Here is a 129,209-nt window from a genome sequence, read left to right as displayed (position 1 = left end):
CTGAAAGTATTTTGAGCTTCCATTTCATTTAGAGTGCATAGCCTATAAGGGGAGAGCATTTCTTGCCTTTTAAGAAGCATAGTAATTACATTTTTATGTATATTGAGTAGGTTTTTAAATTTTATACTGTACCTTGTCTTTGCCTTGTCCTTTTTTTGTGCCATATCCTGAGAAGCTCCGAGAGTTGCTAAAATTGCTAACTACATGTTTTGATTTTGGACTGCTTTATTTCACAAGTTCTGTTTTTGTTGACTAGAAGTTCAAAAGATCTTCTTTGGCCCAGGCACCTTCCAGTCTCTTCTCTGGGCTGCCCTACCCCCTTTTTCAGTAATGTTCTTCCTCTTCAACAGCTACCAAGAACAACCTTCAGCAGCTTTTCCCAGCAGTCAGAGTGCTCACTCTGTTTTTTCTGCTCCCATGAATATCTCTGCTCAAGCAAAGTTGTGCTGCTGCCCTTCATTCCAGAGAGCATGAATCATCTCAACTTTGTATATTTCTGTACCTATCTATATAAAGCCAATAAGGATGGGGTGGTTCCAGTTTTGTTAGGCTTCAAGCCAACTCCAGAGTATGTAAAGTTTAATATTCTATGGATTGCACGCAAAGTAGGAGTTTTGTTTAATAAGAGAAGGCACAGGGTCAGCTCTTCCCCATGTCTCTTGTCCCCTGGTCTAATTTCTCTTCACATTAATTGTGCTAGCATTTTTTCAGCAAGGAAAGCATGAGTTGGCCTATGGAAAAAAATAACTGTCTTGTCCCTGCTTTTCTTCAGCCTCCTGTTAGGGAAACACTTTGGGAGTGATGATGGAATATCCTTGTTGTGCCTGATGCCACTGTACCACAGCATCATCTCTGCTGAAACCTGGAGGGTAGAGCTCCCACTTCTGCAACTGTGAGGCAGATTCTCCTGGGTTCACAAGCTGAGCAGGACAAAAGAGCTGGAAGCTGCTTCCTAGTGAAGATAGGGCTTTTTTGTCTTATTTGTTTTAAAGAGAGAAATTAATTGTTTGGAGGCCATACAAGTTTTTTGACTATCTCATGCTTCCAGAAGAAGGTGGTCTGTAGAGCTGCATCTGTTCAGAGCTGGCTCAGTAGCTGTCTCCAGGGAGGAAGGCAGAAGTCATCTGGCGCAAAACACTCTGCACAACTGAAAATGACAACCTTCTCATTCTTATGAAATGAGTCCTGGCACAGTTAATATACACACAGAGCAGTCATCAGTGTTGTTCACTTCCAATCCCTGCAAATTGCTCAATGATTTCTTCAAGACTTGCTGAGGTAAGGAGTGAGAGGGCCAGGAGAAGGCTTGAGGTAGTGGAGGCTTAGGATCATGTTACACAGATTGGGTCCTTGTGCTAAATAAGTTGTTAAACTCAGGAGTCTGAGACCTTAGGCACTGGAGACTGAAGAAGTTCTTGATTAACAGATGGTGGAAAACTGTACTTCCAACCTCTTGCAGTGCGTAAACCTTCAATGTTTCACCTCTGTAAGTGATCTAGTAGATAAGGGTTTTTTCTTAACCATTCTTCAGACTTAACAGTGGCTTATCCTTCTTAGACAAAGCATTTGTTTTCAAATGCATCTTTTTCAATTGCTTTTCTGTCTTAAGGGACATGTTAAAAATGAAACTCCAGTCAAACTGAATACCTTCAACACGAAAGGTCCTTGTGTTTGTGTAATACTCCATCCCTTGAAGTTACTTACTTTTGCTTAAATCTCTGTGTTTAACCTGTTGGATACAAAATTGTTAAATTAATTAGGGTTCTTTCATCAAGCTTTTGGATGTGAGCTCATGAGCACAAGCAGTTTCCAAGAGGCACTTTGGAGGGTTATTTTAGGAATACTCATAAAAAGCATTATTTCTTCACAATGCCACAGTTGGTTCAATAGCCCATTCTCTCATGCCAGTGCATGAACTTTTAGAGCATAATTTTACAACATTTTCCTTGTGTTTCTTCACTGTTTTTAGTAAATATGGTGGTCTTCATTGTGAACTGCTAACCAGGATCAGACTTGCACTGAGGTTTTCATACCACTAGGATTTCTTACTTAGATAGTGTTCTCAGAAGTAGCTGAATAAATTATTAGAAACTGTTCACCTACAAGATAAGCTAGTTACATTTCTTATCAGAAACTTCATGCCATAATTAAGAAATGGTTAAATATAAAACCTGCTGATGTTATGTTAATAGTTCTTTAAGTCATGTGTTGTAGGCATGTATGATCATAAGTAGAAGGTAACAGGGGGTTGTTTGCCATAATTTAAAAATCTGAAGTACTTAAAGATTCAACTAGCCACTTATGAGCCCATTATAAAGTGCATTAGGAACATAATCGTGGAGATTGTGACTTCAGGCTCATAGCTATTCAATCACTCTTATTTTGAACTTTGTTTTTCTATCCTGATAAAGGAGGACATTCTAATCTTGGTCAGAACAGAAAAGCTTAAAAGTGTTGCTTGATTCAAGCAACAAGATAGTGACAGGCTTTCCTGATTATGTAGATTTTGCATTGACTTTGAGGTTGAGTACAGTTTATCTCAAGAGGATTTACTTTGGTTTTTAAGTGATCCATAAATTGCAAGTTTTGTGGGCAGTGAAGCAGCCTTTAACTTAGGGTAGCCTATGTCCAGGGACAAGAGCTGGCCTGTGTCCATTTCAGAAAGGGTGCCTGAGGTCAGGCAGCTGAATGAAAACTGTCACTGGAGAGCTGAGCCCCTGAGCTGTTGGGAATTGAGCCTCTGCCATACCTGCCCATGGCTCCTTCCCAGTCACACCTCACAGGGCTGCTTGGAAGAGAAGGGCAGTCAAACACACATTGTCAGTCTGCAGCACAGGCTACTCTGCATCCTCACTTACAACCCCAACGAGTTTCAAAAGAGGTTCACTTTGCACAGTAGTGCAATATTGCTGCAATGGTGTAGTTTTTTTCAAAAGGTAACAACAGTGTGGTTTTGTATGTGGTGGATTTTTTAAAGGAATTAAGTATTTGACAGTACCTACTGAAATTTGGTATATCCTTATGATTATCCTTAATTAAGAAAAGACTGCATAAAATTCTGCATTGTCTCTTCATGATTAATAGAAAAAGACTGGAGATTTTTCAGAACTTCAGACAAGATCCTCAATTTAAGGATGCATTACTCAGCCACAACAATGTATTAGACCCAAGTACAAATATACTTCCAGTGTGAACATTGGCTGATTTGGGAGGATGATGTATTGATACTCTTTCTTGTGGATTGTGTTAGAAAGGGTCTGGTCAGGCCTTGCAAGATGCTGAACATCTTTCTGATATTGTAGCACTGCAACCAGCAGGTCAGACCAGGATTGCCAGTGCCACTGCTGTTCTCTCCATCTGCTATGTTTTGCCTTTTTTTTTTTTTTTTTAACTGCTGGACTTATTTTAAATTTTTGTGTCATTTCCTAGAATTAAAGTGGAACATATCTTATGTGAAGAAGATAGACACACATTTCCCTTCTTACTTGAACTTTCTATGTCAATACTGTGCCTCCCAGACACAGGCTGTTGTCTTGATTTCTCATTCACTTCAGTTGTTGCTGAAGCATCTTGCTGGACTATCTGTCTCATGGTGAATTAATTGCTTTTAATTTCACAGGACTGCAGGGATGAGCTTGTGGAGTCAGGTCCTTTATGTGAGACACTACTGGGTCTGATGCATATCTGCAGCCAGTTTGTAGGCATTTTTACATTCTGATTTAATTGTTGATAAGGTGGATGTTCAAATGACACTGGAATTTGTGACAGGAGGCATTTCAGCTGTCAGTCAATGTCCATGATGGGGAAGCTTAGAGTCTGGTCCTTAGAGCCCAGCTAAAACCAGGGGAGTAAGCTATTTAATTGCATTCCCATCTAAAAGATCGATTGAGGAGAAGAAAATATTGAACATCTTTGCCACTCCACAGAGGTGGCCTGTTCAAGATCCAGCTCTAAAATAATCTGGATATGGATCAAAAGAACTAATACAGAAATAGATCTTTCTGTTCTAATTCTAGATGGAGTCACCAAGCTCAAACCATCTGTCTGGGAGGATGTAGTTTGATCAGCCATTCAGGAATACTGCATTCATTGATTTCAGTAGCCAGGCATAGAAAATGGGTTTAAAAATTTGTAAGGCTGAGAGGCAAAGACCTCTGCACTAATCTGATGGGTGCAGCACAAAATCTTGGTACTGCATGAGGTCTGGTTTGGTTGTGGGTTTGGTTTTGTTTCATGAGGTAATAAGAAACAATGCATTGCTCTCTGTAAGCTTTCTAGGGTGTTCTTGAACATGTGTTGCTTAAAAACCATTAGGGAAAAAACATTTCTGAAGCTGTGTTAGCTTATTAGAGCTTTTCATCTGTGCAGACTGCATAGGCAGCTTGTGAAGAAGTCAGGATGCCAGACCCAGAGCTATTTGATTTTGTAGCTGCAGAATATGATTTAAATATGGTATTACTACTGGCTGGCCCATTATTGAAGTTGCTGACAATTAATCTTGCTATACACATAACAACAGTGCAGTCTGGGTGCACATTCTAACTTGAGTTACATGGTTTTAATTTGTTAAATAAACTCCAGTGGATGCTCTGCTAGGAATCCAATATTTACTGATATCATTTGTGTGTTACTTAATGAGGTATAACCCAAATCATCACCATGCAGTTCAGAAATAGAACACAACAGCTGTAATTCTGAGAAGGAGATGCAGGTCACGAGTTCAAACCTTGAGATTAAAGGGATGACTTTTACCCTACTGTCTTTACTTTGTCATGTTTGCTATAAGTAGATGTCAAGGCCCTCTGGTTTATGAACCACTGAGCTTATATTTCTCTGTCTTATTTTAATTATTTTTATTTTTAGTTAGTGAATCTGATCATTTGCCTCTGCTGATATTTAAGTCTTACTGACTTAAGTGGAAACAGGATTTCCTGTGGTGATTAAAACCACAGGTGCTAGGATTAAGGAAGGCCTTTTCTTCAGTGGCATATGGACTAAAACTGGAATGATGCATAGAAGATTAGTGTGGCATCCTCAAGGCTGACAAGCAGTTTTAGGAAAGCACGTGAGAGGATCAAGCTCTGGGAGGTGTAACCAGGGGAAATTTCTTTGGCAAAGTTTTTATGAAGACTTGAATCTGAACTTTTTCAACGCTGGAAATCAGCTGTTGGAAGCAGAAACCTCTTTGGATGCAGCAGTGATGTGTGCAGCCTTTATGGGAAATGTGTATGTTTTTAGGATATGAGGTTTAGGCTGTTGATGCTTCCCTAGATCCCTAATGTCTGGCTGTACTCTGTGGAGACAGGGTGCAACTTTTCTGGAGAGAAGCTATTTTAGGAGTTGAAAAATGTGAAGAATAACATAGCCCTGAAATACAGACTAATGGTGATGTTCCTTTCTGTTCCCTTTTCTTCTTTTCCATAAGAATTTTTTCCCTTTTCCTTCAGATTTTAGTCATTCTGGCTTGAGGTCCTGTCTAAAGTTCCAGTGTTGTTGTTTTGGAGTTTTTTTGGGGTTAATTGCATTCTAGATGTCTTTTATTAAGCTGCAGTTTTAAACACAGACTATTCACTGCTGTGTGGACATTACAGCTTTGTGTTCTTCCTTGATGGTGGAAGATGATGCCATTCCATAAGTTCTCAGAGATGACACCTGAATGGCTTTTTGGATCAGATCCTGTTGACTACTTGTGACTGTTTCCACTGAAATTATTAAATCTATTTGTAGGAATGAGAACTTCTTTTATGTATATAGATATTTATGTATGGATACATATATTTATAAATACACAAAAATGTATGTGTGTCTATAAATAAATATTAAAATAAAAGTTCTTATTCCTGTTTGATATTTGTTCTATATATATTTAAAAGGAGTTCTGGCTCACACAAATAAATTATCTCTTTATATATATATATATATATATATATATATATATATATCAGAAGCATACCTTTGATTTGCAAGTTGACAAGTAGTTGCATGTGTATATATAGGTAGCAGTCTTGCGTGCCAAACAGCATGTTCTATAAAATGGCCTTTATCTTCTGGAACATGAGTGCTGCAGGAATGGGCTGTGGTTGTGTGAAATGCAATCCTGGGCCAGTGGGGCTGCTTGTGTTAGTAAGGTCAGCAGGGTTTGCTCTCAAATTCATCCAGGCGTTACAGCGCACACTAATGAAATGTGCAGCACAGAGGTATGGACTTCTACTTCACTAAGGATAATAAACAGTAAAATCTAAGGTTTTATTATAGTATATATTACAATTTTCCATTATTTGTCATCTCCTCTTTGCCTCACCTTTATTAGGTGCCACCTTGGCTCTCCGAGTTGAACCTTTATACATATATTTTTATAAAAAGGAGAATTCAAAAGTTTTTTTCCCTAGCACCCTGCATCAGAATGACTGAGATTCTACACAACCACAGTTATGGCTGCAGATTTCTGTGTGTGCCACAAAGAATTAACTGTGCAATCATCCTACACTCGTCATCAGTGTGAGAATTTACAAAAGTCACCTCTTAACTTTTAAAAGTTATTCCTCTTCCAACAATGTTCTTTAGTTTATGAAATGTGACCAGCCACCTTACTTAATGGCCTGGTCGTCAGCAGTTTTAGAAAGATTATTGCCTTTGTATTTTGCACAGCGCATTTGCGTATAACCAAAACAATCTAAAAAGAAACCACAAATTGTAAAATCCCAACCACGTAATTTTTAACTTAATAGGAAACATGAAACCTTTACATTTAGTGAAGTAACTTTCCAGGTGTCCCTGTTTTTCTAATAAACAGTCAGTGTTTATTAAAAAAAATGAATATGTAAAAAAGACGGTATTGTATTGAATTAAAAGCACCAAAACAGATAAGTTCTGTTCTTTTCCCATAGGCACACTAAGGTCCCATTCCCACTTTCTGACTTACAAAGCTTCCACTGACAGCAGCCCCACAGGACAAGGCCATTTCATAGAAGCATAGGGAAGAGATAAATGTAAGCTGAGTTAACCTTCAGTGTTTGATAATCCCAGCAAGTTTTGAAACTAACAGGTAGTCATCAGTAAAAGCTGTTGTAGAATGAATAAAAACGAAAAAGCTTGGCAAGATAAAATACAAAGCCGTAATTGGGATAGTAGTCACAAAAATGAACAGTAGAATGTAGAAGCAGAATTACCTCTGTAAAAGGTCATGTTATAGTTGAATTCTGTGATATAAGACTTTATCCAGCTTTGTTGAGTGCCTGCAGTTTGGTTCTGCCATTTCTGACAATTTTTGATAGCCTCTTCCGTGTGTTCCTCATTTTAGCAAGGTAAAAAATGACACCTGTTTGAGTCTAGTTTGCAGGACTTCTGTGGCAAAAAAAGCCTCCTTAAATGTGCAAGGGGGAGGTTTTAGAACTAAGACCAGATCTATCATGATGTATATGTTCCAGTATTTTCCATTTAGATTACATAATGGAAAGTCGATGTTTATGAATGTGGATGTGTATTTGAATGATTTGGCTAGCAGGTAGGTGTCCCTTCCTGAAGCAAACTGGAGCAGTTTAGGCATGTGTGGTGGGCTTCTGCAGCTGCTGGAGATTTAGCCCAAGTGGTCAAGGCGTTTGGAATGGAGTATGCATGCCCGGGAAGTTCTGCATGGCAAAAAACATCACCATGGTGACATTGGGAAGTTTTAGGGAATCCAGCTTTGCTGCAGTCGTAAGGCAAAATGGAGACATGCACCTGGGTAAGCCTGACACCCTATGTCACACTAAAAGAAGAGAAGGAAAGAGTTTTTCTCAGATGAGAACAAACCCAAGATTTATCTTAATTATTTTATTTTTTTTTCCTGGATGGTCTAAAAGACACTGAGGAATCATTGCTGAATCAGAAGGAATCCCAGCAACTTTTAAAATCTAGTCGGACTGGTTTGCTGTCAGCCTGGCTGGATCCCTGGCAGCTCACAAGGAGAGCTTCTCCGGAGCTGGGACCCCCTGCAGCTCTGTGGGCAGTGTGGCCAGCTGGGCACTGAATACATGGGGGTTGATGGCCTCCAGCAGGGCATCCCTGAGGCTTCAGGGTTTGTGAAAGACACTGCAAAGTTTGGGTTTGTTGGGTTTTTGTTTTTTTCCCCCACCAATAATAAACTTTCAAGAATCAAAACACTTTGTAATCTGGTGGGTTGTGTCTGCAGAGGGATCCTGAGAGATGGGGCGAGTTCCCTCTCTGAGGAGGGTGTCCAGCACTGTCCCAATCACTGCTCTGAAGCCTTCAAGGTGAGTGGCACGCAAAGCCAAGTGTTACAGGGCTGCAGTTGCTGTATAAGGAATTCCTTCATGGTTTCAGCTGTAGATTTCGGAGGAAATAATTTAATAACCCTTTTCTTTAGAAGTATTTGCGGTTGAGGTACCTCGTGTAACAGAGCTGATTCCTCAGCTGGCTAGCAGTGGAGCTGTGAGATGTAACAGCTTGAGGAACTGTCCCCTTGGTTTTGTACAGGTGTGCTGCAGAAGTGAAACCAGCTGAGTCTACATGTTGAGCTTGCTTGTTTATTTGAGTAATTTTGGAAACACTGCCATTCCTGACACTGCAGCTGTGTTTTTGAGGTCAGTAGGAGCAGGACATTGACATGTACGGCAGTAAAAGAGTGATGTTGTGGCAGAGAGGTTTAATCTGGCCTTGCAGGAATTCATGGATTTAAGTGGAAAGCACTATTAACTCTTGCATCATGAGGATTGCAATCTTGGTTGCACGTACCCACGTGCTGGTAAAGAATGAAGTTTATTTTAGAGTCTCTGTGTGTACACATACCTGTCAAAAATATATTTTTGTAGCTCCTCCATCTCTCAGAGAATGCCATCGTCGCTGGTACCCACAGCAGTCCGAGGTTAGCTGGCCATGTTGGCACAAGATTCCCCTGCAGCAGAGCCCTGCCAAGGCAAATAGCATGTGGCAGCTCCGTGCTGCTGGGTGCCTCCATCACCCCAGCACACAGCCACAGCTGCTCACAGGAAGCACTTTTCCTCGCTGGGAAGGAAAAATTCACATTTAATTTGGGGTCTGGCATTCTCCAGCTTTGGAAAACAGTTGAAAATTTTGCAGAAAGAAGATTGTTCCTGAGGTGTGGTCGGCTGGAGGAAGCCGGTGTTTGGCTGGTTTGTGTCTTGCATGATTCTCCGTGTGCTTCAGGTCCCAGTCATGCTACCTCCTTTCTCCTGTGTGTGTTTACTCATAATACCAATGGGAATGGCTGAGCTGTTTTTGGGAACACCTATGGCTCTTTGAGTATCTTTTCTACATCTTTCTTCGTCTCTGAAAATAGAGGTTCTTCAAAAACAGCCTTGCCCCACTTAGGATGATGTTATTGGAAAGTTCTGGCAAAACCTGTGATAACTTAATTCAGAAGGGAATGTAAAGCTAAAATGGGTGAGAGTAAGGAGAAAGGCTACTTATCACTTTTTAAAGTTAATGTACAGTGGTGATAAATGAACTGTAAAGGAAAAGCTTTATGGCATTAAGTTGAGGGATGCCTAGTAGACTGTGGAGTGATTTCCCTGGGGCAGAGTAGGGTATGGATGGAGGCTGTGATGTTTGTTGGCCAAAAGAGGCAGGGAAAAATTGAATTACAGGCATAGCCAGAGCATTTGGGGCTTGAGAGTTTCTGTCAAGTGAAGATGAGGATGTATTTGCACACTTCTGACAGGAGAGGAGACCTCGGCGAAGAAGCAAATCCTCCTCATCTGTGGTCTCTCCCTCCTTGGCCAGTAGTACCGATTACCAAGGGATCCGGGGAACAGCGAGCATTGCCCAAAACACACTTGGAAGTGAAAGTGAGGGGCAGTGCCGAAGAGCGTTCTGTGACAGAGCAGCGGGCAGAGCTGCCCCGCAACCTTGAACAGGAACGCGTCTGAGTGGTGTCCAAGAGGCGTGTTATTCTTCCTCTAACGCTAGAGTGCTATTTGGCCCAATTACTTTAATAATAGGTGCAAGAAGCACTAAAGCCCTTATTTTAAAAAGAAGTAAAATAAAAGCCTGGCAGGACTTGCTTTTTCCTCTCGGCTCCGGGCTGCCTCGCCTCTCCTTGCCCCGGGCTGAGGCACCTCGGCAGCGGCCGGGCTGCGGCGAGTCCCTCACCGGTGGCGCGGAGGGGAATAAATAGCCGGGCGGCGGCGCGGAGCCCTCCGCTCCCGCAGCCCCTCCACGTCACTTCGCAGCGAGCCGAGCACGTGGGGCGGGGAGATCGTATAAATCTCCCTCTCCCTGCGCGGCCGTGATGTTATCTGCTGGCACCCGTCCCCTCCGCGCAGGGAGAGCCGAGGGGCCGGGGGCGGCAGGCGGGGGGCGCCGGGCGGAGCGCTAGAGCCGCCGGGGACGGGGCCAGCCCCAGCCCTGCGGGGGAGGCCGGCGGGCGGGGAGAGCGGCGCTGCGCTGCGCTGCGGCCAGCCCCGGGCGGCCGGCTCCGCGCCTGCGACCCGCGGGAGGCTGCCGGGGCGCGGCGGCGCTGCCTCGCTGACTGCGGCGCGGGGTTGGCGTTTCGGAAGGAGGAGGAAGAGGAGGGAGCTGGGAAGAGCTGTGCGGCGCGCAGCGGCCCGGGCGGGGGTGGGTCGGTGCATGCGGCGCGGGGCGCACGCAGCAGCCTGCGGGACGCGGCCGGACCGGGGATCGCCGCTCGCCGCGGGCGCCGGGCGCCGCCGCGGGGCCGGAGCCGCCGCCTGCCGCTGCCGCTGCGCTGCGCGGGGGCCGGGGCTCGGCGCCGCCGGCCGGGCGCACACGTGCGCGGCTCTCGGTGCCCGCCCGCGCCGCCGCGGGGGCTGAGCGCCGCCGGGCGCAGGGCGGTGCCGCTGCCGCTGCCCTCCGGGAGCCGTCGGGCGCCGCGGGCGCACGGCGGGGCTCAGCGCCGCGCCGGCACCCTCTCTCTGCCGGCTGCGGCAGCGCCCTGTGATACCCATCACTGCGCCTTCTCGTCCTCCTTTTTTTTTTGGTTTTTTTCCTCCCCCCCTCTCTCCTCCCCCCCCTTCAGATTTTTGTTTTACAGCGCGCTGAGAGCAGCCTCTCTGCCATTTACTTGTTTTGCAGGTTTGTTGTATCTTTTTGGGGGCTTTTTTCCTCCTCCTTTTGTACTGTCCGGTTCATTCCGCTCCCGAATTTTTATCTAGTTGTAGCAACTTTTTTTTTCTTTTTCTCTTTTTTTTTTTTTTTCTTATTAGTGGTGTTTTTTTTCACTAGCGCCTCCCGTGCGTTTTCCGATTGCGAGCCGCTCTCGCAGCCGAGTTTTTAAGAGCATTTTGTCTGCAGATCTCCCCTTTGTTTGCACAGATCCCCTTTTTATTTTTTAAATTTTTTTTCTCGTTGTCGTTCGTTGTTAAAGTCACTTTTTTTTTGGGGGCGGGGGCGCTGTATTTAAACACTTAAAATGCACTGCTATCTCCTGAGCGTGCTCCTCACCGTGGATCTGGCCACCGTGGCTCTCAGCCTGTCTACCTGCAGCACCCTCGACATGGATCAGTTTATGCGCAAGAGGATCGAGGCAATCCGGGGGCAGATCTTGAGCAAACTGAAGCTCACTAGCCCCCCGGACGAGTACCCCGAGCCCGAGGAGGTGCCCCCGGAGGTCATCTCCATCTACAACAGCACCAGGGACCTGCTGCAGGAAAAAGCCAACCACAGAGCCGCCACTTGCGAGAGGGAGAGGAGCGACGAGGAGTATTATGCCAAAGAAGTTTACAAAATAGACATGCAGCCTTTTTACCCCGAAAGTAAGTCCTCTGTGTTTGTGCATGCGTGCGTAATTTCGCCCCCGAGGCTTAGCGGCGCTCAGAACCTTTAAATAGCACCCCCCAAGCATCGTGCTCTGCCTTCTTTGCTCGGCTCGCTTGTCATCCTCAGCAGTCGCTTAGGTAGAGGCTTCTAGGGTTTAATTTAGGTGACGGGGTACCCATGACTGGGTGGGTATGTCCTGGGGGATCACCTGTTGCCCCAGACTCGCGAGGTTTCCTGACCCCTCTGAAGTCACCCAGGGATTCCTGAGGGTGCCTGTGCTGCCAGCCCCACGTACCTGAGCAGCGTTCCCCCTCCCGGGATCCCACTCCCTCCCCAGCGCCGGGTGTAGCTCCCCGGCAGCCCCGTGTACAGCCTCCAGAAACAGCCAATATCTTTCCACTGCTCTTGTTTCCCTTGGAGTGTCTGGAACGGGCAGGTTTCCATCTCTCCTTAACTGAAAAGAAAAGGAGGTCTTAAAAAAAAAAAAAAGTTGCCAGCTCGTCTTGTCTGTGTCCCTTTAGAACTCCGTCCCGCAGACTGCTGTTCGCATAGGTGCTCAGAGAGGACAGAGACGTCCTCCCTGCTCTTCCCACTTTAACTAACCTCCCCTTTCGGTTCGTGGGCACCTCTCATTTCAGGTACAGAAAAACTTTTCCCCTCTGGGTAGCTTCGGTTCTTGGAACCTGTCTCAGACGGTCTACCTCTTGCTGTTTTTAACCACCTTCTGGTGATCCATGCCACGTTTTGCACAAAAAAAAAAAAAAAAAAAAAGAAAAAAAGGGGTACAAATGCTCTGTGCTGACCAAATCCACTTAGAGTGATTAATAATCATAATGACGTGCCTTTTTGTTTTGGTAGTGAAGCTTAAGTGCATAGAAAAAAAAAAGAAAGAAAAAGCACCGTACTGCCTTAAAAGAATCTAAATCATCATCATACCGAGGAAAGTGAAATACCAGAAGCAGAAAATAACTTCACCGTTCACACAACCAAACCCTAGTCCCTAGTCATTTCATTTAGCTTGCTTCCCTCCCCCACCACTTGATGCCCTATATACTTGCTGTCTGTTTCTCAAAAGCACATAGCTCTTGCTTAAATAGATAATTCAGCCATCTTGGTAACTTTATCCTAGAGTTTCTAATTGCATTTTCCCCTTATTTATTTTTAGTTTAGCAAGTTGTAGCTTTGGGGCTTGTTCTGTCTTGCATGGGATAGTCTAGGATGCCAGCCAAGGTATCTGAGCCCCACGCTCCGTGCAGCTGCCTCCCTTTCTTCCTTTAGTCTTAAATGACAACATCAGGTACAGGACATCCTGGCAGTCAGAGCCATTTTATTATTGTAATTATGGCACCATCCTTAATAGCCATGATAAATACACTCCACCCTTGTTTTACCCTTGGGGAAGAAATACTTTATTTTTTAAAAAAAACCCCGCATGTTTGGAGCCAAGTGGGTATGAACAGAGCAGTTCAGTATAATTCATAGCCATAGCAAGAACACAGAAGTCATGCTTGTTTTCCATGTTGATGTACTGTATTATTTTGCTGGTGGTTTTGGTAAAAGTCAGCACTTCCTTTTGAGATCTATTAGATCATACCCAGGGCAGAGGAGCACCTATGGGCAAAGGTTGGGAAGACCTCTAGCAGTGCCTTGGTTTGGGGAGTTGGCCCTGTAGCAGAGAGTCTCTGAGAATTGTAAAGTGCATCTATCCTGAGCACATCTGTCCTCCTTGCTTCATCAGACTGCAGAGAGCCAATAGTCCAAAATGCAGCTGCATACTTCCCAGAAAATTAAAATATCTGTGGTGTGTGACTTGGATGGTATTGGCAAAAGAGGATCTATTTTTAAAACGTTGTCAGGGGCCAGGTTTGGTCTGAAGTATCGATAGAGGCTTTGGAGGAGCGAAGGAGATTGCAGGTATCTACCAACAGAGTGCATCAGACGTTTGGGATCCGAGGGCCAGCTCGCAGCACATCCAGCACTACTGTGCGAGGCTGTCGCTAACATCAGAGTAAGTAGGTTAACTGTTTTTCCACTGCTCTCTAGTTATGCTGGATGGAGCAAACCTTTCCAAAAAAGACAGTAAGGAAGAAATCACTCCACCATATTTTAAAGGAAGAAATTGAAAGCGCAGCTCTGGCGACCACAGGCACTTTCTCCTAGGCTTTTCAGAGTGGATTTTTTTTAACTCTGCAGTGTCTGCTGCGTTGGAGAGTGGTAGGAGGGAAAAGGGGATCAGTGTGAATGCACTGGAGGTCAAAAGCTGCTGGAAGGCAGGCATGGGAAAGATCAGTGGTTCAGTTTTCACCACAAGTTGTTAATGTTCAGAAACTGACTACAACCCAAGTATTACAAATATGCTCTAATTATACTCATAGTCAGCAATATATCACTACAGATCGCTGATAGGTCTTCATGGAGCATTTTGTAAAGTTCAGACTAAATATTTTTAGCAATGAGGAGATTTAAAAGGAAAACTATAAGAGATACTGTATATACCCTAAGGCATATTTTGTCTTAAATATTATCCTTGGCCAACTGTACTGTATAAATACAGTAAATATGAATAGAACTGGCAAGATGCCAATCTCCTGGGATGAATTTTAGTCAAGAAGGTATTTATGGGATATAAATAATACTGTGTCAACATTTAAAGAAGGGATCTGATTAGTTTTGAAATTATTCATATTAATCTTTTCACATGCTGTTAATTTAAGGCTCAAACTAAAGTTGTGCTAAGGTTTACTGATAGTGTGCACTGAGGAATTAAGGGGGCATCTGGCTTGAGAGTCCACTTGAGGTTAAGGACACATTGAGATATCGGTGAAATTCAGTGAGTCAGGGACTGCATGACCCAAAAGCAACAGATGCGAAAGATGTGTCAGAAAAAATACTACAAAGACATTTGGAAGAAACAGAAAGCTTTTGTCTGTCAAACATGCCTTGTGCTCAGGACAGTATGCATCTGTGTGAGTCTGAATCTCTCCTAAGTCCAGAATTTGAGGTTTTTTAGAGGAATTTAAAGAGGAAGGCTGGTTATGGTGTTCTCTGAGCATGACATCACAGACTTCTTGGGAGTTTTGTGCCTAGGCAAAGTTACTGGAGAAAATGCTTAAAACTGGTTACTGTGAATGCTGGATCACATTAGAAGCTTATTACTTACCAGTTGTTCCTTGGGCCTGGTATCTAGGGCCTGATACTTAAGCTAGGTGATGACTGCCATTGCACTGAGACCAAACAGAAATTAAATGCCAACACAATTACGGATTGTGAATTGTTATGCTAATGAACAACAGGCATACTTGAGAAAAACAGGCAACACTAGTATTTGGAGGCAAACGCCCATTCTGTCTGTCTTCATTCAAAGCAATTTTTACTACAGTCAGTGAACTGGTTTCCAGTGATAGCTTAAGGCCAATGCAGGTAAATTTTTAAGTTTTCTGCGTTCTTGAAGATAGGTTTATAAGTACTCATTAGCCTAAGAAAACACAGTTCTGGGTTTGGGCCTGTTTTTTCATGAGTTTTAAGCTAACTTAGTGTGAAGGAGCCTCTATGGGTTCCATCCTGCCCTGGTGGTTAGGATTAGTCTTCTCAGGAGCTATGTCCCATGAATATTGCTTTACATAGGCCATCCTTCTGCTGAATATTTGCCCCATGAAAGACAACATTATAAGCTGACAGGGCACAATGACATGCTTCTGCTTTATCAACAAGGACTCAATTTACCAGCAGTTACACGTATGTGGGTTCCTTGTCTTCAGGGTACCAGAACAGCTCCTGCAGACGGCTCCCAGCACCGACTGCATCATTACCACAATGTTAACAGCTCACCTGTGTTTGCGTTTAGCACAACACAGAGTCTAACCTGACAGGCTTTCCTGTGTTATTAATTATATTGAAACAGACTCAGAAGGAACAACTTATTTTAAAACTTTCTAGCTATGCTGGACCTATGGTTGTGCTCTGGAGCATCTCTTGGAGGAGGAGGTGTTTGCCAGGCAGAGTCTCTGCATTACAGACAGCACCTGAAGCAATGTGAAGGCTTTCCCAAGGAGGGATGTGAGGGGAAGAGTTCCTTATTCCATAAGGAATGACACTTAACGCAATCTTTGTAGGTGGAAAACCCCAGGAAATTGCAAATGGCTTTAGAAAGGCACGGGGTAATTTTCTAGACAGTAGTCCTCTACATACTGAGAGGGATAATAAAATAACATGCTCTGGTGCACTAATGAAGGGCAGCACCACATGTGCTTCCTGCCTGGCTTCTGAATCACCAGCCACTTTTACTGTAAGCAGGGTGCCAAGCTGGGAAGCAGGGGGGAAGGTCCAAGAGGCAGTCTGGAGTGATACATGGTCCTTGAGTTCCTTCTAGAGGATGAAGCCTACAGAAAAGCTGATAATATGAAATATAGTATATGAAAATACCCATGACCCTGCTCTTTAATACTGCATGGTCAGATGACCTACAAGACAGGGCTATATTCCCAAGTCCTTTCCATAACCCTCCTGGCATTTCTCTCTTGTGTCTGTTTGAAAGAGGCACGTTTCACTGTAGTTTGGTGAGCGAGAAGATTTGACAGAATCTTGGAATCATTTAGTTTGTAAAAGACATTTTATGTCATCTGAGTACAAGTGTTAACTTATCACTGTGAAGTTCACCACTCAGCTTTGTCCCTATGTGCCACAGCTATACTTTTAAATACCTCCAGGGATGGTGACTCAACCACTTTCTGGGCAGCCTGTTCCCATGCTTAAGAGCCCTTTTGGTGAATATGCAGCAGTGCCCCTGCTGCTCCCCACCCTCCAGCCATTGACAGCGTGAATGTTTTATAGTCCCAGAGACCTTTTTGGAAATGCACCTTTGCATCCTGGAAAAAGAGGTGCATTCTGGAAATGCACCTCTTCTTCTCATGGCTGGAGATGTGCAGGGAGTGTCCAGAGCTTGTGCTGCTCTTGCTGGCTGTACTTTGCAGGACTAGTGTGAGTAGGTGATTGAGTGAGGAAAGCGGAGCATAATCTTCATTAGATACTGGTTTTAGCCTTGCTCCTCTTTTGTGCTCTGCATGAGATCTGTAGTGGCCATCAGGATGGCTGTGCTACTTTGAAGTTACTACTTCCAGCATTTTGCTGTCAGCTTGAGATTCCTGTCTGCACCAGCACTGAGGAAAAGGATGAATGTGAGAACTGGCTGTCATTCTCAGTGAGCTTCTTCAGCACAGCCCTGAAACACGCATGGAGCTTCACACACATGAACAGGCTCATTAGCATTAAAGCTCTGTGTATGCCTAATTAGCTCCTGAGTTGGGGCCCAATTTATGTTGCACTTGCAGGGATGAACAAAGCCAGACAGTTTAAATCCCTCTCACTGTGTTGAAATCTGCCATTGGGGCATGGGAGCCCTGTGAAAAGGAAATGCTTTACAGCATGTTTTAGAGAGGACAGAAGAAACTCTTCAGTGATCCTGAAGAAGGCTGGCCCTGTTGGGCAGCTGCTTCCTTTGCCTTTGCACTGATGTGCTAGACTGCTCCTGTATTATGGATAAAGAGAGGAACCCCAGGGTATGGTGACAAAACGAGTCATGAGTGAAGATACACAAACGTTTTTGTTCCTGTTGTGAAACCACATGCAGCAAGTTTTCAAGCAGGCAGCTTTTAGCTTGAGGATGATTCGCTCCCCAGGTATTATTTAATGTAATAATGTGTTACGGATGTTTCTGCTGGTTTGTTTAGATTCAAAGGATTGGCTTGGTCGTTTGTTTAGGGAAAGTTTGCACCCTGCCTTCCACCACAGGCTGTTGCTTGCTTTCCCTACAGTCTGTGCTGTGGATAGTCAGTGCCTAGCTCCAGCATCACTCTCAGTTGGCTTCCTGTAGTAGTCAATCTGAAGCAGCAATGTTTCTTCTTAAAACATCTCCCCTGTGCTTGTCCTTGCTGTCTGTGCCGTGTTAAGTGATTGCAGCTGGGCACCCGACTGCACAGAACATACAGCTGCAAGGTATAGAGGAGAAACGGAAAAATTTGTCTGTAACAAGACAATAAAATGTTGGGGGAAAAAAGCCTTAGTGTCAAGAGTTGTATTTTATCTCCTTCCAGTGTGACCAGTGGTGTTTGGATTTATGAATTACTCATGAGGCTGTTCACTGCTGTGGTTCTCTTAGCTTGAATGGCACAGGACTGGCTTTGCAGAAATGAAGTGCTAGACCTGGCTTTGTTAGACCTGTCTGGTCTGAACAGTTTTTTACATGTTTTTGGTGCTATGCAAGTCGGTCCCCAGTAGAAAAGTTGCTTCTTTGGATAAAAGAGCATTCTTTCAAACAACCAGGTTTTCCAAAGGGAACATGGCAGTTCATGCCACTGGGAAAGCTTCTGGCTCCTTGTGTTGGAGATTCTGTTGGATAGGTTAAGGCAGCTGTGCAGAGAGACTTCTCACTCACTGTGAGCAGAGAGGCTCTGCTGAAATTCATCTTGTGTTGTTTGGGCTCTTTGGCATCCATGTTTGGTTTCAGGAGATGCTGAACCTCACAGGCACCCCTGCAGCAGATTTGTGGCAGAGAATGTGGAGAGGATCTTCAGAACATCTCTCCCTTGTTCAGGCTTTAGTTTGGACAGTGACTGAGAAGTGCTTCTCATTTCATGTGTAATGCTCATTGACATATTCAGGTTCTTCATTGTAGAACTGAGCTTTTCCCCTCTGAATCCCCCTTAGGGAGGGAGCCTCTTTTTGTTGTTCTATAATACTTAGTACAGCATGGTGCTGACTTCAGGTTATTAAAAATAACTGTATAAATTATAAAACATAAGTTAACCTCATAGCTGACCCTGCTTTGAGCTGGAGGTTGGACTTCCAACATGAATTAACCTGTAATCCTTGTAATACTACATTTTAATACAAGGAAAACAATGCATTGTATTTCAGCTTCCACAGGGTGGTCTTGATTCAAGTGTCACCACATTTCTAAAGATATGCTGTTTTCTGCCAGTCTTGGATTTGTCCCTCTGCTGTAGCTTTCTTGCATCAAAATGTTCCTGTTCTTCTCTCCTTCTGAACACACTTTTATTTTGTTTTTCTTGCTTGAATGTTGCTTTTCAAATAAGCATGGTAAGTTGCATAAAAATAGACTACTGTATTGGACTTCAGCAAAAGCTGTGGCATAGTTTTAGGCAAACTGAGGAGGGGCGGGGAAGGAAAATGTTGTGATACTGACCTTTCACTTTGCTTGTTTGGCTCCTTCCCATCGTATCTAACCCACACTGCACTGACAAATACCGCATCTGTCTTGACAGGCAAGTTCACAAATAACCATTCATTCATAACTTGGAGCTGCTGTAAGACTCCTTATGGATTGCTTAATCTGACAGTTGTGCATTTGAGCAGAGACTTTGAAGCAGAGACTTTGCAGAATGCCCATGAGTTCAGTCTGACTTCGTGAGAGCTCGGAGGGAGGTCTCGCGTGAAAGAGGATACTGTGCTCGGGGTGCGTTGCGTGTGTGCATGCGTGCACACGCGCGCGTGCATACATTTTACAGTATTGAAACATCTGTTGTTGCCAAATCCCAAATTGGAATGTTCTGGGAAAGATAATTTAATTTTTAGCTTCTGGATTCATTTCAGTGATGGTAATTTCAACACTTCCTGGGGAGAGTCTATCAGTGGTTATGTGCATCAAATGCAGCAGTAAATCTGTCATTCTTTCCATTTCAGTTTTTCAGGCTTACAACTTCGTTATTTTTCCCTGTTTGGCCGGTGTTAGTATCCAATGTTTTCCCTGGCTTCATCTCTTTTAAACCCCTGCTTTGAATTTTAAAAGGCAAGCTAAGCCTGTTGAAGTTCCTTCTCTTACTTGTTTTTGTTTACTTACAGCATTTGCAATTCAGCAGCTAACTCAGCTGAAACAGTGATGGTAATATATCTTTACCATAGTGATGATTGAAAGATAGGAATCAGAACATGTTGGTTTTCATTCCTTGGGGTGGAAAAAAAAAAACAATCCACAAAATCCCCCAACCCTGTGGGTGAACTTTGTAATCACAAGGCTGAAAAACTAATAGGTGTAAGCAGCACTGACTCTTTTGAAGTGGTCAGAAAGCACCTCACAATCACTTATTTGATGAAGGCTTCTGCAAAATAATACTTATTAATCCTGAGCCTGCAGTTGTGTTTACAGCTGATCTCCAGTATCCCAGATTGAGAGAGCAGTCCTTGCTTATTTGTGTGGGCATTGTCCAGTATGTATAAAATTATTTCTTTTGGGCTTTGGGCAAACAGTCATAAAGATCTCTAGGGCTGCCAAGATGCACACTTGAAAGAACACCTGCAAAACTTTACATCTTCCAAACAGCATTTAAAAACAATGCTGCAAATTCAGCCTCTTCTGATGCAGCAGTGGGTTGAATCAGAGCCTTGGGCAGGCTGCTGCTCCTTGTCCCGTCTCTGCTTGGTCTCATGGGTGGCCCGGACTAGCAAAGCTGAGAGACATCTCTGCTCCCCCTGACTATGGAAGGGCCGCTCTGCCCTTTGCATCATAGTTCCTGGCCTTTGTGCTTGGAGGCTTTGGTGCAGGAATTGATCCAGCTGACTGGAGAATAGTTAAGCAGAGCACTTAATGAATGCCTAGTAAACAAGATTTATGGATGCCAAGGTTCAGGTCCACTGGCAGTTCATTTCTGCCTTCAAATGCCTGTAGGAGATATAACGGATATATGCCTTCAGGGAAAGATAAATGATACATTGTACTCTCCAACATGATAGGACATTGTAAATAGTCTGGAGATGTGTTGGATCTCTGCAGATCATTGATGTTCTCATTGTCGCCCAATCTCCAAGAGATCCAACCCAGTTTTCTTGGCTGTTGCAGTTGGCTCTGGGCCTCCCTGGCAGAGCGAGGGCTTGTATGTCTTGTGCCAATCACTGCTTTATGCTCAGATTTTTCTTGATGCACGTTTTGGAAGTGAAGTAGCCACATTTCAACACTGAGGTTTGCTGAAAGATGTCTGTAGGTTTTGCTTGTTGTGCTCATTGCGTTTTTATCCAGCCCACGATGGCAGAGTATTGCAGCAGACACACATCTCTAGGTCTGTGAGGGGGGAGCAAGTTCCAGCTTTCTTGAAGATCAATCTGCTGTTCTGATCTGGTGGTGTGATAGGAACTGAGAGCCTCCCTGCCAGGGTATACAGTGTGCAAAGCAAGGGAGCTAAGTGAGCAGCTTTGGCCCAGTTTGGATGGGCTCAGAACAGATTGTTGGGGGCCTGACCTTTCTCTCCCTCTTTGAATCTGGATTCCCCCGTTCCAGCTTGCATTTCTCCCTGATGCTAGGAGCCATGTATTTGGAACTTTAACATTCCCCTTGCTAATCAGTGAAGAAAAGAGCCCCAAAAGAATCTAGTAAAAGAGGTACATATGAAGGTGGCCATAGTCTGAGTTACAACAGTATCAAGTGTCTGAAGGAATTTGCCGCCTTCCAAGCTGCAGTCCCATTATTTACCACACTGTATTGGGAAACATAATTTTCTCTGGTTGGAAGTGTATTTGTTGAGGTGGAGTCTGGAAAGGAATCTGCCTCATGCACACTTGGCACCACTGGGCCAACTATACATGATACAGTCAAACCTTTCCATTTCTCTGCTGTTTGAGAGTATGTTCCCTAGATTAAGGGCCCTGGTCCAAAGCCTGCTGGAAGTCTTTCCACTGGCTGCAGAAGTCTTTTGTCAGGTATTAAGTGTCATTCCTTTGTTTCAGGGAGTTGCCACATCTCCAATATATATTGGGGTGTATAACTGTAATATGGTGCTTTGCCCTTTATTGAGCTTCCACTGGAGACATTCTTCTGCATAAGGCCCTGAAAAACAAAGACCACGTTTGAAAATAAACACCTTAGTTAGCCTTATTGATGGACTACATTTGTTGGCAGATGTCATCTGGGATCAGCATATGGCGGCAATATGGCAAGAACTGCAGAATGCAGAGAAGGAGGAATGAGTTAAAGTCCTGTACTTCTTAGGTATTCCACATCTTCCCTGGTCTAAAATAAATGACCATCTGACTGCAAAGGTCTTGGCAAATAAACATGCCATAATATATCTTTATCATCCTCCCTACAGCGAGTTTTTGTCTAGAAGTTCATCACTCCACATCCAGAGGCTTCTTAGACACATGTGCAAAATCAGACCTCAGCGCCCAGAGCAGGGAAGAATCTAAAGGCTTTGACTAAGAATGTGGCAAATCTCTGTGCAGTGGACTGTAGAGAAAGGTCAGGGCTAAGCCAACAAGATGTTTTTATGTTATCAATAAAATCTTAGAAGTCAGTTCTGCATGGAGTGGGAGCCAGGAGGACTATTTCTGAAAGTCAGTTTGCTACATGATATATTCTGAGTTTACAAGCTGGAAAGTCACGAAGTTTGGGAACAGGAGCTGTGCTTAGAGCATGAAGGTGCATGTGGTTTTACATAAAGCCTCTCTGACTTGATGTGTCTCTAAGCTCACAAAATAATGAGTTAACTTCTGAGATACATTTTTTTGCATGGATGAAGAGCTGGAGCAATTTAATTTGAGTCAGTAAAGTCACTCCACATTTTTTCCTGTGATGTTGAAACTGAATTCTGTGCAGCGATTGTTTAGGCAAGAAGAACAGTCATTGTGGCCAGGGCTTTAAGCAGCACCAAAAGGAGTGGTTTCTTTGTAGCCTTGGAGAATACAATACCAGTCTTTTGTTCAGATGAAGACTGAGGCAGTTAAATCTGCTTTGCTGATAAGAAATGTCCTGAATGCTGTTTGGTATCATATTTGTACTAGTACTGTACACTTCTCAAAGCCTGAAAGGACTCAACATCCAGGATAGGTTGTTGGGCTTTTGTGTGTTTCATTTTTTGCAAAAAAGCAAAGCAAAAAGCTTGGTTTGTATTTTATCTATGTGGTACTTCCTGTGTCCTGGTGGGATGAGATTTCATTTGATTCAGGATATGAAACCAAGTGTTTTGGTTCTTGTTTAATATAAGGCAATATTTTAATTTTGCGGGATATAAAGTACCTTAATTTAAGTACAGCCAGACCTCCAGACAGCTTTCTAATTGAGCCTGTATGTTGTCTGCCAACTGAAGGAGATGCTCATGTCAGCAAGAATGAGATGTTCTTCTCAGGGTGTAATGCTTTCAGGTCTGTTCACACTCATTGCTAATCCACAGTTGGTATCGTACTTCAGAAAGGATGAGGCTAATACTGCTCTAGGAAGCTTTGAGTTAAGATAGAATGGACAGGTTAAAAAATCTGGAGGCCGTCATTATGGTCTTCTGACCTCTCTACCTGCATATTCCAGGCCAATGAGTTTTGAATTAATTCATTTTTGAAAGAGAGTTCACAGCACACTTGTAAATTATTCTATTGATTACTTACAGGGACTAAAAATGGGTATCTTTGTGGTTTAAGTTGTTTAGCTTCAAGTTCTAGCATTTGAATCTGGTTTAAACCTTCACTTGCTATTTTGAAGACCCATTGTCAGATCTGTGTGCTTTCTATAGGTACCCAGAAAAAATTGAAGTTTTGGAGAAGGGAACAGATGTGGCTGAGAGTAAGCAGGCATGGCTGCTGGAAGACCCTGCAATAAGCAGCCAGGAGCTTGGCACGGGCTGCTTTATCCAATTTCAGGTGTCTTTCAGATCTGTAGACTGTGATCAAGCCACATCTCTTTAAAGTTAACTGTGTTGTATGTAATCCATGAGATATTTCCTAGCCTTTTCAGTTATTCTCATGGCTCCCCTCTAAAACTCCTCTGCTTTGTTCATGTTCTGCTGAGACTGTGGACAACAGTATTGGACACAGTATTTCAGGAGTGGCTGTGCCATTATCAAGTTACATGCATGTTGCAAATTCCTTTAATTCAATACTACACAGTTCATGCAGCTAACTTTGGCAGTAACTTTACCAGGAGCTCTGTAAGAAGAAGTTAAAATTCATGCTTGGGTAATTATCCACCAGGGTCTCTCCCAAGTTCTTTTCAGAGGTGCTGACTATCAGATGGAGTCTCCTACTTTGTAAGTATGGTCCACTTTCTCTGTCCTACAGCTGTATTCCCATACTGAAAAACATGGACATCTTGATAATTCAGGATTCAAGTCACTCTATTTTAGTGCATCTTCTTCATTATTTAACACATCCATATCATTGTTGAATCTGCAGTTGATTAGTAATGGTTTGGTTTCCTTCCTGATGATGGATAAAAATATTAGATAGTAGAGTACAGTAAAATGGGACCTTTGTAGATGCTTTCCTCTCAATAATGGTTTGCTGTCTACCATTGTATTTGAAGTCTCATAAAAACACAAGGCTTTGATTAATTTACTGCCTGGCCCTGTTTGTGTCCTGTTGTTCCTGTTTTCCTAATGAAGCCATTATGTAGCACCAGCTTAAATGTCTTGCAGCTGCCCAAGTACATTATATCAAAACAGTTGTTTTACCTACCCGTGTCACTCACTGTTGCAGCTTGAATTTCTGCTAGTAAAGTCCAGGGAAAAGACCAAAAAGGGCCTTTGCATAATACCCACAGATGTTTAATTCAGCCACACAGTGAGATGTTCAGGTCCCAGACACCCACACACCCAGAGGGTCCTGCTCTCTCCCTCGGGCCCCCCAGGGCTGACCTTGGTCTCCAGGCAGTACAAAGGTGAGGCCCAAGCAGGGAAAAGGGAGGCAGTGGCTCAGGAGCACCTGTGTTCAGGCATAGGAACAGGGGAAGGAGCCAGCAGGGTGTAACTTAAGAGAAGCTCCTCCAGGGCTCCCACAACTCACTAAGGTACAGACCAGTGGGATCTCTTTGCCTGAGCTGCTATGGATTATCCTCCCTATCTCATTCATTGTGGGAATGAGAATGAGTTCTTCTGAGCTCATTCTCATTCCCACAATTCACATATTTTTTCTGGGATCAGTATAAGGCTGACTGTGTAAGTGCAATATCACGGGTTGCCTGTCTAGGATTGTGTATGAACAATTATGTTCTGACTCAAATCTTTAAGGTAGTTTTTGGTGTTTAGGATTTATTGAAAGCTAGTTTTAATAATTTCCATTCTTTCCTGGACAGCTCTTTAAAAAGTCCTTATGCAAGTTATCCAGTCTTACTTGTTTTACAATGTTGTTTTAAGACCTTCTAAGTTGCTGCTGGAATTAAAAAAAAAATCTGTTCATCTTATACTTGCCTAGCTTTTGTATCTACAGAAGTATATTTCATATTTCTGTGCTTCAATAGGTTTTATGTAATGGAGGAATATCACTGTTAAGCTTCCTTAGTACTAAAGTAAATTTCATGTCCAAGTTTCTTGGCCATGGAGCTGCTCTTCCCATTTGTTTTTTCATGTCATGCAGTTATCTGCAGTTCTTGTTTTCTGATGTTGCAGTAGTTCTCAGCAGCTATTAGTTTTAGTTTTAGGTTTTTTGGTAATACATAGTTGCATTTTTTAATTTTATCTTCTTAGGGAGGTATTCTTATGGTTTTACTATGGTTCACAGACAGTTTTCTAGCCTGAGAGGTCTTAGTTGATTGTGTATCATTTCTACTTGTCCAGCAAGCTAAGTGTCAGTCCATTTTCCTGTCCTGCTTTCTCTTTAAACACTTCTGTCCACTTGATACAGTTCATCATTGTATCATCTTTGTATGAGTGTATCCTTCATAGTACTAAGCCCATATGTTCAGTTCTCCCAAAATCAGGGACTTCCTGATTTTGTGCAGAACACGAAGTACTGTCTTCTACCTGAGCTTTGAATCTTGCCGGTCAAGCACCAGTACTTATGTCTGGCTCTTTGAAGTTGCTCAGTTGTTGAAGTGCCAGTGATCTAAAATCAGGGTTCTGTAGAGACCAGCTCATCAGAAAGTCACCGTATTTCCTCAGGAGCCAGGTGTAAAGATGTGGTGTGGCAGAGTTTGGTGGCACAAGGACAGGTGCCACCCACCGCTCCAGACTGCAGGGTGGGTGGGGATGGGTTATCCGGGGCTTGTACCATTGGCAGCTCTTCCACTGAGAAGTAAGGGGCCAGACATTCCAGCTGTGAGGTTAGTTCTCTTGCCAGAAACCATAATTTTGGAAGGCAAATAATATTTTTGGGTTTTTTTTTTTCATGTTCAATAGCACAAGACATGGGAGACCTCCAAGTCACTGACTCAGTTGGTGACTCCATGAGCAAAGTAGTTAGTGGATGTGTTCTTCCTACCCCACCCAGAGGTCTGAGCCCTTAACCTATAAAGAAATTTCACTTGTACTAAAAATAGTGTAGAGGGCATAATGGATCATAAGTCATCCTAGTAATTGCTACTTAGTAAATGACCTTGGCATTTGCTCCTTATCTGTACTTAAATAATAGGAGTTGATATGCTCATTAGCACTGAATTGGAGCTAACTCTAGTAAGTATCTTCATGGAGCAATCCGGGTAGTTTCTTTTTTTTACAAGTTACTGTGCCAAAGAGAGTGACCAGTTCCTCTGCATTAATCCTCTCCGAGTTAGCCATGATTCCATGGTAGCAGGATTTGTGGCTGGCTGAACATGAAGCTCTGCAGATGGGTTTTCCCCGGTTTTGTTGTACTGTTCTGTCCTGTCTGTGCTACAACTTCTAATCCTTCCACGTCCATCTCTATAGCTGTTTCTGGGCTCTGTGAGCAGACACATTTCCCATGGAGTAAATGATGCATTTTAGGGATCTTCAGAAGTGGCCTGGGAGCTTCCTGGGCCAGCTGCAGTGAAGAAGCAGAAGAAGGAGTTGAAAGCTGAGCACCTTTGCATGGACAGACAGGTGTGTGTTCCCTGCTTGCAGGCAGCCAGTGGCACTTCTAGTGGCTGCAGAGATTTCGTGAGAGAGGCTTAAAATCTCTGTGCTTTTCTGTTCCTGATTTGCACTGCAGAAGGGTGTAAATAATTTTAATTGTAATTACTGTTACAAAGCAGGAAGGATTGAACAATTTTAATGTGGTTTAAAACTTTCACTTCCCTCTGTCTCTAGCATTCATCTGTTGTCTGCTGTCTTTATCTTAATCATTTAAAGATGTGTTGCCTGTGCTTTGAGTCTGTGAATCTTGACTTCTCTGCAATGAAAAAAAACCCCAACGTAGTTTTTCTTTGCTTTTCCTTCTTCATGATACTTTTACTTCTTGTAAGTAAAAAAATTCTTTTTCTTTTTTTTCTTTTTTTTTTTTTCTCCGCAGAGTAAAAGGGTTGGACAATCCAATCTGCTTTTCTTGAAAATAACTTGCTTTCATTTCCTCCTGCAGCCAGGGAATAGTTTGGAAAGGCTGTTCCCTGGACCCTTGGCCGAGCAGGAGAAGGCAGCCAGCTGTGCTGCTTGCCAGGGGAACAGGAGCGCTTCCTGGCAGAGGTGGGGTGAGAGGAATGGAGCCTGTGCCGTGGGACTTGCTTTCATCTCCTCCACTCTCTGCAGACACTCCTGAAGTTTCCTGACCACTCTTAAATCTTCCAGTTAGAATAGCTAACTAGTGAGGCCCACTTGTATAGAAAAAAAAGTTATAAAGGGAGAAAATGCAACTTGCTCTTAGAAACAGCAATAGATTAAAAATACTAATAAGGAAGATGGGTGCTCCCACTTGTCTGGTCACCATCACTGTTCACCTGGTGTGAGTGTCCTTTTTGTATAATCATCCACATACATTTCTTCTGTTAAAAACAAGTATGTTTTATCCTATTCCATTTTATTTAGCATAGATAGGTTTGGATGTGCTGGAATGTTCTGATTCCTATTTATTTTCTTTTCCAAATTTCTTGGTATGTTTGGATTTGTGGGTTTGCTTTTGGGGGCAATGAGTGTTGCAGAGTACCACAGCCCTGTTGCTGAGGTGAAGTCTTGTGCAGGAGTGCATTGCATTCTGGCTTTGGACTCCTGCAGACAAGTTGCTGTCAGCAACACTGCAAATGCTTTACTTCTTAGAGTGTTCTCTGAAGTGAAATGTTGCAGGTTTCCTGGTAAAATCTAATTAAACTTAATTCCTTGGTCTTCATTGCTCGGGCCTTTATCAGAAATACACAAGCAAGAAGGCTTCTTTTTTAAGCCTCTGGGAAAAAGTTTGGAAGTATCTATCCCCTTTTATGGTTTCATCATAGACATGTTTCAGAAGAGGTCCCAGTGTGAAAATGACTCCCATGGAGAAGCCTTTCTTTTATTTGCCTCCAAGACTGACTTGCCTAAATCTGTAACTGTTTGCTTGCCTTCTTCCTAAGGCACTTCACTGCTACCTGGAGATGCCATGGACCCTCATGCCACCTTTTTAAGTGATACATTCCTCTATATCTGTACTAGTTCAGCTTTTACTATGAACCTTAAGTGAAGTCAGCAAACAGTGAGAGATTCATGGTTTTGCTTGAAGTCTGACCTACCAGTGGTGACAAAGCTCCTCACCTGAGGAGTTGATTCTGCACTTGCACCAAAAGTGATGGGAAATCTTTAAGGTGTACGAAACCTCAGTGTCATGGGGAAGCTTTGCTCATGCACCCACGTGTTTTCAAAGGTGGAAGAAACAATTTGTTTGAGGTTTTTTTTTTATTTGCTTTTGTGAAAGTCTGGTAATGGTGAGGTGAGCTTTACAACTTCTAGTTCGGATTGTTGCAGTTTGTGATCCTGCAGTTGGATGCAGAAACTGCTGATGGCTGACTTGACAAAAAGCAGCCAGTGCCACCAAGAGCAAATATATCTCGTGTGCTGTGCAAATGGCATTTGCTCCACCAAAATCTTTCTGTTTAAAATTTGTGTCCCTGACTGGAATTTGGAAACCCCATGAGGTCTTGGGATCCTTCTGCCTTAGAGATTTTGTTACAAATACAAAAATACTATCTTACTTTCAGCATTATGAAGCAGCAGTTGTGTTTTTGGGTATTGACACCTAAGCAGGTGGGCATGAGCACTCTTAGTTCAGGGGCATTGGCAGATGCTCTATGTTGTTTGTAACCTTTTCATTGCTTTTGACGAGGAGCTTTAAACTTTTATTGATGCCACCAAAGGGAAGAAATCTACATGAAAGCAGTCTTGTTCTTCTGTGCCGGAAAAAGTGAAAAATAGAGAAAGAAGTTCACTATGGATGTTACTTTTTTTCCCTTTGGTGTTATTGAGAGGTGCTAAGTAAAACATCTATGGGTAGGAAGGGTGCAGCTGGGGAGGCTGTAACTGCCCATGTTTAGTGAGTCAGGGCTCTCCACAGCTCCTGTAACAGAGATCCTTTTCTTTGCTCCCATTCTGGTTCTTCTGGTGCATCAGCCAACTTTCACCCCATATTGCAGCTGCTGACAGAGAGGTTTTCTGATGTGTGGAGCCAAGGGCCAACCACAATTTGTCCATTTATTTACAGGGATCATTTCACTCCTCTAGAAGCGCAGCCAAGTATTTCTTGATAGAAACATGCTGCATCCATCTAACAACACTATCCAATTGAGGCAAAGTGGAGAATGCTGTAATACTTGTATTACAGTAGTTCCTGAAGTCCCAGTGAGAGATCAGGGCCCTGGTGCGTGAGACACTGTTAATCTCACAGTGCTTTTCCCAGCTCTACAGACCTTCCCATTTAAGCTGACAAGTCAGATAATGATGCTCTGCGGTATTATCAATTACGCTGCAAAAGGCATGCGTGCTTGAAACCAGAGATTTTCATGTGATCTTAAATATTTCTTCATGTGAGAGTGTTCATCATCTCATACAGATTGCTTATCTAGGAAGTGATCGCACATGAGAAATGGAGAGACTTCATGTGTTCATTCACTGCTACTGGTCATTTTTTTGTTTTGGTTTGGAGTTGGCTTTTTTTTCAGAGCCAGACATTAATCTTGGCCTTACAGCCCCAATAACTATTATTTCTCATCAGCAGCATGGTGAGTCTGAAAAGAGAAATTAGAGTCATGAGGATATTTTCCCAGAAGATTACAGCAGTTATAATGGAGGTCAAACTTTTGGCTTCAGCTATTGGACTGTTTCACTTTAAACTTGAAATGCATATCAATGAAAGGAGCAAGTTCAAAGTTTAGCATGAAATAATGCCAAAGACTAAGGAGAAAAAAAAGCATGTCACAGTAATTTTACAAAAATTCTCCATCACTCTTCGCACTGAATATAACTTTTCAAGCAATATAACAAGGAATCGCAAGATAATGAATCATCAGTGGAGGAAAGTGTCATGCAGCATAGCGTCCTAGTTTGGGGAATTCACAATCAGGGAATAGAGTATCAGTTATAATTATTTACTGCGTTGTTTTAAGCACAAACTTGGTTTTAATACCAGAGAGAATTTACTCATTATACTTACATTATTATACATGTCAAGTATCCTGGTATAAATTCCTCTAACAGAAGGCTTATCTCTTTAACTTAAGGAGCTGCTATGATTTATTAGTTAGTTCTAGGATAGTTGCAGCAGGCTTCCAAGTGCATTACCCAGGAAACAGAATGCTTCGAAGAAACATTGTTAAATTTTTTAGTTAGTTGGTCTCTGTGTGTGTAATTGGTATCCTGTAAAAATCATTCCCACGGGAAGGGTTTTAGAAGCCTGCCACTCACTCTGGATGCAGTGGGAGCTTTCTGTGCAAGGCCCTTGTTGTCTAATGGTTTTCATGGTGCCTAGAGCTAACCTTCCGTGCCGCAGCTCAGACCTATTCAGGATTTGTCCCTCATGAACATGGAAAATGGATCATCCCCCTGCTTTCTGTGACAGCTGTTTAGGTAGCTGGGGGCTGTGTTTATGTAACACCCTAAGTCGTCTCTTTTTGGCTGAGCAGCCCAACTCATTAGTCCGTGTTTGATAGCTCAGTAGTAATCTCATTCCTCTGCATCACCCAGGTGGGTAGAGCTTCTATTTTAACCAGGAACCACTGATAACTGCTGGCTCAGGGCAGTTTCCCAGTCCTACAGCCTACCTACGGTCTGTTTGTGTCTAGACCCCATTTCCCTCATTTGCTAACAGGCTTGTCAGTGTCCAAACTTACTGAAGTCAAGATAAATGTCATCTGTGGTTTCTCCTCTAGTTGTAAAGTTTGTTATCCAGTCCTGAAGGCACTTCAGGTTGTTTGGACACTAATTGCTTCTGACAAGGCCATGTGAGCAGTTATTCAACTCCTTGTTTTCTTCCAGGTGCTAACAAATTGTTTGTTTGAATATTTTTCCACTCCCGTTCTGTCTTTAATTTCTCACTACCCCTTATTTCCCTCACCTCCCCTTTTATTTTATTTCTTTTATTAGATAGCATAGATTGCTCCATTCCAATCTTCTAGTGCTTGACGCTGTATTTAAAATTATCTTTTCCTAATTGTAAGAGTAGTGTGGCAGGTATTTGCAGAAGGTTAGGTAACTGTAGAAAAATGTGCAGGTGTCCGTAGTCCCTTGCACGCAAGGCTGTGCACTAGAGCTGCATTGCTTGTATAAGAAAGGTAGAAAAAAGAAGGATTGAATGTGTGTATCAGAGAGACCATGCATGGATCTCTGCCTCTGATCATGGTCTGGGGTTTTTTTGCCCTGTGCTGTGACCCTGATTCATCAGCTGGTCTTTTAGTTGGTTTGTTGCCTGCCATGTACTTGGAGAAGCAAAAGAAAGTTTGGGAATCCTGTTGAAATATATTGTGAACAGCCAACTGAGTTGCTGGTTGTACGTTAAAGTCAGCAACTGAGTTGCTGGTTGTATGTTAAAGTCACTTGTCAAATTTGAACAGTGTCACGATCATACCTATTTTTGTTTTCCAAACCAACCTGAGAAATGATGAGTAGTATCTGTAGTATGTGCAGTAGTATTCTGTAGTATCTTTTACTCAAGTGCCTACAGGAGGCTATCAGTTGAGAAGAATAGAGCTCAGCTGTGACTCTCCTCATCTCACATTATTATTAACTCCTTTTTTTAGATGGAATTAGGGTTTGATGCCCTTTCAAAAAAATGGAAGCTATGAAAAGAATGGAGAAAACAACTTCCAAGCATTTTTTCTTTGGCCTCTCTTTTAAAATAACTGAATGAATTAAGAAGTAACTTTTTCTTACTCTTTTCAAGAAATCAAAATAAGGCTGTATCATCTTTCTGACTCAGTGTACAATGTTGGCAAGGTTTGCTATCCCAGACATAAAATTGATATTTACGAGAAAAATAATTTTCTACATTCTTTGGGCTTTTGTTCTTTGGGTAGGGACTACTCAAGTTTCATGCTAGCACAGTACTCTGCCCTGGTCTCCAGGACAGTGGTATTTCATCTCTTCTAATTAACAGAGATTTTCAAGCATTATTTTTTTCCAGTGGCCTGTACTTGATGCCATGGATTATGTTACTTTTGCACGAGTTTATCCTTTTTTACATTTCCTCTCTCCTTTTTGCTTCAAGTCTCAGTGGCTCCCTTGCTGTATCCAGGTGCCCTTCCCTCCACCCTTGGGGTAGCTGGCAAGGAAGAAGGAGGCATTATGTATTTGCAGTGCTTTAGGCAAGTGGTGCCACAGATTAACTGGTGATGTGGTTTATCATACGTAGGTGCTATTCACCTAATCCTTAGATTAGCACTTTCATAACTTATTTCCAAAATGAACTATTCAGTCTTTGTTTCCTTTCATTACACCCTGGAGCTATTGGACCTCCTTGCTTAGCTCTGACTTCTCTCCATTTTGACTCTGTCCTACTGGAAAGAGATGTGCGGTACTAAAAGGAAATATTTTGTGTGTGTGTGTGATCCCAGTTAATTTCTGTAGTAACAGACCTTACTTTTCCTTTCAGTCTGAGAGCACATTACTTTTGCTGCAGTGATGCCCTGAGAGCTTGTTTATCTGCAGTACACCATCAACCCTTGTCTTGACATGTCCTTTCAGTTGAATAATTTTTTAAGTTTTTTTTTGCAGTGATTTTAATATTTATGATTATTTTGTGCATTCTAGTAATACTTTTGTTTATGTAAAATAACCTATTGTGTAAATTTGAAAATGGCAAAAAACTGGTTATTGTTGCTTGATGTGACTGTTGGGTGGTTAGCTGGTGTCCCGTACTTCTCATTTGTATCTGTGATCCTCAAGTGCTGGTAGTACCTGTGTATCAAGAGTACAGAGCCAGGACAAAGGTGTCACCTCATTATTGATGTAATTTATGTGCATTTTGAAGACAAATTCCTTCTGAAGTTTCACCTCTGAAATGTGGAGCTTTTTCTTTTGTTAGAGAGTCAGCCTTGGATTGAGGAGAGCTAGAATAGTCCTGAAGCATTCTATGTTTTGTATAGATAGGTGTGATATTTCACTGTCACCTGTTCTTTTGTATCAGTGTTGAGGACAACTCTGCCTCCAGAGTATGCAACCAGTACTTCAGACAAAACACCCAACTCAATAGCAAACTCTTCCGACAGTTCCCTGTTTCACAGCTATTTTCCAGGGCTTGTTCCCTCTGAATATGATCCTTAAACTTAAGTATCATATGTAATTTGTGTCAGTGTCATATGTCTGGAGCAGTAAAGACTTATTTCTGGAGCCCTGCTTCTGCACAGGTCAGCTGAGTAACCTGTGCAGTCCCACCAGTAGGAAGTATGACTAATAATGCATGTAGAGCAGAAAATTTAAAACTTGCATGGTTTTCATGCTCCTTTGAACTAAAGTGTTTTCAAATCGTTCTTTAGCTTATTCCAAGAAGCTGCTGAGGCATTCCTAGTCTGTTTTGATCCTTAAGAAATGCAGACGCTGACCCTGTAGTTGTTATCCGTATTCATTATCGCAGTCATGGTGTTGTATGATGCAATTTGTGGAGCTCTTTCACTGAATGTGATCTCTGTCTGGAGTCTGCGTTAGTTTTGGATTCTTCTGAATCATAAATGGTCAGAACATCTTTTTCTAATATTTAGTTGGATGTAATTTTGTTAGTCTGAAACATATTCTTTTATATTTTTTGTTTCTTCGTGTGCATATAAGTGTGTCTGTTTGTATGCACGCCTCTTTCTCTAGAGAGTTTTGCCTCAAACATTTATGCGCGCCCAAAAGAGCAGAAACTAAAGTTGCTTGCCAATGTAAAGCAAATTTTGGGGGGTATTACCATAACAATCTAAAAGAAAATAGGTGCAACTTCAGGTGGAGGGAGAGAGTTGAATAAATTGAGCAAAACCTGTCGTTAAAATAGGAGGCAATAAGCAATCTGTTGTTGAGCTGGCGTGTAGTTCCGTTGTCCTGGTGGTACCTGCTGGAGGTGTGTGTCCCTGCCCCTGTCACTCTGGTACCTCAGGTGCCCAGCTCTCCTGCACCACAGTTCTGTTATCATGGGGTCTCCTCCAGGGTGTGAGAAAGCTCACCAAGGACAAAGGAATCAGGAACTCCTTCGTGGTGATGCCTGTCCAAAAGCCAGTTCTCTGCAGATGGATCTCAGGCAGGTGGCGGCACTCGGAATGATTGATATTTGTAGTATTTCGGGGAAAGACGTTTATCTTGCCCTTTGGAAAATCCAACTGGATCAATCTGGCTGTTTTATTTGGACACAGGAAAGCCAGTCTAGCCTTGTAACCTGAACACTCACAGACAAGAATAGCACAGACAAGAGCTGAGTGCCCACTATGATACGAACTTCTGCCATTTCCTTGTGTGTTAACCTGTCACAAGGAGGAGCCACGCTATAAAATGACATTTTCGTGTCTGTAATGCCCTGCATTACCTTGTGCAATGCAAAAAGAGAGTCCATACCTGCAGCAGCCATTGCAGTGAACCATACCCCTTCTCCTTATTCCCAACTCTCCCATTTTTCTTTCATCTCAGACACTAGAAGGTTAAAGTATAAAAACTGCATATATTGTAACAAAAAAAACCTTAATCCTTTTTCAATCTGTATGTGATTTTACTCCAGACAAGGCAACTTTCCAGATTTACATAAACTAACATTTGAAATGGGATGGTTTTAAGACTTAGAAAACTGTCTAGGACACCTTACTATGTTAACTTGAAATTATTCAGGAAAAAAAAATTCTTTTTTTCATCTCTTTTTTTTCCTTCTTTTTTGTTTCCTTTTTTTTCTTGCTTTTCTGGCAATACATTTTTTAAATTTTTAAGATTTTTTTTTAATTGTATCACTGTTCAGGAGTGATATGGGGGGGCTCTCATGTGCTCAGAAAGGCCATTGTTTACTCAGTCTTCCTGTGCTTGGACCAGTAGAAACTGGAGGCCAAAGTTAAGATCAGACTGGAAAGAGGTGGGTTTCCTTAAAAAGTAGACTGTTGGAATAAAACATTTTTAGTCATAAGTACCTAGAACGTTTCCAGCATTGGATTAAAAAAAAGATCAAGTTGGAACAAGAGGGTCTGAGAACCTGTGGTCTTCCATTGTACACCTTGCTACTAGTCAGAAGTTCTTGCATAAACATCTGTGATGAATATTGGTGTCTTTTCAGATTCATTTTGTTTGTTTCTGTTTCAAATTTTGAGAGGCATTTTGGCCCAAGGCTTCTGAGAATTAGGTTAGCAAGGCATAACCTTGTAAATTAGTCAAGTTATACCATTCAGAGCTTGTACCTGTTGGGTTGGCGAGCCATTGCATTCCCATGGGAGAAAAGCTGGGAATGCTATCTCTTTCTAACTTGTGCTGACACAAAGCATCTAATACATACAGTAAATTAGTAGAAGCAAATGTTAAATTCAGAAGAGCTCTTCCAGCCTTAGAGGGTCTTACAGTTCTGAACAGAGCACTTGGAAGTTAGCATTAGTTAAGACTGAGTCTGTATGGACACAGCCCTAGGTTAGAAGGTGAGAAATGCTTAGATTTTATCCATGCCAATATGTGCTACATGGTGCCAATCAATAAGGCTTGATTATAAGGAGGATTGTGACTTAGTTGTTGTTTTGTGACTGTTCTTATACTTAAATAGCAACTGACTCTCAGTGCTATTCTGTAAACTCAGTTACAGAATGACAGAAGTTTGCCCATGTTGGTCCTTGCTGTTGTGCAGTTCATGTGACAGGCAAAGATCCTGTAGGACAAAGCATGAGACCCCAGCCATTATCTTCTTTCTCTTTTCCGTAATTTGTGAATGATGATAACAAAAATGTAAGTATATATTCCAGATGGAAAGGTCTCTTTGAGACGCTGCTCTTTTCAGGGACTCCAAAAAGGCATCTAGCATTCTTATCTTCGCTTAGTGGCATTTCTTAGAGGGCATTTCTCTTAACTTGGTTTTGTTTTTTAAGAGGTTTGTACAGTCATGGGAAGCAATATCTTTATTTGAATTGAATAAGGCCAGTCAAATACTGTTTGGCACTAGGCAACAAGGTATGTATGAGACTCCAAGAAGAGACTCTGCTGAGCTCTAGATGCTTCACATTCCAGACCTGTTACCTTGCAAGTGTAATATTTACTGAGCTTCATTTCAGCTGGAGATGAAGAGCAGCAAGCCTGTGAAGGAGAATGGCCTTAGGGGGATTTTAGGCTTATAGAAGAAAAGCTTGACTGAACTGGTACAGTGTGCTAAATTCTCCCTAGGTAATTGACTTACGTGAAGATGTGTAAAGAGCAGTCACTCATGGGCAGTTTGTCCATGCTAAAATCAACATGTAAAAGGAAAACAAGGAAGGAAGGAAGGAAAAAGGAAAGGCTTACTTTAGCTGTGAATGAAAGGCACCAAGCTTTTGTGTTTGCAAATATGAATGGATTCTTCAAAAGGCACAAGAGTGGTTCCAACACGTCTGCTCCTCTGCATGTTTTGATTGATTCCCAGATGACTTTATCAATTCAGATGACCTCTGTAGAGGGGGTCGTGGTCCATGGTTCAATTGGTGCTTGAAATCTTGTTTAGAAACAGAGTTAGTAAATGAGCAAAGCTGAAAAACTGGAAGTCATAGACGTTTTTAATGGGTGCAAATCATAAAATCCAAAGCCTGAGTATAAGTGAGGAAGCTTTGCAAAATCACTCTGATATTGCATGTTGCAGTCCCACAGGAGTGCTGCTGGAGAATTATTTCAGACTTTTGTCTACCAAGCTAAGTATCAAGGAGAAATTGGATCTAGTTCACTTGGACTTTATTGGATTATGCCTTCATGGTATTGTAGCTGAAAAAAAAAAGGCTGTGATTCCAAATATGGTGTCTAACAATTGTACAAATTCCTTAATCCTGTTTTCCATTCATTTATGTAGTAATTAAAACCATAAACCTGGAAACTATTTTCACAGGCAACTTTCATTTGCAGAGACCTATTTGATTTCCTATGGTTTATGGCTGTATATTCAATTTTAGTCTCTTTCTCTTCCAGAAGAGGGTGAAACCTGATGGTGTTACCTTCATTATCAGTCTGTGCCTTGGCTCTTTTTTCTTACAAGTTATTCAGAACAGGACAGTGTAATTTTGGGGGGAAAGAGGTTTATTTTGTTTTGTTCTTCTTAGAGAGCACCACAAAATACACTAATGAAAGAATAATCATAAGCTTAAAGAGGAAGGAAAGTTTTAAGGGACTAATTGAAGAGGGAAAATGCCTGAGTGGTTTAAACGAATGAAATGGTGGGAGAGCTCCAAGTGAGATAAGGCAGCAAAAGTAAAAGAGCTACCACCAACTGTGATGAATGACAGATGTGCACCTAAAAACTGTAATTGTGGGGCTGCATAAATATACAGATAAGAGGAGGAAAAGGAGAGTTCACAATTTCAAAGGTACATTGCCTTACATGCAACCTGCAGCCACAGGTAACAGGACTTGGTGCTCCAGACCTTTGGCAAAGGGACACTGCTCTTTCTATGTCCATCATAAAAGGAAAAGTAGCTTAGTACGACTTGGTTTATGGTATACTCTTACTCAGTAGTCATCTGTGACTGAGCAAAGACTGCTGTCCTGCTGGCTTCTGTGGGATGCACTGTTTAATTTCATCTCTGTGCAAGGGATCTGCCTTGACCAACTTCTGTCAGTTGAAACTATACTCTCTTCCCATGTTGAAACCAAAAAAAAATCTGGGGAGACTGGATGACTCTATGTAGCCTGGAATGTAATCCAAGCTGGGAGGCCTGGAGAGTGTTAGTAGGAGGTGACTGTCCACAGGCCAGCCTGAGAAGAGTGGAATGAGCAATCTCTGCAAAAGGTGGATGCTCATTTTCACCTCTCTCATGAGGAGTACAGACTGCCAAGGCTACCAACAGCAGAGGCAGGAAAGCTATTATCTACTCCTGCTCCTGCTAGGGGAGGCCTTTCAAAACACAGGCTGGGTAGGTTGTGAAAGCAGTAACAAAAATCACGTTACAAATGTGAGCTGCATGGAGGATTTGATCCTGTAGGCTCTCCTCAGTCTGAGGAGCATCACAAGGACTGGGTTCAACCTGTGCTCCCTCACTGCTATGGGCTCTGAGGCAGGAAATCCTTTAAGTACGTAGCTGCATAAAAAGCTCACAGGGTGAATTTGAGAAGATTCTGTTTAGAAGGAAGCCTATGCCTGTGCTCTTTCTCTGAAGCAGAGTGGTGGGCTTCTTACCCTGCTACTGTGCTAAATATTCAAACTGTTTGGCACTAGGCAAACTGGTTTTACCACTTATATCACTTAGATTGAATTCCAGCTGATTGAATTGCCCTGCAGATGTATAAGAGGAGAAATAAAACGTTGGACTTGATCAAGAGAAGTGATATTTGGATTATTCTGTGCTAAGGTAAAAAGGCACATAAACACAGCAGCTTAAACTGAATTGTGAAATAGCCTGAGAATGTCTTTTTGCTGCCATTTCCTTGATTTCAACACTACTGAGTTTGTCATGTATGACGGCTTTGTGGTTGTTGTGACACTGTTGGAGAAAATTGGATTTGGGAAAAGTTTTCTTAGTTCTTTAAATAATTCAGAATGTTTTCCAGTTCTGTTTTTTTCTCTCCAGTGCAGCTTTGTTCTGCAGCAGTTCATTTTTGTAAAGTAGATTTTTGTATAGTTGCATTGCCCTGGCATAATAAAATCCTGAGGACATATCCAAGAGATTTCCTGCTATCCCCGTGGATTTCGTAACAAAGCTTGTGATTAGGAGCCATTCTACGCAGAGGATTAAAATGGAGATGGCATTCATGGGCTTAAAAGGCAGCTCAAGTCATCCAGCACTAAAGGCGCAGGTCGGAGCCTGTGAGGAGCGTGTTTGCTGTCAGAGCGCAGCAGCCTGATTTTACAGACAGACAGACAGACAGATGGGTGACCACAGCTCGCCTTAAAGGAGGTACTGAGTCCATCTCCTTAGAGAGGTTAGCCCCAAAAGACCACCCTGGTCCCCAGCTCTGGGGGCACCTGCTCTGGCTGGCCCCGTAGGACCAATGTCCCATGGCTGCAGGCTGCTTGGCTTCTCTGCCTTGGGCACTGCTGAGGGAGTGCAGCTTTCTTACCTTACCATGGATGGCAGGTCCCCAGGGCAGCAGGATGCTGCTGCCTTTGGCCTCATGCCTGTGGAAACCCTGGAGCTGAGAGGAGGGAGAGATGCAGAGTGTGAAGAGCTGGGTGCAGGCATGCCAGGCTCTCCTCATAGACTGACAGGGAAGATAGATTTATAACAGAAATAATATTCTGTGTGAATTTGAGGGATTCAATAAAAGTATGTCTGAACAAAGCATATTTTTTAAATATAGTTCATTAGTAAAATGGAACAGTAGTAACATGGTGAAGCCAGTTTGAATCCTGCTGGATGGGCTGTGAGTGCAAGTGAAATTCATCAGAAGGGTGTCAGGAAGAGGAAGGATTTAAAAAAATAATAAACATATATAGACTTTCTCAAACACACACACATAAATCTAACCTTACACCTAATCTGCTCTTGAGAAGGCAAAATGTTTTTCTGAGATAAAAACTATTCAAGGTGACTCGGGTTTGGGGGTGGAGGTTGGAGCACTGATGGCTGCTAGGGGGTTTCAGGCACTGCAGTCAGCATCCCAATGTGTGTGTAAAGCAGTGGGATACACAGCAGTGCAGCTGGACTTGTGATCATGTCTGCCTCTTCAGCCTGCCAGCAGAAAGGTCTCTTGTTACAGAAGGTACCACTTCAGTAGCATGCAAGCAGAAGGAGTTTGGGAAATGGAAGGGAAAAAAGGTCTCTGTTACAGGGAAGACTGCTGGTCAGTCCTGTGAGCAGCAGGTTGGTTTGCTCTGTTTTCACTTGCTGAGGTCATTGCAGCCATAAAACCTCAGCTGAACTGTGCCAGCAACTCAAGTCTTAGTCTGCTGTGAGAAAGGTTTGCGTTCCCTGGTGAGCTTTTAATTTTTGCCCCACCTTTTTTTTTTTTTTTTAAGATGAGATAGGCAATTGTACTTGCAATTCTTCCTTATGATTGCTAGCTGAAAGAGGAGCAGCCTTTCATGGAGAGAGATGAAAGACACTAGGAGTATTTTTCTTACATTCCAGTGTAAGTAGAATAGCGAAGTACATACCTGAGACATTTCCAAACAAAACACACATCTATTTACATATTTGATTTCAGTGGTGATACATGATAACCTGGGATTTCATTCAAAGGATCTTGATGGGGATTTGAAAGGAGTTCTTCTTCCCTGAATGTTCACAAAATAACTGCTGAAAGCTGAAGGGCCTTTTGTTGGCAGATAAATTCACAGAGAGGCTGGAAACAGTTTCCTTGTGCTGAAAATGTTCTCTGTGCTTGCAGTTGCAGGGGTAAATTCCTGGCCCTTTTGAAAGTGTTGGGAATGTTTGGTCGGTGACTTCACTGGGACCAAAACTTTACTCAGGTTTTGGAGAGGCTTTGGCATCTTTGTAAGTTGTTCTAATGCCTCTTGACAGACACAGCAGCTTTCCTGTTAGCTTGTCGTGCACCTTGCCTGCAGAAAAGGATCTGCTTCTCCTGAGAATGGTCATGAGCTTGCTGTGCTGGCACCCAGCACAGGAGTGAGGGACACATCTGAAGATATGTTTTTCTGTCTCACTACGAAAATTGCAGTGTTGCATGCACAGCAGTGAGATTAGAGGGGGTTCATGTGTGAGAGAGAGTGGTTTTGCTGTACCTTTACCCTATATGTTTTAACCTGCCACAAGATTAAGATTTCTTTGTTGAGAAACAAAGATAGCAGTAGGGTTTGTGTTTACATTCCCTCTCTGGCTGCTTTGCCAGCTGACAGGTGATGTGTAAAGAGGACTTTAAGAAGAGGAGAATTGAGGTCAGACCTTTCAGACTTCCTAAAATGCCTGGAGGTTTATATATGTGAATGATGGTCTGGAATGGAAAGCTCAGCATTTGCCACTCTCCAGAATAATCCCAAGTAAGTAAGTTGCCCCAATGATGCATTGCTCAAATGGCTCAAACTTTAGACCTGAGAACAGTGCTCAAGTGATGTTTCAGAGTTGTTCGCATTACCCAGCCCCTGTGTTTCAGCATGGACGAGGGAAAATGAGCCAACAGCCTGGAAGGCTTTGAAGGCAGGCAGAGAGAGGAGGGTCTAGTGACTTCATATGGTGGAATTTCTCTTCAGGAAATTCACATTCAAGCAGTCATAAAGGCAGGGGCAAAAAGTGTCTGTTGAGCACTGTGCAGGTGCTGTCATGTGAGGTGCTGGTTTACCTGTTTCCATCTACTCTTGCTTTTGCAAATAGGGAAAAGAAATACCAGGCCTGGGGCCTGTGTGCTGCTTTGTGTCCAGAGGGTCTGTCCCCTAGGAGGTATTCCATGCTCCTTTTTAAGAAACAGGAGTATTTGGGAGTGGTCACATCAAATATGCCTGGGTTGGAGTTCTGGTTTTGTGTTCCTGAGAGGGACTAGACAGTTTCCTCTTTCATCTTAGCCAGAGTTTCAGTGATTTCAACAAGTTTTTGATTCTCCTCCAGCTTCAGAAGTTTGGATCCAGGCAGTTGATTCAAGAGGCTCAGTTTTTATTCAGATTCTTCTAGAAGTTAATGCTCAGAGAATTTTGTTTTATAGCAGAAGTGATCTTCTGGGCAGCCTTTGCTTTCTTCACAGTTGTGTAAGTAAAGTGAACTTTCCTAAAGGAATTCACACAAGAGAACACACTCTCAGAATAGGAGACTGTAAAGGACCAGGATAGTGTCTTGTATTTGCCCCAGGACTGCTCTGGGGTGGTAAAGTAGTTGCAAGTTTTTTTGCAATCTCTGTACTGATTTACCTTACCATACTTCTGGAGATGTAAACTCATACATGCAGTCTGTAGCCCTTAGTTCCAGGTGTCTTCTTGTGTATTCCACAGGTGTCACCTTTTTGCTCCAGACATCCCACACAAACAACTGATTTCCTCCAAAGTAAATTGTGTAGCTTGTCTGGAAGGACTATGTATGTTTTCCTTAAGTATTTTTCTCCCATTGCTGAAACACATTCAGATTTTCTAATCTTCCCTGCAATGAGCAGTGATGGGGGACAGTTTTCTTTTCTGTGGCAGGCTGCACCCACCTGAACTCTCCCTCCCCTTGCATCAGGAGTGTGTGAGGCAGCAGCTCCTCCCTGTCATTCCCAGGATTCTGGAGACTTTGTCTGACGCTTTTGGTCATCTCAGATACAGCAGAATGCTCCTGCAACTTTTCTCTTTGGTATTAAATTTGACTCTCCTTTGCCTTTTGGGTGATGGAATAGCTGGGAATGTTTTCCAAAAGGGATCCATTTGGGGCATCTGTTGTAGCCCAGACTCTTGGGGTTGCACTCATAGGAGGTAAACAAACGTGTGTGATGTTGGCCTGGGTTTTTATTTCCTTATGGAAAGAGAGGGAGGAGAGAAGAAGCCATCACTGATTGTTCAGGATAGACATTTTCTCTTCTTTCTTTCTAGCTGGTGTGAGTAGTATGGACTTTTTCATACTAAGTGCTGTTTTGGACTGAGTGTACAAAGACTAGTAACTTGAAAATAATTGGGAAAGTGTGGCAGAGAGAGAAAGTCCAGTGGAAAAAAGGATCTCAATGAGGGCTTTCTGGCTGATAAGATTCACTTAAAGCAGACAATTCAGTGATGTAGCAAAATTACAGCTCTTCTTACGATGGTCTGCATACCCAAATAACATCCAAAGCAGTCAGTTTCAGCTGCAGCATTTAAACACAGTTGAGGTTAAACTTGCAACACGATTTGACCCAGCCCAGGGAAAACAACTAAAAAAAAAAAATTAAATGTGTTGAATTGTTACAGCCTTAAAACAGCAAAACAGCAATAGTAGCTTTTCTAGGCAAGGTTTGTTGCCCACTGTAATGTAAGACTCACATCCAGCTCCAATGTGCTAATAGGGAAGAAGTGACAGAAATTAAGGGAGCATGTAATAAGATGGCCTTCTCTTTGCATCTTTATGGTGACCCACAAAGCCAGGACTTAAACCTGTTTTGTACAAGAATTCTATGCAGCAGCTTTGCTACACCACTAACAATTACTGGAGTTTGTTTTACTTCTTGTCTTTGTGAGAACTTGAAACCTAAACTTAATCCTGTGATTCTTCAGGGGATAATTACCATGTCTCAGAATCCTTTCTGTGCCAGTTGTATTTTGACCCAAAGACAACTGCAGGATGTTTTTCACCATTACAGAATTTAAAAGTACAAAAGACAGTTGTGTAAAAGTGTCAGAGTCCATCAAACTCCAGAGCAGTAGGAGTACCTTGAGGGAATGAATTATTCGGGTAGCTGGAAACCTGGCTAGCAGATCTGTTTGCTGTTGAAGTCATTGCTTTGGCTAGTCATCTTTTGAGTCAGGCTTGGTGAAGCAATGAGGAAGTAGCTGCAGAACCAGAAGGCTCTTGTCAGATTTTAAGTAAGGAGCACATAATTTCATAAATGCGTCCTCCAAAAATTCCCTCTTTGCCTCATTGTGCCTATTTTTCAACCTGGTATGTCCTGGGATTGTTTTCATATATTTTCATATATACTTTTCATATATTGTCATAGATATTAAATGTGTTTCAGAAAGGGAATAGCAAGTGGTTCAACAGTGAAAAATGTGTCCCAAAATCTGGTAATTAGGTAGTTACTCTTTCTCAACCTACTGTGTTCCCAGTGGGTTTGTTCCTGACTTTCAGTGCACAGTCCTTCCTCAGTAGCAAATGGTTGATGACAGATAAAGGTAATACCTCAGAGACAACTTGGTAGATAAAAACTGGAATACTGGAGTTAAGTCTCTTACACTACTTCTGTACTGTCTGACTTGGAAGTCTTGCTGCAGGAGCCTGGAAGTGATGCCTGAGGAAGAGTGGCACAAGTGCTCCATCCAAGAGCACTGATCAGCTAATGGATGTGCTCATAGCTTAATGTCATAGTGGGACAGAGGTTCAGAGCTAATGGGAAGGTGATGTATGACTGATTTACCCTTGAGGACCAGTCCCAGTTCCTGGATATGACCTGTGGCTTCCATTATTTGGTCCCCTTTGATTGCAGAGGCAGTTTCCAGCAGGATTTTGCAGTCACATCAGGCTCAGGAGGGGTGAGCAGAGTGATTATTATGGGCTTTGGGAGCCCAGATGCATTAAACAAGCTTCTAATTTCTTGGAGAGACTTTCCCTGGAAAAGAGGAGAGGATTTGTGACTGAAGTGTGCCTGACAGGAAGGATGGGATCCTGCTGGAAAGATGTGCTGTCAGAGCTGACAAGATGTTCATCCTTCCAGCGCATGCTGCTTCACTTACCCTGTCTGCATGTCTTTGGAGGCAGCCTGACCCAGCTCCTGGCAGGGACCCCAAAGCTGAGCAGGGAGAGAAATTCACACAGAGGGAGAAACGATGTCACGTTATGCTGCTTGTTAGGAAAAAACCCATCGAATTTGCTATCAGTGAGCTGAAATCTAAACAGCCTAAATGGTCCTAATAGTTAGAGAGGTTAGGGAAGCTTGCCAGAGCATGGAAAGCATAACAACTGCATTTAATAACAATCAAGCTACTCTTATAAATATTTGCATGTGCTGCTTCAAAGCCTACTACACGGTCATTCATGTACTGCAGTTAGAAAGATGAGGAGGGGGAAAAAAAGGAGAGCGAGAAGAAAAGGGCACTCCGTGTTTTGTAGCTGCCATAATAAAGAATGGGCAAAGCACCAGAAAGAAAAGGAAAAGAAACCCTCCAAAGTTTAATAAACACAAAAGAGAATAAAAATAAATCTTTGGAGCATTTATTACAAGCCCTTGATGGAAGGATTAGATTGAAGCTCTCAGCCTTTCCAGTGTGGGTGTATGTGTGAAGGCGGCCTGTCTGGCCTCTTCCAACAAGAAAAGTTGTTTACATTTCTTAACTTGGGCTGTGCATGTAATTGATTTCTTTTTGTTTCAATAGCAGAAATGAAAATTCAGAGGGGAAAAAAAAAGCCTCATTTGGATACAATTGAATTTAGGTATTTTTCCTCGCCAGAACGAAAGCTCAACTCTCAGAAGAGCTGTGTCAAACAGAGTGTTTTGTTTCTCCTGAAATGTCAGTACATGCAGTACTTGTGAGGAAAGCTGTGGAAATGCAGGGCTCACTTCATCAAACACAACTGCACAAGGCAGAAGTGTCATCCTTTTATGCAGGTTATTCCTGGTTTGGGGAATATCTTCAGCGTGAAACAAACTTCCTATCCCTGCTTTCAGTTTCAGGGTGCTTGACTGCACCTTGCTTTCGTCCCAGGTGCTCCTGGGGGCCTGTGTGCTTTTTTGGATGGTTGGTCAGAAAATGCGTCCAGTCTCTCCCATGGACAGTGTTCAGCCTGGAGCAATACTGCAGACTGTGTTGGGATGGGTCTCCTGCACCCTCCCATTGGTGTTTTTCTGCTTTGTCAGAGCAGGGCTGCTTTCTGTCCAGGCTGCTGGCACAGAAGCCTGGAGGATGCTGGATATTGAACAAAGTCTGTAAGAGGCACAGAAACCACAGTGTCCTTATGCACTTAATCACTCACATACCAGAGTACATTTCAACCTGGCAGTTCGGACTGTCCCGTGTAAAGCAGCTGATGAAGTTTCAGCTTGTTCAAGACAGGAAAAAAAAAAGACAGAAAGAAAAAGAGTAAACTTGTGATACTTGTGATGCTCGGTGTTTAGCAGCCTAAAGGGAGAAGGAGGATGGATGCTGCCTTCACCATCTCCAGCTATGTTGTGTAACTTGTCTCAGCTGTGGTGATTGTGATTGTTACAGCTGGAAGTCTTCAGGTTTTTTTGAGGGTTGATTTAATGACTAATTTAAAAATGATGAAAACGGAACCTTTCATTGCGTTTAATATTCTCTCTCCCACCAAAACAAAAGAAATCTATGTTTTCCTAGCTACAGGAAATATATTGATTTAATATATACACTCATTAATGATAATAGTTCAAAGAATACTTCAGGAGTCTAGTCTGTCTAGTCTGCAGCAGGGTAACTGTGACTGCAGACTAGCTTGGTCAGAGTCATCCTGGTGTCTGCTGAAGTCATGGGGCCAAAACCAGAGGGGAGTGCAGAGGTATCCAACTGAATCTGAATTGATAAAACTGTCAGGTTAAGGTGGAGTCACAAAGAGAGATAAATTGCAGCATCTGAGATCACTTAAAGGCCAATCCAAAAGCCTGTAGACTCCACGGGGTTCTTAGCGTTCCTTTAAAGAGAGTTGCAAGTCTCATTTCTCAGTCTTCATGTTGATTAATTTTCAAATAAACCCCAATTGTGCAGTCAGCCATTCCTTCTTTTTTTCATCTCTCCATGAATAATGCCTTTTCCTCAATTGACTTCCTGTGGATACTGTCATGAATGATAAACAAATCAAATTTCTTATGTGAGGTTTTATATATAAAGATGTAAAACTATCTTACAAGAGAGATGAAACTTCTGTAAGACAAGAATTCCTGCTTACTCATAGAGGGTTTCCCATGCCTGCCTTCCAGTGGAAGGTAAATACTCATTTGTAATTTATACAAATGCACATATGCCACACAAAAACAGGCACACTAAAAGAGTATTCATTCTCTGTCTTCTTTATAAATGAGGGAGAGAAAAAATGTATATGCAGGAATGGCTCAGGAATATCCACTCAGATACATATTCAGAGGTTTGTAATATACAGCATCTAAAACAAAGAAACTGTAAAGAAGGCCTACAAATATAGCACAAGAAGGTTCTAGGAATAAGAAGCTAAATATAAACCAAGCTGACAGTTAAATAGGGCTTTTCAATCTGAAATAAAGTCAAGATGGACAGGGTTTGTCTGTGCCAGGGCAAGTGAAGGGCTGCTAGTTTGGCTTGTCCACAGTGAACGAAATGGTAGGTTGATGCCTCAGACAAATGACAAGGAAGGACAACTTACAACTCATCCTGGAAGCATCAATCTTATATATACATATTATTGTGCCAAATTATATTCCTAGTAGGATTAGGTTTGGCTGAAAAGCAAGTAGTAGTCTTGGAGTTTCCTACAGCAGGAAAAATAAACTGAAGATACTATTTCTCTCTTAAAGAAGGATGTAATCTCTGAACCAAGTAGCTTTTATAAGAATGTGCAAAATATATCAAGGTCATAGTGGCATACAGTTAAGTGTTTCTCACAATCCCTTCCTTTGGTGTTTTGAGAGACTCTGGCACTGATGTGTTGCTGATGGAAGAGAGGAGCAGCTTTGGTGTAGGAGTAATTTGCATCTGTTTGCCTTTGAGTTCTCACTGTAAGATTGTGGCAGTTTCCTGTCAATGAGCATGGTAGCCAAGAATAGTGATTATGATGCCTGGGGGATTATTTTCAAGCACTGCAGATGTGAAAATCTGAGAACCTTTTTTTTTTTTTTTTTTAATTAAGTGGAATCATAAGGAAGTCTGGAGTTTCTTCTTCATAGTTGTACCTGTTTGATCATACTGAGGGTCTGCTTTGGGAAGTACACTTTCAGAGGATTTTTTTGAAGTGCTTTGAGAACTTGTCATTTCTCACAATGCATCTACAGTTGAGGCTGAGATTATTTCTTATCATCAAAGATTTTCTCATAGCTACATTTATTAAATAGTCAGTTTGAACTTCCTCAAAGAGCTACAACAGGTGGGTTATTAAACATGTAACTGTGAGAACACATGTGCTTCCTCAGCTGAAAATGCTTTCCCAGCCCCCAAATGTAATTTTCCTTTTTCTTTTTGTTTTCTAATTTATCCACTTCAGTTTTCACACTGTAAGAAAATAAGAAACTGTTCTCTTCATTTGAACTGAGATTTTTATCAGGCCTTACAGTAATTTCATCTCCCCTCTGGGGAGTGTGAGCTTGTCTCCTTCCACTGTCTTCTGTCTCTGCAGCGAGTTTGGGTGTCAGGCAGGACTGCTGCAGGCAAACTTCTCCTGGTGCTGTTGCTCTGGACAGTGTGAAAGGGCCTCAGATGATGACTGAATGCCTTAGGGTCACCTGGTTTGTGCAAAACTGCCTTGCTGCTTACCTTTGGTCGGGGTTTACCACTGGGAAGCAGAAACACTGTTTTGAAACCTAGACTGAGATGTCTGGCACTGCTGCTGAAGACTTGAACCCATTTTTCAGGTTTTTTTTTCCTGTTTTTACCAAATTTATAGTAAGGGGTGTTATGTTTATGGCTTTTACTGCTTTCAAGGGGTCAAAATTCATGTAATCCTGTTCATAGTGTCTACTCTCTGCTTGCCTTTTCCCCTTGTTTTTCCTTCCTCTTTTCTTCCAGCCCTCATCACTATAATTAGAATGACTATTTTGTTCCAAAAATATCCTTTAATAACTAGATATGGAATAAAATCTGAAGCTGGCTAATTCATACTCAATATTCTGAGGGGAAGTGGGTTTCAGAAAACATATAGATCAGATGAGCTGCTGTTATTTGTTGTCTTAGCAGATCCCTGTGAACTCTCTGTAAGCCTGAAGGCATTTACCATGTACCAACTGCTATGTTTTTTCCTCAGTTCAAAAGTATTCAGGATTTTCAACCCGTAGGTTGAAAAAGGGGAGGTTTAAATGCATGACCTGAAGTAGAGTTGAAAGTAGTTGTTAATCTCTGTTAATATGGCAGTTATATAAAAAACACGTGCAGTAGATTTTCTTAATTTTTATTAAATTGTTAATAGTACTAAATTGACCATTGGAAACTGAACTGCACTTCAGGTATTTCCCTGTCTGAGGCTGTGTTGTATTAAAATGTTTGAAGGAACAGTGGTTTTTGTCACCAAGAAAAGGAATAAACCCCACTGCTTTCTTGCAGATGCCATCCCGCCGAGCTATTACAGCCTTTACTTCCGAATCGTCCGGTTTGACGTGTCGGCCATGGAGAAGAACGCCTCCAACCTGGTGAAGGCCGAGTTCAGGGTCTTCCGCCTGCAGAACACCAAGGCGCGTGTCTCGGAGCAGCGGATAGAGCTGTACCAGGTATGGAGGCACCTCCCATGCCTCAGCTCCCCGCCTTGCTGCTGCAAACCCATCCAGCAGGCAGAGCAAACCTGGGGACGAGCACTTGGGTCCCCTCTCTGCAAAGGAGCCTCTCACTGCAGTGCCTTCCCTAGAAAGGACTTCACTTGAAAGCATGTGAAGCTGAAATGTGCAAAGTTTTTCTAGCAGTAAAGCCTCAGGACTCCAGAGTTTTGAGCCAGCAGTGTGCCCAGGTGGCTCAGAGGGCCAGTGACCTCTTGGCTTGTATCAGCAATAGTGTGGCCAGCAGGACCAGCATAGTGATTTTCCCTTCTCTATTCAGCCCTGGTGGGCTTGCATCTCAAATTCTGTCCAGTTTTGGGCCCCTCACTGCAAGGAGGTGCTGGAACATGTCCCGAGAAGGGCAAAAAAGCTGGGCAAGGGTTTAGAGAGGGAGTCTTATGAGGAGTGGCTGGAGGATGTGGGGCTGTTTAGCCTGGAGAAAAGGAGGCTCCAGGGTGACCTTATCACTCTACAACTCCCTGAAAGGAGGGTGTAGCCTGGTGGATATTAGCTTCTCCTGTGCAACCAGCAACAGGACAAGAGGAAATGGTCTTGAGCTGCAGCATGGGAGGTTTGGGTTGGACATCAGGAAGAATTCCTTCACTGAAAGAGTGGTCAAGTATTGGAACAGGCTGCCCAGGGAGGTAGTGGAGTCACCATCCCTGGAAGAGTTCAAGAAATGACTGGACATGGCACTTAGTGCCATGGTCCATTTGACATGGTGGTGTTTGGTCAGAGGTTGGACTCCATGATCTTGGAGGTCTTTTCCAACCTTTGTGATTCTGTGATTCTATGTTTCACAGCATATAAAAAAAAGTGAGAGACCAGACATCAAAAAAGTTATTCCCAAGATCTCTGTCTCCCAACACCTGACCTGAACTGTAGTTTACACAGAGGTCAAATTCCTCTCTCTGGCCCGTATTCAGGAGAAGCTTTTTAAGACTTCCTTGTAGAAATTGAATTAAAACTGAATTGCAAAGCTAAGGAGTTTCAAACCTGGCTTCTGTATAGTAGTCCGGGGGTTGAGGCGAGGGAGTGGACACTTCAGGGATTGTGGAGTGAGTAAGAAAATGCACCATGACTCACTCCTGAGTGTTGACAAGATTTATGTCATTTAATCTTTAAGGACTTCGGAGCCTTTAACCTCATTTAACACAGAGTCTGTGCATTTGTGCAAAAAGTGTCTAGAGCATATTTCATCTAAAGCATAGTTCTCCTCACTGGGAAACACAGCAACTAAAAGGGGCCCAGCTCCCAGAAGTTTTATACTGAGTAAAACTTGCGGTTGTTCCAGCAACCTGTGACATGTTTTGCTAAAAACCCTGATGGATAGAATATCACCTTGTAAAGGTGTATGGAGACCTTCTTTAGCTTTGTTCTTACTGCCTGCATTTGCTGTGTAGGTTGGATCCAGTGGGTGCAAATTTGAGTCTTCTCCCTCACTTTGAATGTTCAGCTTTTCCTGCCTGGTCTGGTCAAGTGGAAGACAAACTTGAAGCAGAGAGAGGGGGCACTTTGGGTTCACGGCCTCGCTGAAGTGATAGTAAAAGCCAGTCTTGGAGGCTGACAGCTGGAAAAGTGCATTGTTCTGTTTAGTTGTTTAAATGTAGGAAAAGTTAATTCCCATTTGAATGTGGTTCAGGTCCACAGGTGGTCACTGGCAGCTGCAACCTGACTGCCATCCTTTCCAAGAACAGGATGGCAGAAAAGTTGAGCAGATAATGTGTTATTTGTTAAAAGTTAAAGCTAAGAACCTCTACTGAGAATCACTGGTGTCGCCTGTGTAGAACAACCATCCCAGAGAAATACTCTATGAGTCCCAGTGAAGCTGCCACAGCAGCCTGCTGAAACAATTGTATATTCTGGCTTGACCTCACTGCTCAGACACCCTAAAAGGAGTTGATAGCATCTCTGGGCTTTCTGTTGTTCTACTTTTGAGAGCTGTTAGTCAGCCACCTGAAAAGAATACAGCTGTGGTTGCCTGAGCTCAGTTCATTGCCTTTCTGTGTTTGAGGAACATGGGACACAAAGAGTTCAGCAGAGGTATGGAAGAAAGGGCCTTTGCTTGGCTGGGATTTTGCCTTGTGATGAGAAACAGCTGGGGCTTACTTGAAAGAGCCTGACTCCAGCAAGCCTGTGCCCATGGAAATGACTGACACCTGCATCCAGGGCAGGTACTTCGGTCCCTGGATAAATATATGGCTGGTGAGTGAGGCAGTTTCTTTTTTAGGCTGGGTGGAGCAAACTAAGTGAAGTGTTAGGTGAGTAATGAGTTCAGGTTATTGTAGGATTAGATCTTTTCTCCTCCAAGTAACAGGCAAGCCAAAGGCAGCATGCCCTGTGTGTTTGTGCCAGGCATATTTTAGGTATGTTACTTTGTTCCTTTGCTTGTAGAGAGGCAAGCTGTCTCTGGATCATTTCCTTTTGGTCATGTTTGTTTCTTGCAATCTTGTATGCAGCTCTCCTAAAACCTTGTATGGGGGTATTACAACTCTGTGGTGGGCAGTCTGAACTGCATGGGTTCCTTGGCAGGAGCTCTTCTGCCAGGAGCATGAGAGTCCCTAAATGTTGCTGCAACTCATGTCCATCACAGCACATGAGGTAAGGATGCAGTGTTTAGCAGGAAGAACAAAAGCAGGGAGAAATCAGAGACAAGGGACCCAAGATGCTTTTGGGTCCCTTCCAATTTGAGATATTCTGTGATTCTATGGTGTATTATAGAACAGTGCTATAGAAAGCATTCTAAAAGTTACTGTATGAATCCTAGAGATTAGAAAGAAGAAAATATTTGCAGATGGAGGTGAAGAGGTACGGATAGGAGACATTGGTGCCCCAGTGGTCATGGAGGAGCTTCAGGGCTGTGTATTAATGTATTGAGAATGCAGATAGAGTTGTCTAGTGGCGAACATGGTACAAGCGTGGGAGGTAAAAGGGGACAGTCAGGAAGATCCTCCTTTCAGTGGAAGTGGGAGAGGCAGCTATCTTCTGTAAGGGCTGAAGACTTAGTCAGATCTCTGACTCCAGCATGAAAAGCCTTGGAGAGTGAGCCTTGCAGAGGAGATTGCCGGTGGAGCTGGCATGAGCAGCTGCCGCTCCTCCTCTGTGCATGAGCTTTGCTTCCTGTCTTGTGACATACATGCTGGGCTTGCCAGGGCTGTTGTGCCCAGAAGGAACAGTGTGGTTTTTCATCTTGCATAAGCAACATTTAATTATTAGGGTTTTTTTTTTCTCCTCCAAACCAAGTTTCAGGTTGCCTAGTGTTTTGCTTTGTTGTGGAGCTCTTCTTGATGAGGGTTTTTGAAATTCCTCTCATACCTGCATTTTCAAGGAATGGTTGTTCCTTTGTCCCCTTGTCTTTCTCAGAAGAGGGGCAGAAGGCAGAAGCCTTCTGGGGAGAATCAGAGCTCTCTTGTGGTTCACTGAGATAGTCCTTGAACATGTGCACATCTTCTAATTGCCCTCTAAGAGCTTTCTGATTTAGTTCAGTGGCAGTTTAGTAGTAGCATATATCCCACTGATGCAGAAGGGACGTTATTCTAAAGGACTCTTTTAGGAACAGCTAGAGACAGATGTGCAGGGTAAATTGAAAAAATAAGCAAGCAGAATATAAATATTTTGTTTTTCTGCCTGATTTTCTTTGTGTGGTCCTCTGACCTTACAGATCTACCCCTTAAAATGAAAGAAGAAATGCAAAACTGCACCTTTTCAGCTAAGCTTTCCTCAGTCTGTACTTGGCTCCCTTTTCCAAACCACATCAGAAAGGGACTTTGTGTTTTCTTACAGCCCTTGTTTGCACTGACTCCAGGAAGGCAGTCTGGGGCTGCTTGGCATGGTGAGCCAGGGCTGTGGCCCCTTGTTCCAGGCCCCTGGCGCTGCAGCAGCAGCAGGACCCTGTTCCACCTCAGAGCCTGAGCTGGAGCAGAGAGCACCCCATCGTATTTATGCTGGGAATGCGTGGTTATGAATCTGCTTGTCAGGTTTTCTGCCATCTGGATTTCCCCAGGCAGTGAATCCTAGAGATTAATTCTCATGGAGGTGCCCTGCATGCATCCACAAAGCTAATGGGCAAGTAGCAATCCCTGTGTGCAGAAAATGTCTGTTTTCACCCAGAATACTTCTCTTGGTATTCAAGGATTAGTCAGTCACATCTGTGTGTTCCTGCACAGATGGGAAGTACAGTGCACATACTTAGAAGTCTTAGGATGGAAAATAATAAAACTCACAGAAGTAGGAATTAAGTTACTTTTAAAAGGCTGTTATGAAAGCTTCTGTCTCTTCTTGGCTCTGGTTAAGTGAATCTGCAGAGAATTAAATTCTTTAAAGGCACTACCCTTTCTGTTGTTTCTTCTGCCCAAAAGAGAGGCTTAATCTGGTGGTTATACTGCTGATCATCAGCAGAGCACGTTGGAGAGTGGGAAGGAAGCCGGAGGGAGGGAAGGAAGGAAGCGGTGTGACCTCAGACAAGGCGCGCTTCTCCCGTCCTTCCACCACGCCGTGCTCACTCAATGCGCTTCCCAGCGTGCACCGAGACTTCAGAAAATATTAAGAGGATAAAGTACTTTTGGAGAAGGGAGGAGAAATAATATTAAATAAACAAGTTTTAGCATCCTCCAGTGGCCCTTGCTATGTTTTTAAAGATTTATGCCAAATGCAGGCTTTATTGGAATTTGATCAGATAAAGCTCAGTTGTTATGGGAATGTCTTTGTTCATCAGTTTTCTTCCCTGCTTTGAAGACTTCATCACATCTTTCTTTTATTAAGGTGCTTCTGTATTTATGAACAAAGTTCCTGCACCCTTCAAAAAAAACCTTGTCCTTTATGAATAAGCATTCCTAAAAACAAATAGGCACCACTGCAAAGCAGAACTAGTAGAAACCCTTACAGGGTAAAAAGACATCCTTCAGAGAGTGGTGTGGTATTGGGTTTAAGGTATTTTTATTATGTGCAGGCAGTCAAACAATAACAAATAATAATTACTTCCTGTGGAAGTGGTGCCATGTTTTGTTAACACATGATAAAGCATCACAAAAAGTGCAGCTGAAGCATTGTGTTTTATTGTCATCGTTGTCTGAGGCTGCTGTGGATGGCGTTACCTGAGAGGCTGTGGATGGGAGGGATGGATCCACAGGATGTATCAGAGCAAGGGTTGAGGCAAATGAACAGTGCCAGGTTAAAGCAGGGGATACACATCAGATTGCAGTGAAGAATCCAAAGCAAATGGGGAGACCTCTGGTCTTTCCATTTTGGGGAGGGCCCAGTCCATATCAAGAGCTCCCGTGGAGCTTGCTCAGGATCTAGAAAGGCTACCACTGTCTGTCCTCTAGGCAGTGGTAGCCCCCATTTCCTCCAGGGCCTCTCTCCCTGCTTGGAGATATGAGGAGGAAGATGCTGTGGAACACACTACCCCATTATGAGTCAGATTTAAATTTAAACCACAGTCAGTTGCTCAAATACTTTCAATTCAGACGGTGTTTTCTGCTGTTTTTCAGTTGGGGAATACGTTTAGAGTGAGCTACCATAGATTTGGGCCAAATCTCCGTGGTGCAAATCTGAGGCAATTTACACTGACTGCAACAGAGATTCTTCAGGCTGATCTCCATATAATCAGGCGCAGAGGGGTCTTGCTCTCTTTTCTTGCCAAAAAGTGCTGTCTCTAATGGCATGGAAGAAAATACCATGAAGCAGGATTTGTGGCTGTGAGCTGGCACAGGATGTCTGTATTACAGATATCACCTGGGGCACTTGGCTGTAAATGACTGCCTGCCATTGCTGTGACCCACATCTAAAGTAGTGCATTTGGATCTCACCATTTATGTATTGCTATCCTGAAACCAGACTCTTGCATTCTGAAGGGTTATGAGGTTATGTTGCATGGCAAATGTATGGTGTTCTTTGAAGTGCCAAACCCAGTATAAGGCATGGATATGATAACTTTCCACTCTACCAAACTCCTTCACTTTTCCCCAGCAACAGCTCAGGAGCAGAGGAAGTTAATTTGCAGTATATTTCAATTGAATTACTGTTTTCTTCCTTTTCCAGAATCCCCTTTTTCTGGTTCCAGATACTATATGCCCTATAAAAAGTTGTCAGTACATTAGAGATCATATCTAGAGTACCTTTGGCAAATACTCTGTGAGCATGAGGGCAAGTGTTTATGGCTCCATCATCTTCACTGTAATTTGGGAGCGTATCTTGGATGCACCTGCCTCTTGTCAGGAATAGAGCAATTACTAAAGACAACTTGAAGGAATATAATATATAATATTTCCATCAGCTCCTGGCAAGGGCCAGTGTGTACTTCCCAGCTGGACACTGCCATGTGTAGAAGTGTGGGCCACAGGTGGCTGTATTGCCATTTGTGCTGCCTGTACATTATTGGAGGCATGGGAATGCACGCCATGGGTCTGAAAACAACAGCTAGCTTTGGGTTCCTGTTCTTTGGGCTGGGGTTTGTTGGGGTAGCCAAGCCTACATTACGCTGGGACACGAGCAAGTTTGAAGCAAGCAGCTCAGCGTGGTGGTCACTGGGCTAAGGAACAATAGGTTGGCTTGATGGCCATGTACTGTTGGAGGGGGAAAGGTGGTGCTCCTGTTCTGGGGAGCTTTAGGAAACAATGTGAAGCCTTGTTAGAGAGAGGGCTATGTGAAGAAGAATAGGTGATGGGAGAAAATGGAGGAGGATGGGAGTGATTTGTGTGGAAACCTGTAGGTGGTGGGAAGAGAAGACTACAAGGAGAACTGAGTTATAGGGAACAAGGCAGGCAAGAGGAAGGGAAGAAAGAGGAGGGACTTGTGGAAGAAGACAACATCTTGTAGAAAGTACTGTGTTCAAATACTCATTTAGCCAAGAAAGCCGCATGCCAAAATGTTGTAGTAAAATGCACATGAAGATAAGATGCAACTGTCAGGGACCAGGACCAAGGAAGAGAAAAAGCCTTAGGAGACCTGTGCATAAAGGGGATATGAACACAGGACTACCCTGCAGGATCTGGGAGATTTGGCTAGAAGACAGGAGAACCCACTCTGTTTCTGTTGACTTTGGCTCCTCTTTGTTGATACTTTAATAAAACATAATGTGCCTTTGGCAAGTTAAAGCTAAAGGCTAGATAAGTTTACGGGATTTTTTTTGTTTTGCTTCATTTTATATAAAATCTTTCTTTGGAGCTATCTTAAAATCTCCCAAATGGCAGGAAATTGCCCTCAATATTTCAGAATCTTCCAGAAGAAGGACCCCAGACCCTCCGTTCTTCTTTATTGCTTAAACAATGCAGAGTCTTCCTGCCTGCTTAAACATAAATCAGACTGGACAGCCTCAGGGCTCTGTCCCCAACTTACACTGCAAATGTATCTTCAGTATCGGGAGGAAGGCCCTGCTTGGGGAACAAATGGAAAGGAAATCCCTTCCCAGAATCCTTTCTCTTCCAGAGCTCATCCTGTCACCGCAGGGTGATGCAACGAGTCAGTCACAGTGATTCCATGACACACTTGACTTCCCCTCCCTTTCTGACCTGCTCAAGTGCTCATCTCTTTGCCTGCCTCACACTTCACCTTCTTTTACCTTTAAGTGAGCATCAGCCAGCACTGTAAGAGAATCCTTCTGCAGCTGTAGCCCATCCAGATATAAAAGCAGTTGGGTTATGTGTGCAATATGTTCTTTTTATTTGCAAGTTTGCATGAAGAACGTGTCTGGCAAGTTCTGAGCAGATGGATCAGAGACCTATGGGTTTTTTACAAACTTTGGCAAGTACTCCATACCTTTCTTTGTATTTTGGCAGGAACTCTGCATCTCATATAGTAGTCTCTAAAGATTCTGCCCTCAGTTTGAGCCTGATTCGGAGACCATTGCAAGTAATGGAAAGTCTTCATTGATAAGCGGGGGACTGTAAAGCCCTTTTAACTCCATAGCACTGAAGGCAGAGTCTGAATTATTCCTTTGCAGGAGTGGCTACAAGAAGAGCTTAAAAACTCACACGATATTTTTTAAAAAAGCTGGTCTCTTGCACTTAGAAGCAGCTAAGATTTTGATAGCCAGTAGATTCCCAATTATCTGGCAAAAGGTACGTATGGAAGCTTTGCACTTTATACCATATGTTTTCACATATAATGAGTAATAAACTGGAGAGGTTTGCAGCAGAATCAAGAATTTTGTTTTCCTTATGTCCAAAATAGGATCAAAGGCCTGAGATTTAACCGGGCAATGAGAAAGGATTGATAATTAGCATGGCCATTTTTTAACTGTAAGTTTCAGAAAGAGCTGGCTGAAGTCCCTGAGAGCTGTCTGAGGAGACCTTTGAAATTTGGAACCAGGCAGTGGGTGAATCTTTCAATAGGGTGAATCGTATGTAAGAATTTGGAAACTCCCAGCAGCTGTGTATGCAGACCTTGGGAATCTGGTCATTCCAGTGTAAAGAGTTAGGCTGTAGTCCCCTGCAGTTTCTTCTGGTTCAGGAAAGGTCATCCTAAATGGCAATTTTCAGCCATGGTGTGCATAGCTGAACTTATCTTTGCTCTCATGTTAACCAGCATAAGCACCTCATTTACCACTGGATCTCATTGTTTGGGCTTATTTACTTTAGGCTTACAAGCACATGTCAGGTTATTTCCATTATTTTTAAAAGGGCCATGAAGTTCCAATGGAAATCGTGGATAATGACTGATAAGTCAGAGAAAGAGAAGTGAGCCTGCCAAGATGTTGTAATACAGGAACATCACAGGAGTCTGAAATGACAGAGAAGGGAAGGGAAGGAAGGAAGTTATCAGGGGGCCAACAGCATCTGGAGGGAGGAGATCAGACAGTCCAGAATGAATGGAGAGGAAAGACAGATTAATAGCAGGTTTTCACAAGATAATGCCATATTTACTTCTGTTCAGTGACTGCAGAACCCACACTGGCTGATAGCAGTGACCATTTCAAGTTCTAATGCAGTGCAGGAAATCGGATAGATATTTTTAAGTGGCCATATGATCTTATTACTATGTTTGGAAAGTTCATCAACTTGTTTTAAGAAGCTATAAGTCACCAAAAATATTTCCAAAGAGTTGGTGACCATAATTCCCAAACCCAGCCATAAAATGCTCTTGGTTTTCTTGGCTGTAGCGGATGTATGTCATTGATGCATCAGCCTGTGTATCATCACTGCTGAACCACATTCAGTTCTTTGTTTGCTTGCTGAGGAGGTGGTGAATTTATTAGCCAAAACTATTCCACTGTAAATTATACTTAATTGTAATTTTCCCATTCTTCTGCATCTGATTGTGGTGACAGTAGAAGACTAGAAGTAGTTATTGGCCAGAATACCAAATCTGAAATGAACTAAACAAGTTGCTGTTCTGGGGTTCTAGTTATTTGAAAGAGCCAGTGTATCTTCATGTCAAATTTTTTCCTTTTAGCTGTGTAATGAGTCACGAAGACAGGCTGTTCTGGCGTCTGCTGTCAGTGGTTATTGTCTAGAATGCATACACTAATGTGTTGATTCAGTTATCCCCTGCTTTAGCTGCCTAAATATATGAGTGGGGGAGTAGGCAAAGGAAACTTTGAACAAAATAATGTTTGTTTTAACAGTCGTGGGCTTAGTAGTTTTTTCGAGTTTGTTTTTGAACCAGTCTAATTACACTGACACTGAGTGCTGCTGCTCTGCTCATATTAACTGCTGATATGCCCCATTCTTTAAAGAAGTCATGTTTCTGCTAATTTTGCAAGCATTCTGCTTTGTTTGTTATCATAAATTATGTAGTGTTCTCAGTGTACTTTACAGTTTATAAAATACAGACTAAGATAATCCTTATCCTTACTTTTACTGTGTGATAGTTTCCTGAGGGTATAAATTTGTGTGCCTATAAATAAACAGTTTCATCCTCCAGTATTTGAATGAAGATTTCAGCTACTTGATACTTAAATTTTTAAAAAATGTATCTGTTAATGCTTTCCAGTTAGTCTGAAAAATAAGCATAGCAAGTGACAGAAGTAATTTACAAATCCGTATTTTCTGGAAACTCCTCATGCTTCTGAAACCAGTTTGTGACAAAACTAAATTTTTTCACTGCTGAATGCCCTGGTCGTGGTGATTTGGGATGTCCTTTCAAGATAACATCATGGGTCAGCCTCCTCTAATGGATGAAGAGGAGCACAGACAAATCCCTGCCAGCCAAGCAGAGGTTCTCCCCCAGAAGACTGAGCAGAATTAAGAGTATATTTCAACAGGATTTGTAAAATACCAGAAATCTGGCAGGCCTGATGAGGGTGGCATGTGAGTGCTGTCATCACCAAGATCCCCGGCTGGGCTTCCTAAACAATGTACAAAAAAGAGCAATGCTTTGTTTGCATCTGGCTTCTTCATGAGCCATTTCCTGCAATTAACTGCATTATTCATTTTTTCATGTGTTTGTTTCACCTTGGTGTGCTGGCAGTAGCTGCATGTATGTCGTATCTAGAGACTCCTCATGGGTATTTGTAAGATCATTTTTTCACCAGATATTTTCAAGAAGCTTCAGAATTGAAAAAAAATGTATGAGAGGTAGGTTAGCAGTGGGCATAGAAAACGGTAGGTAGAAGGCAGTGTGCAAGGCATTGGTCAAGAGAAGATTAAGAAGTGTTTTAGTTGGTGGTTTTCCTGTGAAAGGGAGGAATCACATTCAAAAATGGGGTAGAAAAAACCTGAAATTGTTCTAAGAATTTAGGGCATTGCTACTGAATGAAAGTTACTCTGTATACTGGTCTAGAAGCCTGGTGGATCACCTTTTGGTAACAGTTCTTCCAGTTCAGCTCATGCCCAGCATGTGATCTGTATATGTATGTTCCCTGTGTAATCATTTGTTCTAACAGGCAGTGGAAGCAAGACCGAGAGAGCAGATATCCCTGGACAGACATGTCCATGTCCAGAACCCGTGTTTGCTGGCTTTGAGCTGTGTCTGAGGCGTGTGCAGGTGTGCATGCTCACAGCTGTTCCTGCGCAGCCATCGTGCATCACCATGCTTGTATCTGGGGGTGTTGGGATGTGTCCCTCCCCACTGGGGGAGGTGGGGCTGCTGTGTGGAAACTCTGTCTCCTGCTCATGCAAATGATGGGATCTGTGTCTCTGCATGCAGTGGGTGATGCAAAGGATTCCCCCACCAGAAAACCTTTGCCTTCCCATCATGGCCTGTAGTCAGACCCAACTATTTCTACCTCTTCAAGAGGGAGTGTTTGGGTAAGGTGCCAAAAGGAAGTAAGAAAGGATTAAAGGGGAAGTTTGACTTTGTTGACTTTCTCTCCTGTGGATTTTCTTTTTTCCCCCTGCCTTCTGTTAATACTTTTAATGGACTGAAAACTTTTGCACAAAGGCTTTTGTTTAGCTCCTGCAGGTACAAGCTGTGCAGCAGCAGTTCTGATAACCGTGTTTGATGTGGTTGAGATGGGCTAAGCATGAAGGTGAGGTGGTGTTTATAGGTAAGGCAAGGCAATGTTTATAGGTGAAGGTAATATCTCTTCTAAGACCAATCAGTGTGGTTGGAGGAAGTAGACAAGCTTTCAAGCACAAAAGCTGCAAGGCTTTTATTCTTTTTTGAAACTAAATTGGTTGATCTAGTAGGAAGAAAGGATTGGAAATGGTGAAAGAGAAGTTTTTCATTGAGGATATATACTTGAGGGTGTATTGGAAGAAAAAGGCATGTTGCTGCTGGGGAAGGTTAAAACCAGAATTGTAGGGCAAAGTAAAAAGAAGCAAACCAAAGTGGGGAAATGGCACAGAGAACTTAAAATGCTTATTTCATGTAGTGATTTCTGGAAGACTCATTTGAAGAATATGTTGCAGCTGTAAAAATTTCTGAGAGATTCCTACAAAAAGGCCCCTTTGTTTACCCCCATATAGAGTGTAATTACTTCAGTGTGAATGGAAATAAAAAGCAGGGTAGGAAAAGAAATTTAATCAGAATTATTTGTGGGAGAAAATAGACTCTGAGGATCCAGTCTTGGATTTTATCTTCCATTAGCTTTCCACACTTCCGACAATTTAAGAGAAAAAGAAGAGATAATTGAAATGGTGAGACTAGAAGATCATTCTTGCTTACAAGTACTCATATTGTTAAGATCATGCATCACCCTAACACTTTAAAGATACTTAACCCCAGAGAAGGAGATTTAAGTTAATTTCACCAAGTGTAACACTCTTCTCCCTTAACAGCCTTTTGCTTAAGAGCTGCCAGTGCCTGTTTAACCCATGGTGTCAGTTGTGGAAATTATCTCATACTTAGTTTGTGACTTTCTACCTCATTCTTTATAATTTTCTTCCTGAATATGCTGTGTAAACAACATGGAGAGAAACTTTACTCTCAGATGTTGTAGGTACCATAGGGTGGATAATATCCAGCTCTTTTAATCCATGATATCCATCCTGTCCCATAGTGCCATACAGCTCAGAAGCATTTTCTTGCCATTCAGCTCAACAGTGGGGTTGGATTTTCCTTGGAGCATTGGATACGTACAGTGATGATTTCTTGTACTTTTACAAATGCCTCTTATTCCAGGTACACACTGACAGCCCTTGACTCTGTCTTTTGGTAGCAACTGGGATAAAGACTGGAATAAATACATTTAATTTTGATACCAAGGCACAGCTGTGTCTTCAGAATATGTCTAAGACCAATTATAGTTAACATCAGGAGATTGCTTTTGGCACATTACTTACTTTTAGTCCTTACATCACTGCCAAAACTGAGGTATGCAGTTTCTGGAGTCTTTGGAAAGATATGACTGTGCAGAAAGGAAGAGAAATGAGCCAAGTTCTTGTGTCCCATTTGCTTCACACCCCCCACCCCCCAGCCCCAACACATCCTTGCAGAATGACAGCTGCATTACATCCTCAGAAACACTTGACCTGATAAAGACCAAAGGGAAGGCAACGTTATATTTGTACTTCTCTGGGACTTTCCCAGCATTGATTACTGATTCTCTCATCCCTCTGGCACTTCTGAGCAGTGGTAGTCCCCTTGCTGCTGCCAGACTCTCTGTAAACAATTGTTCAGACACTTTGTTTGAAGGTTACCTCATAAAAAGGAGTCCCAATGTTCACTGTTGGAGTGCCCTTAGTTTCTACTGGGGAACTCAGCATTGCCTACCAGGGGCCCTTAGTAATCTTCTGGACTTGAACCAACATCTTCTCATGGCTTTTTGCTAAATGTGTTGATCAGAAAGAAGACAAAGAGCCTGTCATGTTGCTGTTCTTTTCATAAGACAAATGTTAATGTAGGAGCCACGGTGTTGGCCTATGAGAGATCCAGCACTGCCTTGCAATAAACAGGGAGACTCTGCATGCTGACTCCACATGCTGGACAGAATCTGAGCTTTTCAAGCCTGTTTAATTACGAAAAGCATGATTTTATCACGATGACATAGTTTCACACCTCTTTAGAAATATTTTTCTTTACGTGTATTATGTGGTTTCACTATGATTTTATTACAGCACTGCTTGCTAGATGTCAGGTTGTTCTGGGCTGAGAAAATAGGAGGAAACAATGAGATGTTGTCAGTTACTCATTTGGAGATGGATTTGGGTGCTTAAAGGAAAAACCAGAAACAAAATATGAAGTCGCACAGCTGGCATGCCAAAAGTTACAAAGTGATGTTATCGTGTGCTATCTTGATTGGAGTTGACTAAATGTTGCATGGCATTCCAGCTCCCTGCATCACAAGACTATCAACAGAGTAATAACCAGAAAACCAGAAACCAGCTGTTAACAGCCAGAAGTCCAATTGGTTTTGTCTTAAGGTAAATAATAGCAGTCTATGCTTGTATATGGGAAGGCACTCACTGAATTGTTTGCCTGGGATGAGGAGGACTGTGGACACTTGAAATTCTGGTCATGCAGGGCCTGGGTTTCTTTTGTTCAAGTATTTTTTATTGCTTGATCAGTGGAAGCTTTGCTGAAACATTTGACAAAAATACAAATACAGCCTGTATCAAAGTTTGGATGGAGGCAGCCTCACCTGTTGGCACAAATCTGTGCATGGCTATCTGTTCAATGTATGATTAGTACCCAAAATCAGAGGGAAGGCTAAAAAGCATGAATAAGGCAATACCATAGGTTAGTTATAGGGGAGCAATGTAATATCTTCAGTGTACAGACTACATTGTACAGCCTGGACTTTGGCATCTTGTGCTCTAGCCAGTATAAGTATAACTGAAGAAGGTGAAATAGCTTCTTTTGATGATTACTGTGATCTCTTCAGAAGAGCACTTGTATTACGGGATAGGTTTTCAGGGCAGTTCTTTCTGTGTGATTTCTCTCACTAAGGAATATGTGATGGTGTGTTTTGCTTGGGAGCCTAAGCTGATTTCATTAGGGTGTTTTTATATTTTTCTTCTCCTTACACACCCCAAGAAGATTCTTCCTGAAAATGTGCACAAATGTTCATCTGCTGCATAGAGGTTTCAACTCTAATAGTTTCTTGTGCTATTTTCTAATGTTAGTGGTCCATTTTAAAAGCAACCAGGTAAATGTTAACCTGTAGGAAATCTTATTTGTTGTGTCTTTCAGGTTTTAAAATCTAAAGAATTATCATCACCAGGACAGCGCTATATTGACAGCAAAGTAGTTAAAACAAGAGCTGAAGGAGAATGGTTGTCTTTTGATGTCACTGAGGCTGTACATGAATGGCTCCATCACAGAGGTGACAAAAAGTGCTCTTTGCTTTTCCTCCTGCCCCAGCTGCTCCTCCATTAACTCAGGAGTATTTCAGAGTCATTCCACATGTAAAAACCAACTCCACTCACTTTTATGTTTTGCAGACAGGAATCTTGGATTTAAGATAAGCTTACATTGTCCATGCTGTACCTTTGTGCCTTCCAATAATTACATCATCCCAAATAAAAGTGAGGAGCTTGAAGCAAGATTTGCAGGTAATTAAAGAAAAAAGCCTCCAACTTTTTAAAATGTTGTGGTATGTACTAATTGAGGAGAGAAATAAAACGCTGTTTCTGCCTTCTAAATGGCATTCAGCTGATTGAAAACTTGCTCATTTGAGAATTGTGATTCTCAGCTGGTAGGAAATTATACTAAAGTCACAAGGGTAAAACTGTATCACCTGAAAAATTCTAAAATCACAAGGCATGAAAAAGCTGTCTCATTCCATGCATGCACCTTTGATGTCCTTAAAAATCTGTGTTACAGTTTGCAGCATGCTCACCAGATACATGTACATTTTTGGATTTAGTGAAGACTCTTGCACAGTTTGCCATCCACTATTGGATAGTTATGAGAAAATAGCTCAATATTTTCAAAATTATCCTTTTGCTCTCCATCCTAGTACTGTAATGAGTCAGACTTAGTTGAAAAGATTGGAATAAGTGGGCATTAAAGAATAAAAAACTGTGTAGTGAGGGTTATGACTATATGTGTTCTTTATGGACAGCAGGCAAAGTGATACGGAGTAAATATATGAAGTTTGTATAAGCTCTCTTGTGTTTTAAAGCCATTAAACTTTCAGTTTCACAAAAGAGAAATTATATTTAATTGACTGTACTACAGTTACCATCCACCAACACACATGAATCTATAGCTATATTAGAACTAATTTTTACCTAAATTCTGTTCCTGAAGTTCTCATTTATTGAACTGTATCATGATTTGGTTCACTTGTGATCCAAGTATTTGGCTATATTCCTTGTCAAGTATTAAGTTTTTCTAACTGTTGTTTCACTGCATTGGAATTTTTTCCTGTACATAAATACATGTACTGTACATATGATTAAAGCCATTGTGTGCATTTAAAAAATTATTAGTATGGTGTTTGGTCACTAGAATTGCATATGTAAAGAAAAGAATAGTGTATCTCTTTCTATTTAGATGGTAGTATCTGGTTGGGGGGATTAATTTTCTAAAGGATGTTAACAAAAGGCATAATGTGACTCCTGTGAAAGGCCAATACCTTGAGTCTCTTGTCTGTGCTATTGCCATGGTAAGAAGCTAGTAAGGCAGTTAGTGTTAAAAGAGAATACAGAATGCAAGGCCATAGATTGCCATTTCAAGAAGAAATACTTTAATCAGTGTCTTTTCCATGCCCATATAAAGGAAGAGACTAGAATAATTGACTTTCTGGGGAAAATTAGCAGATTTAAATAAACTGGCAATGAAAGACGGGAAATTTACGAGTATCATAAAGGAGTGAATGTGATGGTGGAAACTAATGGGATTAGTTAGAAGTAAGAGTGGGAAATGAAGGTGCAGTATCCAGAGCATCTTTAAGTGCGTTAAAAGGTTTTAAAAGGTACATACCTGTTAAAAGTTGGGAGTACTGCTCTGACTGAAGCAACAAGAGAATCGCTGCTGGGGGCATTTGAAGCTAAGATGCACAAGATGCAGTGACTGAAGTTACCTTCTCTGTTACTCACTTAAACGTGTCTAGTAAATGTACTGAAATGGCATTAAACAGATGTGAATGTGGGAGGGTTGACACAATAGCTAACATGAGAACTGTGAGTATCTTAGGCATCTTGGGTTGAAATTTTCCCCCACTTCCCCAGTAAACATGCCCAGATGACACCACCATGGCCCAGTTTCTGAGATTTTTTTTTAAGAGATGGTTTATTTAATTTGTGAAGAAAAAGCAACACAATGTTTATCACCAAAATGTATTTTTTGAAGGTATTGATGACTACACATATTCCAGTGGTGATGTGAAAGCTTTAAAGTCCAATAGGAAAAAATACAGTGGGAAGACCCCACATCTTCTGCTAATGTTGTTACCCTCCTACAGACTTGAGTCGCAACAGCCCAGTCGGCGGAAGAAGCGTGCTCTAGATGCTGCCTATTGTTTTAGGTAACTATGCCTGCACATCCAATATTCTTACACAGTGGTGGGAGACTTGGAGGTGTCATGCAGTTTTTATCATGTTTCTTTACAGTTAGCCTTTATACAGAATGCAGACCCTCAGGCATCTGTGTGCAGCAGGTCTCTGCCCAGCGGTCTCCAGTCCCATGGAGACAGGTGCAGATTGCTGTGACCTTAGACAGTAGAAGCCCAGTTCCATGTGGGATGATTTCCAGATGCGTTAGCCCCATAGTTAGAGCAAAATTATCACCTTCACTTCGTTCACCTACTCAGAGTCTCCTCTGTAGAACCTGGAGAAAAACACTTGAGTAGTCCTCCAGGGAAGCCATTAGCTTGGTCTGTATGAGCAAGTCCTACCATGTCCAAGCATCCTGCAATAACTAATTTCAGTTACAGCATAAGCTACTATTGATCTGATTTAGCTGAGAATTTTTGTGACTCAGACCTGCCTTTCTGTAAAGGTTGATTTCCAGGGAGCGAGCAACTGGATTGTTTTTATTCCCAGCATTGTCTTTGTTATGACCGATGTGTTTGTATTTTATTTCCCAGGAATGTGCAGGATAATTGCTGTCTTCGTCCGCTTTATATTGACTTCAAGAGGGATCTTGGCTGGAAATGGATTCATGAACCTAAAGGATACCATGCTAATTTCTGTGCAGGAGCCTGCCCATATTTATGGAGCTCAGATACTCAGCACAGCAGAGTGAGTAATGGATTTGCTAATTTTTGGCTTCTGTTTTATAACTGCAGGTTGAGCTGTGTTTCTGGGACTGACATCAGCACAAGTATCCAGAGTTAGTCTCAGTAACTAAGGATGATGAAATTTGGCCCTATAGAGGAATTCACTCATGGCCTCAAGCTAGTGTTGAAGCAGGAGAAATGTACTGGCCTAGATATTTACTTACTTTTATGTGTTCATTGATACGAACACATGGTTGGATTGAATACTTCTTGTGAGTATGTAGCCTTTGGAGGTGGCTTGGAAAAGGCCTTTCACTATAGACATGAGTGGAAATGGCACAATGAGTTTGGTCGGCAAAGACACGGAGGGAGGCACTTTCAGAGTAACAAAAGAGCCAAGCTGTACCACCTGGTCATCACCTACTTTTATGACCTGCCATACTGATAGCTGCCCTCCTTTTACTTCAAAAGACATATTCTTTTGTACACTTTGAAAATTTATATGGGAAGGAGGGACTTTTTGTATGGGATGTTGATAAACCAAATCATAGTTGCCTGAGATGGGACTTTTTATTTTAGGGATTGGATGTGGTATTTTAGCCACCTGCCTTAGGATGAGCAGTATTCTGCTGTGAAGTGCTAATTTCCTCTCAGCTGTCACTAAGGATGTCTAGACAGTAAATGCAAGAGACAGACATTTGCATCATAGTTGTCATAAAGTAAGAATTTCACCCTTGGGTCCATACTAAGAATGATGTCTCCCCTTTTTCAAGCCTCCCTTAAAATGACAGATCAGTGTCAGCCAGCAGGGACAACTTGCCATGCCCAAGGGACAGCTTGAGTTTCTTTCAGTTGGTAAAACCATGATACCATGTTCTTCCTGAGCTTACAGACCCCTTTGTGGCTGTCACTGTCTGTGACATTGTACTGTTAGCAATGTCAGCAGGCAGAGGTATAAATAAGGTGAGTATGTTTCCATGCTGGTGTGGAGTAATGGTGCACACATTTTGGAACTGCACTTGTTTTTAAAGGAAAGAGGAAGAGTAACTGTCATGGTCACAAATATGTGGTTTGGATAATTGCCCCAGGAGCCAGAAGTTGCCTAATAAAGTAGTTAGTGTTGCTGTCCTGAACAGATCTTCTGTCTCTCTAAGCTGCAAATGTTGTGTGGAAGTTCTAGGAAAAGGTCACTTGGTGTTTGGCTAAGGCATTAATGGCATCCTCAGGAGCACCTATGCATCATCAGTGGCTAACCCTACATACTTCCCTTGCAGAGAACCATGCATAGGAGTCCAGGGTGACATAGGAGGTAACTCCATGCATCTGGCTCTCAGCAGGAATAACTGCACCTTGAGTCCTGGTGCTTGCAGGGTGGGATTGATAGACTTAAGTAGCATAGCAGAGGGTAAAAGAAGAGGGATGCCTATACTCTGAAGAGGTCTCTCTTCTCTTTGGTCACTTGTAATTCCAAAATCTGTAAACAGCAAATGGCAACCTGAAGAAACAGATAAAAACCTTTCAATTTCCTCTGTATTCATAAATATGGTGTGCCTGTTGACCCAAAGGGCATCATTCTAGAGGCAGACTCCAGGTATGTGCCTGCTTTGAGGATTAAGACTGTATGGACAAAACCTTAGGAAATTCAGGCATATTGTGATCACTAGATTGAAGTGGAAAAGCATAAAAACCCCTAAATTCCAGGAATCTTTATACCATTTTCAGTGGGCATTCTCTCAGGTGCTGGGGGAGGAGGTGATGCAGAAAACAGTATGCTCATTAGAGGCAGCTGCCTTAATCTCTCTTTTTTGGTTTCTTCTTCTAGGTACTCAGCTTGTATAACACCATAAATCCAGAAGCTTCAGCCTCCCCGTGCTGTGTGTCCCAGGATTTGGAACCCCTCACCATCCTCTACTACATTGGAAAAACACCCAAAATCGAACAGCTTTCCAACATGATTGTCAAGTCTTGCAAGTGCAGCTAAAGGATATCCCTGAAACAGCATGACATGTGTTTATAAAAAATAAAGATAACCAAGGAAAAAAAAGAAAGAGAGAGTGAGAAGGAAAGAAAGAAAAATAAAAACCCGGGTTCATCAGTGTTAAAAGGAAAAAAAAAGAAGAAAAAAAAGCGGTACTAGTCTGAACTGTTTGAAAGTTTGTTTTGTTGTTTTTTTTTAAACTGGCATCTGAAGCAAAACATTGAAGGCTTTTTCCTACATTTCACCTACACATAGTGTGAGATAGACAAGAAGCAAAGTTAAAGAAAAAAAGAAACCTTTTAAAAAATAAACACTGGAAGAAATTTGTTAGTGTTACTATGTGAAAGGAAAAAAACAGGAAAATCCCATGAAGTGGAGTTGCTGTATCTGTCCCGTGCCTTACTTGATCTCTCTGTATTGTTACGCAATAGGCATTCTACCCATTCCTCTTAGCTATAGAGTTAACAGTACATTATTTATTTGTGTATAAAAACTATCAAATGAACATTTCTGTATCACCATTGGGAAAATGAATGAACACCAGCCAGTGTGGACAAGGTGGAGACCAAATAAGCTGCCAGAAATACATATAAAGCCTAAAGGAACACAAGCTCAAAAGAATCAGAAAAGTAATGGTTAGTTTAGTTCGATTAAAATAGAAATCAGTTATTACATTACTGACAAACTCTGCCTTTAAAATACCTTATTTTTCATGCCAGCTGCCTAGAGAGACTTCTTGTAAGGTCTCAAACCCTTGTTTTAAATACTGAATAATTTACTAATAAAGGACACTCTGTTTCAGTCTCAAAGACAAGTCTATAAGATTTTTTTTTTACTGTAAATGATTTAAAATGTCAGTTTAGTAAACCAGTGAAATATTTAACATTTACTGGTCTAATCTTCAGACCTTAATATGTTGCTGTATAGCTATGCTATGGGAATTTTTTTTGTTCTTTTGGTATATGTAACCATACCTAGAGTATTACAATAGGTGGGTAGTAAAAGCCAGCTTAATTGGAAACATATCTGTAGATCTCTATTTGTAAACTATTAAAAAATTACATACTTTATGTGTAATGTGTAAATTTTCACAATATTTTTGTACTCTGTAATACTGTCAGCTCTCATGACTTTGAATTTGAATTTGGGGCTCTTTTTGATCACTCAGAATCATGTGTTTCCCTCTAGCTGGCCAGTATGAGTAGAGTCCCTGTATTTTGACTTGCACTACAAATACATGTTTTATAATAATTGCTATCATGTGCTTTGTATATTGTTCATCATTATGACATAAGCTACCTGACTCCATTTGTTTTTCTGTTTTATAAAAAAGGATGGATTAAAGTAATCTCCCCCCCCTGCTCCTCCCCTCCTCCTCCAGCTATCCCCGTTCATAACGCTTACATCGCGATGCCGTTCAGATCTCTGGGCCTTCCTATTTTCCCATTTCCTTTTGGCTGTAGACATTCAAACAGGTGGGCAGGGAGCGAGGTGAGGAGAGAAGAGGTGTCCCAGCCTGGCTGAGGCGAGGCCAAGCCCTGCAGAGGATGACATCCAGCGCTGTGCAGGAGGCCGTAGGCAGCGGCTGCGGCGATGCCCGCGCGTGCATGGCGGGAGCACAGCCCACCCGGACGCGCCCGCCTGGCACGGGGAACTCGCTCCTGCAGCTCCTCTGTGGGGCTGCTCCTGCTGCAGGTAACAGAGGTTTGCCTTTGACTTCTGCAGTGGCACAGCAGGGCCCTTCAGGCTGTTGGGATATGTGTAAGGATTGGCAGGATCAGACCCTTGATTTTGGCAAGTTTACCAATTTTTTTCTCAATTGCGTTGATGCTAAACCTTCTTTTGAAAAAAAGAGAAAGGAACACGGGGATTCCTGGGGTTTTGTTGTTTTCATATTGTAGAGGGAGTAAAAAGAAACCACATTGCATACTTCATTTTGAGAAAAAAACCCTAACCTAAATAAGAATGAAAATACTGAAGAAGGCACAATCATTTCATTTCATGTGATGGATGCTACTGCAGAGCAAAGCCGGAAACCTGCAGTGCAAGCATTCTGCTTGGATGGGAGGAGACATTTTCTGCCATTGTCCTGAACAGTGTTGGGAGGACACTCCTAAGCTTGGTGTTGTCAGTTCCAGTTTTAAGAAGTGCAGTTTCTTTGGCTTCATCAGAATACTGGTGCAAAACTGAGGTGCCGTGGTGGCTTGCACAGGCAGCTCCTCAGGACTTCTGTGGTGCCTGTGTTTATTGCCTAGGTGGGAACATAGCCCCGGAGATTATCTAATCCCACCCACTGGCCCAGGAGGAGAAGGTGTGTTAGACTTCTGATTCATTTAGTGAGCTGAGGTGAACAATCTGTCCTGCTAACACTTGCTTGAGCCAGACTAACTCCAGTGAGAAGATGCACTGAACTCAGTGAAACTCCTCAGGGTAATACGTACTCTGGATTTTGCTGTATAACAACAGCAAAATTAGTTTTATCAGGTTCAGTATGAGAACTGTATTTTTGTTGGACAGGAGAGAAGACAAGGGTGAGCGCATTTCACAAAACTTAAAAATGTTTTTGCAGTTCTCTGATACAGGAATGCAGCTTTCAAACCAGTTTTGGAGAAGTGGGATGGGAGATAGCATAGTTGTCCAACTATACTTACTGTGTGCTGGATGCAGCTGAAAATTTGAACTTGGATTTGAAGTTTTTCTCTAAGCATAGAACACTTTCTGTAAGTCATTGCCCCAGAATCGATTTTTAAAAAAAATTTCTAGTGTTCCTCAAAATGCACTGATAATATTTGAAATTCTCTATTTTAAAGCTCCTACAATTTATTTTTTCTTGTTCATTAGGCATGTATTTCCCTTTAATTACCAAGGGTGTTAGGCCTGATCCTACAATATGCAGAACTCATGGGTGAAATTCCCCTCTGCAGAGTGGAGTAATGTGAGTCCTTAGCACCTCTCAGGTCTGGTGTAAATACCCCTCAAATGATCTTCAGATGGGTCTGCAACAGCTCAAGGACTTTGTGCTACGGGGCCTTATTTTGGCAAGGTGATTATAGCTTCCTGAACAAAGTCCCTGAGATCTGATGGGAAATGTTCAGCATCTGGAAAGATCAGACCCAGGGGGCTGACTGGGGCTGAGGGGGAATCGTAGCACTTAGCTGGGTGGGGTAGGACAGCACATCAATACAACTGTATGGTTGGCATGGTTTAAAGGCAAAAAAGAAGGAACTTAAAGGACAGCTGTGTTGTACTTTGGTGATTGATTACTCTGTATTTTAACACATTGTATGTCTGTTTTTGTGGTGCTCTAGTGGTAAATAAATTATTTCAATTATATGCTGGTGTTGCTTTCGTATGGCAGTATTCTTCTGGCACAGGCAATTCCTCAGCCCTGGAATGTTAAATCCCTGCAAAGCCTGATTTGGTGTGGGATTTTGGCACGTGTGACCTTGATGTGGTCCACTGCAGGCTGAGGTGAAGAACATCCATCCAGGGTGAGGGTGGATCATATCTGCTCTGGGGGTTGCTCTCCCCTCAGCCACTGTAGTGGATGTCTTGGTCTGTAGACAGCTGCCTCAGTTATATCAGTTTACCAGGAGCAGCTATGTGCCACATGGAAGTGTATTTTGACATAAAATAGGATTCCCTAGTTTGTTTTCTATTTCCATCCACTCTGCAATATGCAATTGCATTATCTAAGCAAATAAGAATTAAGGAGCCTGGAATTGCAGCTTTTCTTTATCAGGCTCTAGTCCCTTGAATAAATAAAACTGATGGCAGGAAGGACTTCAGAATTGAATCACTGCTTTAAAGTTGATGAAATTATATGTGAAAATTCTTCCAGACCAGGCATTGCTGAGGAGACCAGGGACTGCTCTCCCTGGTGCCTTCTCTGGCATCTAAGGAGTGCATAGCATTTCTTGGCTTGAATGAAAGAGCATGTTTATGCCAGATTGTTTACGGTTATTGTGATAAATTATAACAAATGGACTCTGTGGTCTGTCAATATGTTTAAGAATGTAACTTGGGATGAGCATTAAAAACAATCTTAGGGGCGATTCCACCATGGTTACACTCCAACCTTAATTGATTGCAGTGAGTTTATGCAGGCATAAAACTGTAGTCCTTCAAAATTTTCCAGATGCCAATTTTTATTCTGTCTATTTTTAGCTACCCAGCTATGTGCTTTGACATGAATGTAATCTGCCAGCCTTATTCTTACCCAAAGAAGCCCTCACACTGAGATGAGAATACCTTGCAGCCCTGTCTCCTGTATTTGTGAAGTCAGTGAAGAACAGGAGGATTTGAGGAGGAATGCTGATTGGAAATTGTAGGTGAGAAACTGGTCATGGTGCCTGTAACTAAGGAGGAACAAAGTGGAGGGAACACTGTGTGCTGAAAGAAATTTTATAGCATGGGACTAAAAAGATGGAAGATTTGCCATGATAATGAGATTTATGCAGAGTATTTTGATGCTGGGCTTGTCTTCATTTTGTTAACACAGCCTCTCCAGACTGTATCAGCAAAGCCCTTACTGTGCTTGAATCAAATTGTGGTTAATAAATGTGGAATATTCAATATAGGAAAAAAACCCAAACCATGTAAATGTCTTGAAAACTGTTTTTTAGGCCAAAATTTGCCTCTTAGTTCAGACAGAACAGATTCTATGAGGAGCCATGAGTTCTGGAAGAAAATAAACCAAGAGGTTATGTAATTATATGTGGTTATAAAGTAGATGTGAAGTAATGTAGTTGGCTTGTCAGTGGGTATGGGTGTAACAGTAATTTCTTCATCTGTATAAAAATAAAATTAAATGGAACAGAAAGCTGATGAGAACTTCCAATCAAATTTGATATGCTCATTTAATGAAGTAACCTGCTGGAATCTAATACAGAACCCCTGGGGTATAAACCTTTCTTCAACCAAATGGTGGTCCAAGAAACAAGTATTTCCTATAAATGGGGTGTTTGAGTGCCAAGCCAAGATGATGGCAGTGATCATTGATCTTTGGGTCTCAGCACTGTTTGCACATACTATACGCAATCCTGATTTAATAATTCACAAACTCATTGCAAAAATATTTGCTATGAGAAAGGGAACAAAAGATAAAAATGGCAAAGGGGACCAGAGTCTCTTGCTGTTCAATGAAGTACACCATGAGCTCTCACATACTGTTTGGTCCAGCTAATTAGAGATGGATGCAACGAAAATGTTAACATGTGAGTTCACATTTGATCAAAAATCAGGTGGCTGGGGCTCTGAAGAAGGGTTCAAACCTGAGTCACTTTAATGAAATCCCATTAGGTCCAATCTCTGCTACTGGTTTGTAACCAAACTTTAATCCCCAAAGTTGTTGCTGGGGTGTGTGAGGCTTTGAGCTCAATATGTCTGAAGTTCTTGCGCTTGAGCTGCTCTAAGTGTGCCAGATGCAAGTCTTACACAGCTCAGTCTTCTGTTTTTTCTCCCAAGAGCAAAGGCACATCAATATAATTGCCACTCATATGAATGGCAGTTGGAAAGAGTCAAATTGTCCCTGTCCATCAAGGTGTTTCCCAGAGAGCCAGGAGTGTTACAGGTCACCTCATTCTTCAGTGATTTAAAGAGCAGCATTGTGGGACTATGAGATGGGGTTTTGCCATCTGATGGAACCCACATGAAATGAATTGATGGCTTCATTCCAGTTCCTAGTGTAAACTTGTTGGTAGTCTCCAAGGACACGCAGACTGATTTCATCCATCAAAAGCAGAAAATATCTTTATCCAGAAAAAAAATGTCCTTTTTTCTCCCCCCCTTTGGAAAAATGTAAATACAAGACAAAATATCCAGCAGTTCATGGGCAAGTTATGCATTCCTCTGCAGTGTGTAACCTGTTCTCACAGAAGTGGTCTGGATCAATTTGTGAACAGTTGGGAGGGAAAGCTGCATTTGGAGATACTCTGAAATATATTATTTCCTCTGCTCCTTCTATGAAACCCTCAGTTACCATAAGACACACAAAAGGAAAAAAAAAATCAAACCAGAAGACTGTAAATAAGCAAATGAACTGACATTTTTCACCTTGACACCCAGCTATGATGTATAACACCAAGGTAAGTCACTGCAGATCCTGAGTGTCAGATACAGCCAACTGATGTACACAAGCTTGGGTCACAGAAAGAGGAGCAGGAAAGATGAACAAAACAGAAGGTTTTTGTCAGCATAAGTATAGGCCCTACATCACACCACAGGAAAACTGGATAGTTTTGGTTGTACTTTTTGCTTTGGACTGCTTCCATAGCACAACAGGCCATTCCCATTTCTCATGCTTTAAGAAAAGGGGTATCTTTAGGGAGGTAGGAATTTACCTAGGAGTAACTGAAAGTCACTGATACATTTTGAGATCATTAGTAGTCAGGAGACAACTTAAATGAGCTGTTAACAAAACCTTAATTAACTTTTCCTGTAGCTAAGCTCCCCTTGTGCTGTTCTCCAGGCCTCTATCTCTTATTTTAGTGTTAAAAGTTCCTCCACTGCTTTGCGGTAACAGATGGTGTCTATCAAATAGTCAAAATCTCAGCAAGAATCCCAAGGACTGAGGAGGAGATCTCAAGCATTAAATCCCCAGGTTTCTCTAGTTCCTGATCCCTTAAAGCAGTGCTGTAACACACCAGATGATCTGCAGGCTGTGCACAAAGCAGGACCTCAAATGCACTCTCAACAGTGGGCTACCCATGTAAATGCAAAAATACTGTTTTGATCTCGACAAGATACTCATGGACTCATTCAAACAACTTTCTCACTGATCAGACCTCCTCTCCCACTGTAAGCACTGTGAGCAATGTAGGAGGAATCCATGACTCTCACCCATGCCAGGGGAAATTTATCCTCAGATAAATCTGCATATGCAAAAATACGTGTCATGGCTTGCAGAGAGGAAAACCCCATTGCCATGGTTTTTAGCTCAAGTAAATTTCTTCTCAGTAGCTGTTAAAGTGCTGTGTTTTGGGTTCAGAATAAGAATGGTGTTGATAACTCACTGATGCTCTGGGCTGTTTGCTAAGTCGTGTTTATCCTAGGATAAGGACTATTTTTCCCCCTTGTTTCAAGCTCTGCCAGTGAGGAGGTGAGCAAAAGAAGCTAAGAGGGATCACAGCTTGGACAGGTGACCTGAACTGACCAAAGGGATATTCCACACCACAGAACATCATTCCCAGTGTATAACCTGGGGCAGTTACCTGGAAGGACAGCCAGTCTGGGTTCAGGAAGGGGGTCTGGCATTGGTCAGTGGGGTGGTAAACAACTGGATTGTGCATTACTTGTTTTTTTGCTCTTATTGCCAGTATTATTATTTGCCATTATTATTCTATTTTAATTTATTTTCAACCATTAAAATGTTCTTATCTCAAGATTCAAGTGTCACTTGGATTCTCCTCCCCATTCCACTGGGGTGAGGGGGGTTGAGTGAGCAGTTTTGTGATGCCTCATCTCAGCTGGGTTTAAACCCACGATACAGTTGCAAGCAAGAATGTATATAGTGAAAAAGGAAAGAATCAAGTCATGTTTGATCCATTTCTGTGGATACATAAATTAAAGTAGTGTATATAAATTTAAAGACTTCTTTAAAATTTATATTGGGTTGAAATGTTGGTTTTTTTTTTTTTTTTCTGTAATCATAAGCCACTCCCTCTATTTGCTAAGTAACTTTCCACTTTCTGGACAGCTTCACTACATGTATTCTTAGCAGTCTTGCTGTATGGCCCAAGGGAGGAAAAAAAAAGGAAATTTCAGAGACTGATTCTCTTCTGGGTTACTCCACAATAGCAGTTTGGGTTTGTAACTTGCGTTGCTGGATGCAGGAAATTACTTTTGGAGGCAACAGGGTTGAACTGACTGGTCTTATTCCCAGCTCTCTTACTTCAGCTTTACTACAGCACAACTATTTCAACAGGGGACAAACCAGGTTTTAAAGTCATTTGTCTAAGAATAGTCAGGCTCAGTTTGCTATTTTACTAGAGCCTTCACACAAAGCATATGTGTTTGTGAAGTGTTTGAACACTGATTGTCACAGCAGCCTGCAAGAAGGCATTTCTATTGCACATTTGAGCTTATATTTGAAATCTAGAAGGATGATGAACATGGCAGTATTCTGGAGAAGGAAATTGATCTTCTTATCATTTAGATTGGTATATTTTGCAAGGTGTTGCTGCCATTTTTCTCTCATCCAGCAGCATTGGAAATAAAATTCTCTAATGCTGGAATCAATTCTTGTGCTGTATTTATTGCATGGGTGTAATATATAACTATAACCTGGGGAAAACTATCCTTTTCAGTGTTCACTATGCTTATGGTACTCTCAGATAATTTTCAGTCTGACCTTTTGATATTGGAATCCAGCCCAGAGATAAATTTGTCTACACAGTTTTATCAGGCTTTGCTGAGATATCTTTGACTTCAGAGAGTAAGATATTTGCCTTACACTTTTCAATCACACACAGCTCAGCTTAAGAGCAGAATTCAGTCATTTGTACTCTAGTTTGTTGGGGTCACAGTCAGATGAGTATATCAGCTTTCATTTCAAACATGAAAGCAGATTTTCGATGTTCCTGACTGTAAAGGAAATCATGAAACCATGACCTGTGTTGAATTAACACAGCAGCATCTACTTGAGTCTGCAGAATTACCAAAGCAGACCATGTAGTGAAGCTTTGCTCTTTGTAGCTTTTCAATGGAGAATATGCTCTTTTCCTTTTCAGTGGAAAGGTTTTTCCCCCTGCCTCTGGCATACAGCAGCAACGTCTTACAAGTGAAAAAACTGTCACCTTTTTTCTTTGGAATTTAAGAATGAAAACATCAGGATTTCAAGTCCTTGTTTTGGGAAAAAAAAAAAAAAGGAAAAAGAAATAGCTAATCATCTAAACTCTTTTCAGCCTCGACAATATTCTTCCAAAAAAAAAAAAAAAGCCGCATGAACTGGTCCTCCTGTGTAAATGTCCTAGTGAGAATCCTCTCCGGAAAGAGCCCTGCCCCTTCCTATCTGTATTAAGGGGGCAAACACCTCAGTGCCAATGCTCTTCACCAGCTAATGGAAAGGCATGACAGACACCACTTAAAACTGATTTTAGCTGCCTCTCTTTGGCAGTCAGGCCTTTATTCACTGCTGAGCAGTGACAACATGACAAGAGAATAAGGCTGTAATGGCCCTTTGAAAAAAGGTAGATGCAGAAGACAAGCTATGTTCAGACACGTCTTGGTGTTCAACCACTGTCTGACCTAAGAGAAAATGTAAGCATGAAGGAATCTCATTCAGCAAAAAAGTGACCACAAAGAACAGGAATCGTACTCTGCATCTCCAGAGACAAACAGGCAGAAGGAGAAGGTTTTTTACCAAAGACCTGCTTAGGAAAGTGAAAGAGCAGTGACTCTCAGGCACTACAAAATATGATGACACATCCCTAGGCTGGCCAGGCACTGCGTGGGAGTAGCTTCATCACAGTCTAGTTTCAGCTTCCTCATCCACTTGGGTTGTTTGGTGGTATGTGTCTGTCTCTGAATCTTGATTTATTCCTTTGAAATCTTTTCAAGGGTAATCTGCCACAGAATGTGTTTGTATAAAGGGATGAAAGCAGCAAATGTCCACATGAAAAATAAAGGTCAATCAGACACTTTTCATGTGAATCATCATTACACCCATACTTCCTGCTGGAATAATTAGGAGATTTGTTTAGAACACTATGCTTCTTTTGATTTATTCCAAATCTGCTGTAAATTACTGACTAGAGATTACATGCTGAGCATCTTTGTACTAAAATAACTCTTAATCCATACCAAAAATTTTCAATTTGCTTTAAGGGAACTGCTTCCAAAGGCTAAAGGACAAATCTGTCTCTTTTATCTCTTCATTCTGCAGCCTGTCTCCTGACTTTCTCTGTATCAATGCCATGAGTTCATGGCATTGATTTGCTTGTATCTTATGTTGACATTTCTTGAAAAAGTGTATGGCATTGAAATTTGTCCATCAATTTGCCACATTGACCATTGATAGCTAGGAGACACATGTGACTTTGAGTAAAATGTTGGCTTGAAGCTGAGTTTCTAAAAGTCAAAGAAACATCCCAAATTTCTAATCTTGGAGTCCATAGTCCAAGGTGTTTTTTGGGTTCCCAGTCACAGTCATCCCTCTTCAAGTCTGCTTCCAGAAACCAAACAGGAGGTACCTTTCATGATTGAAACAGAACAGGAAGGCCAGAAAGCTCTTTAGATCTGTTTATAGGCTTGGAAACCTAAATATATTCCTAGCTAAGGAATATTTACGTGAATACAACTAACCATATGCAATGATCAAGTACAGACAAATTCTTCTTGTCCCAAAAAAGCAAAGGAGACTTCTCTGCAGAACACATAGTGAAAAGGGCTGGTTAAAATGGGGATGCTCCTAGAGGGGTCCAAGGCCAGGCTGGATGGGCCCAGGGCAACCTGATCTAGTGAGTGGTATCCCTGCCCGTGGCAGGGAGGCTGGAACTCCAAAATCTTGAAGGTTCCTGCCAAACCAAACCATTTTGTGATTCCATGGTTAGCTCCAAATAAATCATTAAATTGATGCTGCCGAATAGCCACTGGCTTTCCAGCATTCAATTAACATTTTATTTGTTTGATTGGTGTATTTTTGGAAGGTTTAAGATAAAATGTGGTACATTCACTCAGCCTTCAAATCCAGCATTATTTAACTGCTTAAATGAGAAATATTATGCTTTTATGTTACTAGTTTAATGCAGCAAGCAAACAGAGATCAAAGTATCTTGAGAACTACATTTAATTATAATCGCCTCCATAAATGCCAGAGCAAGATGTGGCTCTGTCATAAAAGAAAACACAGTAAAACAATATTATGCAGTTTACAAATTCCATCAAACCACTGTACAAATAAACAATGCTACTGAATCACACAACAAATCATCTTACAATTAGGCCACACAAGACCATCTGGTTTGCAAACCAGCCTACAAGCCAAAGAGGAAAACTTTGAAGATAAATATTGCCATATGTGGAAGCCCAGGAAAAAATATTGCTTACTAGCACGGAGCATCATTTTGAAATGTAATTCTCCGTGGGAATTGAAGATTTCTTACAGAGGCTAATATGTTTTGCAAGAAACCTCACAAAATGGAAGCAAAAAGTATTACAGATAGGCCCAGAGACTGCAAAGGAATGAAAACCCTTTTAAAGCAGCTGGATTTAGCCTGTCTGCTGCTTGAGTACCTAAGTTTAAGTGGAAGTTGTAACATTTTCTCTGTCCAGGACATTTGTCTAGTTGTATAAGGGAAACATCCTGTTCTTTCTCAGTCAAAGTGTACTGATAATGGAAAAAAGTAGAATTTGGTCTACATGAGCTTTAAATGGCTGAAGTATTATTATTTTACCACTCCTTATTATACTGATAATCAGAGATTCTTAGCATTCTGATGGAACAGTTTTGCAAAACTCAAGGTCTTCTAAGGATCAAGACTTACCAAAGCAAACAGATATTTGGAAAGTCTGTTTTCAAGACATATAATGGTTGTGCAGTTCAGGAGACTGGAATTCAGCATTCTTTAAAAACCAAGGCACTGAAAGACACCTAAAAACAGACACCAGCAATCAGTAAAGATGTCTAAAATCTTCTCTCCAAGATGTTGGCAAAGGAACATGTTTTTTCTAAAGTCAGAGATATATTCCTCCTTAATGTTGGTGATTCAGGGTCAGGTCCTGAAGCGTAAGGGTCAGTAAAGGAGAATATTAAAGAAAGAAGCAAATTATAAAAACCACAAAATCAACATCAGCCACTTATCCATCTGAACAAATTTTGATGAAAATAAAATATACAGAAGTGTTTCATTTGCTTGAAATTTACAATCTCTGTGCTGTTTTGCTGGTTTGTTCCTAATTTGTTTTGCCTTATACCATGAAAGACCATGAACATTTGAAAAGGGTTTAACTTTCATGCCTTGAAACAACTAAATGGAAAAAAAAAGTTGAAATATTAAAAGGGATAGTTTAGAACATTTATAGAATGATAAAATACACTTTAAACTGTCTTGGTTTATATGCATTATATAAGGTATAAAATTGCTTGAAAGCTTGTAATTGACATCTCTGGCTCATTAAATGTTTTCTTTCTGTCACAGGTATTTCTCATAAAGTTGATCAAAGGTTTGGATTCTCCAGAAAATGGCTCATATGTTAAGAATAACTCAGAAGTGCTGAAGTCACATTTTTATTCTTGCAGGGTTGCTAATGAAATCTGTACTCTTGGTGCAGAGGTTTTAGAGAGATGGGTTTAAGCAAAGTTTTTACAAACTAAGAAAATATCTTTAAAAAGGCAGCCCCCACTCCCATTTTTCAGCTTCACAGCAAATATAACATCCCAACAGTTGTCATGATTTAAAATTTTTCCTGCCTGTGGTGTCCAGCGTATCATCCTTTCAAGAGATGTTATCAAACTAATTGGGGTTGTAGAGCTTTTTTTTTTCACTAGGACTTGAAGTTACACACAACTGTGCCACATCTCAAGCTGTCCTGATGCACCCTGAGCTGGGTCTAATTTGCTGCATCAGTTCAGTCCAGTGATTTTGTGAGAGGTCTGATTTATGTCAGCACATGCCTCGATAAAACAGAAAGAGAAGCAAAAGTGTTGTTGGCCTGACTTTGGGTGGGTGTAGGTTGGGGGACACCACAGTATTTTATCATGTATTCAATGGGTGCTCATGTCACAGGGAACACCATGTGCTTTATGTATATTACCAGCTCATGAGAGTATTTTGCTCTCTAAAGCTTCCTCTAAAGCTCCTTAGGAGCTTTAGGGTGGAAAAAACATGGTCTGCTCTAATCCAGCTATAACAATTGAGTCTTTTCTCAGGCTTGCTGGCTGGTGTCTTACATGGTTTGAGGTGCAGTCCCTGCATTTTCAGGCTGTTGGGACTACATGGCCAATGCAGAGTGGAAGATCTCTCCTTTTGGCACCACAGGGCAGCAGTTTTCATGGAGATTCAGGAGGTGATATGCAAAGGTCTGTCAGTTTCACCCCAATTTTGTCAGGCAAGCAAGCAGGCTCTGCTTGCTCACAATTTATGATCTTTGCATTACTTACTGCTTTTTTATTTCAGACAGCAGCAGTTGTTTTGCCATCATTGACAGCAGGTCTAGACTTACACGGAGCAAGAGGAATACCAGATTTTTGCCCTTTCACTGAGGCATAGGTAGCTCAGGCTGTGGAGAAAACCAAGACAAGTCCTACCACTTAAAAGGATTTTCTCCCCAAATGACTATGGTCTTAGGCTTTGACAGAGCAGCTCCAACTTCTCCTGCTGGATGTGTCATGGCCAGGCATCAGCGAGATGGTTTAAAACAAGTGTGAGTCACAGAAAGCAGAGTTTTGGATGGCAAATATGGAAAGGATTTGCTGGGTAGGGCAGGGAAAGGCAAGAAGGGTGCCCATGGCTGGGGAAAAAGGGCACTTATGTTCACTACATCTCTGTGTTTCTTGCTCTGTTGTCTGCCTGTCTCCTGGTATTTCCACCAGGGCTGCAGCCCTTAGCATGCAAACAAACAGTCAGAAAGAAAGTGCCTGGATTTTGTCTGAAATGTGAGCAGGAGATGCAGGAGATGAAATCTCCCTCATCCTTGCTGGGGCCTGTCTCCGCAGCTGATTTCGAACAGCACTGAGTCACGGCAAAAGACATCATGTTGAAGCCAAAGAAACCCTTGCCAGCATCCCAAAGGGGATTCCCAGCCACCTCACTCATGTGCAGCGCCTCTGGCATCCAGTGGCTTGCCCAGATTTATTTATTTATTTGTTTTATTCACCTCTGTTTTGTCTGGAAAAGACTTATCTGTTTCTCCTCCCGAGGCTAAGGTCTTTCTTTCAGCTCCTGCCAAATTCAAGGGCCACTGGTTTTGCTAGGTTCTTTGGAGGAGGAGCCATCCCTCTCCCTTGTCAGGCTGGCTAGCAGCCAGCTCCTGGGAGGTGACCAGGACCTTCGAGGGGAGGGATGCCGTGCCACAGCTGGAGGGAGAGACATCAGGTAGGAGATGTGGTGTTTGGCACCTGCAAAGGCTGTGGGGCTGAAGTACCACCCTGGGACGTGGCTTTAGCCCTGGGCTGATCTTCCAGCAGGGACACAGCCCCTTCTCACACAGGGGTTATGGGAAAGGCAAATTGGATGGAAGGAGGAGGAAAAGCGATGCTCAGTGGCACCAGGAAATTTTGCCAGGCGATGAATGTGGCCCTTAGCACCTAGCATGTGTAGGCTTAGCACTGCCACAGAAAGCTTCTTTCCCCCTTGCCAGCAGTGCCATTTTGGCTGGGACAAAACTCTCAGCTGCTGCCGCAGCCAGGCCACTGTCCTCCATGGAAACACACCAGCTTGATTCATCTTGGTATTTTCATCTGCGCCTCACTTGGAGAGCTGCCCAACCATCACCTCCAAGGAGAGGGGCTGCTGGGTAGCTCACCCCTGGCAGTCACACTGCACCAGGGGGAAAGAGTGGACCCTTCCTCAATTTTTGGGGTGTCTCAGGTTGGCAGAGGCCCAGTTGTGCTCCCAGTGCAAGCTCAGAGCCAGCGGGTGCAGGGGAGAGCATCGTCAGCACCGCCGAGATCCAACGCCCTTCACAGCGGCTGCACACACAGCACTGTCTTGACACTAAATAAATAGTAAAAAAAGAGATGGAGAGAGAGAGTGAAACATACACCCTCCATTTCACACAGTGTCCAGAAAGCCTGGCTGTCAGCATCCTGCTGGACTCCCTCCAGACAGGTATTCATTACATAGATTTGACTTTTTAAATACGATAGAAATGAGAACTGCAAATTTAATATGTTTTTCTTCTTGGGAGATGAGGGGGCAGGAGGGAGGGGAATAGCATTTACCTCATAATTTCCCTTTCTCTTCCCCCCTCTGTGTAAGCCACATTATTCTTTCTGCAAAGGTACTTGGGGAAACTTGCTAAAATTTTCCCTCATGCTTGAAATTTACTTACCCTGGGTAACAGGAAATGTGGTGTCTTGTGATGTAGATTGTTATACCAGATGGTAATCTTAGCACATGCTATTTGTGTAGATCTGCGGTGCAAGTGAGTCATCATTCGTAGCTGACCTTCACTGCAGTGAAAATACTTCTTTCAATAATAACAACAACAATGACAATAACAATAACAAACAACCTTTCGACAGGGCTCGCCTCTGCCTGGCACGGGGACAAGGGCCTGCTGTGCAGCCAGTGAAGGTGGGTCCTGGGCTCTCTGCAGAGCACAGTTACAATCCCTCTGGAGCAGGATCCAGGACTCGTTACGAGTCTTTCCATTGGCTCTGCGGAGCTCTGGATCAGGCCCAGGTCGTGTTGCATCACATTTCTTTACAGCCTCCTTACATTCCCCTCTCTGCACTCCTTTGTTGACAGAAAACACTTGCCCTTTTTCTGCCATAGAGGAAGAGGCTCAGCCCCATAATCAGACCCAAATAATGTGACCAGCTTGCTGCTCTTTCCAAAGTCCCTGCAGCATGCTGAATTTAGCAGAAGGAGAAGACTGTGAGATGCATTACACCTGAAACAAAATTTTGTTTGCAATTTCCTCAGCTTAAAAAGGAGTATTTTTTACCTGAGACAGGTAACAAAGCCCATTGATATTTCAATGGTTTTGCTGGAGCCTCCCACAACACCTGTGGCAGCTCAGCCTTTCTTGTCCCTTTTTGTTGTCTGCCCTGATAATTCTGAACACAGGTTCCTGCCTCAGCAAACCTGCAGATCTAAGCCCAAATCCTGCAAGGACTCTATTGGTGCAGGATTGAGCTCATAAATTGAAATTACAGTTGTTATTAGTAGTGCCACTGCAGTCCTGTAGAAATCCAGACACAGTATTTGACTCCAGCGTTTCCTGCAGCAATGAATTCCACTCTGGGAAGAAGCATTTCCTTTCATTTTCCTGAAGCTGTCCTTCTACTGTGGGATTTAAGACAAAGATTCATTTTTCTTTCCATTAAAATTAAAATACTGGATGCTAGCAGAAAGTGGTTTCTGGCTCTTTGTAAATATCAAAACCTCAGACCTTACTAGCTCTGATAGCTTTCCAGAGCTATTCTTCCAGGCATTTCAGCATCTACTTCACTGCGTCTTAGGGAGAGGGTGAGAGTTTCAGACCAGGGTACATATTCTGCTTAGAAAGTTGTTTGATAAAACAAATAAAGCATTTAAGTAAGGAGAGCCCAGAAGCCTATCGTATGTCAAACTTTTCAAAACCAATTACAACTCACATCTGATAGAGTGAAAATCACACTGCCAATTAGATCAAGAATGGCTGATTAAATTCCTCAGGTTTCCCAAATCACAACGCCAGTATTTGTTTCAAAGACCTTATAATTACTGTATTTAAAAGGCTGTTATTCAATACTCTCCTCTTACTCTAAATTGCTCCTGATGTCAGCTTGAGGTACATGAAATTCTGCCTATGGCATATGCTGTGGCTGATCAGTGCACATGACCTTCATGGCAGCGTGCATATCTTTTGCTTTGTACTAATCTTCTCTAAGATCAGAGGAGATGGATACTGTAGAAGAGGCAGTAGATCTGACTAAAAGTCTACTAAACCAGTGGAAAAACTGGATGTTAATGGACTTTAGATCAGGTCCTTTGTGATTGATTTTGCTGGATCACTGTTGCAATAAAAATGCCTCTTTTCTCATGCTGAACTGTACTTATCTCCCAACCAGGGGAGTACAAGTGGCACATACATTCATCTTAACCTACTCCACATTTTTCAGCTGCTTTTATGAGTGGATTGACGAAGCAGGAACTAGTTGCAAAAGAAAATTTTAAAAATTACTTTCGAGTGTTGTGAAATAATTTAATTTTTCTATAATCTGTCTTGTTCAGAAGAATGTCATATTTGTTACCCTGTCCTGCTGGTAGCATTGGTAAAATGTTCTAAAACTGAGGTCCATTTTCTTGCTCTCACATGCAGTATATGCAGCCCTTGCAAAAGACAGAAAAATTCCTGATGTTTGAAAAAGTTGCTTCTGGTGCCAAAGCAGACAGAAAACGTCTATGCTCCTGTAGAAATGCAAGGGGAATAAAGCTGTTTCTAAGGGGATAAATGTCTCTCCTATTTCCTATTCCCTGTTACTTTGGTTACTGTTACTTTTAAACATTCCTAGCATTTTGCACATAATAAAAAATGGCAAAATCCCTGTTCATTTCTAGACACTTTGTTCAAACCAAAGCTGTTTGTGTCAAAGAAAAGTGTAAAGACCAAACTCCATCCCACTCCAGTATATATATAGCCACCCATCCTAGGTGAAGCTCTTGATACTCTGCTTTTTGAAGGAAGGAGATACAAAAAGAAAAAGAAAATAAAAATGAGAATAAAAATTGCACAAGAAGGAGGACTTGAAAAACATAATCATAAGACCCAGTGTTCTATCTTTGGTCTTATGATCACCATCAACTGCATTTCTTCCTTCTGTGGTTTGGTCCAGGATGCAGGTCCTATGTATGGCCATGCTATGACATGAGAGAGTGCTCAGCTGTGGATAAATGTGACTGTCATAGCAGTTATTCCTTGCATCCAGCCATGATCACCTCTTGCCCTCTACTGCCACTCTTTCCCCCAAAACTGTTCTTCAGAGGAAGCAAACCAGCAGGCAGCCCCTGTCCCCATCCCATTACCAGAGCCACAAGCCAGTGTGGTCCGCATCAGGACAAAGAGCTCACCACTAGGAACATTTCCTGCTGGAAGCCTTCATAGCTGTACTGCAGCCTGTGTTTCTTTTATTTATTTATTTATTTATTTATTTATTTTATTTATTTTCAGCTTGGTATCTATTCGTGCTCTGCCTAGGGCAGAACAAGAGTTTGCTGGCCATCTGAAATATTTTTTTTTCCATAAGCATTGCCCATCAGTGCCCCTGGGTTTGTGTTTTGCAGGATAGACTGCACGGGATTCATTTGTACTTTAATAACCTAGTAAAATGACTGAGTGCTGCCACTATAGGTTTACTTCTCCTGAAAGTATTTTAGCTTTCATTAAACAGTAGCATCTGTGGCTTTTTTTTTTTAATTATTAAAAGTGTAAAAAAACTCACTATTTATTTTCCCCAAGTGTTACATAGAAAATACCTCTGGCTGAAGTATCTTCAAATATGGCATTCTCTGATGTTCCTCATTTGTCTGTCATTAGTAATATCCTTTAGTAACCTCTGGCTAAGGCATTTTTCAGATATGCAGTTCTTCTGGTAACTTATTTACTCAGGACAGTTTAATTCAGAGGCAACATCTGGATTTCCATGGAAGCCAGCCTTACAGCTTAGCTGACTGAGGTACCACAGAGGTCAAGAGAACTGCCTGTGGTGATACTTTAGCTGCCATTGAACTTAGGACCTTCCTGCCTCCAAAACACTGTGTTGTAACTGTCAGACTCTCTCATCAAAAATCATATTCCTGGGGATGATCTTCTTTCCTTGGGCCCTGATTACATCCTTCCTTTTTCATGGTCATTTTTAGGGCAAATTTATCTGTTCACTCTATCAGCCCTGCAGCACTGTCTTAAGAAATACTGCTTTGCTCTGCATTTGCTTCCAAATCACATTTCAGTGTTTTCTTCAGATGAAAAACAAGGTTTGAAAGAGTTCTTTTGGCTCTTGAAAAATGATTTTCTGTTCCTTGCATATTTCTAAGATGTACAGGTATTTCTTCATCTGTGATCATCTTGTGAAATCATTACTTGTTCAGAGTGTTTTGAAGCCATAAAAATCAAAAAAAAACCAGAACTGTATTGTCTTCAGCTATTGTTTGTGTGTTAATTAGACATCTCTTTGGACAAACGGTGTGAACTCTTTAATAAACTTGTAATGAAAGAAATATTCAAAACCTCAGTGATTAATGAGCAGATGTTAACAGGCAGTGCAAGCTTATGGGAAACCATTTCTAATAGTGATGTCAACAGAGAACAATTCAGAGACATAATTACTAAAAAATTATCAGAGACTTCCTTGTCAAGTATTTTGTATGTTTATAAAGCTGTTGGTGACTCATTTTAAGCAGTCTGGGAGACTTATTTGATTTGGAATGGGGGTTTTATTATAGCTTAGCTGTTATGTAATAGTTTACTCAGACAGAATGGTCAGCTATTCTTCCATCTCAGCACAGTCCTTATGTGTGCACCGAGATTCCTTGTAATTCTTTCAGCAAATCATATCTAAATGCTTTTCCATACTTTGGAAATACAGTTCTCGTTAAAGCTGAGTAGTAGAACAGCCTTTTGCTTAATTACCCATTAGATTGTCTGCCATCCACTATAAAGTTCAAATGCTGCACTATTAGCCACCCTGTGCTGCTCAATTCCCTGTTCCATGTGCATGAGCTCTCTCTGACATGCAAGCAGCCTCAGTAAATTTTGCCTGTGTTTGTTTTAGAGGTAATCTCATAGCAGGCATAGTGCTGAGGCACTCTGGCACATGTAATCACTAATTTCTTGAGTTACAGCACAAACTGCAATTAATGTTGCCTCTCTAGTGTCATTAATGTTGAAGTGAAATAATCTGGATGTAATTTTCGCACTGGCACTAAACTGACATTTCAGTGAATCCACAAGTTTCTTTTTCCAAGACATTCCAGTACAATCAGCTATAGAATTACCTGTTTCTTTGATTGGTTACTATCATTCCTTCAGATGAACTCCAAAACCCAAACTTGGAATGTTGAAAAAGGCAAGCACAGCTGTCCTCCATTCCTGGCTTTTCTCCAGGAGACTTGAAGATTTTATATAGTTGAGATGTAGCTGGTATTTGTAGAAAACACAGATTTTTGGATGTTAATATAGAGTTGTTGTTTTGATTTCTTTGTATCATGGTAGTGACAAGCTGTGGCAGATGAAAAATGCCCATAAACATCATGTTTAGATTTGTACTACCAAACCGTGCTTGGTGTTGCCAACAAACCAAGATAGTTTTGGGCCACTGCTCTGTGAACTCTCTGCAGCAGACTGTTGATACCTCTTTGCATACTTTCATGTTTTCTGATCTGCAAATACTATTTAAATGAGATTAAAATAATCAGCTGCAGTCAAACCTGACACAATTTCCTGGAGAATTATTTTGCTGCACAAACACAGAAGCTTATCAGTACAAACAGGTTTTGTAAGCAACTCAGATCATAATTGTTTTGGGGCAGAAATAGCCTATATCTTTAATATGCATAGCCAGCCAGCTGCTTTTGGTGCAGATAAGGCCCTAGTGCACATTCTCAACCTGCAAGGAGCTTCAGAAAGATTTGTCAGAAAAAACACCTTCCTAGAGATGGCACTGGTGGTTTGGAACTCCAGATGTCAGAATGCTCATCAGCAGTCGGGAAGGGATTATTGCAACAGGGAGCAGAGATGTCAGAGTTTGGCCCACTCCTACTCCATATAGAAACTTTTCTGTGTCTTAGATAAGAAATGCCTCAAGGAGTTTGGCTTCCAAGGGTCCCTAGAAGCCAATTGGAGCTGGGTGCCTAAAACTCACTTCACAAATGCTCTGGGAGCAAGAATGAGCAATGGACTTTTGTGGCTGGAACTTTTAAGGGAACTGCAGCTTTCTAGGAGATGATGAAAATATTTTTAATCAGCAAGCCAGTGGTTGAAATGTTGTTCTCAGATGTATGGGTAGACTTGAAATTACTCCTCTGATACTGGGACATCTGATCTTTATTTCTCTCTTGCTTTTTTCTACCTTTACTATAGCCTATATGGCTCTGGTCCTGGGAAGATCCCCTCTCCTGGAGGAATTTTTTTTGACAGCAGATGAAAAAATAGGGGGTTTCTAATCACCTTAGTGACCTCTGATAAAGTTTTATGTGGGGTGGTTCAAAAACTGAGAACTGGAAAGAGCCTCTTGCATCCCTCTCTTTCAAATTCTTTAGTTAGAACAGACAATGTGACGCCCTGGACCACCTCATCCCTAGGTTTCCCTGGATCTGGACTACACACAGTTCCCTTGTGCCAAGGTTTGTGCCAAAACCATGCTGTGCAGGTCCTGGCTCCTTTTTACCTGCAGCTAATTCATTCCAACCTGGTAACACACCTACACCCCTTTGGGCTTGTGTCTAACACTATCCTTCTGCAAATATATCAATGTCAAATAGAGATAGGACAGCAGAAATATACTGCAGCTTTTTCTCTTTGCCACTGTTTCTGTGGCATTACTGGGGAGATGTTTATCTGAACAACATCTGTCCTGGAAAGCAGGATAAGTGCCAGGATATTGAACTGGAAAAACAATTCAGTACAGAGAAACTTCAATATTTTTTCAGGATTCCTGTCAGCCTGGAAGACTTGTGAGGCCTTATGGGGGCATCTAGAAGTGTGTGCTACCTAAAGAAGTACCTTCAAAATTTGGATAAATGATGCAAAAATAAGACCAAGAGACCTCCTGCCTTTACAGGCCAGGAGACCTCCTGCCTTTCCTGCTGTGTTCAGCTGTGGAGCTCCCTTTCCCAGGCTTCAAGACCACATGGGATGGCAAGATGGCCCTTGCAGCAGCCATGGCAAAACAGAAGCACTTGGTGGGTCAAAGCATCTTTGCAGAGATCCCTCCTTACCAGCCCTGAAATCTCCCAGAGCACAGATGAGTGGAAATTTAGCAGTGTGAAAATCTCCCTCACCAAGAGCGAGCCCTGGGCACGTGCCATGGTGGGACGGGCACATTGGCTGGTTTGAGGTGAGTTACTGCAGGAGCTGAAGTGACCCAGCTGGGCAGCCCCAGGGACAGAACGTTCTCAACTCTGTGTCCTTCAATGGCAATACTGTCTGAGATGGAAAATTTGAAAATGGACAAGAACATTTAAAGGGTAAAACGTTATTTTAAGCACACAGTGTTTTCTAAACTATTTACGTATCTAAGCTATACTCATTTATGGCATGATCAAGCAAGGTATCAAAGCCTATATTTAAACATGCAAGAACTCCAATCAACTTCCTATTACATGGTCAGCATTGAGTGTCATCATGAAATGCATTCCTCAATCCGTGCTTTTAACTGGCTTTGGAAAGCCCATCTCTGCACCACTGAATCTCATGTGAGCCATTCAATACAGCTCAAGAAAGCTGAAGGCTGTCATGTTCATGTGAATAGTATTTATCAACTTTGATAGATCTTTTAACTATAAAAATTTTCTGCTTTTTTTATGAAAAAGTGTAAACAGCATGAAGTTTGGTGAATGGTAACAGCAGAAATATTTAGGGGTATAAAAGAGATGGAGGGAATGACTCATGTATGTATAGCTCTGAACACCGTAATTTTTGCAGTGACTTCTGGATAGGAAAGTTAAAATTGTTACCAAAACAATAAAATTCAGGTCTGGTTTTATTCTGAAAACCTTTGAGATAACTCCCTTTTATGTATTTTAATGTTTTTTAAATCTTCAGCAAGGCCTTTTGTAAAGTTATTGTCAATTTTTTTTTTGTCAGAAAAAAATGTGGTGAGCTATAAGCATGTGTATGTAAAATGAGCAGTAATAAAATAACATTGTAAAATGCAAAACAACCTGAACAGCAGGTACTTTCCAGAAGTGTTTTAGTTACTTTTTGCAAGATATGCTTGGAGGAAAAATGAGTGTTGCAGTGTCCAAATGGCTAAAAAAGCAGACCCAGTAAATAAACCCTGTTTTGGACTGTTTGTATCTAGCTGGAGACTACAGAGCAGAGAAGGGAGGTGCTCTGCACAGGGACTGCTTGAACTTTGTAAAAGGGAAAAGAAGCTTCGGGGGTATCCTGTGCCGCAGAAAGAAATGTGTGTCAGAGCTGTATGTGTCTGTATATTTATGTGGTGTGTGTGGGTGAGAGATAGGGTCCTGGAAGCAGAAACTAAATGAAGGATGTGGTCCTGGAAAGAGAAAACTAGGGAAAGGCCAAAGAGCATTGCTGAGCTGGATCCAGCCCTGGGACATCACTTCAGCCAAGGAAGCTGTGAGTTAGATTTTTTTTTCTTTTTGCATGTACATTTTTTATTACATTCTGAGTAATTTCCCACAACATTCCACATTTTTGAGCCTTTTCAGAAGGGGAATGGGAGGGAGGCTTGAGAAACATCAGAACATTTTTTTCTTTCTTTTTTGAGAAATTCCAGATCTCTTGAGAACATAAAGCATTTTTAAGGTTCCTTACCCGTATTTAAAAAGCTAATGATGACATAACCAAACAGACTATAAAGGAGCAGCAGCTGCTCAGTGAGAAGAAAACCGTAGGGGGCAGATCCTCTGCTGGCGATCGCTGGTGAAATTAGAGGCAGCCTGACAGATGTCAGCAGCTGAATGTTCCCAACGATCAATAGAGGCTCTGAACGATCGTTCCGCGCCGCTGCGGGGCGACAGGAGCGGAGCAGAGGGAGCGGGGCAGAGGGAGCGGGAGCGGGGCAGAGGGAGCGGGAGCGGGACAGAGTGAGCGGGGCAGGGCAGAGGGAGAGGAGCGGGGCAGAGTGAGCGGGGCAGGGCAGAGTGAGCGGGGCAGGGCAGAGGGAGCGGGGCAGAGTGAGCGGGGCAGGGCAGAGGGAGCGGAGCAGGGCAGAGGGAGTGGGGCAGGGCACCGGGAGCGGGGCAGAGGGAGCGGGGCAGGGCACCGGGAGCGGGGCAGGGCAGAGGGAGCGGGGCAGGGCACCGGGAGCGGGGCAGGGCAGAGGGAGCGGGGCAGGGCACCGGGAGCGGGGCAGAGTGAGCGGGGCAGGGCAGAGGGAGCGGGGCAGAGGGAAAGGGAGCGGGGCAGAGTGAGCGGGGCAGGGCACCGGGAGCGGGGCGCAGTCCCCCGGCGCGGAGAGGAGCCCGGGGCCAGCTGACTCACTGCGATCGCACCTCCAGCGTGCGGGGCAGGCAGGGGTAAAACACATTTCAAATACATTTCAAGCACATTTCAAGCACATTTCAAACACGGCCTCCCTCCTGCGGGAAGCACGGGGCAGCCTCCCCGCCGCCCTGCCGGCTGGCACACACAGAGCGCGGGGGGATCCCGCTGTGCCCCCGTGGGTGAGGCCGAGTCGTTCACCAAGCACACAGAAGGGATGCCCCTTTCTGGGCTATGCTTAGGTCGTTTTTGCTGCCTGTGAGAATTATTTCTATTATTTGTCGTTGTTATGGTCTGTTTTTTTAAAGTTTATTCTTACTCTTTTCACTTTTCAGAAGAGCTGAGGAAGGGTTACAACCTGGGGGTGATGATGGTAAAACTCACTACATAATTTCTGGGTACTGTGGGAGATACATCCTCCCATCATAACATTTTTATGGCAAGTTTAATGTTCAGCTCATCTGGAATAAGCTGTGAGAGCCACACTACAGGAAGCTGTCAGGGTTACTGCCGATTTTTTATTCTCTTTGGAGAAGAAGAAAACACAGGCTTCTGTCCTCAGTGGATTCTGTGATTTGTGAAGCACTGAAAGAGATCAGATTTCTGCAGAAAAGGAATATCCAATGGGTAATTATTTGTGCCAATTCCAGTTCAAACATAAGCCTTTCTTATACAAATAGTTCATGGCAGTGCAAGAGATATTAAGAGGGATGTGAGCTGTAACCAGAGTGGAGGGAATGCTAATATTTTGTCCGGACTGGGGTTTGGGAGGTGGGTTTATTGCTGTTTAGAATAAGAATCGAGAAATTCTGGAACAACAATGTGCTTTATTTTTGTTCTGTTGTGAAATTCCATCCTTACAGCCCTGTCTTTATGTCCACACAGGAAACCCATTTTTTTTTCCAAATGGGCTAGACTCTGCATTTTATATGCTACCCCACATTGTGGGCACTGCAAAATGGCATCAACCTGAGGAGGCTGTGCTGCCCAACCCTTTGCAAGCAAACTACTGGCGGGGGAAAAAGGTAGAGAGGAATTTATTACTTCTTTTTAAGTGTTGCAGCCACTCTCTTCTGCCACATGGAGCACAGGAGGGGGCAGAGACATACTTCTGAGCCCCCCCCTTTGTCCCTCCCCTTCCCTGCCTCCTCTCTGAAGACTTGCTCCTGTGTTCCCTGGAGCAAAGAGGCTGTGATTCTTGGCAGACTGCATGTCAGCTACTCAGGTCAGGGGGAAGTCATTACTTCCTCCTCCCACACTGCTCAGTCGTGTTAGGTTAGGACAAGACTTTGCAAGACATTGCCCAATGTTTGCAATGTGTCTTTCCCATAAAGGAAGAAACTGAAATGCATCATAAACCTTAAAATTCCAGAAAATGAATCTGCTTCATTGATAGGTGAAAATGTACCAAAATATAACAACTGAGGAATTTGAATATAGTTGTGGTTACAGCTCTCATCTGGGAATGGGGAGAACTTGAATTCTCTTCTTGACCACACCTCAGACTTACTTGGATTTTTGATAAAGCTGAGATGCTGTCTTTGTTGTTGTTATTGCCTTTATATTTCAATAATTTTGAGGTAGCTCCCTTTGTTCTTAGATTCAAAAACTTTTGATGATAAAAGGGCCTATATTTTCCTAACTGAAAGGAGATTACCCAGCTGGGAAGGAGAAATGGGAGGCTTTCCTGAGTACTGAGTGCCTTTGTCATAAAGCAGCCTGTGACAGTGAATACACCCTCATTATTGTTGTAAAGCTTAATTTATTAAATATAGTTAGCAGTAGGACTACAATGACAGCAGTAAAACTATAATGAGGATCTTTTGTCACCGAAATAACATTGGGATCTCAGCTGACATATTTAAAGGAAAAGAGAAAAAATGGGCGGGCTAGTGGAAACGTTACTGAGCCTTCTATCCCTAATCTATTTCTCTTAGGTAATTGCATTCCCCATTAGTTCTAATTATTATTATCTACTATCTATTAGTAGAACTTAGTAATGTTTCTTTTATTTCTTTTTGCTGTTATGCCTTTTATTTCTTATCGCTACTATGGGTAATTCAAGCCCCACAAAGAAGGACAACTACAAAAAGAGCACACAGACCTCAGCTAAGGAAACACAGCTTGCCTGCTATGGGAAGGGAGCTCTGCACCACCATCATGATCACTGTGGACTCCTTCCCCTCAAAAAGAGAGCCCCCATCTGATCAGTTAATAAGATTTTATAAACTTGGTAATTTCACCACCTACCCCTTCTACCCTTAGAAAGAAGTGGAAGCTGAACAGGCTTTACAGTATGGTGACCTAAATCCCTTCTCCCAAAATTCCCCTCTCCTTCCCCACCATCTTACAGGAAAATTCTGGGTCCTGGTACAATATCAGACAGCAGACAGCTAAGCAAACACCCAGATGCTGCAGAGCATCTCTAGTGGTCATACCTGCTGCCAAGGAATTAACACCAAAATCTGGGGCTCTCATTTTTTCCAAGACCAAGGTGCTCCAAATCCAGCTCATGCCTGCTGCTAATACTGCCATGCCTTTCCAAAGCCTTGACACTAGAAGCAATTTCAAGTGGGGACATTTTTGCATGTCGCCCACACCTTCCCATTGGGGATACTCTGTCCTTTACAGGTTATGAAGATCTGTGTGTGCTGATGTTGTTCTGAACTTCCTGGCAGAGCTGGCTGCCATATCTGATGGTATGTTCTTGCACTGGCACTGCAGCAGACTGGACTAAGCTTCCAATAATAAGCACTGACACTAACATAAATATTTGTGGTTATGCTTCCCATTTTTTCCTTATAGGAAGCGAGCTAAAATTTTTAAATACTTCAGTGATGTGATCAGTGGACAGTAGTGGGAAAAATTTTCTTCAGAACTTGATTTGTGATCAAAATAAGGAAGGAAGATCTGAAAGACCAGAAGATATTTTTGTTAATCCGTATATGGCACTTTATAACATCTGGATGTCAAAGAAAGTGTTTTGAATTCAATACTATTAACATGTGTCACTTAAATGAATTTTTCTTCTTCAGAGATGATTGGATGGTTACAATTTTTGGCAATGGTCTTGCAGTCTGTTGCTTACATTACCTGACCCATGGTCTGTTTGTCTTATGATGTCTATGGGAAAACAAAACAAAACAAAACAAAACAAAAACCAGTTCACCCCCTCCTTCCCTCTCCCCACTCCTGAAAATAGCTCAGGACCCAGAAAAAAGCTCTAGGATTGAGTCTCATCCTCTCAGTGAACTGTTCTGACCGGAGGCTAACCTCTTGGGATTAATGCTGCTTTTGTCTATGACATCATGTAACACCAAACAAAAAAAGTATCTGATTCTTATGAAAATCAAAGAGACATGATTAAACAGAATATAAAGCCTGGGAATGCAGAAAAGAAAGTTTGAATAAAAGGTCAGAGAAAGATCAGGCATCAGCTCTCGCTCTCTGCAAAATGATAAAACTAACAGGGAGTAGTGACTCAGCTTCCCCTGATCAAAAAGCTCCTTTCTTTGCAGTGTAAACAACTGTAGTCGGCGTTCTTGAAATCCCAGACTGAAACATCAACCAACGCTGGAAAATAAGATTCCCCAGAATGCCTTCCCTATCCTAGGCATAACCTGTGGCTGATGTTTCAGGGGATTTTATTCCCTGTGGCTGGGATTCACTGTCTAAAAGTGGCTGCTGCATGAGTAGAAGGGAAAAAAGTTTTGTGTGTGGATTGTGACCTCAAGAGTGTGAAACAAATATTTTGTTTCAAATCATCCCTTAACCCATTTCAGCAGTAAATTGTGTGACCAGTATTATAAACCAAGAAAAAAGTGGGGAAGTGTGGCTTTGGAGGAATGAATAAAAAATGAAGCTAACAAAAAATAACTCTTCCAAGCTAAAGCTTGGTGTCTAATTTTTTGCTGAATAACTTGTTTTGAAGAGTAAGAGACTCCTGCTCTTGCCAGGTCCCTGCAGCTAGATTTTATAGCTACAATGAACAAGTATGCATCTGTGTAAATGCTCTTTAATTTTCTTTTTACATCATATTTACACTGCTCAGACAGTAAAACTGCCGAATGTTTTAATTAGCACTCCTATGGCTATGAAGTTGTTTGAAACTTTCAGGCGACGTGAAAAGGCTGGCACACCAATAAAGGCTGCAGTCGCTCGATGCTGACAAAGGGGGCGAGGTGTTTGAAGTGCACCAATTGTATTTGTTTTGGGCTGGGGACCGGCCGGATTCCTCAGCCCTGACACAGAGAGCGCAGCCCCGACCCGCAGCGCGGGCAGCGCTCCTGGGACCGCAGCATCCCTCGGGAACGGGGAGCGCCTCCCAGGAGCCTCGCTCTGCCCTGCGTCAGCTCAGGCTTGGAAAGTCAGGCTCAGGGAGGGCAGGAGACTGTTCCTGCTCCTGGGTGGTTTCGCCAGAATTTGTCACCAGTGGAAGCAGAGGTGGGGAAAGTTTTGCTCTCAGCGTTTTCAGAAATTCCCCAGTGAGGTTATTAAGAAGAAATCAAGTAGTTTGAATGACATGAAAGCTTTCTAGGGAATCCTTGTTCTTATTGATGCAATTTTAATGTAATTTTCATAGACTTATAGAATAAATGAGGCTGGAAAACACCTCGGGAGGTCATACAGTCCAACCTCATTAAGAACAGTTAAGAACAGTATTTCGCATGTAAATGTGGAGCTGGCAAAACCTGCTGGCTGCAGAGTGTCTCCTGTCTTTGTTTATTGTAGAACACATACAACTGTGCAAAGTGTCTAACACTGACCTGTCAGTCCATTTCAGCCCCAGTCTAGCTCCTCAGTGGTGTTGGGCTCTGCCAGCACAGCTGCTAATCACTGGGGACCGACTGTTCCACTGGAAGTGGGCTGCACGAGATGCGCTGATGCAACTGCTCTCCTGAGGCAGGAACAAGAATCTCAAAGCTGTGTGGGCTTGCTGTGTTTGCAGTGCACACATTTGTCCCAAAGACCTAAACTGAAACCATGGATGGTGCTGTGGCTGTTTACAATGTCCCCTGGAACTTTCATAGCTCTGATATCAATCTGAGAAGTGATTGCTCCTAGCTTAGACTCAGCATCCCCCTAAAGAACAAAGGAGCAGTCTTTCACTTGATGTTGGAGAGAAAAAGGAAAATGTTGGGACAGAGCAAGTCAATAAGTCCAGGGACTTGAGAAGGCTGTTAAAAAAGATGAGAATTTATTAAATTTGTAGTTCAGGTGAGTGCTAGAAAAATTATGACAAGAAAAAAAAAACCAAACAAAAACAAACAAAGAAGAAAATTGTAGGTAAAAGGAAACTAGGATGATAAGTAGTGGCAAAACCCCCAATTTTCCTCAAGTTTCCTCAAACAAAAAAGAGATGCTCAGGAGGTCACATTGTACTGCAGAAGGTATTTGTTGCTTCTGTGTATGAGGTGTCCTAAGGCTGAGATTTGGTGAAGGACCACAGGCCAAAGAGCAAAGAAAAACCTGAAACACTCATTTTCTGTAACAACCCCAAGTTTCATTAACATTACATTTTTGGTAGTTTGGATTCTCAAGTTTTAATGTAATTACATTGTTCTCTCTGGATTCTGGTTTGAGGTCAGCTTCTGATTCTTGCCATCTTGTGGTGTGGTGCTGCACTGCGACCATCCCTCAGCTCCTCTGCCGATAACAGCAGCTGAGAACAACGTGCTTTCATAAAGGTCTCACAAAAAAAAAAAAAAAAAAAAAAAAAAAGACCCTTTCTTTGATGGTTCCTTTCTATAATTTGCAGTAGTTTTCCTGTGTCTACGTCTTCATTTAAACTCTGTTTCTCTCTTTGTTTCCCAGTTCTTAGAAGGAGTCCAAACTATTCCCAGTCTGGAACGTGAGACTGACAGAAATGACCTCTCTCCAAATCTCTTTCCAGCCTGAACTCTTGGGCCATTTCCTTCTTGCAAAGCCACAGAGTCTCCACACTTTTCTTGAAGCTGTTCTTGGATTTGAAATTCTCCACTTCATCATAGTCTGCACTGTATCTCAGACACTCATTTGCAGAGCAAAGAGCATTTTTTTTTTAAATAGTGCTTTAAGAGGGAGCTGTACAGTTCAAGCTCCTGTCCTCCTACCTCTTTTATCCTACCCTTCCATCCTCCCCAGGACTCTACACTTTTAAACAGGACACAGTCAGAGGAGAGGTGGCAGACCTCTGGAATCCACAGGCTTTCAAGGGAACCCCTATGCTCTTGCAATGTTCTTTATTGCAGCAGTCCACATCCAGGAGCTAAGCCCCACAGAGTTGCCGCAGGTGTTTCCTATTTTTAATATCCCACAGATCAGGCATGTGCTATTAGTGACGTGCTTTTGTGCTTCAAGGTGCAGGAAAATGATTAATGTGTAAGGGTGTCTGCTGCCAGCATCTGATCCAAGTTCACTGACTCTCAGTTAACTGGTTAGGAAAAGTCATGTCTCGTGCAGTAGTTCTGTCTCAGCAATCTTCCTCACTGAGAGGTCTCCACGGAAGACATCTGAGGCTTTGCTGACTCTCAGTTTATCTCAGGCTTTTCCAATCACAGTAAGAGTTGAATGATTTTGACACTGGGGTCCTCTCTCTCCCAGTTTGCCAGAATGATGACTTCATTCTGGGCTTGAAGAACTTGGAGGTCAGTCAAAAAGATGTCTTGCTAACTGGCTTACCTAAGGCTGGCCAGCTGGGGCTGTCCTCACTATCTGATAAGCCTGGGACCCAGTGAGAAAGAGCCTGTGTGTAACAAGTCTGCAGGGGCAATAGTCCTGTTTAACAGAGTTCCAATAATGACTTTAGACTTTATTTTCCCAGTTATATTGTGAGGAGAAAAAAATATCCTCAGGTGTCTTAGTTTGTAGACCTGGTTGCCAAAAGGTGTAACAGAGGGAATAATAAAATGGATGAGTTAAAATTAAAACAAAAAAGAAATAAATTCCAACTCAAAATTCATGTCAAAGTTTCATTTGTGTGCTTGCTTAAAAAAACCCGCAAAACAACAACAACAAAAATAACAACAACAAAAACCCAGAACTGAGAGCCAAGTGAAAGCACGAATAAAGGCTTCTTTGCTCTAGGATTTTGATCAGAATCCACAAGTTTTATCCAGATACATGAATTTTGCACCTCTTTGTGTATCTTTAAGATAGCTTGTGCTGTTCATTGTTGGAGGTGGAATGTAGAATCAGGGAATGAATCACAGAACGCTTTGGATTGAAAGAGACCTTCACGACCATCTGGTTCCCTGCTGTGGACAGGTACACTTTCCACTAGACCAAGTTTCTTAATGCCCAGTCCAGACTGGCCTTGAACACTGCCAGGGATGGGGAATCCACAGCTTCTCTGGGCAACCTGTTCCAGTGCCTCATGGTACCATATACCATGCCTTGCATTGTCTGATATGTAAAAAACCTCTTGAGTGCCCCTAGATGAACTGAGGAGAATTTGAACAGGTTTCAGCAATATTTTTCTTTTCAGGAAATGCTGTTTTACTTGCAGATGGTATGAATTTCAGCTTTGGCGAGTTTTTTCATCCTTTTTGAGGAAAAAGTTTGTGGGTAACACCACCATTTCTAAGTTAAAAGGTGCAGTGCAAAAGCAAAGTACAGAGACAGCAGCTCTGTGTCTCCTGCCAGGGGCAGTGAGCTCTGCAGAGCCATGGTCAGAGCCATGCAGACAGCAGGAGCTGCACAGGACTGCAAGGATAATGAAGAGCTGAGACTTTGTGCCTGCCAAAGGAAAAGCCTGAAAAACAAAAGGCCTGTGGGTTGCCTTCCCATCACATCCAGGACTGCCCTTGATATCCACAAGGATTAAGAGTGTCCTGCTCTTTCTGCCTGCCTCCATACAGATACAGGATGTTCAGTACTGCCCATCTTCTTCTTACTTCTACCTCCTTGTTGTTTTCTGGGTGTTTTAATTACATCTGTAAATATTTTCTCCTAGAGAATGCTACTCAGTCTAGGGGAAGGCAAGGGGAGAGTACAGGAAATGGTTAAATAAAACCCCTCCCTCACTCAAATTTCCCACAGACTACCTACAAGGCAGGGCTGCTTGATAATACATGCTAGAAGTCTGAATCATAACACACACTCATGAAAAAAACCCAAAAAACAACCCCCCCCAAAGAAGAGTGGCACATACCAAAGTGTGAAAGAGTCAGAGATAGAAAAAAGGCTAAGAAAAAGGAAAACAGAAACCATGTTAAACACTGGTTTCCTCTCAGAGTTTTGACTAATATCAGGAGGCCAACAACGAGTATACCACATCAGAGACCCTTTTCACCTTGCCCAAAGTAATGAGCTCATGTTTGCAGATTGCCTAACACTTTGTTTTCAAGCCAAGAGTATCAGATTTACCCTTAAGTAACAAATTGTTACAATGTGGGAAGAGGTTATGGACAAAGTACAGATCTGTGGGATGCTTTAACCATCTATTATTTTATTTGTTAGACCATGTAATAGAAAAGAGACAATCTTGAGCACTATAACCCCTAAAGGGGGAAGATGGAATGGTGCAGTGCCATTCAGTCCCTGACACTTCAGGATATTTCATTAATGTAAAACAACTATACATGTATTTAAGAATGCCTTCAGTTAGCTCATTTGCTTTGGGGTGTTTCTCATTTTAATCCTAAGTAAGCATAGTTTTGAGTGTTGTGGGGAAAAATACACTGGGTACCTTCTTCCAAAATGCATATTTGCTTTTTCTGCTCCTTGGTTAGATGAAGCACTGAAAACAAGATCCAGCTCTTGCTTTCTTTGCAGGCAGGAACCTATGGATGCAACTGATGAGTGTATGTGTGTTTTCCCTGCTGGTCTCACTTGTCTACTCTCATCTACCTGCTTTCTTCTTCAGTTCTCTGCTAAATCTTGTCAAAGTTAAAGTAAAGGAGAAGTTGGACTTAAGTGAAGATTATAAAATTGTTTCATGATAGACCAGTAGATGCTATTTGATACAGCATTCATTGCCTCTATATATCCTCAGTAATTTTTAAGGAGCAAGAGTCACTATTGGGTCACCAAGGAACACTTTGAAAATTTTAAGAATGTATTTTAGGTATGAAGTGTGGCATGATAAACTCTCTCCTTGTTTTCTGCCTTGGCAAGCATGATAAGTATTTTGAAGTATATTGAATTAATTGACTTAGCATCTGTTTCTGCGATACTTTTTGCTATGCAGTTGAATGTTTTTAGGGACACTGCTTCCCTGTGTACAGAAACTTCTTTCTTACCTAGTTTTATTTTAATTACTCATTGGAGATAATTGCTGTAAATGCACAAAAACCTGAGTCACTTTCTTCATTGTTTAGTTTGAAAAATCCATCTCTAATCCTGGCTCAGAAAATCTTAAAAGATAATTATTTTGTTTTGTGTCTTTAGATACTGGAATGTGTTTAAATCAATGTTCCATCCTCTCTCTCTGTCTCCTCTTCCACCCCTCTTGCACTCTTTCTCTCTTGATGTTTTATTGAACAGGCAAAGAGAGGGGGGAAAATGCAGGGCTTGAAGGAAAGTCTCAAAGTCATGAGGTACAAATCCTCTTTCCATATTCTTTCCCTGCTTCCATTGCCCCAGGGCCCTTGAAAGCAAAGATAAAAGTATCTCAGATGGCCAACAAAGTGTCTCTGCTTGATTTTACTGAAAGGGAGAGCATGAGACAAAACAGACTCCATTGAGATTGCCATTTAAATTAGCTATAGAAAACTGTGATGACAGTCTGAATTAATTAATAAGTCATTATTATAATTTCATATATTAATATTCTGACTGCAATAAAAAGTCTACATGTCTTTGAGAATACTGCACAAGCCAAATACTGCTTTGTTACAAGGCATTTAACAGATTATTTCTTTCTGTGAGCAATATTATTCAGAGACAATTTAATGCCTCAAGGGAGAAAATGCATATTTCTACAGTCATGCCATAAAGGACAGATTTTGGGAAGATTTCCTGTGTTTAGCTTCTTTGCTGCAGGTTCAGCAGGCTTTTTTCAATTCTCATCTGAATTGACCCAGTGACTCTTTGGGGGCCTTGAAGAGAGCAGTGTCTATTGTTATTTGTCATGTTCAGGAGGCAGCACCTGCCTTAAGGAATTGCTGAGAGCAGCAGGATAATCCTCATTTCCTCCTGGTGAAACACCCTCCTTGTCCTGCTTTTCCCCACCTTCCTCTTCCAAAACCTCTACCCTCTGCTGTCCCACATGTTTCCCTCCCACACTCCCAAAAATCCCTCTGTGTCTTTCTTTGCCTTCAAAGAGCTGCTGGAGGTGAGAGAGGCTTTGGATTGAGCTGGGTGGCTCCACCATAGCAGCTCAGTGCTACTGATGACGTATTTTGATGATGTGTGAATCACACACAAAAATAAGACAAAGAAGTGCATTTTTTGGTCCACTGGAAATACTTTATGTAGCTTGAAATTCAGTGTTCCAGTGAGTGATCAGATACATAAATTTTAAATAAATAAATAAGTAATAAAACAGTAAAACCAGAATTAAGTACTTTTGATTCTTCAAAATTTTGTTTACCAAGAGGGGCATGAAGGGAATTTTCAATTCTGAAACAGAATATTTTATTGCCTTTCTGTTTTGCACTCTGCTGCCTTGAGATAAGCTGCTGAAAGCTGGAACATATTTTCAAGGTTCTAAGTGAGCAAAATGTTTATTATAATCTTAAACTGCTACATTTAATTTGAATTGCAAAATGTTCCACAGTGTTAGATACAAAATACTAAAGAAAAGTGCATAACTTTAGCTTCTTGCAAGTATATATTAGCCTGTATTGTACTGCATGCTGTTCTGGCTAGATTGCTTCTGGTATCTGAGATAATTCATTGAAAGCAGCCTTGAGTATCTCCCTAATCCATCAAGAAAAATTATTTGAGGAACAGTCTGAGACCTAATCCTCTTCTCTTACTCCTGGAACAATTGGAGATTCTTCCATGGAATTACAGTAAAACTGGTGTGAAGTATCTTCTCTGAGATAAAAAAAAAACAACTTGGCCCAAGGTTTCTGAAATATTTGGGTAAAGTCTCAAAGTGAAGGGCACCATATGTATCTAATATTATTTGGTGAAATGCAAATATATCACTGCTGCAGCACTCAGCACTTTGGTCACAGCTCCCTATTATAATGTGCCAGGAGGCAGTGGAGGTAGGCAGCCCTTTCAAGAAAACATATTACCCCTAATCCTGACTCTCCCTGCCTTCCCTCTTCATTGCCTCAGCTATTTAAGTGAGTTGTAGCCTTGACAAAGAACATGTTTGGATCATTGTTAGCTGAATGCTTTCGAATAGTTTTGTACTACCAGGCTAATAAAGTTAACACCGCTAAGAGATTTTCCAAATCAACTTTTCTCAGGATGATGTAAAAGTCTTAAGGATGAGTGACAAAATAGCTTTATTTTCTAATGAAGCAAAAAGAAAAATTATGCCAGAAATTTCTTGTTAGTGGAAAAAAATTTAAGATTTCAGGTAAACTTCTACCCCATGCAGAGCAAATTGAAATGCAAAGTTGTTTCATGGCCAAACAGGGCCTGCATCATAAAGCCACGAGAAATACTGACCTAGTAAAGAGAAATTATTCTCATTTTGATCTGTCAATAGTAAAATAGCATCACATGAGTTATTATCAACATGTAACTTTACCCTCATGATGCCTCTGGTTTTGCTCTTGCATGGCCTCTGACTGGATATACTTCACTGCTCCACTGGGAAAAAAATGGGGGGAAAAATTGCTTTGTACTTTCTCATTTATTAGAAAATAAAATACTTGACTTTTTTTTCTTTTCCACTCAGTGAGACCATGACTGGCTTCTGTTTCTAGCCCTGCAGAAGAACTCTGGGGATACCCACACTTTCCCTTCTTGCCTGGAAAAAAAGACTCTATTTTCAACCACAAGAAGTTCACACAGGATGATTTCATATGAAAATAACCCAAACCATAGCACCTTCCTCATTCTAAGGTGTTATGTGTGCAAATGGGTTGTATGCAATGATTTCTTTACTGAGAAGAAAACTTTAGATCATCTGTCTCCAAGAGAGAATACTGCAGATTGACAATATTAAATTTCTTTAAGAGGTGAAACAAAATACATGGGCTTACAGAAGGATTAGAAAATTATATCCCAGCTGGAAAATTTTATGGCTACAGAAAAAATTGTGTGAGTGAAATACCAGTATCATAAAATAAATAACAGGAAATATGGTAATTTATGTGATAGAGAAAATTGTCACTTTCAGAATTGCCAGAAAGTCAACAGCATTTCACCCATTTGACTTCAGAAATGAACTTAGACCTCAGAGGCTTAAAAATATATGAAGAGAAGTGAAATTAAATAAAAGCTCATGAATCCAATAGGGATTTACAAAGAAGAAAGCAATCTGTGCTAAAGGAGTTTTATAGAAGTTGGGAATGCATGTAATCAGAATTTAACTTATTCCTGGAAAGTGATTTAGAATATGCCAAATAAATTAAATTCCATTCTGCAAGATGAGCAATTAATGAGGCTCCTAATTTAGAAAGCATCACAGTTCAGAAATGGCCTTTAAGCCTGTTTAACCTTAAGCATATGTTGAAAACCCACTGAATTCAGCTGGAAATTAAACACAGAAAACAAGAGGAGGTCAAGCATGTCTACTCAGTAGTTTGCATTACTAATGCTTTATATTTCTGGAGATCCTTGCACCTCATGAGGAGAAGAAGGCATTTCACAAATATTGGTGGCCAACCGGTGCAGTTCCCATCTGACAGGTCTCGGAGCTGGATGGGAGAAGCAGCACATCTCTGAGAGCGCCCGAGAGCAGCCATGTGGGACACGGGACAGAGGAGCCATATCCCATCCAACGACCTTGCAATGGCCAGCGATTGTTACCCCCCCTCAGGCCATAGGAATGACCCCACCGCTGCTGGTTTCTATTTTCAGTGCGGTGGAATGCTGCGGTCACGCTGATACCGGCGCTGCTGGCCAGCCCAGCACAGCACTCAATGACAGGGACTGCATGCATAGCAGCGATAGCGGCCACTGGGAAGCAGTTGCTCCAGGAATGCTGCTTCTGCCCTGGCGGTTGCTCTAAAGCCTATTAGAAACTGCGTTTTTCCCATTTCTATCCTGACATTCGTGTAATTTTAGCTTCTACATTTTGGCAAATACCGCCGTGTATTTTTGGCTCACCCCTGAGTTATCTGAAGCAGAGCAGTGTGATTCCAGGCAGAAGAAGGCAGAATTGTCTCAGAATAACAAGCAGATTTTTTTTTAATGGAGTGCAAATGGTTCATACATTATTTTTGCATGAATCAGACATATATTTTCTAAAGGAAGACAGGGTCGGGGGAGGAGGGCAAAATCTTTTACTTAAATCCTCTCATAGCTCATTGCTGAATATCAGCTTCTAGAGACAAGGCAATGTATGCTAGGCTTCTTGGTTATTGTGCTTTTGGAGATTAGCTGGTTTGAGTCATGAGGGTGTGTTACCTCACCCCAATTACAGAACTCCAGTAGAAATGGTAAAAACAGGCAGCGTGAAAGGGGACTTTTCCAGCATTCATGGGACATTCACATGAGCTGCATGGGCAGGATGAAATCATGCAACTGCCAAGGAACAAAAGCAAGTAGTAGAAAATGAACAATTATGAAATAAAAGGAGTCCTACAAATGCTAGAAGATGGAGACTGACTTGCTTTTTTGCTGTGACTTTTCTTTGTGTTGTACTTGCCACAGTAGTACTCTACAGACAAGATGGCACCAACTAAACCTAAAAAATGACTGACTGCCAAGATAATTCAAAGAATAATGAGGTTGCAACAACTGCAAAGATGCAAAGAAAACTGATGTCAGTTATTTCTCCACAGAGCTCAGCGAGAAGGAATCAAATGCTTAGTCTTTAAAATGAGTAGGTTTAAAACTTGAGATCACAGCTTAGCTTATCAGGACATGCTGATGTACAGGATTATGCAGAAGTCACATGGCTGAGTCTTTGCTTATGTTTAATTTTGTGAAATTTGTTCTGAAGCACATTATATCATTTTTGCACTGGAAGGAGAAAACTTACCTTTTGTAGACGACTGTATGAATTAAACTTTTGAAGTGGAAAGAATGAGAATAATAAGTTCAGCTAATATCATAACTATCAGGACTCAGTTGTGACTTGAATTGAAAGACTGCAGGAGTGAGAAAAATTAGAAAATTTCCTTATTATACTGTATGTGTTAAACAGTCCCTGGACCCTGATTGCTGGGAGAGGATTTCTCCTTACAGTAGATGTGCAAGGTCAGGGAACAAGGGTAGGCTTTGCCCCCTCCCAACCTCTGGCCATTGTGGCCAAACCTAGAAAGGTCAAGAACTACGAGTATATGTTAATTTTAAAGGGCTACTTTTTTTTAGAGAGAAGGAAAATAACAGCACGTTACTACTGTGTCATGTACACCCCAGAAAAATATCCTCAGAAAACACCCCAGAAAAATATCCTCTTAGCATGAATCCCTAGGGAGTGTAGAACACTATTGCTGCAGTCCAAGATGTCACAGTGTAGTCCTAAAGGATTTTTTCTGTCCCTGGCTGAATATTGATGAAGATCAATCTCCACCTGTATTGCTTTTTTACCTACTCTGAGTTTTATTTGGAATCTCATGATTTTCATTCCAGGTGCTAGAATCATGGTATTGCCTGAGGACCTTTGCTTTCATTTCAAGCACTCTACTATATTAGTTTGCATAACCCTTAGGCTGTACCAAGTACTGTGCCATTGAATAAGGGTGTGCATCACAAACATGAAGTATCTCAAGGGCAGACTTTTAGAATCATCTCTTGTGACATAAACATTTGTGGAATAAGTTTCTCAGCTTCTCTCATCTTCTTTGGGAGCTCTTCTAAACACCTGTCCAGCTGCTGAAGAAGACAGGAATCTGTCTTTTCATCCATGCTTTGAAATCCCACTTCGCAGCATTATAGCAAAGTCAGTACCTGACAGGGAGAACTGTGTGTAATGAGTGTCTGATCTCCAGCAATAGTGCTGCAGAAACTGTGGATGGGAAGCAGAGGCTGCTGTGGTGGAGTCCATGCTGTGGGAGCCTGCTTGTTTTAAGATTTACTATAAGAATAGCCTTTTTCCCTTACCAACTTACTTGTTTGGAGCTTTGCTTCATGCTTGCGATAATGCAGAAAAACATGTTGAGCTGAGCATTTGTGGGAGGCACGGGGGGAGGAATTGTCTGAAAGAGTAATTTTAAAATGTCAAAAATAAGGTATCACATGCAATGAACACAAACATATTATTAACATACTGACAAAAGCCCACGTAATTTCCACACCGATCTCATGATTTTTTGGGCTTAACTCATAATTTTCAGGTTTTTTAAAGCTGACAGTATATATTCCTTCATTATGTACCCTGACATTTTCTCCACTGGGTGCTTGTACAAGAACAAATCCAATACACCAAATAGACTACTAAGCTTTCAAATATGGACTAGAAAAGAGAGAAAGAAGAGCTACTGAAAGTATGAACTCCTCATTAACAATTTGACCATGACTGGCCTTACATATGAGCTGATGGTTAGAAGTAGCAATAACAAGAACCACAAAAAAATGGACTGGTCTATCTGTAGTGTCTGTCAGCAGTTTAGGAACACCATACTTTGCCTCAAACTTTTTACCCCTTATTGTATTACTGCTTCACCCCAGTGGCTTTGTATGTCCAATAACCTAAGGAAAATAAAAAGAAGCAATCACAAAAAAAATAACACTATTTAATGAGTTACAGCCTGAGCCATATGATCCATGGATAGCCATATGTCTGGGGAGATGACAGGTCTAAGTGATGAGCCTTGTTGCATGTGCACACCATTCCTTGGGAACCTATTGCTTTGATTTAAGAGGTACGGTGTGCTTGGCTTGCTCCTCCCAACATGTGCTAATGCTCTGGGTTTTTTTGCTGTAATAGATTACTTAGCAGTTCATACTAATGTTTTGGAGGCAAATTGCTTGCCCATGTTTTATATTATGGACACTTGCTTGGGTCTGGCTCTGTGAGGAGCTGTGTGCTTTCAACTGGCAATTAAAACCATGCTAATGGGAGGCACGCTACGCTTCCCAGATGTGCAGAGCAGGTCCCCTGGTGCAGAAAGTGGGGATACTCTCCAAATGTGGGACTAATCCCAGTGACTCATTAGAGGCACTGCACCAGATTGTCCGAGCACATAGGAGGAGCAATTCATTTAGTCAGGAACAAGAGTGAAAGGATATTTATTTAGTTATTTATTTGGCTGCGCGCAGCCTAATTCCCATCTCTTAGTAACAACAAGGAAAATGTTTAGGTCTCAGCTTTTCTAGTGCTCATATGATATGTATTTAAAACTCTGGAAGCTATTCATAAAATATCTCCTGCTTTGTTCTCTACTTATTTTCACCTGCCCATATTGATGGGATAGTGTATTTTACTATTCATTGTTGTGTAATCTTTTGGTAATGTATAAGCAAATTTTGAACTCCCAATCATTGCTGTGTGTAAGTTAACTCAGACCCAAGAGAAGTACAATTCCATGCTGCTTTATGTATTGGTGGCTTTTTTCCCAGGCTGCTCTGGATCCAGTAATTAAGAAATAAGTACTCAGAAAGGAAAGCACTGTGCAGTTACTTAGTTAAGTAATTTGGAAATAGCTCCATGCTGGCTTCCACTTACTCTGGGGTAGCATTTGGAAAGCCCACACACCAAAAGAAATTAGGGTTTTTTAGGTTTGTGGAACATAACTTATCATAGAATCACAGAATAAGCTGAGTTGGAAGGGCCCACAAGGATCACTGAGTTCAACTTTCAGTCCTGCACAGCACTCAAGAATCACAGCATGTGCCTGAGAGTGTTGTCCAAATGCTTCTTGAACTCTGTCACGCTGCCTGGTACTGTGACCACTTCTCTGGGAAGCCTGTTCCAGTGCCCAACCATCCTTTAGGTGAACAACCTTTTCTAGATATCCAACATAAACCTCCCCTCTGAGCTTCAGGCCATTCCCTCAGGTCCTGTCACTGGCCATGAGAGTGAAGAGATACGTACCTGCCCCTCAGCTTCCTCTCATGAGGATGTTGAAGACTGCAATGAGCTCTCTGCTCAGCCTCCTCCTCTTGTTTAGACCTTGTGCATCTCCAAAACAAAAGCTGGAATGCTGTTTTTGTTTCATCATGCCTTGTATAAAATCATAGAATCATTAGGTCTGAGTCCATCAATCAGCCCAACAATGCCATGTTCACACTAAACCATATCAGCAAGTGCTGCTTCTACATATGCTTTTTGAATGCTTCCAGGGATGGTGACTCCACCACTTCCATGGGCATCCTGTTCCAATGCCCGACCTCTCTTCTAGTGAAGAAATTTTTCCTAATATCTAATTTAACTCCCCTGGCACAACTTGCGACCATTTCCTCTCAATCTGTCACTTGTTACCTGTGAGAAGAGACTGACCCCACCTGGCTACACCCTCCTTTCAGGCTGGTCACACTATTGCTGATACAGGCCATGATGCCATTGGCCTTCTGGGCTACCAGGGTACTCTGCTGGCTCATGTTCAGCTGCTGTCAACTGGTTGACAGCAGTACCCCCAGGTCCTTTTCAGATGAGCAACTTTTAGGCACCCCAATTCTGTATGCTCTAGCTCTCATCTCCATGAAAAAATGAGGCTTCATTGTGCTCTTATTACCAGTGAAGAAACCTAGGAGGTATATAGGGAACAGCTGACTCTGTTGAAAATAAATTAAAATCATTATTTGAACGGTTTATTGCTGGATCATGCTTTTTGCCCAAGAGCTATAAGTGGGAAAAAAGACCAGAACAATACCTGGCAGGTACAGTGACTTGGTTGTGGTACAAACTTTTGCAAGAGTAATAGATAAAATGATGGTACTTCACAAGAAAGAGATTGAAGATTATTTTTTTCCTGCTTGATAAGTAAAAGCTTGTCAAAAAATCAAGTAAGTAGTAAATACAATGCTTAGAAAAGGATTGAAATTTATCCTCTATGCACTAAATATCCTCGTACTTTACTTTTTGCATGAAAGCTATTTTGAGTTTAGTGTAGGTAAATAGATATGCACAGAAATGATGTTGGCCATGCAGTGCCACAATGCAGCCCCTAAGCAGACTCTTGCACTGATTTTTGGTGCACAGATATTCTGGAAGAACATACAGATCATTCTTATCCTGTATTAATATGTCCTACCTTTATCCTCGAAGAAATTTAAAGCACGATCGAACACTTTTCCCTGGAACCATTTGTCATTCTATTCTGAAGAATCTAACTCTGTTTCTAGCTAGAGTTAACAGTAATATTGAACAAATTACTGAAATTTCATAAGAAAAGGTAGCCTGGAAATATTTCCTTACTGTTCCTAAGAAAATTCACCTTAATTTTGCAAGTCCAAGAAATATTGGGGGTTCATCTATGTTAGGAATTATTGAAGGATTTTAGGAAAGTTTTTAAAGAAAAGATTCAAATTACTGGAAAAGTTTTTCCTCTAGTTTTGGCAAGTGCTGCCAAAAAAAAAAAAAAATCAGTGAATTCTGAGTTGTAGGTGAATCATCTTATACTTGTGCCAATTCCAGAAGAAATATATATATATGTGTTAAATATACACAGGCTCCCTGCTGCCATCACACATCATGTGGTTTATCCAAATCTAAAACTGACAAGCAGTAGTATGCACCTTCATATTGCATTCCATCTGATGGGCGCCAGTGAACTGGACACTGTTGTGTCTCTGTCTGCTGTGGCTTTAGCTCCCACAGATAGAAGTAAACAATACCCAAGGCAAAGTCTGCAGAGACTGAGCTTCCACCCAGCCTTCTTTAATCTTCAGCCAGTTGGACAGCTTGGGAGCACTTCAAGAATCCATACTGTATGTGAAAGGGAATCCCATCTCCTCGGGTTGTTTTTTTTCTCTTTTCCCAGCCATCCTGCTCCAGTCTTCAGGACATCAACCCCTTTTGCTTTTGGTGTTTGTGTATCTATAGGTTTCATCAATCATTGGCACTTACATGTTTCCACACTGGAAGAATATGTGGTAAGAATTCAACATTCAGTACAAATGCATTTCAACTAATTTGTGAATTACATAGAAGGCTAAGTTTTATCCCCCTCTAATTATTACAGGGCTGCATAGCAAGCTGCCATCCCATCTTTATTTCCAGCTCAGTTGTGTTCCACTTGTTGAATGTGGGATCTGCTCATGCACTCAAAACTTGCCAGAGGCGAAATCTCTCCCAGCACAGGGACTCTTTTGTCCTGTATGTTCAAGTTCATGCAATGTCCTGCCCTGAGCAATGAACAGAACTCAGCATCAATACTCATTGCCGTCAAGCATTTTTAGCTTTTTATTTTTTAAGGTTTCATCAACAAAATTTCCTATCTAACTGATGTTAGACACCTACAAAATATGGACAGCACACCTGTGAGTAAATGTCTTCTCAGACCATAATATAGGTTAATATTTAGGCTTGCCAAAGTGTGTGAGTGTATCTTTGATCTGTGGGTGGCATTCTGTATCCAAATGTGCAGTACAAATATTATTTATCCTTTCAGTCAAGTCATTTATGACTATCTGACTTTAAAGAAAAGCCAACAAAATTCCAGTTGAAAAACATAATATTAATAACTTCCCACTTCCCCCCTCCAATCTTATTTCATGCTGCAAGACTCTCATTCAAACAGATTGTTTTGCAAGTTCTAAACACCTAACAGTTAATTTGTAATACAAAACAATATATACAAGGAACTCTGTCTGGCCAGGCAACTGAAGAATTTGAATTCTTGATGAAGTTGAAGAGAAAAAATTTGCAAATGCTTCATTCTATTAACCCTTTATCCATTGGTTATTTTAACAATGTAGGCTAATGGTTCATATACATTCCTCTACAAGGTAATGTAAGCATCTTTTGCCATAAAATTTGGTGTCCCCAAATTTTTTTGCATGTTATACCATGTTTAAGGTATTAAAGAAACTATTTAAAGTCTTGAAGTGACTGACAGCTGTGTACCTCCTGTAAAACAAACTTGCATTTTGTAGGGCAGGGGGTGGCGAGCAGCCAGAGCATCTGGGAAGCTGGGGTGGAGCAGCTGGGTCAGGGCAGGGCTGGGAGGCTGCAGGGAAGGTAGTGGAGGAAGCCCTGTCTGCTGGTGACTCAGCCTTGGCATTCACCCCCAGAGAACCAGTGCCAGAGTGGCATTAGGGCACCCAGTTCAGGGTTAGGGACTCATGCTCATGCTGTGGAAAACTGGATCCTCATCAGTAACCAGTCATACATACCCCTTGCTTTTTTTCAGGAAAATAGATGGCCTGGCTGTGCTACATTTCATGTGTTTACATTGGTCCATCTAAAATTAGCCTGTCCAAAACCACTTCTTTGGGCTGTGAAACAACATTCAGGCATAGAGGTGTTTAAAGAGCCATTGGAATGACGCATTTTACTTGATCTCTTTGTCTAGACCTTTCCTGAGACCTAACAGACCTGAGCTCAGTGCTGCAGGGGCACAGCCACACTTGCTTTTGCAAGCCAATTTTTTACACTACTATGGTAGTGGTAATGTACTCACACATGTATGTAAATTAGATATAGATAGAGATGATAAAGATAGATAGATAGATAGATAGATAGATAGATAGATAGATAGATAGATAGATAGATAGATACACAGACACAGAGACATATAAAATTGATAGAGGCAGAAGTAGATGGATGTACTGGTACAGTAGCATAGCCACAATTCAGAGCTGGGTGCCAGGGTCATTTCCCCTGGCTCTGTAGCAGATACACAGACATGTCTTGTGTCTGCTTAATACCAGAGCTGTTACAGCAATAAGAATCAGACCTTCAGGTTTATTAAAAACATTTACAAAACTGTACAAATAAATCTAAAAGTCTGCAGCCAATTAATAAAGCTGTGGCTCTGCAGGGGCTGATACTACTGCACTGTACACAAGAAACATTTCACACTAATACAAGCAACAAAATTAGAATTCTTCTGCTCCAAAAATGACAGGACTAAGTGGGAACTTTCAGGAACCTCTGACAAAATGGGCCTCATAGCAGCCTCTGGAGCTTTCCTGGCTGTCTCCTGTAGAGTGAAGCTGGTGCACAATATATCCCTTCCTGCAATGCTATAATTTGCTCTTTGGACATTTATTTTTATTGAGTTATAAAAGTTTTCAAATTTAATTATTTTTAGCACAGATTTCTCAACATAAACACATCAGGTACATTTCTCCACTTAAGAATGTCTGAAAGAGTTGTGTTAATATGACCTCTCCTTGGTAGAAATAGACTTTGGCCCAGCATTGGTAGCAGCCAGGGAAATCCATTTTCCTCAGCCCAGAAGGATTTCCAGTGGGAATAGGTGTACTTTTGAAACTTTTCCAAGAGAGGAATTTCCATCACAACACAGAGTTTTCACAATTTGTGACTTTTTTGTTTTTAGAGAAAGCAACAGATGTGGGGTTAAAACTTTCTTGGGACAATGCACAGTAGCTTACCATACATAATTTTATGTGTTCATCTACTTGGTCAAGTCAGTAAACCTAAGACAGCAGATAAACAGTGGTTAAGAAAGAAGATTTTGTGGATATAAATTAAAGTTGTCATTGTATCTTAACAATGAAATTGTCTAATTGATGCCAAATATAGTTGTTAATGGGTATCTAATTTTAACTGATTTGTGTATGTATGATTTACTGCTTCACACAATTATCTTTTGTTACTTAAATATCCTGCTTTATCTGATTTTCTGGCAGCACTAATCATTTATTTCCTGAGGTATTGGAACGTGGCATAGGCTGTTCTTGTATTGAATTAATGTGTAAAATACACCCCCCAATCAATTCTGCTTTGAAAGTGCAGCCATGAGGGTCGATGCAGAGCCTGTGATGGGAACTCATCACACAAGTGTTCTGCCCACTCTGTTACTGCCCTGTTGTGGCAATCAGGATCCACTTCAAGAGGCTTTTTCCCCTTCTTACAGGAGCGAAATCTCTGTTATCTCAGTGACTGACTAATTCTTACCTACATCTCCTAAACCTCCTACCTCCTAATCTCCAGCTGAGAGACCCCAGTTCTGACTGGTGACAAGGAGGTGTTGGCCACACCTACATGCTATGTCTGTGTTTTATTCAGGCTCTGAAATGCCTTTTTCTTCCCATGCTGCCCAAGCCTGAACCAGCTGACACACAGTCCCTGACTCAGAAGCACAGCAGTCTGAATAGACTTGGCAGAAGAAAACCAAGACAGGAAACAGAGGATTGGAGGTACTTGCCCAGCAGACAAGCTACAGCTTATATCCATGCATCTTAACAAACAAAGGAACACGATTTTTGGATTGTTATTCTTTGGATACAGGATGGTGCAACACTCCTGAAGCAAGACTCCAGACAGCAAGAAACTCACCAGGCAATGTTGTTCTGTACCACAGGAGGAGGTGGCTGCCAAGAGTGGCACGATGATGCAGCCTGTCCAAGAAGACATGGTTATGCTGAAACAATGTGTCTGTGTGTGTTTCCCTCAAATTCTGCTGCTTCTGCACACAAGGAGGGGCATGGACAGGAATGGGGGACAGCAGGAGCTGCTGCAATAGGACAGGGAGGGTGACTTGGCACTCCTACCCACAGGAGTTGGTGCTACTGACTCCTCTTTCACTTTTCTTGTTTTCTCTGTACACACAATCCTTCCACTTCTCCTCCATTCAAAGGGTGTTCAGTCATCAGGACCATATGACACCTTTCTCCTTTGCCTTGTGGGCTGGATAGCAGCCCAGGCAGAAGGAAACACGCAGGAAGGGACAGTATGGCAGGGATGGTGGTAGGCCACAAGATAAGGAAGGTCACAGGCACAGTAGAAGGCTGAGGCTGAAAGGCCTGCGAAGCCTGTGCTCCAGATTTGTGAAGAAAAAAGAGGTAACATGAGAAAAAGACATCTCTCTCACACCCCCATTCTTATGTGCCTCTGTGAACAACAGGCCTCACAGTGTTCTCACTCCCTTCCATCCCCCAAAGTGGGCCACCAGCAGAAACTTTAATGTCTGCATGCACTGAGAAGCCTCCAGTCATCCTTACTGTTCTCAAAATTTGTCTTTGATAGACATACATTTATAAAAATATTATGAAAAGGACTTCATAGTTTCCATCTTGTTCCTTGACCCTCTGAGCTAATTTCATTTGCTATGACTTGTGGCCATGAGGTTTATATTTTACCCATAGTCCCAGAGTAGAAGTTACCCAGAAGTCTTGTAGTAGCTCTAAAACTAACTCTAAAATATGAACTGCATATTAGCCTTGAAATGGCCTGTAAGTCCTCTAGTTAGCCTTGTCTCTGCTGACAATTAAGAAGTTTCCAGAACAATTCCAGGGAACTAGTTTAGTGAAGTATTACATATTGCCTCTGTTGAGGGTAGAGTTGTTCCATCTTTTTATGGTGTCATTGTGCAGAGAGTAAGTAACACAATGTGCTCACAGAAATTACTGCTGATGCCTTCCTGGACTTGGTAGACTTGCAAAGACATTTGGTTTCAGCATTATTTCAGAAAATTCACTATAGTTTTGTATGTAACATTTCTGAAACACATGCAACCTCAATTTTCTTCACCCGGAGTCAGCAAGAAATGCAATCCCTTGTCCCACCTGGAAGTGATCTCTTTCTGGTCCAACAATTGTAGTATGTCCAGCTAAGCTGGTAATTATGATTGTTAATGTTGTCACGATTTCTTAAGATCTTATTTTAATAGAAGGCAATCACAAAACAATATTGAACATGCCATTGTTAATTAAGCTTATTCTTTAGACAATTGTGCTGTCACTGAACTGATGTGTTAGAAAAAAATTGAGGACCTTTGACAAGCACAGTGTCATACTCAAACATATGTGGGCACTCAGTACTGAAAGAAATAATGCCAGATGTGTGCTTGCACAATAGTGTGATTCATGATTACTGAAATCTGTGTGATGGAAAAAATTTAGTGCTTTTTTAACCATTTTGCTATTATTTTCCATTGAAACACTGCCCTTCTTTCATGACTTTGACAGAGAGGACCTTTCTATTTCCCCTTTAGTATTTCTTTCTTTTCTTTCAGGTAGAAAGCATTATGTCATGGATGCCACCTCTCCAGCTGGAAGATGTTCTTTAGACATAACGGGATCCTGGCATTCTGCTTAAATGTCAACCACCAGGCTGTACAATTTAAAAGTCAATAATTTTATTGAATTTAATCAATAAGAGTATTTAGGTATTTAGTCGGCTCACAATTTTACAGTCAAATGTCACAAGCTATTCACCCACATGACTCAAGATCTGTGCTTGTAACAATTTGTGTGTCCTCATGCAGACTTCACTCTCAAAATAATTGCTTCCATGAAGCTATTTGTAACATTAGATTGTATTTCTGCAGAAATGTGAAATCATGTACTTTTAGATGATTTCTAGTCTAGTAAAATACAAGACGAATTTTCTCCTAAGAAAACGCCCTTCACAAAGAATTACTGCTAAAAGACCTTTACATTCAGATTACAAAAATAAAACCCAAAACACTCAAACACAATTGCTCCTGTTTGAAGGACCTGTTCAGGGTACAGTGGGATTTCTGTGATTGCTGCTTGCTAGGGGCATTGCAAGGATACTCATTTCCAGAGCTACACAGCCAAATCCTCATGCAGACAGCAATGGACAACGTTCCAGCCTCGAGCTGCGGTGCAGACCTTGCAGACATTGCCGACACCACCCTCTCTTCTGCTCAGCTGCTGTCCCCTCCTCTGCCCACTGCCCTGCTCTGTGTTTGTGAGAGGCCTGTGCTGTTGGCCTAAGATAAGTGAAAGGAAACTTCTTCTGGGAGAGAGCAGACATGGCACAAGAGCTCTTGAGAGCAATGTGCCATCCTAATGGGAAACACTGATGAGAACATTCCTGCCTTCTCTAGGATCTTGGGCATGTCCAGGCTTTCTGTCAGGGGCTTACATTCAAGTGCCATACTTCATTCCATGAGGGTCTCAAGAGCACCTCAGAGGTGAAGAATATTTCTCTGGCAGATTTTCCATAGAGAAACAGATGCTGCTCTCAGGCACTTGCTTGCCCTTGTCCTTACAGACAACAATAGGATATGTGTTTTTTCTGTGCACAGTAGTTTTCCCTCTTTTGTTAGTCCACCCTATTTCCTGCCAGATGTCCTACTTTCCACTGGTCTAGGCTTGTTTTACTTTATGGCTGAGCCTATTTAAATGACTACCTCCATGGAGATACTCAAAACCTGAGTGGACATGTGCCTGGGCCACCTGTTCCAGCTGACCCTGCTGGAACTGGGGATGAGTTAGATGACTCCAAGGTTTCTTCCAACCCCAGTAATTCTGTGGCTCTGTGAAACAGAAGCCAATACAAATTTTCCTACCATACGTAAATGAGATTTATATTTCCCACACTTTGGAGAATACTTATAACTGACTTAGAGGAAAATAGAAAACAGCATTTAGCACTTGCCTGAAGATTTGCAATCTCCCATAAGCACTTAATGACACAGATGATGGTGACGTATTTCAGATCATATATGTTGAAGAGTATTAAAGTTTTTTTTGCCGTACAGCTCTGCTTCTTCATTTTCCCCTTCATTTCTACTCTATGACTGTGTAAAACAGAACTTGTCTCACCAACATGCTTAACACCACAGAACGGCATGAACAACATTTCTTGCAGTTGCTAGACAGTTTCCTCATGTTTTCATCTTGGCATATGAATAAGTGACCTGATTCAAAATCAGTGCAGTTCTTAGATAAAACAACCTTTTCCTGAGCTGAGGAGATCCAATACCTGATAAATATTGACACTGTAAGGCCAGCCTAACTGTGTTATCAAGGAACAAAGTATTTCTGTGTAAGGTTTGGTGCATACACCAAACAGCCATCATAAAGTAAGCCTAGTAAAGCAGCCCAGGCACTCTCTGCTTTGAGTTTGAGGAGGTGTATCACCTCTTTTACAGGGACATCTCAATTAAGTGTTTTGCAACCTATTTGGTAAAAGTAAAAGATAGCTTGTGCCCACCTCAAAATCTCCTGTCCCAAGCTACCACCTGAACAGAAAGAAAATCTTAGAATTCTGCATGAGCCACTACAACAAACAGCAGCAAGGAAGCTGAGCAGATCTGAGCACAGTTAGTGTTTTCCAGGGGTCATGATTTTTCCTGCTCAGAATGGGTTTATTGTACTGGGTAGCCTATCCAGTCACCTGCCATTTCTCACCTCTGCACCACTGGCATGAACACCTGAGTATTAATACTTACTTTGGTTTTTAGAAAAGGGGATCCTGGGGTTGTATATCATTCTGCCTGGCATTCAAGCTGTGTGTAATGCATCCCTTGGAATGTTTTGCTTAAATGCACGCAACTATCTGGAGACTTGAAGCCTAGGGCCCTATTGTCCAATCATATGTAGGGTGGAATTAAATACCTCTTTGTTTAGCTATTAATTTCTATTAGTTTCTTAGCTGCTGCAAGAACATCTGTTACAGTGTGCAAGCCACTCCAGCACACAGATATAGCCTTCCACCTCCCTGTCTTCCCAACTCGCCTTTTCACCTACTTCTGGAAAAAAATGAAGTATTAATTCTTTACCTTACAAGAGTGAAAAAAGAAATGCCATATGTGCTTTCCAAACGCAGTAAAAGTGCTGCAGAGAATACACTGTCCAAGAAAGAAACACAGCTGTGAGAAGAAAGGGTGTAACAGAGGTGTAAGAGTAAGCACATGCCTTAATAATTAGAATATTAACTGGGGTTAATTGAAGAGATGTCATTAAGCTCCTTGCCTGATATGAACAAACTTAGGGGGTTCTGGTTAGCTGTGTTGTGGAAAAGAGATTGAAAAGGTGGCCTTGCAAAAATTTGCTCAACTCTACTGTCCCCAAAAGAGCAGAGGTCAGGGACAAGAAATCAGAGAACAAAACAAAAGAACTAGACAATTTCATTTAAGTAATTTGCTTAAAAAAAAGCAGCAAAACAAAAACCAACAAAACAGGAAAAAACCAACAAAAAATAGGTTTAAAGCAGAATTTTGAGAAATAGTGTCCAATTATATTAGGCAATTGGATACTAGAAACTTTAGGGTCATGGCAGATGACAGTTTCTGAGACAAAAATGTAACCAATAAAGTAATAGGCAAACAAAAAGAACAGTTACACTGCAGGTGTAGGCCTCACTCAGGAAGATACAGCACTTCTGACCAGACTGGGAAGTGACACACCTGCTGTTTAGGACCTGCCTATCAATGGGGGATGGAGTATCCAAATAATTCCATTGATGCACAATTCAATCAGGATGAACTCTCTTGTCTTTTGACTGACTGCCCTTCCTGCATTTACTCTGATGACTCTCAAGTTTTAATTCTCTTCCTTGATTTCTGTAAATATACCTCAACTTTCAGACAAGTTTTTACCACCTGTACAAAAAGCTATTGTCCTAAGTACTGGAAAACTGTCTCAGATAATAAAATTTCTAATGTATTTTCAGTGTGCAGAATTAATGTTTTTTCACTCATTGTTTGCACTGTATTGTATTAACCTTCTAAAAAAGTGCTAAGTCTTATTCACAATGTGCTTTTAGGGTGGTATCTAATGTGTTCTTGTTTTTAGACATATCCAGATACAGAGAGTTTCAGGAAATGTAAATGTGCATACATATCTCCAAATATTCTCTGCAACTGAACAAGATGCCTTCCATAAACTTCACTTCAAAATAAAACTTTCTTTGCGTGTAAGTGATTTTCCTATTTTGTTTTTCCATTAGTCAATGCAAAATTCCCTGGAAAGTTAAGATGGTGATATCTGTGTAATCAGTGTTCAGCTTTTATGTTGACAATATTTACTCTGTCAACTTGAAGAGTTAATGTAATTTCTTGAAAATCATTTAAGAAAAATGTGATAAAACATGGGAATATCTGACAGTAGAAATGTGAGATTTGTTCAAATACAAAACAAAATGTATCAGAAAACAGCCACTGAGACATTTTTCCAATGGTCTGTAAAAGGAGAACTCTGAAGACCTACAGCAGGAATATAGATGCATGCTCAGGGGACATTTCTGGCTTTCAGATTCCTGCTTTTTTGCTGCCAAAGACCAAAGCCAAACATATTGCTAAGGCTTTAAGACACATTTTCATCAGTAAAATATCTTATAAAATAGATCCCAAAAACATTGAATGACTGCCAAAATGTCAATTTATCTTTTTATGTCCTCATTGAACAATTAAATATTTATGTTAATAAAGGCATGCTATAATAAATTAATATTATGGAAACCACCATTCACATTTTTAAATTAGTAGTAGGCACGGAAATTAAAAATGAGGACACCCTATGTTCTTCCTTCTTTAAGGTCTCTTTTCAGATGACAGTGCTCTGCACAATAATTTTGCAGAGAAATATTGCTCCAGGAATGTCTCATTCTGATTTTTTTTTCTAAAATTATTTATGAGTGAGCTGTGTTACCCTGGTGCATGGTCAGAGCCCAGTCTGGTGCTGTTAACACTGCGTTTGCAACTCATCTCAGCTTAGGAAAGATGTCATCTCTATGTAGGATTTTCACTTCTAGACTTATCTGTAGCTGCACTAACTTAAGCAATTCCTTCACACCCAAAAGTGAGGTTGGTCCATAGAAATGGTTTAGCGTCTAAATGCTGGTGTTGTTCAACTTCCTTGTATGCAAAAGCTTCAAGTTATCACTCCAACATTAACAAGGGCTTCTTTGCAGCATCAGTAGGTGGAACAGCATACGTTCAACACATGGAGAAGCTTTTATTCTGTAGGGCAGAAACTGAATGGCATCATGTTACCACTCCTGAGCTGGCAATAAGAGTAGAGGCAATGGCTGGCACTGAAGCTTACTTTGAGAGCAAGCAGGGCTCCAGATTACTGTTTCCTATTTTGGGCTTAAATTTGATCCACTTGCAGCTGATGTTGGATGTGACAGAGAATATCCTGGATATCTAATTTATATTTGATTGTTTAAGGTGAGATTTTCCAAATGGTCTCAGTGCTGGAATAAGCCCTCCCCCACTGAAGTCACTGCCAAAGCTAGAGGAGGTTGAAAAAACTCCTGTCCTTACTAGCCATTGAAATATCTGGTGAAGAAACAGGAAGCCAGACATAATTTTTATGCTAGCTCCCTGGAAAATGTACTGACTTTCAGAATTTTCTTTATGAGCTTGAACTCCTCACCTGGCTCCTTGTTGAAATCAGTGCACAATAGGAGGTGCAAAATACATATTTTCAACTAAAAGCTCCTGGGATAGTTGCTCTTACCCTCATCCTCCTCTAGATAAAGAGCATCTGGAATGGTGTCAGGCATCCCATAAATAAGGACAGCTGCTACTACAAAAAGAAATAGAGTCTGATGAAAGTTGACAGGCAAGTAGAAGGGATTGTGACAGAAAAAAGAAGCAGAGAAATGTGGAGGCTCTTGCAGTAATTTCCTAAGCACACCTTTCTACTGATACCTTTTTCTTAAAAGAGAAGGTTATTTTAATTTAGTCTAGCTTCCCTTTCACACATTTTTCTCTCATGTGATGTCAGAAGCAATACTTTTTGGATCTTTAAATGCTGTGATTTCAGTCAAGCTATTAAAAAACAGGGGCCTCCTTGTAAAGGGACAAAGAGCAATGTGTGCTATAAAGACAAGAAGAGCCAGATGTCACTTGTTAAACATATGGGTTGAGAAGAGTGAAAGGCAGATCTGAAAGCTTAGAGAAGCATCAGGGTATTCACTTCTCCAGCATGACACACTCTGCCCTGTAAATAATTGCTAAGTGTCCTCGCACTCACACAGCTCATGGATTCCACAGGGGTGAGAGCATAAGACAGCCTTGCAGACACACTTTTGAGGTAACTCTAATTTGAACTAGGAAGCTATCCAGTTTTGATGTCAGGAATTTTTAGTAATACCCACAGCACTTGGGTAAGTGTTTCTCATGATGAATTGGCCTCACCAAGAAAAACAAGTGCCCTATATTGAGTCGAAAAAGGCCAGCATAGAGCACTGGTATCAGAATTTGTTCTTCTTCCTTTGCCAAACTTAAAAACCTTAATACAATTAGGGCTGTGGGGCACAGGATCACTCCTGTCACTTTCCAGTTGTGAGGTTTAGCTGAAATCAGTACTGGGCATTGGACACATCTCCTTAAACACATTTGTTAAATAGGTTTATTTCTTACAACATCAGAGCACATTCAAAAACACATGGAAGAGGTGCTCTGCCCCTTCCCAGCCCCACTGTTCTGCAGCAGAGAGCTGTGCCACTGCTTGGGTGTTAACCAGAGAGGAGCTGTGCTTGCTGAGCTTGCTGGCCCTTCCCTGACTCCGCACAGGGCTCAGGAAGCAGTGATGATGTATCTGCCAGTTCTCTGGAAACACAGAGCCTTCCTGGCAGGGACGTGCCCTACAGCCATATCCAGGCAGATCACATCCACATTGTGCAGTGGGAGTGATGCAAGCTGGACCTGGCCAGAGGATCTTTTCCAGCGCCTTTCAGGAGCACCACTTCAGAAGTCACACTACTACAGTTAAAACTGTCCCATTCCTTAGAGGGTACAGCTACAGTGATCTACACTAAGCTGAGAGGCTGGCCCATGGAATTAATGTATTTAACTGGCACATAGATGTGGACTTGCATGCTCATCCATTTGCAAGGTTCAGGCCTGCTTGTGACCTAAGTTCTGCTCCCTGCAACGCTATGTGTCAGATACTCAAGTGGGATAATGATGGGAACAGATGTGGAAATACATAGATAGATCTGGAACCTGGTCAGAGGGCTGTGTCTCATAATGCCATGCTGGAAAGGAGGAAAAAAATTTAAAAGAAACAGAAAATATCCTTCTTGCTTAAAAGAATCCACAACTTTTTCTAAATTTATTGTTCATATTCTCATTCTCTATGCAAGCTTTAAAAATGAACAAATTCTTTAAGAACACAAAGCTCTACTGTCTGCTGAAATGGCAAAGTTAGCAGCAGCCAAGGTAAAATTTCAAGATTTCCACTTTGAAGTGGAACTTGGAGTTAATGGGCTGGGCATGCCCTGATACATAGCACACAGTAACATACCTTGGTTGAATCATAGAAGCTAGAGATGGAAAAGACCTATTAGGTCATCTTTTCCATCTCCCTGCCAATGTAGGATTATTCTCTGCCAATTCAGGATTATTCTCGAATGTTTTCTAGTCTAGCTTTAAATGACTCAGGCTGTGGGGCTTCCACCACTTCCCGTGGGAGGCTATTCCACAGACTAATAGACTTTCTGTTAGGGAAAATTTTCCTGATATGCAGCCTGAATTTTACTTTGTTCCGTTGCATGCTAGTTCTCCTTAAGTGTATTACACTACCCTAGATAATTTGTCTCCCTGTGTTGGTGTTTATGACCTTCAAATACTTTGAGATGGCTTCAAAATCCACCTTAGGATGGATCTTAGGTAGCATTATACACCACGGCTGTCATATATAATACACTTGTAGCATCAATTAGATGATGATACTTAAAACATATTCATATTTTTGCTGTCATACTGTGAGATCCTCCAGAGTGGAACACATATTGCACCGCTTAGTAAAACCAAACTTGCCTCCTGCTGTTTGGCAGCAATTGTACTTGAAGTGATTGAAAAGCACCTACAGCTTGAAAAGTGCCTGAAGCTACTTGATCCCACCCTGCTGACTTCCACCTGTGGGATCACAATGTGTGATGGGTTAAATCAGCATAAGTACCTCCAGTATTGCCTTTTCCATACATTTTCCACATGGACATTTCAGAGTGAGAGGCTGACAAGCAGATACGGGGGAGCTCTTTGTGGGTGGGGAAAGAGAGGGCAAGGCAAATCACTCTGCATGAGTGGCTCCTGAAAGGGTGGTTTGGATGAGTTTGGATTAAAAAAGTAACAGGCACAATTAAAGCCTTTGGGGCAGAGTGTGGGACAGCAGCATCCTGGGGCCAAGGCACCAGGACTGAGAGACATCCCATGGGTCAGGATCTTGCAGCCAGGGCTGTCCCATCGCTTCTAGCTGGGGACCAGGGCAGGACAGGGCTGAAATATGCCCTTTACCAGTAACTACTCGGAAATGCATCAAGACATTGCTCTTTTATTATACAGCCAAGTATATTTTAAAGACCTCCCTGACTGTGCAGGGATCACCCACAGAGGGATGATTCCTGAAAATCAGAGGTCTCTTGAACCTGCTGCAGTGTGTCCTTTAGTCCTAGAGACTCTCTCTGCACATCTCTGTGTGCTGGCCAAAGAGTGCATGTGTTATGTGACCTCTTCCACTGATTTTTTTTTCTGTTTTGATGTGACCATACAGGGAATTGTGAAAAAATCTTCACTGAAGAAGATATGGAGATTTCTTATCCTGACCAAAATTTTCATAGTTCTTTTTTGGGGAAAATCTTACCTTTTCATTGTTGTTGTTAATGGGATCACTAGCAGTCACAGGACCAAGATGCTGAGACTCCAGACACCATCCATTTATACTTTACGTATCCCTCCCCTTTAAATTTTTTGCTTGATTCAGAGTCAAATATTTTGAACAGAAAAACTTATTTAGTCACAAATTAATCATAGCATTTGGATATATATAAAAGTCCACCGGATTAGGACATCAACATATTTTACAAGGAATTTTTATAATATTCACCATGCTACTACCACAGTCTTTCAGATTTGTTACACACACTCATAAATGTGAAGAGTCTGAAAAATTAAAAACTTTTTAAAATGAGTTTTTTACTAAAAACAGGAAGTGGAAAACCAAAGCAAAGACATTTCTTTAGACTTCAAGCAGAAAAATGTCCATAAGACATTGCTACAGGAACAGTATAAAAAAAAAAAGCCCCACAAAACAAATCAGAACATTTGAGAGGTGTCATAGTTCAGCCCATGAACTTGCACACATGGAACATCTGCTTTTGCTCTGTGATTGCTCCTAGTTGTTCCACAGAGGTCAATAATTCACTGGCACCATCTCTTTACATTTAGTTGTATGTGTGATCAGGGTCCATAAAACATGTGTACAGACCCTTAACTTCCAGCACTTTTGGACGATCTATCCCAAGAACCTCTATCTGATCAAGAGCATTTGATGTACGGCATAACGACTTTGTAAGCCATTTGCCTTTCCCATAGGTTTATATTGCAGCTTGTTAAGGACCAGGTGAGCAGCAAAAAAATATTTCCCTTTAAAACCACAGTGGCCTTGAGTAAAATAATCTTCTGCTGGTTTTGGGTCCTACTCTGGATCGTTCCCTTTCTCCTGCCCCCACTCCTAGTAGAGGCCAATTGCTACATGGAATTGAAGTGCAGGTAAGGAGAAGAACCAGATCCATGTCCCACACCCCACCCTTCCCTTCTTCCCAGGCTTAACTTTATTCCCGATTCCCTACCTCCTGTGTTCCAGCAGCACAGGGATAGGTGGGAATGGGGATTATGGTCAGTTCATGTAATGTTTTGTGTGCTGCAACTTCCTCCTCAGGGAACAGAGTCTTTTCCCTACTCCAGTGTGGGATCCCTCCCACAGGAGATAATCCTTCACAAATTTCTTCACTCTGATTCCTTTCCATGGGCTGCACTTCTTCATGAACTGTTCCAGCATGGGTTCCGTAGGAGGGTCACAGGTGCTACCGGGAAACCTGCTCCAGCATGCACTCCTCTCTCAATTGGTCTGCAGGGCTCTGCCAGGATCCTGCTCCTGCACTGGCTTCCCAGAGACTTCATTCTGGCATCCACCTTCTCCACTGTGGGCTCCTCCATGGGCTGCAGATGCATCTCTGCTCCATCATGGGCATCCATGGGCTGCCTCAGCATGGTCTTCATCCCTCCTGCTGTAGTTGGCACTGGGCTGTTCCTTCCTCCCATCCCTTAAATACATGTTCCCAGAGGGGCTGCCACCACCACTCATTGGCTCAGCCTTGGCCAGGTGTGTCCTGGAGCTGGCAGGCTCTGGCTCTGTTGGACATGGAGGAAGCTTCTGGCAGCTCCTCAGAGAAGTCACTCCTGTAGTCCCCACACTACCACAACCTTGCCATAAAAATCCAGTGCTATGGTATCATCTAACAGAGAATATCTTTGGAAAACATTACTTATTTACCACTGGAGCACTGACCTAGTCAGCAGCTGCCTTCATGCTCCACACACTTTTAGACACATACTTAAGAGAATATACTGAGGAATTAATTAATTGGCTAGACACCAATATTTCATGGCAATGCATCTGTTTTCTGAGAGTCAAATTAAAAATGAGAAGGATTCTTTTCATGACTTTTATTAGTATATAAATACATTTAATTATTTTATTCCTTAAGACAATATGTTTTGAAATACAGAAAAAAGGAAATAGCACAAATCATTTCAAGATAGCACATGGGCGTGGCATAGATAACAGCTAAGTTTCAGTTGTTTTGTGGACATAAACCCTTCTGGTTCTTACCATGCCTCTTGGACAAACCTTTAAAACATGCTGACATTTTATAAAGAGACTATGCAGCTATGAAGACTTTGGAGGACCCCATCTTTATTGAGACTAAATGCTTTGAGTACATCAGGGTATAGTCTTAATGATAAATGCACGTATGGCAACGCAGCCAAACCACATGAAGTTGTGGAGTTACAAGGAGAATCATCTGGCCCTTCCTTTCCTGGTGCTATCTCCTCTGTGCTGGGCTGACACAGCTCCTGCAGAGCTGCATCACCTCCTCCATGAGGCAGGTGAGTGAAGGGGGCTGTGAAGGTGGAACAACAGGTTGTGCTATGTCAGCAGTGGTCACTTGGGGCAAGCAAAAAGCAGCTTTTCTTGGGTCAGCAAGCTTCTTTCCTAGAACAGCAGGTGAACCACAACTGCCTCTGTGATGCTTCTGTCTTTAGGGTTGCTCCAGAGGCAGAGGAGAAACTCACTTTCCTTAGCAGTGCAAGAGCCACAGCTGAGCTGAGTGCTGCAGGTACAGGAGGAGAGCAGCACAAGCCATAGATGAGGAAATGACCCAAAGAGCCCAGAGCCAGATACTAATACCCTTACTCATAGTCAGTAGCATTCTGCTTCATGAACTGTCCCTTGTGGCACTTCTAATTTAGTTCTCTGAGGAAGGTTTTATTAAGCCAGAGCATCAGAGGATGATCTTAGTGTTGAAGACTTAAATTAGGCAATCACTGAAAATCTGAGGACCATTAAGGGGGAAAGGGCCAGATCTTGTGTTTCTGTTTTCTTCCCTGAAATGTGGTTTAAGGCCTTTAGGGACAGTTCATGCATTTTTACTGATGGGTGTGTGAAGCCAGCTGAACTGAGGCCCTCCCGCCAATGCAGCAGGGCTGAAAAGGCTGAAGAAGCAGAGAAGATTTTGAAAATGCCTGTTTACTGAAAAGAACAGATATTAATAGGCACAATTAAAAGGAAATATCTAAAGTCAAATAAATTAAGTTCGTGTGCATCCCTAATGACAGTGATAAAGGCATTACTATTCAGTACAAAATCAAATAGTCCTAGATTAAGTGCTGGGCACTCACATTTCAGATGATGCTAGTAATCTGAATTTCTCATTATAGAATTTATGCCAGACTAATGCTCTTGCCAAGGATGATTTAACTATTCACAGTGTCAAACTGACCTTGTAGCTCATAGAAAGAGAGCATTAATTGCAATTTCATTGTATTTCACGACAAATTAAACCTTGGCAGTGTTTCATGTTATAAACTCAAATTAAAATGAAAATCTCCTCTATCGGCAGCTGTATTTAGAAGTACTAAATCCCAGCTAATATTAACTAAATGGGCAGTTTCTTCTTCCCTTGAAACCAAAGATATTTTTCTGATGATAAGGTAGGACTTGCTCGGAGAAAGGATGCCATTATCTTCCTGGTGCTTTCTGCAGTTCTGCTTTCCCAGCATCAAATTACAATGTAAACATTTGCTTTACTTATCAGTTCTGTGCTGGAGCAAACAAGGTCTTAAGAAGATTTTCAAAGTGACAGAAGGATATAAGAAGAAAAGAACAAGGAGGGCATAGTTGAAAGAGGAGGATAGGAAGATATAACTCTTATATTTTCTTTAATTTAATTACACAGTATACTAGAAAAACATTCCAATGTTAATTCATTCAAAAGGATAATCAAGTGCAATAGGCATGGGTAAATATGTGCCTTAAACCCTCAGGTATTTCTAAATTTTAAAACATTAACACATCCTTATTTACCTCAATATTAATGCATATAAAATCTACATCTTTTATAATTGGCCTGAAAAAAGTTTATAACAAATATTCTGGAGATGGTAAAAGAGATGCCAGATATAATCTCACTGAGTGTTAAATAAACACAGGGAATATGACTTCTACTTTGCAGCTTCCCTCCGACACGCTGCTAGGCTGTGCGCTGTGATTCTTCTGAAAATTTTTGCAAAATACTATGGAAATCATTTGATATTTACAGCCTATGATTAATGCTTTATTTGCTGATAAAGTTTGTTTAGCACCAAGTCTCCATCACTGGATTTAGCTGACTTTCCTCACATAGAATTTAAATAACAAGGTACACCAACAACTGCATTTAAGATTAACATCAAGTTGAATATGAATGCACAATCCTGTAATTAATGAAGAAGAGTGCATGCTCCTATTGAAGGACATGTCAATGGATTATGATTTTTTTTCTGATGATGATTCTGTACACATACAATCCTTCAAAAAGTAGTGATTGCAACAGAAGAGAATATGGCTAGAAAATCTGAGGGATAAAATTTGTGACACTTGTCTAGCAAGAGAGGTTTTTGGTGACTTTTTTATGCAGGTAACTTCACTGCAAATGGCAACAGTATTTCAGAATGGTAAGAAAATGGTAGATGTTGTTAAAACAAAACTCTCTCATGTCCCCACTATGTCTGCTCAGAATCACAGCAGAAAGAACAGTGACAATATCTCTACAATGTTCAGAATATGAAAGTGCTTTGCAAGTGAATCATGACTGAACCACAACTGAGAGCTCTGAGTG

General features: G+C 41.8%; 1 protein-coding gene across 2 annotated transcripts; it reads left to right on the top strand.

Moving 5' to 3' along the window:
* Positions 1-11,223: 11,223 nt before the first annotated feature.
* On the top strand, positions 11,224-71,731 carry TGFB2 (transforming growth factor beta 2). 2 transcript variants are annotated; one of them, XM_066546410.1, is made up of 7 exons: positions 11,224-11,732; positions 48,730-48,893; positions 63,447-63,579; positions 63,698-63,808; positions 65,553-65,727; positions 66,289-66,442; positions 68,243-71,731. In XM_066546410.1, exons 1-7 carry the CDS (start codon positions 11,390-11,392, stop codon positions 68,399-68,401), a joined length of 1,239 nt encoding a protein of 412 aa, XP_066402507.1. In that variant the 5' UTR covers positions 11,224-11,389; the 3' UTR covers positions 68,402-71,731. The 2 variants fall into 2 exon arrangements, with proteins under 2 accessions (XP_066402507.1, XP_066402508.1); XM_066546411.1 differs by lacking the exon at positions 68,243-71,731 and having other exon boundaries at positions 65,665-65,727; positions 66,289-66,401.
* Positions 71,732-129,209: the final 57,478 nt, after the last annotated feature.

Source organism: Molothrus aeneus, chromosome 3, assembly GCF_037042795.1.
Source record: "Molothrus aeneus isolate 106 chromosome 3, BPBGC_Maene_1.0, whole genome shotgun sequence".
Lineage (NCBI taxonomy): Eukaryota > Metazoa > Chordata > Aves > Passeriformes > Icteridae > Molothrus > Molothrus aeneus.
The sequence above is the reverse complement of the archived record's forward strand: the minus strand, read 5'-3'. Positions and strand labels throughout refer to the sequence as shown.

Excerpts from the sequence above, each read along its gene's own strand:
- TGFB2 (XM_066546410.1), top strand. The coding sequence starts at position 11,390 with ATGCACTGCTATCTCCTGAGCGTGCTCCTCACCGTGGATCTGGCCACC. Across the intron at positions 63,809-65,552 it reads GCTTGAAGCAAGATTTGCAG|GTATTGATGACTACACATAT; the intron begins GTAATTAAAGAA and ends TATTTTTTGAAG. Across the intron at positions 65,728-66,288 it reads GATGCTGCCTATTGTTTTAG|GAATGTGCAGGATAATTGCT; the intron begins GTAACTATGCCT and ends TTTATTTCCCAG.